At 37.4% G+C, this 144,179-nt stretch overlaps 1 protein-coding gene across 1 annotated transcript; it reads left to right on the forward strand.

The window, feature by feature from the left end:
- Positions 1-33,997: 33,997 nt before the first annotated feature.
- RNF144B (ring finger protein 144B) lies at positions 33,998-103,731 on the forward strand. The gene is given in 8 exon segments (XM_053714788.1): positions 33,998-34,195; positions 55,858-55,962; positions 59,819-59,882; positions 63,403-63,604; positions 90,524-90,668; positions 96,610-96,699; positions 102,509-102,575; positions 102,578-103,731. Coding segments are annotated over 8 exon segments (927 nt in total). The 5' UTR covers positions 33,998-34,018; the 3' UTR covers positions 102,655-103,731.
- The last annotated feature ends 40,448 nt before the right edge of the window (positions 103,732-144,179 follow it).

The following is a 144,179-nucleotide window of genomic DNA, read 5'->3' on the forward strand; positions in this document are numbered from 1 at the left end:
TGATGTCGTCTGTTCCCCCTCCCTCTTCCTTCTCTCCTCTCTTGGGATTGCCCTCCCGTGCCTCCTCCTCCCACCTCGTCTAGTCCTACCCCTAAAGGGTGCATACGTTGGTTATTTGAATCATTATTTTAATATTCACCTTCAGAATCCATATCAGAATTATCTGTACCTGAATCATAGTAATTTCTTGTGTTAATTCTATTCCTATATATATAGATTTTATTTCTCCTATAGTCTTCCTGATCTCTTATTAATTTCCTCCTCTTACGTGTTTTTAATTCCCCTTGTAATTTTTCTATAAGTTTTTGTGTCTCTTTATTTAATTTCTCAAATGATGTGTCATTTTCAAATTTGTGCAAACATTCGTACACATCATCCACATCTTTTTTACATTTTTCCAGTTTTTTACCATCTTCCTCTATTATTAATGCAATCAGATCAAGTGAGCATTTTGTTAATATTTCATTCCATTTAGCTATAAATTCATTATCCGCATCTACACCTCGCAAGTTAATGCCGGGGTCTAGGCGGATTCTCAGACCTCTAGGAATTATCTCCATCTTTAAATAGTTAGTAAGACTTTGATGTTCCCATTTAATTTTTATTTGTTTTGTCAATTTTTTCTTTTACAATTTGAATGCAGAAACAACATCATGTATGGCCTCATCTTCCCCCTCTATCTGCACATCTCCAGTCATTGTAAAGGCTTCATTAATATCAGTAGACCAACGTTCATCCGATAATTTGAATGCCATATTTAAGAGAGATATATATAAATATAGGGTCTCAAAATTGTGATTTGGCAACAAAGCTTTTAATCATTAAGATAATTTTTATAACAATGAAACAATGCCTTGTAATTAATATTTCAATATTTTTAGAAGGTGCAAACTCAGAAACTCCAAGGTAAAAAATACTCTTATTTGGAGCTAATGGATATAGTAAACAAAAGAAACACAAAAGGTGAGAGTTGCACACTAATAAGTAATTAACTAGAGAACAGGTGCTTCCTAGAAAGATACATATGAGAACAACATAGAAAAGGAAGTGGGGATTTCACAATAAGAAATTCCCAAAAGTCTAGGTAAATCCAGCACAACTGTAAAATTGAATAAAAGCGCTACAAAAAGCTTGTATGTCAAAAACAATGTAAATATTTATTAAACAAATGCACAATACACACATTCACATTCATACAGTGGATCCCACACAAAGCAGTATTTATGAAGTACTGGCCAAAAAAATTATTATCTGGTGCACCAGGGGAAATAGACCAAAAAAATAAATATTTACGCCGCCATGTCTTGATTATTAGAAAAGCGTTTTTTAGGTAACTATTTAGCTTATATTTATATTATGATGTTTCTGTGCAGTTTTTGCCATATGTTGAGATTGCAAAAATAAATATATCAGTATATCGAGATATATATATATATATATATAACTGTTGGTACCCGTATTCGCCTGTGGAAGCGCAAATTTCTGGCAATAACAGTCTCTTCTTGGTGCTGAGCCTTTGAAAAATTAGTTAAAAGAAGAAAGTACTGCATCGCAAGATGTAAAAGCATTATTATAATGGTGTTCGCCTCAGTCTGTGTGGGAAATATAGAACATGCAATTGAAGCTGAAATTTCAGTTCCCTATTGGCGCAAAGCAATGATAAATAAGAAACTGTACGTATTTGTAGGTCGGGCTGTTAAATTATGCCTATTACTAATGTATATTGTTGCACTCGGGAGCGCGCCCGTGCGCTTAAGCGAATGCAAGCAGAGTGCAAGGAAGTTTCTTTCAGATTTGCGCAATTATAGGCGCAGAATTCTTTGATGAATATGACGATCAGTTTGTATGCGCAATTTTGGGCGGAATTAAAGGAGAATGGCTTTGATAAATCTACCCCTAAATGTTTTATTGTATACTGAGAGAGGGGTTTGCCTTATGCTGGAAACTTGTATGCACACCAAATCATGTCAAATGTTTATGTACATATGAAATACATATAAAATAAGAAATATTGTTTTGTTTTATTGAGTAACTCAGTTTATTGTTGGATTTGATGGGGCTTTCCTATAGAACCATGAAGGGACTTTTTACAGATTTTTTTTTTTTAAGATACAAGCACATTGGGCATTATCACTGGTAAAAAGTCACATGATACTTTGTACTACTATAATATATATATATATATATATATATATATAGTACATATTCGTAGGAAAAAGGCACTCACTGGTTCAAAATAATTAAGTTAAAAATGCATGACGTTTCGGAGGTATTCCACCTCCTTTTTCGAATGCATGATACAGACATTTTGGATAATACAAAAAGCAGTATAAAATATATACAATACCCCTCCACCTTAAATAACCCAATGGCTTCTGATAAGGCCCGCCGATATATATATATATATATATATATATATATATATATATATATATATATATATATATATCCAACACTGTTTATTGGAGTTCTCCGAAATTTCATTCATAAATTGTTTAGAGACAAGTATAGCAGTGCAAATAATAAACATAAAATATATAATACTTCACAACAGAATATGTTGAAGGGATATAAATAAAAATGCAATACATTTCAGTAAAAATATAGTTATAGATCTGTAACATCCTTTATGTTTTATTTTGACTTATAAACACATTTTTAACATGGTTTGACTATCTTTGATGTTGTCTAAGCATTTTATTCTAATATAAAGCTGATCCAGTGATCTCACATCTTATGACTCAAAGGGACAATCTACTCCAAAATATTTATTGTTTAAAAAGATAGATAATCCCTTTATTACCCATTACACAGTTTTGCACAACCAACACAGTTATATTAATATAGTTTTTAGCGCTGTGATTACCTTCCATCTAAGCTTCTGCAGACTGCCTCCTTATCTCAGTGCTATTTACAGAGTTGCATTTTAGCCTTTCAGTGCTGATTCATGAATAACTCCACAGGAGTGAGCACAGTGTTATCTATATGGCACACATGAATGAGTAGTGTCTTGTTGTGAAAAGCTATACAAATGCCCTCAGTGGCATCACTAGGGTTGGTGTCACCTGGTGCGGTAAGTCATGGTGTCACCCCCCCCCCAGAAAGCAGAAACACACATACAAACACTCAGACACACTTAAAAACATACTCAGATGCACACACAAATACTCGGAAACACACTCAGACACATACACAAAAACACTGAGACACACAAAAACTCAGACACACACATACAAAATATGTAAACTGCACTGCATTAATTATGAAGCTCATGCCTAGAGCTGCTCCCTGGCTCAGCAGAACATCAAATGAAAGATAAACAGAGCACTCTAAAATAAATCACTGAAGAAAAGGTTTAGGCGCGCAAACTATGAAAATTCTGCTCTCTGACTCTGTTCCAAGTCTGTCAGTGCACAGCCCTGGGCCTCATGTCACTGAGCAGTGAGCACAGATAGGCAGACAGGTTTAGGCTAGCAGCACAACTTTCCAAGCCCCACGGCACACCCACAACATTCATAGTGAAATTGGGCAGGGGAGGAGCAAAGTACAAACAAGCAAAAGCAGCCGGGAAAACTATTTGTTGAAATTGCAGCACTGGCTCAAGGGGCAAAAAAAATGTGTGTCTACAACTTCCCCAGTCCCACTAATGTTCACAAATGCCAGCCTCTAATAAAATAATCTATGCTTCTCAACATTGTATTTCTTTGAATTTCAATAAAAAAATTTTTTTTTTGGTGTCACCCCCTGGAGGGTGTCACCCAGGTGCGGCCCGCACCCCCCTAGTGACGCCACTGTGCCCTGACATAAAGGTGGCCTGCATGGGTTTAGAAACAGACAGAGATTTAGAGGTTTAAAGGTTATAAAGTATATTAATATAACAATGTTGGTTGTGCAAAGCTGGGGAATGGGTAGTAAAGGCGATATCTTTCATTTTAAACAATAACAATTTTGGAGTTGACTGTTTCCAATAGGTATACATTATTCACTTTGTATCCCTGTAGTTAGGAAACTACCTAGAATTACTTTCTTTTGGATGAGATCTTTGCTGGATAGTTAAATGATACCAATTCACTCCCAGCATTAAAGGGACATTAAGATCAAAATTAAACTTTCATGTGTGTGCAATTGCAATTTAAAATTAATAAATAAAAACACTTTCAAATTAACTTCTGTTACCAAATGTATGTCCTTCTCTTGGTCTCCTTGGTTGAAATTTGCCCCTTCGCCCAATCCGATTTATATATACGTTGTGCGGTACTTTGGCTATAGTACTGCAAAACATGTATATATGTCTGAGCTTCCAGAGAACTGGAGTTCCTGAGCTCCAGGCATCTGCCGCATATGAAACCAGAGTGCGATTGGTGCTCCGGTTGCATATGAGGGCAGATGCATGTGTGTCACAGTCTGTAATGATCCTCTGCTGGTGCTGGCGGGAGGTGTGGGAGAGAATCTGGGAAGTGGGTGGGTGGCCCAGCAGCGATGGGTGGTTGGAGGAGGGAGTGGGAGGGCCCTACGCTGCAGAAAATAAAGGGAGAGGGAGAGAAGGGGCGCTACGCTACAGAAAAAAGGTGAGGTAGGGTTGTGGGGGGTCCCTAACTAAAAATCGCTGGAAGGAAAAAAAGTGTTCTATAGGTACTGGCAGACAGCTACCAGTGCCTAAGGTGGCGGCACTAGTTAGAGTGGGGGGTTAGAGAGCTATTTGGGAAGGATAAGAGAGGTTGGAGGGTAAGGAAGGAACCTACACTGCAGAAAATAGTAAAACATTTAAAAAACATTAAAAAAATTGCCTTAAAGGGATAGTAAACCCCCCAAAAAATATTTTATGATTCAGATAGAACATACCATTTTAAACAACTTTCCAATTTACTTCAAATTTGCCTACTTCTCTTGTTATCCATTGCTGAAGGAACAGCATTGCATTACTGGCAGCTAGCTGAACACATCTAGTAGTCCAATCGCAAGAGATAAATGTGTGCAGGCACCAATTAACAGCTGCTCCCACTGGTGTATGATATGTGCGTATTCTTTTTCATCAAGTGAACAAAGCACATTTGAAAATAAAAGTGAATTTAAAAGTGTCTTAAAATTACATGCTCTATATGAGTCAGGCAAGTTTAATTTTGACTTTCCTATCCCTTTAACTCTTCATACTAAGCTGGGGGTGACAAGTTGGCATTGAAGGAGGAAAGAGAGCTGTTTGGGAGCATTCAGGTAGGCATCAGGTGGGGGGGGGGGTCAGATTAACCCCTTCACTTTCAGGAATAATAGAAGTGTGGTGCACAGCTGCAATTAGCGGCCTTCTAATTACCAAAAAGCATTGGCAAAGCCATGTATGTCTGTTATTTCTGAACAAAGGGGATCCAAGAGAAGCTTTTACAATGATGTGTGCACAAGTGGTATGTAAATTATTTCAGGGAGAAATCCAAAGTTTGTGAAAAAGTTAACATTTTTTTTATATGATCGCATTTAGCAGTGAAATGGTGGCTTGAAATATACCAAAATGAGCCCAGATCAATACCATGGGTTGTCTACTTTAAAAACAAAATATATATATAGTTTTGACAGTTAAATAGAAAAAAACAAGGCTCTATTTCTGTTTAAATTGAGTGATAGCAAAAATGCCAAAATTTCTACGGTATTTTGGGCAAAGTTTTCTCTGAAAGTCCCGGTTGTGAAGGGGTTTAGGGCATTCTGAACAGGACAGCTGTCTAGCTGGAAGCACTATTTTATAAAGAAACTGTTTGAACACACATTGAAAGGGCATCTATCTTTGGATAACAGCAGAGCTGTGTCCTCTTGCAGCAGGTTGCTTGTAAAACACATTGATACCATAAAGTGCTAAAGTCACATGCCCGCTCCTGAGCCTACCTCAGTACGCTCTTATCGAAAGGGGCAACATTTTTCGAGACTAACATAAAGAAATACATTTGGTAATATAAATAAATTGGATTTTATTTAATTGTACGTCCTATCATGCAAGTTGATTTATTTTTATAATTTTAGAGTTATTCTTTATATGTGCATATTATGTATAATCTGTTAAACTCTGCCTTGCAAAAGCTAATGAGACATGGGTTTATTTGCACTACAAATTTTAATGAAGAAAAGATACCAAGAGAACAAAGAAAAATTGCTAATATAAGTGAATTAGAAAGTTGTGTAAAATCGCACACTCTATCTGAATCATTGAAGAAAAATCTTAGGTTTCATATCCCTTTAACGTAAATTATTTTTGCACATTCCAGAGCCACATATAAAAGAACATTTTGGCCTAGTGAGAGAGAGAGAGGAATGTGACACAGATTGCTACAGCTGTAATTCATCCATAAATAACTTTTAGCAGACATACTTTAAAAACACAATATTAAGTTCATTTTGTATTTAATTGTGTTTTGTTGTTGCTTGTTTATTTTAATATAGTGATGTTTTAGTTAATATGAACAATGTGGAAAAATTGAGGTCAGTTTCCGTCCTTTCATCTCATGCAATGAAGATGTCAGACTCCAAGGATAGAGTCCTGGAAAAAAGACATAAGTTTCACATTATAGAGTGAGAATTTAGCTAGTGGCATGTCCATTTCCTATTTTGAATGAAACACATCTGTTTAACTCGTTTTACTTTTCTGTTGTAAACTGATCTGATTACTACATAGAATCCCCATGTATTTGACAAATCAACAAGGAAGTTCATAGTCCAGAATGATTGCAGAGTTTTTTTGAAAACTCCTTTTCAGGGTAAATTAAGCTGCTAGATCTTTTACAGTTTAATGTGTCTAACACTGCTGCAGTTTCTCAGTGAACACCTGATTTAATATATACCATGATTTAAAGGGACTGTGTACTGCAAAATTGTTTGTACCCTAATGTATTTTCAATGACTTGTTATACCAGCAGCAGAGTAAAAAATGTATAAGAAATTGCTCTGTTAGGTTTATTTTTATATTTGAAATAGCTGGTTTGAGTTTGCAAGGAAATCAGGTTTCCTTATTTTATCACTTGCTTTACACACCCATGCTTCTTTATATTATATTATATTTATATGTCTGTAAACCAAATCCCAATTTGGAACAATTGAAAATTAAAATTGTATTGCTTGTAAATTGTCAAGTTGTTTAAAATTGCATGTTCTATCTAAATCATGAAAGTTTAATTTTGACTAGACTGTCCCTTTTAAGTAGAGAAACGTTCAGTATAGGTAGGGATACCACAGTTAAAATAAGCTATTTAAAATTCTGAAATAAAGTAAAAGGAGCTGTTTGCAAGCAGGTAAAATGGATAATTGGGAACGTTAAAGGGCAACATTTTTTAGTATTCATTGTCCCTTTAAGTTACATTGTTTATTTCTGATATGTCATATATTACCCTATGACCTTCTTTGGTTATGAAAGTAAGATTACAATAATCTCTCCTATTCATGTGTTGAGTTTAGAATTTAGTTAGTTTTAAAGGGACAAAGTAACAATAACAAATGCTTTAATGTGCTAGGGAAATGTATTATTGGATTGTTGCTTTAACAGAGATTTTTTGTTTAACCCCTGCTACACACATATACCAACCCTTACAGCTTTGGATCAGCGCTTTCTAGCAATAGTACAAAAATAAAATGCACTGACACAGTAGAGCATTTTATTATATTCCCTTATGTCCCTTTATGGCAACTCTTCATATCTAAGTATTCATACAGTATTGATACCTCTTTGAAAAGATTTTACTTGATTAATTTAGATGTATATTCCCATCTCACACCCCAAATTAGGATTCCAGATAGGAACTATTTCATTTCATGACATTCCTTCCAGTAAATAAGACCCTTTTCATTCATGCTTCTCTTCTTGCAAGTATTTAATCAATTTAGATCGGAAAGCTTTAGTAAATTGCTTTCTGCTGTAAAATGTCACATGATTTATAGGATCCTAATACAGATGAATGTGAGCGTTAGTGCAAATAGTACTTGCATCACAACATCCTGGTTTTGTAAAGGCCATCTGTATACAGTGTTTAGCTGATAAAACAAAGTTATTTATAGCATGCACATGTATTTTTTTGGATTAAATTTTTTTTTTTCTTGGCAATACTAAATATTACAAAGGATTGTTTCGGTAGAAATATCCAGCATTCTAGAGCACTTACAAGTAAAACACACAGGACATGTGGACAATTCATATGTTATAAACAAAAGCTGTAATCTATTTGAGTGAGACAGAATATTGCACTTTTAAAATCACTCTTAAGACCAGTAGAATATTTTAAAAAGAGCATGTGAACTGATTTTTTCCATGTGAAAGAAAAGCATGTAAAAAAAAGTTAATGTTTTTTGTATTTAAAAACTTTTTTTTTTTTTTATTTAAATTGAAACTAATAAGCTGTGTTAGTTGTGTACTTCCTGCTAATGTTCATGGGCTGATAGGCACTTCCTGTTAGTTCCTATTGGTTGATATGTATTACCTGCTAATGCTCATTGAGTGCCTATATGTGAAAAAGCATTCATATTTAGTGTACACCTTTATATTAATCTTTGTCTCCTATTAGGCCAAAAAGGCGGTTGGCTAAGGCCTCACTTAAACAGGGGCCTCACAGTGTGTCTCTATCTTCATATGGGTATTATTTTTATGCGCAGCATGTGGATGAGGGAAAAAAATCCACTGTAGGCTAGTTGACATAGAAGCAAAGAAAGTGCATGTGAGCCCCTGATATTCTGACTGTTACTACTGTTTACCCAGGGACTACGTGTTCCAAAATGCAGTTCTGCAAGAGGAGAGGTGTGGCTGAATGTCTAAATATCACCCCTGCTATTTTCTAAGTGTCTTAAAACATAAGCACCATGTGGGGCAGTTATGGCGCGTTGTGTGAATCGCACACAGCGAGTAGACGCATGCAGTTGTGTTTGAGAGGATGAGAGTAGAGATTAACCTAGTCAACTGAAGAGTATGTGAGAACTAGCCACACACTGCTTGAAGAAAAGCAGGGAGCATGGCACAGCCTGTTTGGGGGAGCTCCAGAGGATCATTTTCTGTAATGCTGATAACGATTAAAGGGACAGTCTAGTCAAAAACTTTCATGATTCAGATAGGGCATGTCATTTACTTTTTTCAACAAATTTGCTTTGTTTTTCTTTGTATTCTTTGTTGAAAGCTAAACATAGGTAGGCTCATATGCTAATTTCTAAGCCCTTGAAGGCTGCCTCTTATCTGAATGCATTTGACAGTTTTTCACAGCTAGAGGGCATTAGTTAATGTGTGCCATATAGATAACATTGTGCTCATGCCCATGGAGTTACTTATGAGAGGGCACTGATTGGTCAAAAGAACTGAAATAAGGATGCAGTCTGCAGAGGCTTAGATACAAGGCAATCACAGAGGTTAAAGGTATATTAAAATTAACGTGTTGGTTATGCAAAACTGGGGAAAACAATAAAAATTATTGAGTAGATTATCCCTTTAATTACATGATTTGCATCAGTAAATTATTGGGTCCATATGGGAATATACAAAGCAAAGGGGGATTGATTTCTGGACAGGAGAGTGTTTTTAGAACAATTTCACAGTAACAATAAACCTAAAATTTTCAATCTTTAATTTAAAAAATGTTTTTGTTTGAAAATACAGACAACAATTAATACAGAATGTTTAGCACTACCATACTTAAAGGGACAGTATACACTCATTTTCATATAACTGCATGTAATAGAGACTACTATAAAGAATAAGATGCACAGATACTGATATAAAAATCCAGTATAAAACTGTTTAAAAACATACTTAGAAGCTCTCAGTTTAGCTCTGTTGAAAAGGTAGCTGGAAAGCTCACTGCAAGTGGGAAATAAGACACTCCCCCTCCCCTTCTTTTGCACATGAAAAGACCCTTTACACAAACAGGAGCAAGCTGGAGAAGGTAGCTGACGGTATTCACATAAAACTTTGGGGCTTGGTTAGGAGTCTGAAAATCAGAGCAATGTTATTTAAAAATAAGCAAAACTATACATTTATTTAAAAAAAAAACTTTATGGGCTATATAAATAGATCATCTACAAAACATTTATGCAAAGAAAAAATGAGTGTATAATGTCCCTTTAACTATACTTGGTAAACTGTCCCTATATATATATATATATATATTACTTTTTGTTTCTCTTTCAGCTTTTCATGTGACTCTTATTAAAAACAAAACAAAAACTGACTTTCCTATCTCACTGTTTTGATAAGGCTTTTTCTTCACACATCAGAGACCCCATAGAGATTCAAATTGCTTTATAATTACTAATTAACTGTGTGAGACTCAGTTGGGTAATTTTGGTATAAAAATAAACTTGTGTAGGATTAAGATGCATGTTCTATGCATGGTTAGTATACACATTACTCCTTTTAATAGTAAAATTAATGTACTGGATGTTTTAATTTTACAAAGCAATATGGCCTTCATTCATTAATTACATTTTTTTTAATCAAAAAACAGTTTCTGGTGGTACTATACATAGAACATTTTTCCCTATAAGAAGAACATTGGAATGTAAATTATTTATAGTACATACACAGTAAAACACATGATTAAATATTAAAATTAAATAAATAAATAAAAGTAAGTTTTAAAAGGTATTTGGTATATGACAAGGTATTTGAATGGAAAGGGATATAATGTATGTAGTATACATACTCATACATGTATTGTGTATGTATATATACATATATGTATATGAGTGTTTATATGTGTAAATATGTATGTATAAACATGTATACACATATATACACATATATACACGTACATAAACATGTATATGTATGTATATATACATTATATCCCTTTCCATTCAAATACCTTGTCATATACCAAATACCTTTTAACACTTATTTTTTTATTTTAATATTTATGTAAATACATTTTATTGGATGAGTGTAACATTGTATTTTAATGTATTGTTTAATGCAACTTTTAATTTTGTCCTAACCCTTTACGTGGGGTCTTCAGTTGCGCTATCCAGACAAGCGCAAATTTAGTTTGCAGTCGAGGTTACTTTCAACTTGTAATATGCGTGTGAATTAACGCAGACGCAATGCTTTAATATTGTGCGCGCTAACGTTAGTACACCACCAGTAATCTAGCCAATATATTCAAATCTCAGTGTGTTTACTGTCCCTTTAAGAGATATATAACATGAAATGCTCAGTATATTACTAAGGGCTGTTCTTTACATTTCGTAGCGAGGATGAACATGTGCAATACAGTATAATATTTTGTGACTAGTATTGCATTCAGGAATAGTGTTATTTAAAACTACATTTTTTTTGTATGATGTGCTTTGTAAAATTGGATTCAACATTAGTGAGATTAGACAAGGGTATATCTTGGACATTTGCAGGCCTTACATATCTTACAATTACTCTGCATGGAATGTTGCCTCGAAATGTGAGATGAACTGTAAAAAAGAGAAAAATAAATAGTTTTGAAGCTAGAAGCAAATGTAATTTAAAGGGATACTAAACCTAATTTTTTTCTTTCATGATTCAGATAGATCATCCAATTTTAAGCAACTTTCTAATTTAATCCTATGATCATTTTCTCTTCGTTCTCTTGCTGTCTTTATTTAAAAAGCAGGAATGTAAAGCTTAGCAGCCGGCTCATTTTTGGTTCAGAACCTGGGCTATGCTTGCAATCAACAAGGGCTATCCAGGGTGCTGAACCTAAAATGGGCTGGCTCCTAAACTTTACATTCCTTCTTTTTAAATAAAGATAGCAAGAGAACGAAGTATCTTAGTATCCATTTAAACTTCACATTTAGTTATTCCGTTTTCCTTTTGAGAGATGCTGCTTTTCATAGAGCCTCACTTTTTTTTCTAAAGGGAATCTGGATACATTACAATAAAAATCTGGTATACTTTGATTATTTATTTTTCACACTTTGCAGTTTACACACTAACCCTAGAGGTGCGGGACTGCATTCTGCAGGATCCTGATCTCCATTTTTACTGGTACAGGTGAAGACCTTGAGTGCCATCCCTCTGTTCCACTGTGTAGTCTCATGTGTGTAGTCTCAGCAGGATCCCTCTGTTCCACTGTGTAGTTTCATGTGCAACTGCAGAAAATAAATGTCTGTAGGATTTACACATCTAATCTGAGGTCTTGGTTTGGCATATATCCGGCAGAAAGGGAGAGCATGGGTCATAGATTTAATTTGAGGTCTCACTTGGGCATATAGCTTTTCTAAATAGACCTGCATGAGCCATACATCTGATCTGAGGTCTCTCTATAGTATATAGCTTTTCTAAATAGACCTGCATGGTCCATACATCTGATCTGAGGTCTTACAATGGCATATAGCTTTTCTAAATAGACCTGCATGGGTCATACAACTAGTAATCTGAGGTCTCACTATGGCATATAGCTTTTCTAAATAGACCTGCATGGGCCTTACATCTGATCTGAGGTCTCACTATGGCATATAGCTTTTCTAAATAGACCTGCATGGGCCATACAACTAATCTGAGGTCTCACTATGGCATATAGCTTTTCTAAATAGACCTGCATGGGCCTTACATCTGATCTGAGGTCTCACTATGGTATATAGCTTTTCTATATAGACCTGCATGGGCCTTACATCTGATCTGAGGTCTCACTATGGCATATAGCTTTTCTAAATAGACCTGCATGGGCCTTACATCTGATCTGAGGTCTCACTATGGCATATAGCTTTTCTAAATAGACCTGCATGGGCCTTACATCTGATCTGAGGTCTCACTATGGCATATAGCTTTTCTAAATAGACCTGCATGGGCCATACAACTAATCTGAGGGCTCACTATAGTATATTGCTTTTCTAAATAGACCTTTATGAGCCATACATTTAATCTGAGTTCTCACTATAGCATATAGATTTTCTGAATAGACCTGCATGGGCCATACATCTGATCTGAGGTTCTGTATTCTATGTTGCTGGGATAAAACTAAAGTTGTCTAATCTTTCTAAATGTTAAAGGCACACAACAGTCAGAATGACTCCATTTAAAATTTGAATTGAAGCATTTTTGCAATACATGCAACCCCCCCAAATAACTAGAACCTTTTAATGTGAAAAGTAAAACGTGCACATAAGCTCTTCTTGCCTGTGAAAAGTAAAAAAAACAAAAAACAGTGATAGTTTTTACTAAAAAGAATTTAACTTATATTTAAAATTGAAAAGCTCTGATGATATTTTCAGTTTTTAATATAACTTCCTTTTAACTCCTACAACCCATTAAACCATGGACTCTTTACCCTTTAGTAATAAAATGCTTTTGAAAGGGTTACTGTTCTAGTGCTTTGCTTTGTATAGTTTTGGAAGGTTAGTTTTGACCAGCCACCCGATGAACCAAAGAACATGCTCTACTGCATATTTACTTAGTAATAAATAGCTATTTTTCTAGATTCTGCCAAACATTTTGATAACACTTTGGAAAATGTAGCTCAAACGTGAAAGTATAAAATGACTTCTACTACAAATGATGTAAACTGTGACATTTTCTTTATATAACTTACTGGCCTTGCATAAATGAACCTTTGTGCACAGGTATGTTCCAAAATAGATTCAGCCAAAGTTGAAGTAAAACTGCTTTTTTCATTCTAGTAAATGGCCCTTTCATTAGAATGTTGCTTGCCCTATACTTACAGCATAGTTACAGCACCGTGTTCCTGACATAATGTGGCTTTTGCAGGTTGTTTCATCAGTATTTAGTTTGAATCCAAATAATTCTCTATACAGACTTTGTATAAATATCATTTACTTAAATGTTGTTATACAGTTAAGTTTTGCATGGCATGTTAATAAATGTGTAGTATTTTGTCTGTATAGTACCAGAATAGAACATAGAGTGTGGCTCATATTAAAATATATTGTCAGTCATCCCGGCAATGAAAGTGTTAACATTGCCGCACCTGTTTGTGCTGGCGCTGAATGTTTTGTCAACAAAAGAGGTTTCCTTGCCAAGTTTCTGCCTAAATTGTCTTTGTTTTGCAGATTGTTCAGTGTTATTTTCAGCTTTCTTCTTTCTCATTGTATAGTTGACGTATAAATTGAATAAACTATAAATGTCACTGTGCACCTGAATGTAAAGAACAGACTAAAATTATGCATTACTGGGAGCTAGCTCAACACATCTGGTGAGCCAATGACAAGAGGCATGTATATGCAGCCATCAATAAGCAGCTAGCTCCCAGTAGTGCATTGCTACTCATGTGCCTACCTAGTTATGGTTTTGAGCAAAGGATACAAAGAGATGAAAACAAATTAGATAACAGAAGTAAGTTTGAAAGTTGTTTTAAATCCCATGCTCTATCTGAATCATGAAAGTGTAGTGATGATTTTACTGTCCCTTTAAAGTCTCCTCAAGAGCAGTAGTGCACTTCTTGGTCTAGCTGAACACATCTAGTTAACCAATGACAAAAAGCATATTTGTGTAGCTTCCAATTACCAGCTTGCTTCCATTGCATTGCAGCTCCTGAGCTTACTTAGGTATGATTTTCAACAAATGATAACAAGATAATGAAGTAATTTTGAAATACAAGTAAACATAAAAGTTGCTTAACATTGCATATCTGAATCATGAAAGTTTAATATACTTGAAACCACTTTAAAACTGCAATTTTGTTAGCAAATTGTGCTTTATTTTACAGTCCAGGGACATTACCCTTGAAAAGCCTCTTATATATTGTTTATCTTATCCCCTTTACTCTAGTCAGACTTTAAGCAGCCAATCAGGATGCTAGTCCCGGTACTTAAAAAGGGAGCATGCATCTGGTATGTGCAGGCACATTCATGTTATTGCCCTCCTTAAAAGGGACACTCAAGTCAAAATTCAACTTTCATGATTCAGAGCATTCAATTTTAAACAACTTTCCAGTTTACTTCCATTATAAAAAGACTGAGCACATTTTGTTCTTTATACATTTTGAGTCACCAGCTGCTACTGAGCATGTGCAGTTATTCACAGAATATATGTATATGCATTTGTGATTTGCTGATGGCTGTCGCATGATGCAGTGGGAGTGGAAATAGACATAATTTTTTAAATTTGTCAGAATAAAATCTACTACTCATATTGCATAGTTTTTTTTTTATCATGCATTGGTTGATTATGCAAATCTACTGTATTTACTGGCCCTTTAAGGGAGTTTACTATGAAATCTTGCAAGATTTCAGTGAAATATCATAAGATCACAGTAAAGCAAAGTACGACATTAGCACTGATGAAGCTGATTGGCTTATTTTTTTTATCATGCAGCTGACAGTAGGTGAAGAATAACTGTTCACAGAGCGCTCACTGTTGTAAACTGAAGACATTTTGAGGAGACATTTTTACATAGAGATGATCAGGTGATATTTTATTGTCGGCTTTTTACGATTATGCTGCTTAAAGTGATTTAGCACATGCATATTTAAAAGAAAATGCAATTTAATTACTGAAACCACTAGGTATTCTATCTATCTTTCTTTATCTTTTTTCTTTTATTTATAACTAACAAAGGGTACAATAATACACAATGTATCATCAACACACCATGCAGGGTGGGTTAAAAGGCAGCCTTAATAAGAGAATAAGATGATGCAACATACATTGTCAAATATATAAAAATACAGTAATCTCAGTTGAAATGGTAATTTTAATTATCTTCTACTAGTTGATAAACCTGCCCAGAGGGCAGTCTATTTGTTAAAAATGCAACCCCCCAAGCTACAAAAAATAAAAAAGTAAAAATACAGAAAAAAAGTATCCAAAATAATAAAATTAAACCTAAACTTATACCCCTATAAAAATAAAAAATTCCCCCATAATAAAAACACCCCCTAATCTAATACTAAACTACCAATAGCCCTTAAAAGGGCTTTTTGTAGGGCATTGCCCTAAAGAAATCAGCTCTTTTACATTAAAAATAAACAAAGTCCCCCCTAACAGTAAAACCCTCACCCACCCACCCACAACACTAATAAACCTAAACTACCCATTGCCTCTAAAGGGGCATTTGTATGGGCATTGCCCTTAAAAGGGCAATCAGCTCTTTTTCACTGCCTTTAAAAGGGCATTCAGCTCTTTTTGAAATTGCCCAAAAATTCCTAATCTAAAAAAACAAAAATTAAAAAAAAAACTAACACTAAAGCCCCAAATAGGTACTCACGGTTTCAGAAGTCCGGCGGAGAAGGTCTTCTTTCAGGCGGGTCCATCATCTTCATCCACTTTGAAGGCGGCGCAGAGGTCCGGAGCGGTCTATACATCATGTATATAATCCTAAGTAAGACATAGGGGCCTATCTATCAAGCTCCGAAAGGACTCGCCAGAAACAGCAGTTATGAAGCAGCGGTCACAAAGACCGCTGCTCCATAACCTGTCCGTCTGCTCTGAGCAGGCGGATAGACATCGCCGGAAATCAACCCGATCGAGTATGATCGGGTTGATTGACACACCCCTGCTGGTGGCCGATTGGCCGCGAGTCTGCAGGGGGCGGCGTTGCACCAGCAGCTCTTGTGAGCGTATTGCTCTCCGTATTCAGCGAGGTCTGGCGGACCTGATCCACACTGTCAGTCCGCCAGACTTTGATAATTAGGGGCCATAATATATAGAGAGAGTTTTATAGTGGTTGACTGACTTAGCTTATTGTCAACAGAATAATAAAGAAAATAAAACAAAAAAAAAAGACAGGGACTCATCACACTCAGTCACTCCCCCCCCCCCCAAATCCTAACAAATAGATCTATCTATCTATCTATCTAGTCTTATTTTGCTGCATTGCTATTGTCAGTTGTTTAGGCTTCCTACAATTTTACTTCTTGCACCTAATTATTTTAATGGCATATTGTGTGCCTTGCTCTAAAAAGTGTTAGGCTTATCTTTAAAATACATGCTCTTTAGTTCTCAAAGATATTATATTAATATTAGTCCTAAAAGATGCATCATCCTGTGTTGAATTAAACACATTACCCTTGTAAAAAGGGTGGGTAATTTAACATTAGTCATTGTGACTTAATCATTAAAGATTTATAAAGCTGAATATGGAGCTGCCATTGATTTTTTTTTTTTTTCCATTTTATGATGACAAATAATGTTTACGCATGATGAACATTATGTGCCAGCTGCACTGCTACCATATCTGGCATTAGAAGAAACTGTCCAAGGGTTGTACTATTACAACCACAAATAAGATAAAAGAGAGCTTGGTTGTTTTGGGTGATACATGATTGCTACATACGTGATGAACTAGCTCTATCACTTTACCATGCTTTGTTGTAGTTGTTCTTTATGAACATTAAATGTTTTTATATTTATTAGTTTTATAATAGGGCATTATAAAACATATTACAGTTTGTTTGTTTTTTTAAATGGATGTTCCAATGCTGAAAAAAAAAAATTTGGTTCTTCTGTTTGTGGGGGTGTCACGGTCCACCAATCCTTATCAGCCATTGAGCTTTCATCCCATAGGCCAGTTGTGGACTTCCTGAGAAACATATGTGTATATACGTATAGGTGCCGCAGATAGCTCCCAGTAGTGCACTGTTGCTCCTCAGCCTACCTAGGTATGCTTTTCAACAGAGCATACCAAGAGAAAGAAGTTAATTTGATAAAAGAAGTGAATTGGAAAGTATGCTCTATCTGAATCATGAAAGTTCAATTCTGACTTTCGTCTGTCTCCCTTTTTAAATTTTTTTTTTTTTATATTTTTTTTTATTGAGGATTGAAAATAGATACATAACAATATGAATACAACACTTTTTACATTCACTTACATCATGTCTAGTCTTGAGTATACAATAGTAGTGGTTCCTTATTTTCTATTTTATTTTCCCCTGAAATTGTCATATGGGCCCCTCTTGAACCTTATAACTTGTTTTGGTTTGGTTCCAGAGGTCAATATTTAACACAGATAAGAAATAAACAAAAGAATAAAGAAAAATGCATCTCTGAAAGAATAACCTTAGTATGACAGAAATTAACTTGGATATAGTGATGCATGTACCTAAACTGGTCACATGTTTGATGTTTAACTTACACAACTATATCGATAAAATATTTGTTGTTATGTAGAAGAGTTCTATATCTAATTATAGAATAGATACAGTGATTCAATATATATTCATATGTCCAGGCTTAAATGGCATAATAATCTATACTTATTCTTTCTGGGCTGAGCATTGTCTACCATTTTTGTGTTTGTGCGTAAATGGTTCATAACGCTCAATATAGTGATTATACAAGTAGGCAGAGCTTCTGCTCTCCGTTATTTGCCAAATTTACACTTTGATGTTCTAGCAGGGCCATTACCAATATCCCGCCCGCAGCCACGGCCGCTGACCACGGGGGAGGAAAACCTGCAACACCCCCCAATTCCACATACCGGAGCTATATCTCCAGGGATTTCTTAACCGCCTTGTTAATTTAAAAGGCAACTTTCTAGGGCCCACCGCAAGCCCCGTCAAGAAACCCTCAGTCACATTAAAATACAGTACAGTGAAGCAGTACTTGTCTTGTGTAAATTATAGTGGGCACATTAATAGAGCTTATATTTCAAATGAAATGAAAAATGGACAGATACATGCACAAATTCTGCAATAGATAGGTTAAAATTGTGTTTCAATGCCGTGCATATCAAACCTCTCTTCAGCAATTAGAATAATAGGGATATAGAATGTGTGGTAGGCTTAGTCTTATCGAGCCTGATGCGATTGTATCCTTGCTATTTTTTTTTCCGGTATTTTCAAGCAAAGTGTTTTCTATTTATTGTAACTCAGTCTATTTTGGTGGAAAGATGAGTTTGGCAGCAAAGAAAGGATCCGGCTCAGTTTGGTAGGTAAAGTACTAACAGAAGCCTTGCAGATTATAATTGTGTTTGTGGAAGACTGGGAGCCCTCCCCTAACTCCCAGACAAGCCCCTTACTCTTTGCTTTTGTGCTTGCTAGCAGAGATCTAGAGGCCCATTTAGCGTGTTTTATTAGTGGTGATACGTCAGTGTATAAGCCTGATGTTGTTGCGCATGGTTTTCTAAGTTTGCGATTAACGATGTCAGCAGAGTTGATGTAAGTGTCTTCCTGTTTGTTGGAAAAGGGTATCTTGGGCTGTCGCCTTGTTACTTGCTAATTGATGATAGAGTGATTTAATCTTTTGATTCTTCTGGCTCTGGGATGCCGCGGGAGCGCTCGTAGCCGCAGCACCATCCTACACAGAAGCTGTGTCTAAGAACTCCTCTATGTACATGGATGTAGCGTAGTTTAGGCATACATTTTGCAAGGAGTCCCATGAGCTCTTTCCATCATGCTCATTAGACGATCCTCAAGCCTTTCCAGGATAAGATCTATGCAAGGTGAAAAACCATCTTCTCTCTCAGCAGCCATGTTGCTTGTATATTGGTTAGTCGTTTATGAGCTGTTCTTTTCATCTCCTCTGATGACCTTTTAGCTGTGCAGTATAACGATATTGTGTACAGTTTACAGTCTATTGCCATTGTAACCTGTTTAGGCACTCACCCTAAGACTCCGGTGGGGGAACGTTGCCTGTGAGTATGCCGCCACTACAGGCCTCAACTGTCCATGTCTGGCTCAGGGCTCATTAATACAGCAGTTTGGTCTTGCTTTGTGGTAGATGATGTTATGAAATACAAATACTATCGATATGAGCTGTAAGGTAATATAAATAATCTGCAAGTTATCATATTTTCACCATGAGCTCTGGAGAGCCGCTACTCAGAGCCGCTGCTAGGACACGCCCCCTCCCTTTAACATTTTTAATGCAAAAAATATAACACATGAAGGTACATTAAACTCAAGCATGAACCCATATAAGTTTTAATCATGCATTTCTGCCCCAGAGGTGTTTGAACATATTCTGTGGATTTCAGAAACCAATTGTAATTTCTTGAAATGCGCAGGAGCTCATGAAATAACCATAGCAAAAGGGATGAGATAAACAACTATCAGAGGCTTTTAAAGGGGTGTGTCCCTGTATTAACTGCTAACAAAATCACAATTTGTATATGCATTTGAAACTTATTTTGTATGTGGATATTTTGCAATACTACAAAAAATTGCTGATGCATACACAAAAATTGACTTTTATAGTGCGCTTCCATATGCGTGACAGAAATATGTTTATTGTCCCTTTAAGTACTATTATTGTAGATCTGTATATACTCCTTGGATCTACAGTATACTACTACAGGAAATAATTTTAAAAAATATATTTTAATCCAGTTATTTAAGAAGCTATGAACCATTGAAAAACTGAAAAAGGTAAAGGTGATACACGTCTGTTGTAATGATAAAGAAATAGCATAAATGCTTTTTAAAGGTGACAATAAAGGGACATAAAGGGGCATATGAATAATAATGGGACAGAATGCACTAACATGATATACAATTATGGTCCTGTGAAACATATATTTTGTTACTTTTAAATAGATGGCTGGACCTTTGTGAATTGGTGCCTTATATATATATATATATATAGGCTACACGCTACATAATGGTAAATCTGCTCTACCAAAGTTAGAAAATATTAATCACCAGGTGCAGATATAAAATATATTAAAAAGAGAGAGTGAAGAAGTAATAATGTGTTTAGACATATTCTGGGGCACCAGAAGTTAGTGCCATTACAGAAGGAATTGCTTTTTATTTATTTTCATTTACAGCTATATCACCTTAATTCAAACTGCCCCATTATTATTCAATGTATTCATAGGTGTCCCCATAGTGTTGGCTGGATCTTCTTCTGTCTCTGACAGCCATTTATGCTACTAAAAGTCAAAATGGATTTCTTTTGTATGTAATTTGCAGTCAATGGTATGTTGAACACTGGTCCTCTGTGTGTTACTGGAAGCTATTAAAGGGCCAGTTCATTCAATTTAAGGGATATGAATTAAAAATTGTATTTCACGATTCAGATAGAGCATGCAATTTTAAGCAACTTTCTAATTTACTTATTTTATCAATTTTTCTTTGTTATCTTGGTATCTTTTGTTGAAAAGCAGGGATGTATGCTTAGGAGCCGGCCGATTTCAGGAGCAGTTTTTCAAGAATGTTAGTAATTTAAAAAGCGCACTAGATGGCAGCACTATTTCCTGCCATGTAGTGTTCAAGATGCCTGCCTATTTATCTCTTTAGCACAGAATATCATGGGTACAAAGCAAACTTGATAATAGAAGTAAATTGGATTTTTTTTAATGGTATGTTCTGTCTGAATCACAAAATAACGTTTTTGGGTTTCATATCCTTTTAAGCCAGATATTTACCACTACTAATAGATATGCAAAAGTAAAAATGGATGGCAAAAGATTGATAGAAGTGTGCGTGATATGCAACAAGCGTGCACGCTATCCCTATTGAGTGTGCTCGATGCTGTGGGCTCGCAGTAGATGAAGTAGGGGCCTATGCGTTAGCGTGCATGTGACTACTGCTTAGCTGTAGGATGCTCTCAGTATACTCTTTATTCTGCACATAATACATTTTTTTTGAGTGCCTTATGGCTAGAATAAATATAATATACAGGTATACCTCGCTTTACAGTGCATCACTAATACAGCGCTAATATGGAGATGAAGTTCAACCTCCAAGGAATTTCAAACCTTACATGGCTGAAGTGCTCTAGGGCAAAGAGCCGATCCACAGATTTTGTATATTTTTTTTTCTCAGAAGGCCATAGCAATAGATCACTGGTTTTCAAAGCTGTCCTCCCCAACAGGCCAGGTTTTTGGCACTTCCTTGGATGATAGCAGGAAAAATAACCATGTTTACCAATCAGCTGATTCCCCCCCTGTACTCCAGTTCAGATATACACAAAATGTGGCCTGTTAGGGAAGTCTGAGGACAGGTTTGAACACCAGTGCAATAGATTACAACTGAATATGGAAGAAAAAAACGTTACTCCCTGTATATACATCCAGCCAACAATAATACGTAGACATGGACACAGCAAGCTTTTATTTCGCTCAGCTTCGTGTTGACATTTCAGGTGACGTCACTTGGAAAGGCTAGTGCATGCGCCCTAATGTACAAGGAAGTGATACTGTGACAACATTGGAAAAAAAGGTTTTACATGCATATAAAAAAGTTTACAGGGTGAAGAGATAAGATATCCAAAAAAAGACTGGATAAAAAAAACTACTCACATAAGGAAACATGGTTACAATAAGAAATGCACACTAACGTAATGGATCATTTTTTGGGGGGGTTAACTGTCCCTTTAAGGGTAAACATCTCTGCTCTGTGGTTTTTCTGGGAAACATGGAGTTTTAAAACACTGATTTGTTTGTGCAACTGGCAGTATGTGGTGGTCAAATCACTGTCATTCATGCATTATCATCTGCCAAAGAGGTAAAGTCATTGCTGTATGTGTTACTGACAGCCAAGGGGAAAATGACTGCTTAGTTGTACATCTAATCTTTAATTTTTAAGAGTTATCATAAACATCCACCAAACCTCCACATATTATTGAAATTGTATCATCTAAATTTTATATAAATTCTATATAAATTCAGTTTATAAAATGGAAACTTTGACATGTAAATATCTCATGTATTTATTATTCTGAATTGTAGGTTATCTTCCCATGTTTTGGCAATACAAATCTTCACTGCTATAATATTATGACAACAAATATATTTTTGTATTTACTTCATGCAGAAAAATGTATATGTAACAGATACACTGGACAATATGACAAAGGTCTAAAACAAAATCTCAACCAGCCAGGCCACCAGTAAATTAGTGTGTAGTTAAATATGAAAGACTAGAGAGGTGCAGATACCATTTAAAGGGACAGTACACTGTAAAATTGTTTTTCCATAAATGTATTTTAAATGACTTGTTATACCAACTGCAGAGTATAAAATATTTGAGAAATTGCATTTTCGGGTTTATTTGTGTATCTGAAGTAGCTGATTTTGTGCTTTGAAATCATAGCCTATTACAATGGGTTGAGCTTCAGGTAATATCAGATCTCATTATGTAATCACTTTCATGTACACAGACTTGCTTCCTTATCTTATATTTGACTGGAACACCAAAGTTCAATACATAGAGAGAACAATGGAAAATTATCATTTTATTACTTAACTATCATGCCCCCCACTGAGGGTGTAATCTCTTCTGCTGGCTGTGTTTACTTAGGCTTGTCAATAGCATATACGCAAGTATCAAAACTTTCAGTATAGGTTGGGAAACCACAAGCTAAATCAGCTATTTCAAATGCTGAAATATGAGTAAAGGAGCTACTTGCAACCAATTTAATACACTCTAGCAGGTAAAAAGGATCATTGAGTATAATTTAAAGGGGAGAAAGTTTTTGGGTGAACTGTCCCTTTAAAGACATTCTCATATTGTATGTAAACTTCTGACCTTTTCCAACAATAATTTCCATTCTCCAAGAGACAGGTGGTTCCATATATCTTGTTTATTGGCCTTTATACTATGAGGTAGGCTGTTTATCTCTAACGCAATGAAGAATATATAAAGTATTACAGTTTTTTAAATGTGGCCACAGCCCAGCTCTTATTAGTAAAGGTTTCAATCCCTGTATTAAAATAACACAAATAATTTGTTTTTATTTGTGACATTTAACAGCAGTAATTTTAAATTTAATTATTTTCTTTGTAAACTGAGTGTCACTGTGCTGACACAAGTGCTTTAGTTTAAGCTTTTTATTTACATGCATAAAAACCATGTTTAATAATGCTCCTTCAAATTATATTGTTAGTTTTCTGACCCTTTTAACTAACTGTTAGCATTACAATATTCCTTTCCCAAAAGATCTGCATAGCATTCAAATCATAAGGATCTGCTATCCAATATTAGAAAAGTTAGCAGGGTGTGCTAAAAGTGTGTAAAATAAGTAATGAAAATATATTGTTTTATTGCGCATACCTACAAATTTTATGTACAAACAACAAGGTGCTTACGGTCCCTTTAAGAACCAGAAATATTATTTTCTCTGGCCTTTTACATATGTTTTCTTTGAAGCTAAATTCTGACAAATATGTCTTTGCAGCCAAATAAATTGTTCTCCAAGCTGATTCTGACAATACGGGGCATGGTTCCATTGCAGTGTGAAATCGTTACATTCAAGCGGATTTAATAAACCATGCTAGAAGGTGAGACAGAAAGGCTCTTCTGGTGTAAATAAGTGTTCATTTAATTAATTTTATTTCTAGTGAATATCCTAGACATATGTTTTTTCCTATACATTTACTGGTTATCCATGTAAATGTCCTGTAAGCGAATCTGGCTGATATATACGGTAGATATGTGTGTAAAAAAATACTTTACATTAATAGATATAACTTCATATTTTACTTATATAATTAAAAGATTTTGTTTTCTACTTTCGACCCCAGTAAATAATTTATACATTGTATCTTCTATTGTGATAAATAAAACATACATTTTTTTCAACGGCAGCCCAGAGAGGAAGCTGCTAGTTATTCCCGGAAAACACAGCATGTTTTGCCCTTGCAGTGTTTACCCTGCAAATTTTGTTCTATTTTTCTCATAAATTTAAAATATACATTTTGTTTTGGTAAGTATAATTTAAAGGGACAGTCTAACGATTTTACTACCCATTACCCAGCTTTCCACAACCAACATTGTTATATTAATATACTTTATAACCACTAAGATTGCCTGTTACTAAGCCCTGCAGGCTGCCCCTTATCTCAGTGTTTTTATTGACTTTTTAATTCTTGCACAACAGCCAGACAGTGTTAGTTCATGTGTGCCATATAGATATCATTGTACTCACTCCTGTGGATATTGGATTCACAAGACCCAGCACTAATTGGCTAAAATACAAGATTGTAAAAAGCTTAAAAAAAGCAATGAGATAAGGGGCAGTCTAAATAGGCTTAGATACAGGTAAAAAGTATATTAATATAACCGTGTTGGTTATTCAAAACTGGGAAATGGGTAATAAAATGATTATCTATCTTTTTAAACAAAAGACATTTTCAAGTAGACTGTCCCTTTAAATATAGTTAGGATACTAGATTGAAAAGCTTTCATGAGTGTTTGCTGTGAAGCCTGTGTATAATAATGCCTTGTAATTGCAGCTTTATAGTGGATGGGGGTTGATCACAATACTTCAAAAATATACATCAAATGATTTATCTACAAAAATTCCCCCTAAGTCTTTAATGTTTTCTGTTGATAATCATTAGATTGTAAATGACCCCTGAGCTATATTGCTAAAGATAATTTATTTGAATTTGATGTTTGTGTTAAAGGGAGTGAAATGTAAATTTTGATGAATTAAAGTGCCCCTGTTTTTTAAAGTCAGACGGCAGATCACTTTCATTTGCAGAGGAGGTAGGACTTACTTATTAAATTTTTTTAATTCTTTATGCAATTTCGGATTGTAACTTAAGTGTGGTAGTAGTTGTATGGTGGGGCCAGGGGTCCATAAAAACACATTTCTTTTACAAGATATGATGAGTCCACGGATTTCATCCTTACTTATGGGATATTGCCTCCTGGTCAGCAGGAGGAGGCAAAGAGCTCCACAGCAGAGCTGCATATATAGCTCCTCCCTTCCCTCCCACCCCAGTCATTCTCTTTGCCTGTGTTAGTGATAGGAAGAGGTAAAGTGAGGTGTTAGTTTTAGAATTCTTCAATCAAGAGTTTTTTATTTTAAATGGTGCCAGTGTGTACTGTTTTTTCAATAGAGCAGCATCTGGAGTAATAGCCTGATAGGCTGTGGGAACTAGTGGAGTTTTTAATTTCACTGCGCCTCCCTTGCTTGTGCTGTTTTCTATTTGGGTCTTAGAGAATGTTAACTAAGACTTTGCTATCCTTGCAGGACCTCAAGAGGAAGAGTGGACCTCTTGATACTGGGGGATCATCATGCTGTTCCTCAGCATGGAGGTAAGTGCAGTCTTCCTCTCTGGGGCTATTATGGCTATCTGAGACTTGACTGTACTATTCCTCTATCTGTGAAGGGGCTTGGGCTAAGGGCTTTCCCTTCTTGCTGGTGTGGGTTTCATTTGTGTAATGGGACATAGACACATTTAGCACTCCCTATTCTCTCTGACACATACTATGACTAAGTCAGAAGCGCTGGGGACGGTTGCAAGCACACAATGGCTATGTCCCTCGTGTATTGAGAGAGCCTTACAATGTAAAGAAAGTGAGGGTATGCCGCATTTTTCTCCCCAAGCGTCACAGCCTTTATCGCCCACGCAAGTAACGCCCTGCTCTTCAACGGCGTCTGCATCATTTACTCTGCAGGATATGGCTGCAGTTATGTCATCCACTCTCACAGAGGTTTTGTCTAAGTTGCCTGTTTTGCAAGGCAAATGTAGCAGGGCAGAAACCCATGGGGCCCCTGTGACTTCTGATGATTTGATGGTTATCTCGGATGTACCTTCCCAGACCTCTGAATTGGGGGTAGAGAGACTCTGTCTGAGGGGGAACTGTCTGACTCAGGAAATGTTACCCCAGACAGATTCGGACATAACGTCCTTTAAATTTAAGCTGGAACACCTCTGCCTGTTACTTTACGAGGTCTTGGTGACTCTGGACGACTGACTCTATTGTGGTACCTCCAGAGAAATTGTGTAAGATGGACAGATATCTGGAAGTTCCTTCTTATTCTGATACCTTTCCGGTTCCTAAGAGAATCTCAGAAATTGTTACTAGGGAATGGGAAAGACCGGGTATTCCGTTCTCCCCTTCCCCTAGGACAATCCCTTTCCTTGGAACTCTAATAGATTCCGTATCCATGAAAATCTTCTTGACGGAAGTCAGGAAGTTAAAGATTCTGGAGACATGCCGAACCCTTCAGTCCAATCCTCGGCCATCAGTGGCTCAGTGCATGGAGGTAATTGGATTGATGGTGGCGGCAATGGACATCATTCCGTTTGCTCGTTTTCATCTCAGACCTCTACAACTGAGCATGCTCAGACAGTGGAATGGAGATTATGCAGATTTGTCTCCTCAGATAGATCTGGATCAGGAGACAAGAGACTCTCTTCTTTGGTGGTTGTTGCTGGATCATCTGTTCTAAGGGACGTGCTTCCGCAGACCTTCATGGGTGATAGTGACAATGGACGCCAGTCTACTAGGATGGGGTGCAGTCTGGAATTCCCTTAAGGCTCAGGGTGTGTGGACTCAGTCGGAGTCTCTACTTCCCATCAATATTCTGGAGTTGAGAGCAATATTCAATGCGCTTCAAGCTTGGCCTCAGTTGGCTTCGGCCAAATTCATCCGATTTCAGTCGGACATCACGACTGTGGCTTACATCAATCATCAGGGAGGAACAAGGAGTTCCTTAGCAATGACAGAAGTATCCAAGATAATTCGGTGGACGGAGGCTCACTCTTGTTATCTGTCAGCAATCTACATCCCAGGAATGGACAACTGGGAGGCGTATTTTTTGAGCAGACAGAAGTTTCATCCGGGGGAATGGGAACTCCATCCGGAGGTCTTTACCACCCTGATTCTCAGGTGGGGCAGACTGGAATTGGATCTGATGGCGTCTCGTCGGAATGCCAAGCTCCCGATATACGGATCCAGGTCCAGGGATCCTCAGGCCAAACTGATAGATGCCTTGGCAGTGCCTTCGTCGTTCGACCTAGCTTATGTGTTTCCACCGTTTGCTCTCCTTCCCCGGGTGATTGCAGATCAAACAGGAAAGGGCTTTGGTGATTCTAATCGCTCCTGCGTGGCCTCGCAGGACTTGGTATGCCGATCTGGTGGACATGTCCTCTCTGCCACCGTGGAAGCTTCCATTGAGGCAGGACCTTCTCATTCAGGGACCCTTCCATCATCCGAATCTAATTTCTCTGCAGCTGACTGCTTGGAGATTGAACACTTGATTTTATCTAAGCGGGGGTTCTCTGATGCGGTCATTGATATGTTGATTCATGCACACAAGACTGTTACTAGAAAAATTTACCATAAGATATGGCGTAAATATCTTTATTGGTGCGAATCCAAGGGCTACTCATGGAGTAGGATTAGGATTCCCAGGATTTTATCTTTTCTCCAAGAAGGATTGGAGAAAGGGTTGGCAGCAAGTTCCTTAAAGGGACAGATTTCTGCTTTGTCTATTTTGCTACACAAGCGTCTGGCAGATATTCCAGATGTTCAATCTTTTTGCCAGGCCCTGACTAGAATATGGCCTGTGTTTAGACCAATTGCTCCTCCTTGCAGCTTGAATTTTGTTCTTAATGTTCTTCAAGGGGTTCCGTTTGAACCTATGCATTCCATAGATAATAAGTTATTATCTTGGAAAGTTTTATTTTTGGTTGCTATTTCTTCTACTCGCAGAGTTTCTGAGCTTTCGGCATTACAATGTGATTCTCCTTATCTTATTTTCCATTCCGATAAGGTGGTGTTACGTACCAAACTTGGTTTTCTTCCTAAGGTTGTTTCTAACAAGAATATTAATCAGGAAATTGTTGTTCCTTCATTATGTCCTAACCCTTCTTCTTAGAAGGAGCATATGTTACATAACTTGGACGTAGTTCGTGCCTTAATGTTTTACTTGCAGGCGACTATGGATTTTCGTCTAACATCTTCATTATTTGTTGTTTTTGCTTGGAAACGAAGGAGTCAGAAAGCTACGGCTACCTCTCTTTCTTTTTCGCTGAAGAGTAACATCCGTCTTGCATATGAGACTGCTGGACAACAGCCTCCAGAACGAATTACGGCTCATTCTACTAGGGCTGTGGCTTCCTCATGGGCATTTAAAAATGACAGGTTTTTATATTTGTTAAACTTCAGTCACCTCTGCTCCTTGGCTTTTTCTTTCTCTTCCTAACTTTGGTCGAATGACTGGAGTGGGAGGGAAGGGAGGAGCTATATATGCAGCTCTGCTGTGGAGCTCTTTGCCTCCTCCTGCTGACCAGGAGGCGATATCCCATAAGTAAGGATGAAATCCGTGGACTCGTCATATCATAAAAGAAACAAATTTATCAGGTAAGCATAAATTTCCTTTTTTCTTAGCAATATGAAGCAGTGAATTTATGATTTGACAATGCTGTAGAAATTCTATATTTAAATCCATGCAGAAATGTTTCCTCAATAAACAAATGGTAGGTGCCCTTTTGGCAGATATGAGTTTGTTTTATTAATATATATATTTTAATTACATTCTAGTTAACTGCCCCTTTATACAAGGACACATGTCACACACTGTTGATTTAGGGGATGCAATGTGCAGAAACTTTACCTCCTGTGTGTTTATGTTGGTGTCTGTGTTTATGTCTTTGAGATTTTGTTTGTCTCTCTATGAGAGTGTATGTATTTTTTTTTTCTGTGGGCCTCTCTGTGAGGGTGGTTGTGCATGTCTTTGTGCATTTTCTGTGGAGGTCTGTGAGGGTGTGTGTGTATGTCTTTGTGCTTTTTCTATGGGTGTTTCTGTAAGGGTGTGTGTATGTATGTCTTTGTGTATTTTCTCTAGATGCCTCTGTGAGGGTGGGTGTGTATGTCTTTTTGTGTTTTCTGTGGATGTCTCTGTGAGGGTGTGTGCATATGTCTGTGTGTTTTCTATGGGTGTCTCTGTGAGGATGTGTGTGTATGTATGTATGTATGTATGTCTGTGTTTTCTGTGGGTGTCTCTGTGAGGGTGTGTGTATGTCTGTGCATTTTCTGTGGGTGTCTCTGTGAGTGTGTGTATGTCTTTGTGTGTTTTCTGTGGATGTCTCAGTAAGGGTGTGTTTGTATGTATGTCTTTGTGTGTTTTATGTGGTTGTCTCTGTGTGTGTGTATGTCTTTGTGTGTTTTATGTGGGTGTCTCTCTCTCTGTGTGTGTGTGTATGTCTTTGTGTGTTTTCTGAGGCTTTCTCTGTTGGTGTTTCCTTGGGTGTATGTGCATGTTTGTGTTTGAGTTTGTGTGTGTGTGTGTCCATTGTCTGTTCACTTTTAGGACATTTTGACCTTACTACTGATTATTCACATCTTTCTACAGACTTTGAGACTGAGACTTTTCTGGAAGTCACCGATCCACCATTTAACCTTTATATTATTGTTTATATATATATACACATACACACACACACATACTGTATGTATTGTGCTGTTATGCCATGCCTCCTACAAATTACCCCTGCACTGGGAGTAAAAAACAAGCAAAGTTTAAAAAATATGTCACACTGTTGTCAGTTGCCGTGGCACACCTGAGGATCTCTTACGGCACACTAGTGTGCCACGGCACACTGGTTGAAAAACACTGGTCTACCTCATTACATGTCAGGTCAATGTAAACAAGTGCTGAGTGTCTGTTTGGGTGTCTGTGTCTGAGTGTGTTTGTGTGTTTCTTTGCGTGTCTGCTAGAAGGTCTATATGTGAATCCTTATGTGTGAGTGTGTGTTTCAGTGTATGAGTGTGTTTGTGTGTTACTACCTTTACAACATTTCCAAGTTTGACTACACTTAAGAATAAAGTGCATATACGTTTTAGTTACTTGGTCAAAAATTGCACATGTCAAGGGGGGGGGGGGGGGGGTCCTGATCAATGGTTAATTTAGGGGCCCCAAAATTTTTAGTGGCGGCCCTGTACACATATAAATACATAACATGTAAGAATTATGATGCATGACAAGTATTTGTTTGAGAACAATTCTTTAGTATGCAGAAATATTTTGGCATTGAACATTAATATTTTAAATAAAATTTTAAAACCAAATAAAAAAATGTTTTTTACTGCTTAGTATCCTCTGTTGTAGAGCATACCTAGATACGCTCAGGAAAGTGTACACTACAGAAATGCATAAATAAATATATTTAAATAGTGGTGACCAGTAGAGGGGAGGAGAGAAGAGAACTGTTTTGTAGGGATCTACGCTATTAGCGGCCTTCTATTTGCCAAAAACTAATTACAAAACCATGCACGTCTGCTGTTCAAAACAAAGGGGACCCTAGAGAAGTTTTTACAACCATTTATCTTATGACTGCAGTAATTGTGTGTAAATAATTTCATTAAGAAACAAAGTTTGTGATTTTTTTATTATTTTATATGATCTTAGGTGGGGGACTAATAGTGGCATCAAATATACCAAAATGGGCCTAGATCAATACCTTGGATTGTCATATAGTTTTCATAGGTAATTAAATAAATAATAATAAAAAAGGCTCTATTTATGTTTAAACAGAGTAAAAAGCAAAAATGCTTAAAATTCTCTAGCACTTACAAACAAATAAATAAATAAATAATAAAAAATAATATATATATTAAAGGGACATTAAGCACTGGGATATTGTTACTCTAGAGTCTAGTAGCTAACTATCCTGTGCTGGTCTCCGCAGAGGAGATAGAATAAGATGGCAGTGCCCATTATTTTATATTTCTTCACTATTTAAACAACGAATATAATTTAAAAAAATACATCTATATATTATTCTCAGGCTGTGACTTACATCACTTTACAGCGAGTATGATAGCTAGAAACAAGACTAGGACAGGCAGACTAGGACAGAAGAATTTGAGAGCCTAGAGACCTTACAATCCAAATGATCTTTAGCATTAGTTTTGTAATATCCATTATAGAAGTGCTTTGTACAAGATATGCTTACACAATAACGCTTTAAATGAATGTGAAATGGTGGCAGTGTACATAAACACAAATTATATGTAGAAATTCTTTTGTTGTTGACAATCGGACTTCATACTGCATAACAGAGATCCATGTTCTCTACACAACACAAAGTCACCAATCCCTAAGAGCAGGGTTCATGACCATTCACTGGGTGAGCGGACGTATATTTTCTAACAATTTGCATCCACAAAGAAATGCGACAAGGGTACGGAACCAGTTTTATAGGTGTGCAAGAGTATTTTACAACATTGAAAAGCCTAGTGCTACAGAGTAATGTTTGCATGAAAACTATATAAAAGTTTGATTCTGCCTGTTTAAATATGTAAAAGTTATTAGTCTTGTTTCAAAACTAAGCATGTGCATTCAGATTTGGACGAATGTAAAAAAAAAATAATGTTTTTCTTATGCGTTGTATTTGATGGAAAATGATAAAGAAGCTGTCCCTTTAATAAAATTGATTTGTTCATGCAGTTAAAATCATTAAAGCAATGCGGTTATCATTAACCACAAGTTAAAACCATATAAAAATGGGGGGGGTTGCACGTGAAAAATATGTAAAATTAGTATTGTTGGGGTGGTGAGAGGGGAGGAGACTATGTTAACATTGCTTTTTTTTTTTTTTTTCTCTCTTCTGGACTCTCCCTATGAAAGATTCATGATTAATGCAATACTACATTATATAAAATAATGGACGATTAGGCGGCCTAGTTGGGCACAACAGACTCATCACCCCCCCCCCCCCACTTTTAGATTTGATAACATATATGTAAACTCTTGATAAATGCATTTGGATATATGTGAATTTCCTACTTGTAATGTTTATTTTGCCACTGCACTTTGTAACTTTTTAAAATTATAATAAAAATTTAAGAAAAAAAAAAAAAAAAAAAAAAAATTAGTATTGTTGTATGTACACATTTGTAGCTTGATTGAAAACCATATAAAAGTTTGTAATTTCATTTGAAACCCAAATAAAACTTTGTAAATTTAAATAATGATTTGTAAAATGAAATCCAAAACTACATAAAATATATAAATCTGTACTTGTATGGTTAAGTTATCTAATTTGTTGTGACGTGCTCTGATAAAGAATCTAAGAAATGCAGAATGTCTTGCAATACTTGCTCTATTGCTTACAATGAAGAATGTTCTTCAGCATGGAGACATTTCTAGTGAGTTGTGGATTTGTGTAAAGGTAACAGACATATCCACCGATTTTTTTTTTTTTTTTTTTGGATAGCAATTCAAGACAATAGTGCAGCCTGAATAGTGAAAATTGGAAGTACATTTTGTCTCCTGTGGCAGTGCAAATTCCTGAGGGGTTTAGGGGTTAATAGATTTATTTAGTTGCGGTGGGGTCCGGGAGCGGCGGGATAGGGGTTAATAACTTTATGTAGGTGGCGGCGGTGCGGCAGAATAGGGGTTAATAAGTATAATGTAGGTTGCGGCTGTGTAAGGGAAGCCGATTAGGGGTTAATAAGTATAATGTAGGTGTCGGGGCGGCAGATTAGGGGTTAATAAGTATAATGTAGGTGGCAGCGATGTCGTGGTGGCAGATTAGGGGTGTTTAGACTCAGGGGTTATGTTAGGGTGTTAGGTATAAACATAACTTTTATTCTCCCATAGGAGTCAATGGGATATCGGGCATCAGTAAGCATAAGCTTTTGCTGCTTTCAGACTCCCATTGATTCCTATGGCATCTGCCGCCTCCAGGGTGGCGGATTGAAAACCAGGTACGCTGGGCCGGAATAGTGGCGAGCGTATCTGGTAGATATTTGTTAACTAGTAAAAGTATTCAGATAGTGCCGAATTTGCATTCGGAACATCTGTAGTGACGTAAGCATCGATCTGTGTCGGACTGAGACCGGCGGATCGTATGTTACGTCACAGATTTCTACTTTTGCCGGTCTGAAGGCATTGATAAATAAGGTGAATCAGGCTCGCCACAATTACGCTGCGGAATTCCAGCGTATTTGCGATTGACGGCTTGATAAAGACGTCTCTTCATGTAGAAAGCTCCTTTATTTGTTTCTATTGATCAGCGTTTTTACCTGGTACAGCAGCCCACGGCTAAAAGTTTTTTGGCTAAGAGGTGACATTTTCACCTCTTAGCCAATAGCTGTGCGGTAAATCCAGCTCCCATAGGCACCAAGCCGAATTTACTAAACGGCTATTGGCTAAGAGGTGAAAACGTCACCTCTTAGCAAAAATATTTTTTAGCCGTGGGCTGCTGTAGCAGCTAAAAACGGCTATCGATTGAATCAAATAAAGGTGCTTTCTACATGAAGTATCTTATACTTAATGAATGAAAGTCCCCTTTATTTGTTTCAATAGTCAATCCTAGCATTTGTATAACGCTAGGATTGACTTTCACTGTAATGATGACTACTTTAAATTGTTTCTGAATGACATGAAGCAACATTGTTATATTTATATCCGTTTTCTCTCTCTCTTTTTAAGCTGCGTAAATGTGCTGATTGTGTCATGTCTGAAGCAACAATGACTTCTGCTGGTAAAGTTTGTCACCATACCATGATGACAGGAAACTCATCTGGTGAATTGTCTCTGGAGCCTTTAATTACATGCAAGCTCTGTCTATGTGAACACCCACTTGAGATGATGACCAGACTACAAGAATGCAACTGTATCTTTTGCAAAATGGTAAGACTTGTTATAATGGGGTTTTTAATGCCTCTTATTTATAAACCAGTTTACAGATTATTGATACTCAGGAAAGTTTGCCAAATTAAGATAAAATATTTTAATCGCAACAATCATACTAATAATAATAATAATAATTTTGTGAGGTTCCAGTTTACTATTTTTATAACAATATTAATTGTTCATACTTTTCTGAGATTCAAGATTTGATGGACACTTTTTTACTTTCAGATGACAGAATAGATGATCCCTTTGTAATATCTTCTACATATTTATTCATCATATTGTTTTTTATATATATTTATCAAAAAAAACAATTGTTAGTTTTCTTTGATACAAGGTTAGGGATGGACAATTTTTTTTCAGTACAGATGATCTCTTTGAAATTTCTTCTACTACTTGACTTTTTTTTATAACACACATTAACATTTGAATATTACATTTGAAACTTGATTCCTGTGCAGTAAAGGTTATGGATATCAATATTTGAATGTTGTATTCAGATATTACATATGATATAGGGAAGTTAACATTTGTATGCAAAAATCAATAACAAGGGTTTGTCAAGCATTCATTCGGCTAGATTTAGAGTTTTGTCGGTAAAGACCTGCGTAGCTAACGCAGCTTTTTTTCCTACCGCTGCTTCCAAACAACGCTGGTATTTAGAGTTGTCTGAAGGGCTGCGGTAGGCTCCAAAAAGGGAGCGTTGAGCCGAATTTACCGCCACTTCAACCCTCAATACCAGCGTTGCTTACGGTAGCGGTAAGCTGGGAAAACGTGCTCGTGCACGATTCCCCCATAGGAAACAATGGGGCAGTTTGGGCTGAAAAAAACCTAACACCTGCAAAAAAGCAGCGTTAAGCTCCCAACACAGCCCCATAATTTCCTATGGGGAAACACTTTCTGCACCTAACACCCTAACATAAACCCCGAGTCTAAACACCCCTATCCTTACACTTATTAGCCCCTAATCTGCCACCCCCGCTATCGCTGACACCTGCATTACACAATTAAACCCTAATCTGCTGCTCCCGACACCGCCGCCACCTACATTATAGCTATGAACCCCTAATCTGCTGCCCCCAACATCACCGACACCTACATAATATTTATTAACCCCTAATCTGCCGACCGGACCTCGCCGCTACTATAATAAATGTATTAACCCCCAAAGCTAAAGCTAATCCTAACACCCCCCTAAATTAAATTTAATTTTAATGTAACGAAATAAATTAACTCTTATTAACTAAAGTATTCCTATTTAAAACTAAATACTTACCTGTAAAATAAACCCTAATATAGCTACAATATAACAAATAATTATATTGTATCTATTTTAGGATTTATATTTATTTTACAGGCAACTTTGTATTTATTTTAACTAGGTACAATAGCTATTAAAGCTGATCGGAACAGCCAATAGAATGCAAGCTCAATCTGATTGGATCAGCCAATCGGATTGAACTTGAATCTGATTGGCTGATTGAATCAGCCAATCAGATTTTTCCTACCTTAATTCCGCAATCGGAATTCGAGGGACGCCATCTTGGATGACGTCATTTAAAGGAACCTTCATTCGGCGAGTAGGCGTCAGTTGAAGAGGATGGATCCGCGACGGCTGGGAAGAAGATGGCTCCGCTCCGGATGGATGAATATAGAAGATGCCGCTTGGATGAAGATGTCTGCCGGTCCGTATGTCCTCTTCTGCCCGGATAGGATGAAGACTTCTGCCGGTTTGGATGTCCTCTTCTGCCCCATCGGATGAAGACTTCGGCCCGGCTGGGTGAAGACGACTCAAGGTAGGGAGATCTTCAGGGGGGTAGTGTTAGGTTTATTTAAGGGGGGTTTGGGTGGGTTAGAGTAGGGGTATGTGGGTGGTGGGTTTTAATGTTGGGGGGGGGTGTATTTTTTTTACAGGCAAAAGAGCTGAATACTTTGGGGCATGCCCGCAAAAAGCCCTTTTAAGGGCTGGTAAAAGAGCTGATTACTTTATAATGTAGAATAGGGTAGGGACTTTTATTATTATTTTTTTATTTTATTTTATTAGGGGGCTTAGATTAGGTGTAATTAGTTTAAAATTCTTGTAATATTTTTTTAATTTTCTCTAATTTAGTGGGGGTTTTTTTGTAATTTAGTTTAGTTTATTTAATTGTATTTAATTGTAGGTATTGGTAGTTAATTTATTTAATTAATTTAATGATAGTGTAGTGTTAGGTTTAATTGTAACTTAGGTTAGGATTTATTTTACAGGTAATTTTGTAATTATTTTAACTAGGTAGCTATTAAATAGTTAATAACTATTTAATAGCTATTGTACCTAGTTAAAATAAATACAAAGTTGCCTGTAAAATAAATATAAATCCTAAAATAGCTACAATATAATTATTCGTTTTATTGTAGCTATATTAGGGTTTATTTTACAGGTAAGTATTTAGTTTTAAATAGGAATACTTTAGTTAATAAGAGTTAATTTATTTAGTTACATTAAAATTATATTTAACTTAGGGGGGTGTTAGGGTTAGACTTAGCTTTAGGGGTTAATACATTTATTATAGTAGCGGCGAGGTCCGGTCTGCAGATTAGGGGTTAATACCTGAAGTTAGGTGGTGGCGACGTTGGGGGGGGGGGGCAGATTAGGGGTTAATAAATATTATGTAGGTGTCGGCGATGTTAGGTGCAGCAGATTAGGGGTTCATAGGGATAATCTAGGTGGCGGCGATGTGTGGTCGGCAGATTAGGGGTTAAAAATATTTATTATAGTGGCGGCGATGTGTGGGGACCTCTGTTTAGGGGTACATAGGTAGTTTATGGGTGTTAGTGTACTTTAGAGCACTGTAGTTAAGAGCTTTATATACCGGCGTTAGCCCATAAAGCTCTTAACTACAGCCTTTCCATGGGCGTTAGGAGTCTTGTCGGTAGAGGGTCTACCACTCACTTCAGCTAAGACTCTAAATACCGGCTTTAGGAAGATCCCATTGAAAAGATAGGATACCCATTTGGCGTAAGGGGATCTGCGGTATGGAAAAGTCGCAGCTTGAAAGTGAGCGGTACACCTTTACCTGGCCGACTCTAAATACCAGCGGGCGGCCAAAAGCAGCGTTAGGACCCCTTAACGCTGCTTTTGACGGCTAACGCAGAACTCTAAATCTAGGCGATTGTTTTTAAACAAATGTGCCAGGACATACTCATCCCTATCTGATATGTCACAAATTAATTGATTTGCATTAGTTACAGAAAAAGAAAACACCCCTTAAAGGGATATTAACAGTCTGTTTTATTGTTGTAATACATTTTGTATTAGACTTCGTTTTCTTCAGTTTCCATTACTTCCTGTCACAGCCCTACAAGGAGGCTGGAGTCTCTACAGGAAGGCAGATCTAGCTTGATGTCATAAAACTTTTAGAGTAACATGAGCTGGTCCTTAATATTCAGTGACTACTAGTAAAACAAAGTCAGTTTTGCCCATGCTCAGAAGAGGCAGAATTCAACGTAACAATATGTCAACTTCCTAATATCGTTGAGGGCAGTGACTACAATGAGAATTTCTAAGTGGTCATTTTACAAGAAAATTTGCTTGCTGTTTTTAAACAATCTCTTTCTTTGTATGTTTACTTTGATTTAGCATATTTGTTCTGACTAAAGGAGCACTGTTTCATTAATTCATGCCTTCATAAGCAGTGATCAACAGCAGTACCTAACAGGCCTGTAATTGTGGATCTCCAGTTTAGAGAAAAAAATGGCTTAATAGAAATTATTTATTACCTCCTTTTCTGTGCTGAAATAATTACATTCTAAGAAAGAGCAATATTAACATACATTGGTTAGTTATATTTACCTATAAAATACCTTAGACTTATAAGACTCATGTTGTTTTGCAATACATTAACATTTAAATAGCCATTTAAATATAGTATTTTAGAGGTTGCATAATTAGGCAAAAACAAATAAACATATTAATGTTTTTTATTAGTTTTTTTTTCTACTCAAACTATGGTAAAACATAGCAGTCTAATGTCTCACTGGCTTGTAGACTTGAATGCATTATCTGAGATCGAATGCCTTCAATTACATACTTGAGGAGTGTGTCTATTTTCTAGTCTGTATTCTTAATCCTATCTATTCTCTAACCCTAACGTAACTCTAATCCTACAAATGCCAAAACCCTATCACTAACCAAATCGTTATCCCAAATCCTGACACTTAAAGGGCCATTATAGTGGAGAAATGACATGCTCTAATTTATTAGGGCATGTAATTTTAACACTAGCGATTCTGCAATTATATGTGCTTAACCCCCTCAAAGGAGATAAACACATAGGTAAAGTGCAGTTTGGGAGTCACAGAGAACTACTGGTCCCGAGCGGACATGAATGCTGGCACAATCAGGAGCGCTAGTGAAACTAGTGCTTTTGATTGCAGTGGCTGTTTGCACTGAGAACCAGCAGTTCTCTTTGATGGTACTTTAACAATGTTTTTAATCCCTTTGCGGGGGTTAAACACATAGAGCTGCTTAAAATGACATGTTATAATGAATACTAATAATGATGATGAATTAGAGCATATAAGTTTAACCACACCCATTTTAGTTTAAAACTAATTTCCCTTTCTGACTATGGGGTATAGTTTTATATTTTAGAAAAATATATCCAATACTTTTTTTTTTTTTTTAATAACATTAAACACTAAATGCTAGACAGAATAATTTATTCAAAACAAAGATTAATGAGCAGTAGAATATTTTCTGGCAAATTTCAAAGTTAGCAAGCAAACAGTGAAGTTAATCCAATTTTTCCTCCCCCTGTATCATGTGACAGCCATCAGCCAATAACAAAATGCATATACGTATTTACTGTACACTTTTGCACATGCTCAGTAGGAGCTGAAACTTAAGAAAGTGTGCATATAAGAAATGTGTAAGTTTTTTGATAATAAGATGTTTTTTTTATTGCATTCTTTATCTGAATCATGAAACTTTAATTTTGACTTTAGTAGACCATTAAACACATTGTACATAAGTAATGCACCTTCATATAGTACATTGCAGACTCGGATTAGGAAACACCCTGTGAGTCCATCACAAGTGACATGCACATATTATCTAGTCACCAGATGATTGCTAATCTGGAAAGAAAGTAGAGCATGCTTATCAGTAAACTTTCACAATGTGCTTGTTAAACAGGTAGTGTGAAAACAATAATTTGTTGAAAAATAAAACACTCTAATGAAACAGAGGATTGTTCATATACAATTCAAATACATGCTAATTTCTCACATACACACACACACACACATATATATATATATATATATATATATATATACACACACACACATACATACACACACACACACACACACACACACACACACACACACACACATATATATATATATATATATATATATATATATATATATACACACACACATACATATATACGCACACACACACACACATACATATATATATATATATATATATATATATATATATACATATACACACGCACACATACACACGCACACATATATATATAGCCCAGGTGTCTCCTCAAATAATATTCATATGTACCAATCTAGAATGGAGGGCACTCATAGGTCTTAATTGAATTTCAACTGATTTTATTATCAATAAAGTTTCACATAAGTCGATGTTTCTCTTGTAAGGTGTATCCAGTCCACGGATCATCCATTACTTGTGGGATATTCTCCTTCCCAACAGGAAGTTGCAAGAGTCCACCCACAGCAGAGCTGTTATATAGCTTCTCCCCTAACTGCCATATTCAGTCATTCTCTGGCAACTCTCAACACGTATGGAGGTAGTAAAAGAGAGTGGTGTATTATAGTTAATTTATCTTCAATCAAAAGTTTATTGTTTTTAAATGGTACCGGAGTTGTACTATTTTATCTCAGGCAGCATTTAGAAGAAGAATCTGCCTGCGTTTTTCTATGATCTTAGCAGAAGTAACTAAGATCCACTGCTGTTCTTACACATGTCTGAGGAGTGAGGTAACTTCAGAGGGAGAATGGCGTGCAGGTTATCCTGCTAGAAGGTATGTGCAGTTATACGTTTTTCTAGGGATGGAATTGCTAGAAAATGCTGCTGATACCGGATTAATGTAAGTTAAGCCTAAATACAGTGATTTAATAGCGACTAGTATCAGGCTTACTATCAGAGATATATACTCTTATAAATTTGCAATATAAAACGTTTGCTGGCATGTTTAATCGTTTTTATATATGCTTTGGTGATAAAACTTTATTGGGGCCTAGTTTTTTTCCACATGGCTGGCTTAAATTTTGCCTAGAAACAGTTTCCTGAGGCTTTCCACTGTTGTAATATGAGTGGGAGGGGCCTATTTTAGCGCTTTTTTGCGCAGTTAAAATTACAAAATGAATCATCCAGCTTCCCTCAGCAGTCCCATGAATACTATAGGACATCTCTAAAGGGCTAAAAAGGCTTCCAAAATCGTTTATGGGGAAGGTAAGACCACAGCACAGCTGTGGCAGTTTGTTGTGACTGTTAAACGTCTATTTTGTTTTTTTGATCCGTTTTTTGTATTAAGGGGTTAATCATCCATTTGGATACTGCCTCACAATATGCAGAAGCTGAGGGGAGCTTCAGTCTGTGGGTGATATTTTTGACTCAGGGAAGATGATTTAACCTGATTCTGATGTTTCTACATTTAAAATTTATGCTTGAGAACCTCCACCTGTTGCTCAGGGAGGTTTTAGCTGATCTGAATGACTGTGTTACAATTGCAGTGCCAGAGAAATTGTGTAGACTGGATAAATACTATGCAGTGCCGGTGTGTACTGATGTTTTTCCAATACCTAAAGAGGTTTACAGAAATTATTAATAAGGAATGGGATAGACCAGGTGTGCCGTTCTCTTCCCCTCCTATTTTCAGAAAAATGTTTCCAGTAGACGCCACCACACGGGACTTATGGCAGATAGTTCCTAAGGTGGAGAAAAGAGTTTTTACTCTAGCAAAGCGTACTTCTATCCCTGTCGAGGACAGTTGTGCATTTTTTACATCCAAGAAATTAGAAGGTTACCTTAGGAAAATCTTTATTCAACAAGGATTTATCCTGCAGCCCCTTGCATGCATTGCTCCTGTCATTGCTGCTGCGGCGTTATGGTTTGAGTCTCTGGAAGAGGCTTTACAGGTAGCGACTCCATTGGATGAACATAATTGACAAGCTTAGAGCACTTAAGCTAGCCAATTCCTTTGTTTCTGATGCCTTTGTTCATTTGACTAAACTAACGGCTAAGAATTTTGTTTTTGCTATACAGGCGCTATGGCTTATATCATAGTCAGCTGTCGTGACTTAAAAAAATAAGCTACTTAACATTCCCTTCAAGGGGCAGACCCTATTCGGGCCTGGTTTGAAGGAGATAATTGCTAATATCACTGGAGGAAAAGGTCATGCCCTTCCTCAGGACAGGTCCAAATCAAGGGCCAAACAGTCTAATTTTCGTGCCTTTCGAAACTTCAAGGCAGATGCGGCATCAACTTCCTCTAAGGCAAAACAAGAGGGAACTTTTGCTCAGTCCAAGACAGTCTGGAGACAACCGGACATGGAACAAAAATAAGCAGGCCAAACAGCCTGCTGCTGCCTCTAAGACAGCATGAAGGAACGGCCCCCTATCCGGTAACGGATCCTGTAGGGGGCAGACTTTCATTCTTCGCCCAGGCGTGGACAAGAGATGCCCAGGATCCCTGGGTGTTGGAGATTATATCCCAGAGATATCTTCTGGACTTCTAAGCTTCCCCCCCAAAAGAGGGGAGATTTCACCTTTCACAATTATCTGCAAACCAGATAAAGAAAGAGGCATTCTTACACTGTGTACAAGACCTCCTAGTTAGGCGAGTGACCCATCCAGTTCCAAAGGAGGAACAGGGACAGAGTTTTTACTCAATTCTGTTTGTGGTTCCCAAAAAAGAGGCAACCTTCAGACCAATTTTGGATCTAAAGATCTTAAACAAATTCCTCAGAATGCCATCATTTAAGATGGAAAGTATTCGTACCATCTTACCTATGATCCAGGAGAGTCACTATAGGACTACAATGGATTTGAAGGATGCTTATCCTCACATTCCGATACACAAAGATCATTATCGGTTTTTCAGGTTTGCCTTTCTAGACAGGCATTACCAGTTTGTAGCTCTTTCCTTCGGGTTAGCTACAGCCCCAAGAATCTTTACGAAGGTTCTGGGGTCGCTTTGGCGGTCCTTAGGCCGTGGGGCATAGATGTAGCCCCTTATTTAGACGATGATACAGGCGTCAAACTTCCAAATTGCCAGGTCTCATACGGACGTAGTACTGGCATTTCTGAGATCGCATGGGTGGAAAGTGAACAAGGAAAGAGTTCTCTATCCCCAATCACAAGAGTTTCCTTCTTAGGGACTCTGATAGATTCTGTAGAAATGAAAATTTACCTGACGGAGTCCAGGTTGTCAAAGCTTCTAAATTCCTACCGTGTTCTTCATTCCATTCCGCGCCCTTCGGTGGCTCGGTACACGAATGTAATCGGCTTAATGGTAGTGGCACTGGACATAGTGCCGTTTGCACGCCTAAATTTCAGACCGCTGCAACTATGCATGCTCAGTCAGTGGAACGGGGATTACACAGATTTGTCCCCCCTGCTAAATCTGGATCAAGAGGCCAGAGATTCTCTTCTCTGGTGGCTATCTCGGGTCCATCTGTCCAAGAATATGACCTTTCGCATGCCAGATGGGACAATTGTTACAACAGATGCCAGCCTTCTAGGTTGGGGTACAGTCTGGAACTCCCTGAAGGCTCAGGGATAGTGGACTCAGGAGGAGACCCTCCTTCTAATAAATATTCTGGAACTGAGAGCAATATTCAGTGCTCTTCAGGCTTGGCCTCAGTTAGCAACTCTGAGGTACATCGGATTTCAGTCGGACAATATCACGACTGTGGCTTACATCAGCATCAAGGGGGAACAGAAGTTCCCTAGCGATGTTAGAAGTCTTCAAATAATTCACTGGACAGAGACTCTCCTATCAACTATCCATATCCCAGGTGTTGAGAACTGGGAGGCGGATTTTATAAGTTGTCAGACTTTCATCCGGGGGAGTGGGAACTCCCTCCGGAGGTGTTTGCACAAGATCAAGCAGGAGAGTGCTTTGGTGTTTTTGATAGTGCCTGCGTGGCCACGCAGGACCTGGTATGCAGATCTGGTGGACATGTCATCCTTCCCACCATGGTCTCTGCTTCTGAGACAGGACCCTCTATCTCAGGGTCCTTTCAACCATCTAAATTTAACTTCTCTGAGATGGACTGCCTGGAGACTGAACGCTTGATGTATCAAAGCATGGCTTCTCCGAGTCAGTCGTTGATACCTTAATACAGGCATGAAAGCCTGTCACTAGGAAAATTTAACATAAGATATGGCGTTAATATCTTATTGGTATGAATCCAAGGGTTACTCATGGAGTACAATCAGGATTCCCAGGATATTATCTTTTCTCCAAGATGATTTTGGGAAAAGGATTGTCAGCTAGTTCCTTAAAAGGACAGATTTCTACTCAGTCTAGTCTTTTGCACAATCGTCTGGCAGATATTCCAGACGTTCAGGCCTTTTGTCAGGCTTTGGTTAGAACCAAGCCTGTGTTTAAACCTGTTGCTCCGCCATGGAGCTTAAATCTGGTTCTTAAGGTTCTTCAAGGAGTTCCGTTTGAACCTCTTCATTCCATAGATATCAAACTTTTATCTTGGAAAGTTCCTTTTGGTAGTTAGTTCCTCGGCTCGTAGAATCTCCGAGTTATCTGCTTTACAATGTGATTCTCCTTATCTGATCCTCCGTACGGATAAGGTAGTCCTGCGTACCAAACCTGGGTTTTTTACCTAAGGTGGTATCTAAAAAGAATATCAATCAAGAGATTGTTGTTCCATTCTTGTATCCTAATCCTTCTTCAAAGAAGGAACGTCTATGACACAATTTGGACGTGGTTCGTGCTTTAAAGTTTTACTTACAAGCTACTAAAGATTTTCATCAAACATCTACCTTGTTTGTTGTCTACTCTGGACAGAGGAGAGGTCAAAAGACTTCAGCAACCTCTCCTTCGTTTTGGTTAAGAAACATAATCCTTTTAGCTTATGAGACTGCTGGACAGCAGCCTCCTGAAAGGATTACAGCTCATTCTACTAGAGCTGTGGCTTTCACTTGTGCCTTTTTAAAATGAGGCTTCTGTTGAACAGATTTACAAGGCGGCGACTTGGTCTGCGCTTCATACTTTTTCAAAATTTTACAAATTTGATACTTTGCTTCTTCGGAGGCTATTTTTGGGAGAAAGGTTTTTTTTTTTTTACAGGCAGTGGTATTTTCCATTTAAGTACCTGCCTTGTCCCTCCCTTCATCCGTGTACTTTAGCTTTGGTATTGGTATCCCACAAGTAATGGATGATCCGTGGACTGGATACACCTTACAAGAGAAAACACAATTTATGCTTACCTGATAGATTTATTTCTCTTGTGGTGTATCCAGTCCACGGCCCACCCTGTCATTTTAAGGCAGGTAATTTTTTCATTGAAACTACAGTCACCACTGCACCCTATGGTTTTTCCTTTCTCTGCGTGTTTTCGGTCGAATGACTGGATATGGCAGTTAGGGGAGGAGCTATATAACAGCTCTGCTGTGGGTGGACTCTTGCAACTTCCTGTTGGGAAGGAGAATATCCCACAAGTAATGGATGCTCCGTGGACTGGATACACCACAAGAGAAATAAATTTATCAGGTAAGCATAAATTGTGTTTTCGACTCCACAGTGAGCCTTTTTGAAGACAATCTGTTATTCACTTTGGCCATTCCCAAATGACTTTTAGTTTTCCAATAAGTTAACATTCCAGTCGAGTGTGCAGGTTTTTTGAATCCATTAACACTTTATTTGCTGCAATTGTTTTTAGTGACTAAATTTCACCCTCCACAAGCCTTATTTAAGGAAGCCAATCTGGAAAAGTTACTGGAGTAGACAAATCTAGCTACTCACATTTTTGTTAATAAATTTTACTTAGTTTTGCAGTAGCTTGTTTTATTACCTCTGTTAAAACCAATTAGGGACAGCTATGTGTCAGGGTTATACTTGCAAAGTCTTTATTGTACACTTTCAATTCTCAGAATTGAAAAACTTACAATTTTTAGAGTTTCATTTTAGAAAGGAGGGTGTGTAAAATAAATAATGAAAGTATAATGCAAAGTTGTTATTTATAACATAACATATACAGGTATACCTCACTTTACAGCGCTTCGCTAATACAGCGCTTTGTGGAGCTAAAGTCCAACCTCCGAGAATTTTGAAACAGTGCTGTAGTCATAGTGAGATTGTGAGAAAAGTGTCTGGCACCATTTTGTTATGCTTAGTTCACTTTGTTTACAGCATTGCAGTGCAATCTGTGTCTCAGTGCTATAGTCTGGCAAATTGTACTACAGTAATTGTCACTATTTTACAAGTACAGTATTTATTGAATACTAATTGAATACTGTGCTGTGCTAGTGTTAAACTAAATATAGCACTATTGCACCCCTAATATTTGTTAGTTCAAACTTGTTTTCAAGTCTTTAAACACACTGGCAATTGAAAAGAAGGCTAAAACAGCCTTGTTTCACTTTAAGGCGGTTTTCACTTTACAGCGGGGCTCCGGTCCCTAACCCGCTGTATGAGTGGGGTATACCTGTATACTACAATCTCAGTATTTCAGGTCCATGAATGGACTGTGTCCTGTAACATTTTCTCCACTTTAATTTGTTCCCAATTAATTTGAAATGGCTGCTTCTGCTTGTGGTACCCCTGTCTATACTAAAAATGTCAATACTTAAATTTTATCTATAGAAAGCTATGTAAACATAGCCAGCAGAAAAAAATTACACAGCGGGAGGTAGGAGAGATAAGTAATAAAATGTTAATACAGACAGAAATAAGATAAGTATTTGTACAGAAAATGATAAAATAAGGTGATTTGTTTTCCCTGCAAGCTCAGTCCATTTTAGTGGGTTGTGGTTTCAAAAAGCATAAACAGATATTTAATATACAAAAATAAACCTAAAGGAGCAATTTATTTTATATTTCATACTCTGCTGCTATAACAAGTTATTGGAAACGCGTTAGCATTGTACAGTACACATATGATATACAAACACTGTATTCTTTAGTAACTAACAATCTCTCTGGCTTTAGCCATATAAAGCCATGCACTGTATATGGAAATACATTATATAATTATATGTATTCATTTTGTTTTGTTTATTATTTTAGAAGGTAAACTATGTTTCTTCTAGAACAGAGACACACACTGAATAATACTGCTAAAGTCAAAATGACACATTCATGATTCAGAGAGAACATTCAATTAAAAAAAAATCTTTCTAATTATCAATGTGTGCACAATATTTTTATATGTACAGGTCCTGAGGTTCCAGCTTCTACTAAATACATGATGAAGGGTTTACAGTGTAAACATATGTGAGTCTGTGATTGGCAGATGGCTGTCACATGAAACAGGAGAATTGTAAGAATACTTTGAAATTTGCCACATACAAATTGACTGTTTATTTGGAATTCAGAGTAAATTGAATTGTAATGTATTTTATTATGCTTTTGTTGGTTATGCAATATTGCTGTGTTTATAGTCCCCTAAAAGGCAACTACATGCTGAACATTGACATTCCTGTCAGTCAAGCATGGTGAAGCTGCTCCTTTAATGGACAGTCAACTCCAAAATTTGTATTGTTTAAAATGATAGATAATCCCTTTATTACCCATTCCCCAGTTTTGCATAACTAACAGTTATATTAATATACTTTTTACCTCTGTGATTATCTTGTATCTAAGCATCTTCTGACAGCCCCCTGATCACATGGCTATTTATTATCTATTGACTTGCATTTTAGCCAATTAGTGCAGTGTCAGCCACAACTCCACAGCGTGAGCACAATGTTATCTATATGGCCCACATGGTTTAGCAGTCTCTTGTTGTGAAAAGCTAATTAATTTTTTTTTATAAGAGGCTATCTGTAGTGGCTTAGAAACAGGCAGAAATTTTGAGGTTTAAAGGTTATAAAGTATATTAATATAACTGTGTTCGTTGGTCAAAGCTGGGGAATGGGTAGTAAAGGCATTATCTATCTTTTTAAATAATAACAATTTTGGTGTTGACTGTTCCTTTAAGCCTGCCCTGTTCTTCTCTGTAGCAGCTCTATGTTTTTGTCTGCCTCACAGTTTTTATTTAATTTAATTTAATAATAGTAAAAGCTTTGCTATTATAAACCCAAATAAACATTAAAATCTGTGAGGCAGACTGGCTAATGTTTGCTTTTATAAATGAAATAATGCTAAAGCAATAATTGCTCTACTTTTTTTGTGTGAGCTGTAGTTTTCTACCACAGGGTACTTTCAAAAAGATGTTTATTAGCTATTCGTTTTGGTCAATGCTATTATGTATTACTTTTTTTCTTTTAAAGGAACATTATAGTGAACCTTCTTGTTTCATCTAAAATAGGCCATCTCAAAATGTATTTCATTTTTAACTCATATCCTCTCCTGAATAAACCTAAAGCAAAGGTGTGTGTGTGTGTGTATATATATATATATATATATATATATATATATATATATATAAATATTATATAATATATATGTGTGTGTGTGTGTGTTAGTTTTTGAGTGAGTGTCCCTTTAAGAGGCAATACCTTTAACAACAATCAATACAAAAAGATTATTTTGTGTATTGAAATGGGGGATCATATACTGTACACATTTATTGCCGAGACACATTTACTTTGCACAAAAACTGCTGCTTAAATTGCTAGCTAGAGCACTCTGTCTTTGCTCTAAAGCTTCTAGTCAATTTAGTATGAGCCAAGTGTATCATGCTGACTTTTATGATTACCATCTATGAATTCAACCTTTTTTTCTTACAGCAGGTTTGTAACAGGGGTACAGTCAATGGTCTTTTTACACATGAACACATCTGTTAATTTAGTATTTTATTGCTTCCTGACAACCTATGTAGGGCTGTGAAAAACATACATTGCTGGATCGTAACTACTGAAGGTGCAGATCGAAAGAGCATATATCTGGCCCAGAAGTGGTTTTTGAAACCTAATTAAAAAGGAGTCATTTCTTAGGACATGGAGAAATTTAAGATGTGATTGCAGCACAAAATTGATTCCGCCAAATAAAATGAATAGATCTAATAGGAGAATTTGTACAGTCTAGTGTGCAGTGCCATATATAGAATATCTAATTTATTATTGTCCTGAATGTATTAATAATGACATCAGTACAGCATCATTAACTTACATTTGAAATCATTTTCTTGCATCCTTGGCATTATTTTTTCCACATCCCATTCATTTAGATGTCTTCCTTTCTTTTTTTTTCTCTCCAATTGTACTCGTAATGAGGATTGCAATTAAGGAAACTGTAGGGATTTCTTCACACTGCTACAGGAGAAGTTAATGGAACATATTGAAAGAATGCACTTGAGAGAGCACTAGTCAGTAATGTTTAAGGCTCATCTTTTGTCTGGAGTCCAGACTAAATTGTTTGAAAGGTCTTCAGCATTGGCATAGACTTCTGTAATATATGTACAAAGCATTGTCATGATTTAGAAATATCACATTGCAAGAAATATAGATTTTTCTCCCTTGTAATCTCACTCTGAAGTTCATTCTTTCTCTCCCCAAAAAATAAATAAAAATATTACAACAGATAATTAGTGTTTAGTTTTAGTTTTTCATTTTGCTAAATTATTATGATTATTATTATCAGTTATTTGTAGAGTGCCAACATATTCAACAGCATTTATCATTTTAATATTGGTTTTGCTGATACTTATATTATGTAATAAATTGGATGTAGATTTGTTGTATCTAAAATATGGCATTTTAAAATGTATCAGTTTTTTTTTTGTGTTAAACAGATGCTCTCCTACTGATTTATTTTTTTATGTGCGTTTTTCATTTCACTGCCTACCAATAAAGCATTGGGAGTTCTGCTTATTAGCCAATGAACAATCAGTTCTTAGACCAGACCACACATGCACCTCCTGTAGGTTAAAAAAATAAGTAACAAATAGACAGGACCTTATGCAGCACTTTGTTTAAAGGACCAGTAAATACAGTAGATTTGCATAATGATAAAAATACAATGCAAAAGCAATTAGTCTGAACTTAAAATGAGTAGTATTTTTTTTTCTGACAAATATCAAAGTTATGTTTATTTTCACTCCTCCTATATTATGTGACAGCTATCAGCCAATCATAAATGCATATACGTATATTCTGTGAATTCTTACATATATTCAGTAGAAGCTGGTGACTCAAAAAGTGTAAATATAAAAAGACACACACGTTTTGTTAATGGAAGTAAATTGTAAAGTTGTTTAAAATTGCATGTGCTATCTGATTTATGACAGTTTAATTTTGAATTGAGTGTCCCTTTAAAGGGGAAATTAACCTTAAAAAAAATAAGACATAATCATGTATTCAAAGCAATTTGTAGCCTGAAAATAATATACAGACATGTTTTTTTTATTATACCAGTTGTATAAATATTTATGAAATAAGTTTAAAATTTTGTTTTGATTTCCTCCATGTTGTAACTAAGTTATACAGGGAGTGCAGAATTATTAGGCAAGTTGTATTTTTGAGGATTCATTTTATTATTGAACAACAACCATGTTCTCAATGAACCCAAAAAACTCATTAATATCAAAGCTGAATAGTTTTGGAAGTAGTTTTTAGTTTGTTTTTAGTTATAGCTATTTTAGGGGGATATCTGTGTGTGCAGGTGACTATTACTGTGCATAATTATTAGGCAAACTTAACAAAAAAACAAATATATACCCATTTCAATTATTTATTTTTACCAGTGAAACCAATATAACATCTCAACATTCACAAATATACATTTCTGACATTCAAAAACAAAACAAAAACAAAATCAGTGACCAATATAGCCACCTTTCTTTGCAAGGACACTCAAAAGCCTGCCATCCATGGATTCTGTCAGTGTGTTTTGATCTGTTCAACATCAACATTGCCTGCAGCAGCAAACAACAGCCTCCCAGACACTGTTCAGAGAGGTGTACTGTTTTCCCTCCTTGTAAATCTCACATTTGATGATGGACCACAGGTTCTCAATGGGGTTCAGATCAGGTGAACAAGGAGGCCATGTCATTAGATTTTCTTCTTTTATACCCTTCTTGCCAGCCACGCTGTGGAGTACTTGGACGCGTGTGATGGAGCATTGTCCTGCATGAAAAATCATGTTTTTCTTGAAGGATGCAGACTTCTTCCCTGTACCACTGCTTGAAGAAGGTGTCTTCCAGAAACTGGCAGTAGGACTAGGAGTTGAGCTTGACTCCATCCTCAACCCGAAAAGGCCCCACAAGCTCATCTTTGATGATACCAAGCCCAAACCAGTACTCCACCTCCACCTTGCTGGCGTCTGAGTCGGACTGGAGCTCTCTGCCCTTTACCAATCCAGCCACGGGCCCATCCATCTGGCCCATCAAGACTCACTCTCATTTCATCAGTCCATAAAACCTTAGAAAAATCAGTCTTGAGATATTTCTTGGCCCAGTCTTGACGTTTCAGCTTGTGTGTCTTGTTCAGTGGTGGTCATCTTTCAGCCTTTCTTACCTTGGCCATGTCTCTGAGTATTGCCACACCTTGTGCTTTTGGGCACTCCAGTGATGTTGCAGCTCTGAAATATGGCCAAACTGGTGGCAAGTGGCATCTTGGCAGCTGCACGCTTGACTTTTCTCAGTTCATGGGCAGTTATTTTGCGCCTTGGTTTTTCCACACGCTTCTTGCGACCCTGTTGACTAGTTTGAATGAAACGCTTGATTGTTCGATGATCACGCTTCAGAAGCTTTGCAATTTTAAGAGTGCTGCATCCTCTGCAAGATATCTCCACTATTTTTGACTTTTCTGAGCCTGTCAAGTCCTTCTTTTGACCCATTTTGCCAAAGGAAAGGAAGTTGCCTAATAATTATGCACACCTGATATAGGGTGTTGATGTCATTAGACCACACCCCTTCTCATTACAGAGATGCACATCACCTAATATGCTTAATTGGTAGTAGGCTTTCGAGCTATACAGCTTGGAGTAAGACAACATGCATAAAGAGGATGATGTGGTCAAAATACTCATTTGCCTAATAATTCTGCACTCCCTGTAGATCAAAGAAGCCTATTCTTATCTCAGAGGGTTTAGTTTCATACTATTACAACAAAGCAAGTATCTGTTTCAAACTATTGTAAGCTATTTTGCTACTGCTGTAAACTATTGTAAGCTATTTTACTACTGCTATAGTGTTGCAGCATTCTATGGGAGTAAAGAGCTGAACGCAAGATGCAAATACCTAAAATAGTGTGTTTGTAAATAAAGTTTTGGTTTTCAATTGGTGATAATTATGTATTTTCACAGTTAAAAAGTCATTTTGAAATATGTGAGGAATCTAAACAACCATGACCCGTTCTGCTCAGGCAAGATGATCTTACAAGTTATATCAGTACAGCAAAGACCCCACAAAAATGTATAGAGACTCAACTGTTACCTTCAGAGATGTTTATTTCACAATGCAGTGTTCTGTATGTGCAGGCTCCTATATTACAATATAAGGTCTATTTATTTTGTGTGATTTCTCTACTTGCCGGTGAGTTCTGATCATCGTTCCCTAGCCACAAAATGAATGCTTGATTAATCTGCAGAATATTCTAGATAAGCTGCTATTGGTGAATACATCTGTATCAGTGTTTCACTGTTAGCACTTGCTGTGTTTGTATTGCAAAAATAGTGCTGTTTTTTGTGTAAGCAACTGCCTAGTGCTTTTTTCTTTTACAACAGTTCAACAGACTGTTTAAAGGGACACTAAAACCAAAAAATGTATTTCATGATTCAGGTAGAGAACACAATTTTAAACAACTTTCCAATTTAGTTTTATTATCTAATTTGCTTCATTCTTTAGATATTCTTTGCTGAAGAAATAGCAATGCACATGGGTGAGCCAATCATACGAGGCATCTATGTGCAGTCACCAATCAGCAGCCACTAAGCCTATCTAGATATGCTTTTTAGTAAAGGATATCAAGAGAATGAAGCAAGATGGATAATAGAGGTAAATTAGAAAGTTGTTAAAAATTGCACGCTCTTTCTAAATTATGAAAGAAAAAAATTGGGTTTCATGTCCCTTTAACATCCCTTTAAATAATTTACACACACATATGTCCTTCACCTTTTATTTTCTCATTTGAAATAGACGATTTTGCCTAATGTATACCACTTATACTGAACAATTCTAGTTACAAAAAAAACATTTAAACAAGAAAGTTTAAACAAAATAATGCTCCGAGTGGGGTGCTGTGACAGAGATACTGAATGTTCATTTTCCTAGGTTCTCTCTGAGTATTGGGCTTTGAGTAAACAGTAATAAAGACGATAAGGAGAACTAATGTAAATAGACAGATAAGATAATGAGGTCTGAGTTCCCTGCTCTTTCAACCCATTCTATTGAGTTGTGGTTAGCAGACACAACTATTTCATATACAAAATTATACCTAAATGTGCAATTTCCCATGCATTTTAAACACTGCAGCTGGTAAAACAAGTGATTGTAAACAAATCAAAGATAAACCAATTTTACAGTACACTTTCCCTTTAAGTTAAGGCTTGTCCAGCAGAAGGCCCATGTACTACAAGAGGTCCCTAAAAAGTATTTTACCTGGTCAATATCTTCTACTTCTGAGTATAGTACTTGTATAAACCTAGAACACATTTTTCAGTACTTTGATATCATAATAGTAGTATGTATCTTTAAGAGGCAGTTGTGTACTTATAGCTATATAGCTTATAGCTATATAGGAGAGATAATAAAAGGTGACATCCTGTGTTTATGTATTTTTGTCTCTGTACAATAGCACAGGGGCATTATTACTGCCTCAGATATTGTTACAGTACAAGCTAGGACTTCATTATTTTGAAATAAAGCCTTGACTATTTGATGATATCTGGGATATTTGTTATATTTGTATGTGTTTTGTTAAATCAGCTTGGCCCAACTTAGTTAAAGAAAAAAAAAAGCCCAAATGTGGCTCTTCAGATAAACAACCTGAACTTCACTTATTTAGTACTATCCAAAAGCTATGTTAACCCCTTCGTGACCAGAGCACTTTTCCATTTGTTGACCGTCTGGGACCAAGGCTATTTTTACATTTCTGCTGTGTTTATGTTTAGCTGTAATTTTCCTCTTACTCATTTACTGTACCCACACATATTATATACCGTTTTTCTCGCCATTAAGTGGACTTTCTAAAGATATAATTATTTTCATCATATCTTATAATTTACTATAATTTGTTTTATAAAATATGAGAAAAAAATTGAAAAAAACACACTTTTTCTAAATGTGACCCCCAAAATCTGTGAAACATCTACAACCACCAAAAAAACACCCATGCTAAATAGTTTCTATATTTTGTCCTGAGTTTAGAAACACCCAATGTTTACATGTTCTTTGCTTTTTTGTAAGTTATAGGGCAATAAATACAAGTAGCACTTTGCTATTTCCAAACCACTGTTTTTCAAAATTAGCGCTAGTTACATTGGAACAACTGATATCTTTCAGGAATCCCTGAATATCTTTTGACATGTATATATATATTTTTTAAGAAGACATCCCAAAGTATTGATCTAGGCCCATTTTGGTATATTTCATGCCACCATTTCACCGCCAAATGCGATCAAATAAAAAATATTGTTCACTTTTTCACAAATTTATTTACAAACTTTAGGTTTCTCACTGAAATTATTTACAAACAGCTTGTGCAATTATGGCACAAATGATTGTAAATGATTCTCTAGTATCCCCTTTGTTCAGAAATAGCAGACATATATGGCTTCGGCGTTGCTTTTTGGTAATTAGAAGGCCGCTAAATGCCACTGCGCACCACACGTGTATTATGCCCAGCAGTGAAGGGGTTAATTAGGGAGCATGTAGGGAGCTTGTAGGGTTAATTTTAGCTTTAGTGTAGTGTAGTAGACAACCCCAAGTATTGATATAGGCCCATTTTGGTATATTTCATGCCACCATTTCACAGCCAAATGCGATCAAATAAAAAAAAAAACGTTAAATTTTTCACAATTTTAGGTTTCTCACTGAAATTATTTACAAACAGCTTGTGCAATTATAGCACAAATTGTTGTAAATGGTTCTCTGGGATTCCCTTTGTTCAGAAATAGCAGACATATATGGCTTTGGCGTTGTTTTTTGGTAATTAGAAGGCCGCTAAATGCTGCTGCGCACCACACGTGAATTATGCCCAGCAGTGAAGGGGTTAATTAGGTAGCTTGTAAGGAGCTTGCAGGGTTAATTTTAGCTTTAGTGTAGAGATCAGCCTCCCACCTGACACATAACACCCCCTGATCCCTCCCAAACAGCTCTCTTCCCTCCCCCACCCCACAATTGTCCCCGCCATCTTAAGTACTGGCAGAAAGTCTGCTAGTACTAAAATAAAAGGTATCTTTTCAATTTTGTTAGTATATTTACATATGCTGCTGTGTAGGATCCCCCCTAAGCCCCCAACCTCCCTGATCCCCCCCAAACAGCTCTCTAACCTTCCTTCTCTACCTTATTGTCCGCCATCTTGGGTACTGGCAGCTGTCTGCCAGTACCCAGTTTACAAAAAAAAGATTTTATTTTAATTTTTTTTTTCTGTAGTGTAGCTTCCCCCCCCAAAAGACCAACCCCCACCCCCTCCCAGATCCTTTAGATCCTTTTTATATAACTTCCCTCCCCCCTCTCTCCCACTTTTCTCCAAAAAAAATTCTGTAGTGTTGAGGTTCCCACCCGCTCTCGCACCGTGCACGCGCCCGCCCCCTGTGCACGCGCGCACATCCGTGCGTGCCCCCGGCTACCCCACCCACGATCCCACAGAGTGGCTCTCTCTGCATCGGTGGGGTAAAAAGGATATTGCAGAGATGCCTGAATATCAAGGCATCACTGCAATACTCTGGAAGCAGCTTGAAGCGATCAGGATTGCTTCCAGAGCTTCAAACCCCAGAGGACGTGCCAGGAACGTCCTTGGCCGTTAAGGGTGTTTTTTTTTGTAGGACGTTCCTGGCACGTCCTTAGTCGTTAAGGGGTTAAAGGGACACTAAAGTCAAAATAAAGATAGTGCATGCAGTTTTTTAGACACTTTGCAATTTACTTCCAATATCAAATATTGCACAGTCTTGTTATATAAACTCTTTTTGGGGAACAAGATACTACTGAGTTTGTGCACAAGCTCACAGAGTATACGTATACTAGTCTCTGATTGGATGATGTATGTCACATGATACAGGGGGCCGGAAAATAGGAGAAAAAATATGTTTGTTAGAAAAAAAATCTACTGCTTATTTGAAATTTAGAGTAAGTGTTATTGCATTGTCATTTTATTACGCACTTGTTAATGATGTAATTCTTCTGCATTGAGTGGTTCTTTAAATCTACTTTAAAGGAAAATAGTATTGCATAGTTTTCACATTTATAAAATCTTTGATTTATCCTGAAGGCATTTTATTTTTCTTAAGTGATATCTCCTGATACTGTGTCAGTATTACTAACAGCATGTGTTTGTCCCCTTTTAGTGCCTCAAGCAGTACGTACACTTGGCAATCCGTGAAGGCTTTGGTTCTTCAATCACTTGTCCAGACATGGTGTGCCCAAACCGGGGTATCCTACAGGAAGAAGAGGTACTGGACATCTGTAACACTTCCTTTTTTTGATCAATGTCTTGATTTTTACAAAATTGTTTTTCTTAGCCATTTTCCTCACCACTAATGTGCACCTGGCATCAATCTTCTTTTTACTAAGGAGACCAAGAGCAATAGATTTCTTGTTCCCTCTTTTTATTTTGCTTTGAGGTAATGTTTACTTTGAATTGGCTCAGTCAACACAAGCGGTTTCTCTCAAGATTTAAACATCCCAATATTTCAAATATATGAACTTTTAAACCAGACAGTACATTCCAGCTTCCACTATACTTTAATATTCGGTGTGTTTGAATATTATTTTAATTTGGCTGATAGCGTGATTTGCATGTAGGTGAATTTGCTGTATATTCAGTGTGTGAGATTTATTTGCATGTATACTGTTCTTTCTAATTTCACAATCTATATTTGACTTTCAGATGACTGTGGTTGGGGACATCTGCCGATTTTGAATTTCAGTTTTCCAAAAATTGTATGAAAATTTGTAAAAGTCTTTATGGACAGTCAACACCAAAATTGTTGTTTTTTAAAAACGATAGATAATCCCTTTATTACCCATTCATCAGTTTTGCATAACCAACACAGTTATAATAATACATGTTTTACCTCTATAATTACCTTGTATCTATGCCTCTGCAAACTTGTTCCTTATTTCAGTTCTTTTGACAGACTTGCATTTTAGCCAATCAGTGCTGACTCCTAGGTAACTTCACGTACATGAGCTCAATGTTATCAATATGACACACATGAACTAATGCCCTAGTGGTGAAACACTGTCAAAATGCATTTAGATTAGAGGCAGCCTTCAAGGTCTAAGAAATTAGCATATGAGCCTACCTAGGTTTAGCTTTCAACTTAGAATACTAAGAGGACAAACCAAAATTGGTGATAAAAGTAAATTGGAAAGTTGTTTAAAATGACATACCCTATCTGAATCATGAAAGTTTATTTTGGACTTGACTGTCCCTTTAAGTTAGTTACATTTTCCTTCCTAATGCATTATGTGACAGCCATTAGCCAATAACAAATTTTGTGAACATATATCCTGAGAATCTTTGCACATGCTCAGTAGGAGCCTCAGAACGGGTACATATAAAAAGGTTGTGCACATTTAGATAATGGAAATGAATTGGAAAGTTGTTTAAATGTGTGTGCCTGGAAATTGATATCATGCCTATAAAATAACATTGAAATAGTTTTTTCAAAAATGTAAATTCTGACAGTTTATTATGTAATCTAACAGAACAGACTTGTTTGTGCACAAAGGGGATCAGTTGTTTTTTGACAGATGAAGATACAGTATCTACCACGATTCTATTTGGGAAAGGTTTTGTTTGGTCTGTACAATAGCACAGGGTACATATTCTTTACAGGTTGTGACAGTACAAGGCAAAATGATGATTCCAAACACTTTAGTTAAAAAGTTCATGTAGACCTGGGGTCTAGAAGTAGACGGTAGAACCTCTGATACAAATAAATGAACAAAGGTGCTAGTTGTGCTAAATGCACAGTCTAAAAAATGTACCAAAACCTGTTTGGAGCCGTTTTAGTCAGTTTGCACCCTGTTCCGTTTAGAAGTTGAGCATTTCCATCTCATTATCTCTGGCAGAGCAGGCGTATAGTTGTGACATTAAATAAAATGAGAATACAGAGAAACATTGTTTATTATATTTTTATACGCTCTGTGTCAAATTGTTGTGTCAGAAGTTGTCTATCCACCTGTATATATATATATATATATAATATATATCATATCTTTTTTATTATTGTTTTTCTTCTCTTTTATCCCTCCCCTTTCCCTAGGTCCTTCTTATCACTTATGCCCATCTTTTATTCCTCTCTCATAATCTTTCCCACCTCTGTACCGTCTCTTTGTCCTCCCTTTAACGTTCTCTTCTTCTGTTTCTTATTTCCCTTCTCTATTTCCTTCATTTTGTACAGACTTACGATTTTCATGAGCATAATATACCTATGGCTTCTCTTTAGAGTGTTTAGAAAGCTCAGGCTACACTTTACAATTTCTGTAACTTGTTAACTAGGTCATATTTGTAAACTGAGTAGTAGCCCTGATGCAGGTCATTGATTGTGTCAACAACTTGATTGGTACATCCAATTAGTTACCAATCCACTGGAACTATACCCTAGCTCGGCCACATTTAAATCCCTTATGCTTTACATCTAGCAAGCATTTCCACCTTGGCAGAGACCTCCTTACACAAGGTCCATCTGCTTCATGCTTGAAATCCTTTGGAGTCATAAATACCATGTATACTATATTGACAGTTCTTCACAGAATTACTGTCCTGAAAAAAATGCCAACAACCATATGTGTGAAATGCATGTCATCTAACCAAACTACATTTTGCAGGGTATGTTCTTTCTTAAGATGCTAAAGGGCCAAGGGTCTGATCTGAGATCTAACAATGGTTTTCCAACTCCCTCTCTTTTTATCCACTGGTCATATGGAAGACATCTGGCAACCCTAATTGTTGAACTCAGATTTTATAGTATATGAGAAAAATAAACTCTACCAAACTGAAGTTTTATTTTCTTAAATTACTATTTGTGGCTTCCAGCAGAGCAAAACTAGTTTTCTGAATATTAGCATAGTAAAATACAATATTCAGGGCTATAGAGCATTTAAAGGGTCAGAAATGTCAAAATCAAACTTTAAGTTTTCAGATGGAGCATGCAATTTTAATCACCTTTCAAATTTACTTCTGTTATGTAAGTTGTTTCATTCTTTTGCTATCCTTTGTTGGAAAGCATACATACTTAGGCTCAGGAGCAGAAATCCACTAGAGTTAGCTAGCTGCTGATTGGTGGCTGCTCATATATGCATCTTGTCATAAGCTCAACCGATGTGTTCAGCTTGGTCCCAGCAATGCATTGCTGTTCATTCGAGAAAGGACACCAAAAGAATGAAGCACATTTTTATAAAAGAAGTTATTGAAAAGTTTTTTTTTTTAATTGTGTGCTCTATCTGAATTTAGGGTTTCATGTCCCTTTATTGAAATTGACTGCCAACTATACAACCAGTTTTTGTTGTTGTCTTATACATAGTAATGTAACTATACATTGAGATAGAAACAAAAATGTAAGCAAAATTAAAAAAGGAAATATGCAGCGAAAGAGCCAAAATTAACAGAGATAACACCTCTTATTTCTTCACATTTTTATGTAAAAAAGTAACAGTTACAAGAAAGAGGAACATTATTATCTGGAACACGTCCTAAAAGTACAGTAATACACACACACAAATTCTCTGGTACAGATATGTCAAATGTTAATGATATCTTAAATATGATTAACCAATGCATAGTTTGTGTATTTGTTTTCACTTGAATCCATGTATATGGAAAGGTAATATATATATTATAATATTTGTATTTAATGTACTTTTTAAATTATAGAAAGAAAAATACCAAAAAATAAACATGCATTTTATTAGGATTAATTTGAATTAACTGTAATATTTCATTATTTTTTATGAAATTATTTGAATCATAATATTATAATTTTAGTTACATTTTGTCACATTCAAGAGGCATGGGAGGGACCAATTTAGAATTAATGCAGACAAAGTTTTATTAGAACTGCTGTTTGACCAGAGACAGATAATGCTGCAGACAATTGCTTTATCTTGTGATAGTAATGTTATTGTTGGATCTTTTTTATTTATGTATGTAGTTATTTATTTATTGATACTCCTCCCACAAAATATTTTCTATTGACCCCCATGCTTGCAGCATTGTGGGGTTAGTAGTTTTAGAATGTTTAACATATATTTAATGAAAGTTATTCATATATTTTTTGTTTCATTTTTCTTTTATTACAGATTGCTTGTTTAGTACCTGTTGATCAGCTACACTTGTATCAGCGGCTAAAACTTGAAGAGGTGTGTTTTTATTGAAAAAAAAAAAGTTTTCGAATTTTCTTCTTTACAATTTTTATCCAGGCACCAGAATAAATCTTCTTTTATTGTAAACTATATTAGCATGTGTCCTAAATGTACTACATTTGCTGAGCAATTACAAGCAGCCTTTCTACTAGGGTTAAATGCATTTGTGAATTTAATAATTCATAAAAACATCAGCATTTCTGTCATTTCCACTAGCTAATAAGATGGTAGCATAAAAAGATGTGTTTGGGGTTAGAGGGATGGGGAAAAAAAAACAAAAAAAGACTTTGCCAAAATAATCTAAGTCGGCACCTAAACTTAAAGGAAACCCAAAATATTTATTTCATGATTCAGATAGAGAATACAATTTTAAACAGCATTCCCAAATTACTTCTATTATCTAATTGCTTCATTCTTTAGATATTATTTTGTTGAAGAAATAGCAATGCACATGGGTGAGCCAATCACATGAGGCATCTATGTGCAGCCACCAATCAGCATCTACTTTTCAACAAAAGGATATCATTAGAATGAAACAAATTAGACAATAGAAAGGTGTTTAAAATGACATGCTCTTTCTAAATCATGAAATAAAAAACATTGTTTCATATCCCTTTAATATTAATAGCCCTGGTAGGATGTATGCATACTAATTTGTGCAGATTTTTTTTTAAAAAGTTAGAAGCCAGGAATAATCACGCATTTTCATGCATGTGCTCATTTTGCTAGATAGAAATTGCAGGTTATACTACTGTATTTAAAGGGACAGTAAAGTCAAAATTAAACTTTCATTATTCAGATAGAGCATGCGATTTTAAACTACTTTCCAATTTACTTCTGTTATCAAATTTGCTTCATTCTCTTGGTATCTTTTATTGAAGAGTAAAACTAGGTAGGCTCATAAGAGTTTAGGAGTGTGCACATGTCTTTAGTACTCTATGGCAGCATGTATAACAAAGCTACAAATAATTTAGCAAAACACTGCTGCCAAAGAGTACTAAAGACACGTGCACACTCCTGAGCTCGTATGAGCCTACCTAGTTTTACTCTTCAGTAAAAAATACCAAGAGAATGAAGCACGTTTGATAACAGAAGTAAATTGAAAAGTTGTTTAAAATTGCATGCGCTATCTGAATCATAAAAGTTTAATTTTGACTTTACTGTCCCTTTAAACGTATACCCCAGCAATGGCTGTAAGCGATGATACTAAGACCTGTGATAGACAGTGATTTACTTTTACAATCGCTTATATATAAAATACGTTTTTCTCATGTTTGCAAACAAGGGGTATTTGGAAGATAATGAGATTCTGGGGCAAAATCCCTCCAAAAGAACCTAACAAAAAGTGTATTTTTGAAAGGAAGCATCCAAATTATTTTTGCTGTAAGAAGGTTTTGACTGCATACATCTTCCTGTTTTAGGCATCTAGTAAAGATTTTCCTTTTAAAGGGATATGAAACAATTCTCCTTTAGTAAAAACAAATATACTAAATCAAAGTAAAAATATAAAGAAATAGATTGTGTAAACAACAGCAAACAAATTGCTTGTTTTCTTGCAAAATGAGCACTTAGGAATTTCTCATGGAAATTAGTGAGCTCACATGTTGGTAATTGAATAGTAAACCAGCTCATGTTACTCTAGAATATATATGACTTCAAGCTAGATATGCCTTCCTGTAGAGACCACAGCTCCCCTGTAGGACTGTGACAGGAAGTAATAGACATTGCACAACTTAAGTTATTTAACAAATACATTTTAAAATTATTTTATTTTAAAATGACGAATAACACATATTGCAATGATTTATATTAAGTATTACAAACTGTTTTATATCTCTTTAAGCAAAAAAGCTGACCACTTCTTAAGCAATTAGCAAGTTTTTTTTTTACCATTTTTATTTTCTACATTCTTAACACTGCACAAAATTAAACATTAATTATGTGACTGGAAAAAGGTAAATATGAATTTGCCTCCAGTAAGGTTTTCAGGATGACACATAGGTAGGAGTTTACAAAGTGAATGGGTAGTGGGAACTGAACTGTGTTGTGATTGGGCATCAGCTCAGTACCGCATGCTGAGGAATGTCTTTTTTCCTGTTTGCATTACCTGAAACTGGGAACCATAATGGGAGGCTTTAGAAAAACATTGATATTTTAAGAATTTAAGAGGAATTTTTGGAGAAAAAGAAAGATGATTTTGTTGGCAGTTAGTTGGTTTGTAATGGAAGCGTGTGAAATAGCCTTGTTTAAAAAAACAACACGAGTAATCACAATATACTACTTAAAATGAAAAGTAGAAAATACAATGAAGTCTGTGCATGACATGTTTCATGCTACCAAAAAGCACTACTTTCTCAAATACCTTCTGAGATGCAAACTGCTTTGAGTGTTAGTATTTAATATTTGTTTCTAATGTAGCTTCTGATAAAAAATAAATAAAGGGACATTAAAGAACTTAAGATTTGTATATACAATGTTTATTTCTGAATAATGAAACTACTTTGCGATATATATTTTGACCCCTTTTCATTTAATTTAGCGCGGAAAATTGAGCAATTTCTCATACTTAGAACTAGAAATGCGCAATGCTGACTTTTCAAGGCTAGCTCTGCTACATATACGTCCATAATTGGCTTGAACTAATAACAAATGCAATTAAATGCATTTTATTCTAACTTTATGACTATGGCTTTCCTGGTAGTCTGCTGACTAAAGCCCATATTGGCTTCTCCAAATAAGGCAAATAGTGAGTGGAGTTTGGCTATTAAAAAATAATTTCAGAAAAAAAGATGTTCATTTGTTTTACGTAAGACTTGGCTGATATGTTATTCTATAGCAGCACAACAGAAATGTCTTGTAATTAAAAGGTGTTTACTGTCCCTTTAACTTTAATCACCTTCAGGCTTTCCCCATGATTACATAATTTCAAGGTATGTCAAGCCACGGTAGAGATTGCTTCTTCAGTGCAGATAGACAATCAGTTATTTGGGGATACTGTGGGGATACTGTTATCTTATTCCTTTTTTTTTTACATTTTAGAAAACTATTAAATTCAATACAACTTCCAGTTTACTTCTATTATTAAATTTGCTTAATTCTCATATGTTGACGAGATATCTAGATAGGTAGCGTGCACACATCTGAAGCACTACATGACAGGAAACAGTGCTGCCATCTAGTGCTTTTGCTAATGTATAACATTGTTGCAAAACTGCTGCCATATAGTTCTGCAGACATGTGCACACTCTGGAACTTACCTTCCTGCTTTTCAACAAAGGATAACAAGAAAATTTGATAATAGAAGTAAAATGGAAAGTTGTTTAAAATTAAATGTTCTATCTGAATTGTGAACGAAAAAATTTGGCTTGTATGTCCCTTTAAATGAAAATAACCAGTGCACACATCATACCCTTAGCTTAGATACAGGTATTTGAACCGGTGTAGAAATCCTTATTTACCTTTTGATTAATCACAGAAGCTGCAAGTATGTTGACATTTTTGTTTGATGTTCTTTTCAGAAGTGCATTTAGACCCATGCAGGACTTGGTGCCCTACTGCAGATTGCCATACTGTGTGCCAAGTGAAAGCAAGTGGGTCTAAGGAGGCTGTGCCAGTGGACTGTCATACTTGTCTTATACAATTTTGTTCTGCGTGCAAAGCTGCTTGGCAACCAGAGCATTCATGCCAAATTGGTCAGCCCACTGCTGTATCTGTTGAGAAGGGGTAAGAATTTATTTATATACAGAATATTTCCTGTAGTAACAATAGTCGGCAATTAGTTTCACTTCTTTGCTTCCAAATGGGACTGCAAAATGTTGTTTATTGAGTTGAAGATCTCCAGCAGCAAAGGGGTTAAATGAGTTCCATGATTTATTTGAAGCTTAACATTTTTCTGCTTGTTTATGGGATATTAATTTAAATTTGTTTTTCATCTTAATACATGGAAGTATGTTTTGTTCATTCGCTTCTGTTTCTGACAGACATTTGGCAGACGGACATTTGGCCGACGGATAATAGTCCGACACACAAGTGGCTGTCAGATAAATTTGATAGATAGATAAATAGATGCAATAGATAGATAGATACATTTGATAGATAGATTCAATAGATAGATATATAAATAAATAGATAGATTAGATAGATAAATAGATGCAATAGATAGATAGATGCATTTGATAAATAGATAGATTCAATAGATAGATATATAAATAGATAGATTCGATAGATAAATAATTTCACAGACAGAGAGTTACAAGATGTGCGGGCTGGGACCCATGGTTAGGTTCCCAGAGAAGGTTGCGGCGCCTGAGGCTCTGATTAGAACAGAGCACTCCGGAGCGTATCTGCCCTCGGCCGAACTCGGAACATGCTTCGGCATTTTGTCCGTCTGCATTTTGTCAGAGCACCATTTTTTTTGTAAAATAGTGTAAATAATGAGTATTATATTATTATTATTATTATTATTATTATTATTATTATTATTATTATTATTATTATTATTAATAATAATAAACAACTCATAGACTATCTATCTATCTAGTAAAATAGCAAGTTCAGCTGCTGTTCTTGATGCAATAATAATGAATGGGTCTGTAACATAGGAATTAACAATCCTCAGAAAGGCAGTCCAAAGTGGGTACAATAAACAAATTGCTTTACATTAGAACATTTTCCTATGTTATGGGGCTCTTTGGCAAGCAAGACCCTCCATGATGTGCAGAAATTGTATGCACTGTTATAAGCATAATACAAGGTCCAAATTGAATGAAACACACATAAATCACAATGTTCTATATTGAACTGAAATTCAGGAAAAACAACCAAGTTAGGTTCAGAGCTTTCAATGTAAAACATTCCATTTCCTGAATCCCAGGAGGCACTTTGCAGACCTAAAGGATCTCCAAGCGATAACTTATACCCCAACTGATTTTAATTTTTTCCCCTTTTCTTTGACAGTTCAAAACTATGTACTACAAATCTTCTAAATTTCTAGCTTTTCCGTAGCTATGCGTATTCTACTGTGATTTTTTTTTAAGGTAACATTCATAAACCATTTGATGTTTGAGATTCCCTTTAAAGTTTATTGTTGAAAGGCATTGATTAAACTAGGTACTTTAGTCAAATATCTAACATATGTACAAGTAGAGCTGTAAAAAATAATTGGTCTTTTGGGACATTGAAACAACTTACATATGTTGTTACAGTCGATAATGATAGCATTTATTAGTATTTACACTTTAATATAATTTATCTTATCTTTTTCTTTCAATATAATGTTTGTTAGTCTTTATAGGCTGCTAAATAAATTTAAATTCAATATGTTGCTGCAGAATTGAGTTTAGGATAGTGCTTATTTAAATACCAAAATACAAAACCAAGGGAGCCTTTAATGTTAAAAGTATTGTGTCAGTTTTAAAATTGTTGCTGACTAATATAACAAATAACTTGTCCCATTTGAAAGGCAGTAGAGGGTTAACCTTTTCATCCTTTAAAAAAATATGAATTTCCGTACTTTAAGGACCTTTAAACACAATAGAATTGCATAATCAACAAATGCATTATAAAATGACAATCAGAAAGTCTGAATTTCAAATGAGTAGTGGATTTTTTTCTGACAAATTGTAAAGTTAGTTTGAATTTTTATTTGACCTGCATCATGTGACAGCCATCAGTCAATCACAAAATGCAGATATATATATATACATATATATGTATGTACTGTGAACTCTTGCACATGTTCAGTAAGATCTGGTGCCTCAGAAAGTGTGCACATAAAAAGATTATGCACATTTTGATAATGGAAGGGAACTGAATGTTACTTCAAATTCAGCTCTTTAATAATAATACAATGTTCATGTAGAACAGAGGTTTTTAAAGTCTCACACAGTGGGCCTCCCCTTTGGCAAAACTTTCAAGATGAGCCCCCCCATTGAATTGCTTGTAGTTTATTTATTAAAATTACAGGATTATGACAATTTAAATTATCGCGCACACACACAAACGCACACACACACTCACCTTAAGCAACATGAATATTATGCTTTGCTGGCTGCTGCCCTCATTGCCACTCACACTCACCAGGGCTTTGAATCTATTTTTTTTTTCTTTAAAAGAGTGCATGTTTCAGTAATTTTGTTAACTTATATAAGGGTTATATGTTGGAAGTTTGTGTGCTGGATCCCTGTCACTATAACAGTGATAGTCACCCAGTATTATTCACAGAGCTGCACTAACAACCCAGAGGGTTCAAAATGGCCCCACTATAAGATTAACCCTCCAATACAACTGCTACATTTAACCCTCCCTTGCATAGACGGTATACATCCCTTTATTTACTACATAATAGAACCCTAGTCACTTCCACTGGCCCCAAAGAAGTCTACCCAGAAGCACAATGAATACATTGTCTTTAATTTTGACTAATAGCTTTTGTCAGAAAAAATAAAAATAATTTCTGTTATTTTTAGATTTAGGAAGCTCATGTCTCATTATGCACACTACAGTGAAGATTGTCTTCCTTTTTTGTGATCCAAGTGATATTTATGCGAATGCCAACAAAAATACTTCATATGTACATAAAAGTTAAAAAGATTTATAATATTGACATTATTGAAGAAACCGTTAAATGGGTGACTTACATTTTGATATTAACATTTTAACCCTGTTTATTACAATAAAGCACATTCTTATGGGTTGTGTTTTAAGATTTTAATCTCTTGCCCAGTTTTTATACAATAAAATTTATGTTATGTGTCTGATCTGGCCATTTGTACTTACGGCCACACGACAATCTTCACTGCACGGCAGTGTCGTTCAGGAGACAGGCGCAAAACAAATGTTGCACACACTCTCCTCACAGCGCCGCTAACTCCGGAAGCAGTCAGGTGCCAAAGAAATGTTATGTTTAAAAAAAAAAACAAAAAAAAAATTTGGCTCCTGCTCCCGTGACTCCCCTTAAGAGCTGTGGCGCCCCCCTGGGGAGGCCCGGTCCACAGTTTGGGAACTGCCGGCATAGAATTAAATACACAAGAGAAACCAACAATTGCCCAAAGTTATATTGTGTCAGTTCCAATTAGAAACGATAACAAGTATCCAAATGAACTGCAGTGTGTGTTATAGTAAATCTTGCAAAGATCTTATTGCAAAAATAAATCACTGTACGTTGACACACACAAGAATAATAGTGAAATAATCAACCAAATTCTCTTTGCTTATTCACCGGACAACCACAGTCGATCTGTATGTGGCCCGGTATCAGCCTTCATTCAGAGCTAGTTGTGTCTCTTGAGTGATCCCTTAGAGCCGGCACAGGTGTGTGTGCCTTAATCCAATATAGCTTAACTCTTGTTTGCTGGACAGATCCTCACGGCCTTCCCAAAAGCGATAATTCAATACTTATTGCTGTTTGAGTTATGCACAAGGAGGGCGGCATGTAGGATTGTTCTACGCCACTCAGATTTTTTTCACTTATTGTGGGAGCTTTACCTGTACTTTTTAGAATGTCTGAAATAAATAGATTTTTTATCTTTTCAAATTTGCCGCCCTCCATGTGCATAACTAAAACAGCATTAAGTATTGCATATTTATATATATATATATATATATATATATATATATATATATGATGGTATTTATGGTTCCATCAATAAATTGTAGCTCCCCAGTGCCGGCAGCACTCATGCAGGCCCAGACCATGACACTCTGTAACGTTTCACCAACCAATTCTATGATAAGTGATGTTAAAATGTATAATGATAGTTTGTAGCTATTTGTTACTACTTCAAACACACTTAACTTTGTGATGAAGTTAAACCCAAATAGCGGATATTGGTAGGAAAGTGTTGACTTAGGTTGAGACACAAATTCACAATGAGTAAATCTGTGTAATATGTTTAGTAAATCAGCTTTAACAAATTCGGTAGTATTGTAGTGATAACTCTCATTCAGAATCTGTGGTAAGTCATAGTATAAGTAGCAACAGTATCAGGTTATATAATGGTGGAAACAGTTTTTAAGTTACTTGGCTATTGATACAATTGTTACCAATAGTAATACTTGCGGTTGATTCCACAGTAGTGATTGACAGACTGGATCTGCGTTAGTCACCTCCGGTTCTGTTGAATTGGTAAGGTTCCAATGAGGGTAATCAGGGAGAGTTAATCCAGCTTGGTTTACCCTGTCCGCGATGGAAGCGTGAGACAGGCTCTCAGATGTTCCGACACTCGATGGAGGAGAAGGGAAGGAACCGCGCTGCGGTTAGCGTGTGACGTCACGATGCTGTGTGATTTTCTGACAGGCACACGGAACTCGCTCAGAGGAGTTGGTGAATTTTAGTTTAAAGCTGAAATGGGATGTCAGGAGAGAAAGTTATTGTCCAACATAAAGTTTGAAGGATTAGGTTGATTCAATGTGATATGATGATTTGATGGAATAAAGATTTGGAGTAGTTATAATCCAGGATTGAGGGAAACAAGCATCACTAGCTAACTATCCCTATACACTATAATAATCAAGCAGGGAAGCAAGGAAGAGGAGTTCCCTTTATAGACTTTAACAGGAAGTTGGATTTCATTAATTAAATGAACAGCAGATCGTGACACACTCCCACCATAATGCTTGACTGTAGGCAAGACACACTTGTCTTTGTACTTCTCACCTGGTTGCAGCGACACACGCTTGACACCATCTGAACCAAATAAGTTTATCTTGGTCTCATCGGACCACAGGACATGGTTCCAGTAATCCATGTACTTAGTCTGCTTGTCTTCAGCAAACTGTTTGCGGGCTTTCTTGTGCATCATCTTTAGAAGAGGCTTCCTTCTGGGACAACAGCCATGCAGACAAATTTGATGCAGTGTGCGGCGTACAGTCTGAACACTGACAGGCTGACCCCCCACACCTTCAACCTCTGCAGCAATGCTGGCAGCACTCATACGTCTATTTCCCAAAGACAACCTCTGGATATGACGCTGAGCATGTGCACTCAACTTCTTTGGTCGACCATTGCGAGGCCTGTTCTGAGTGGAACCTGTCCTGTGAAACTGCTGTATGGTCTTGCCCACCGTGCTGCAGCTCACTTTCAGGGTCTTGGCAATCTTCTTATAGCCTAGGCCATCTTTATGTAGAGCAACAATTCTTTTTTTCAGATCCTCAGAGAGTTCTTTGCCTTGAGGTGCCATGTTGAACTTCCAGTGACCAGTATGAGAGAGTGTGAGAGCGATAACACCAAATTTAACACACCTGCTCCCCATTCACACCTGAGACCTTGTAACACTAACGAGTCACATGACACCGGGGAGGGAAAATGGCTAATTGGGCCCAAATTGGACATTTCTACTTAGGGGTGTACTCACTTTTGTTGCCGATGGTTTAGACATTAAAGGGACAGTATACACTCATTTTCATATAACTGCATGTAATAGACACTACTATAAAGAATAAGATGCAAAGATACTGATATAAAAATCAAGTATAAAATGGTTTAAAAACGTACTTAGAAGCTTTCAGTTTAGCTCTGTTGAAAAGGCAGTTGGAAAGCCCACTGCAAGTGGGAAATAAGACACTCCCCCCTCCCCCTTCTTTTGCATATGAAAAGACCCTTTACACAAACAGGAGCAAGCTGGAGAAGGTAGCTGACGGTATTCAAATAAAACTTTGGGGCTTGGTTTTGAGCAATGTTATTTAAAAATAAGCAAAATTATACATTTTTTAAAAAAAAAAAAACTTTATGGGCTTTATAAATAGATCATCTACAAAACATTTATGCAAAGAAAAAATGAGTGTATAATGGCCCTTTAATGGCTGTGTGTTGAGTTATTTTGAGGGGGCAGCAAATTTACACTGTTATACAGACTGTCCACTCAATACTTTACATTGTAGCAAAGTGTCATTTCTTCAGTGTTGTCACATGAAAAGATATAATAAAATAGTTACAAAAATGTGAGGGGTGTACTCACTTTTGTGAGATACTGTGTGTATCTCTATGTTTAAGCCCTTTGCATACCTTTTTTTCCAACAGCTGTGACCTCATATCTTTGGTAAAATGATTTCAATTCTTCCACAATTTTGTTTGTATCTTCTAAGTGCCTACAATTGAAGTAAGAGGCGAGACATATGCTTGATGAGAGAGATTTTTCAGAGTTCTGAGCCCTTATGACTTTTTGTTGCAATTTTTTTAAAATAATTTTTATTAGATAGTGTTATTATGATTGTAACTGTTTATTTAAATCTATTTTTATATGTTTTGTGCAACTTTTTAGTTGAGTTTAACAGTTAACCAGAGGTCTGAAGTCAAGATATCCCGACACACGTTAAATTAAATTGCGCTTTGCGAATGTGTTTATTTTCAACTCATAAAACACACGCTACTACCAATGCATACAAACTGCCACAATAAACCCCTTTTTGCTTATGCGCAACAGCGCTCCACTCATAATCTAGCCCAATATGTAGGTAGAAATTTTATTTTCACACGTAATTTTTATTTCTTTGTTAAGCAAATATCAAATGTATTCTAAAACAAGTCTATAAATTGTCTGTTCATTTTTCAGTCCAAATATAAGTGCAAAAAAATATATTGATCAATCTTTTCAGTTTGGTATATCTTTAAGACAGTATGGAGTCATACCGAGTGCAGATTTTTAGACCAAAGTAATTTTAATTTCTCATATGATAAAGGGGAGACAAAAGTGTTAAAATGTAAACGCTCTAATCTATTAGAGCATTTTATTTTTACACTGTTGTTTGCATAAAACAATATGTAAAACTCCAGTAAAGGGGTTAAATGCATAGTGAAAGTCAGTTCCAGAGCAGCAATGCACTACTGGGACCTAACTGAACACATCTGGTGAGACAATGACAAGAGGCAAACGCGTGTAGCCACCAATGTCTAGCTGGCTCCCAGTAGTGTCTTATCAACAAAGGACACCAAGAGCAAAAATAGAAATAAAATTGATAATAGAAGTAAATCTCTTAAACTTTCATCATTCAGTTAGAACATTCCACTTTTATTTTGCATTTAAAGTCCCTTGAACTATTTATTCTTTGTCATTTAAATGGTACAAACACAAAGTTGCTAGAATATGTCCTTGCAAATGCCACAGAACATGCATATGCTCTGTGTGGTGAGAAAAGCTTTGCTGTATAAGGGTATCAGAGGCATATTTCACACAATATACTTGTTGGAACATATAAACAATGGGAGCTGCCATGTTGTAACTTAGGTTTTCTTCTCTGCTGTGGCCAATTAGGGACAGTTATAAATAGGTCACTAGAGTGTGCAGCCAATTTCTGTGTGGAATATAAGTGTTCTGTGCTTCCATTTCTAACAGGAACTGAAAAGCTCACAATTTCAGAATGAATTTACAGTTAAAGGAGACAAAATAAATAATGAAAGTATATTGTAGAGTTTTTTTTTTTTTAAATATATGAGATTTATTGTTTTATATTACCACCTCACAATGTTTAATGTCCCTTTAAGACTTGAAGTAAACTATTATTATTAATAGTATTTCACAAAACTCTATTACTTGTGCACCATCAGCTTAGTATATGATCAATATCCAGCATTAATTTACTGGGCACCTCCATAGAGTTCTATTATGTGAGGGATCTATAGCACCAATACTATCCGACATGCAGATGTTAGTGTACCCTAGACTATTACTCAAACAATTAAAAATAATTTTGGACTTTGGAAAAATAGAAGGACTTTTGATTGCGCTTGAGTGATGTTAACGCACAATAGCACTAATAATTTTGTACTACAAGTTGAATACACAAAAGAGAAAAAAGAAAAAGCGCACAAGGCAAGACTCAAGTGAAAGATTTTATTATAAAAGATTGCACACACAGATGCTATTGCACTTTCTAGAAATTTGTAAATAAAAAGCCTTCAGATAAAGCGTTCAATTGTTAGAATTCCTCATCACTCACTTTAGACTGAGATGGACTGCCTCTTACTGCTGCATCAAAGCATCAAACAGGGTTTTCCGGATACCCTGTGAGCGTGCTTGGTGGCTTTGTGAGGACAATAAGACTTTAAGAAAAAGGACACTTCCAAACTGTCAGCTGGTTCCTGACGCGTTTCTCCCGGTCAACGGCCGGGCTTCTTCAAGAGGATTAAAAAAACGGATGTCTCTGTAGTTGCACCCTTTATATTTAAAGGGCTGTCTACCAATCAAATCATGCGGGTGTGTCTGGCAGCTACCAATTGTAACAATCCACAGTTCTTATAAAACAGACAGAACCACGTAATGCATTAAATAAATCCAACATTAAATACGTATGCCTAGATTACGAGTTGTGCGTTAGGGTAAAAAAAGCAGCATTAAGAGGTCCTAACACTGTTTTTTTACTACCGCTGCTATTACGAGTCTTGTAGGTTTAGGGTCACCGCACACTTCTTTGGCCTTACCGCAAAACGACTTACTTAAACTTAGTAAAGTCTTTTTTTCTATGGGACTTCCATAGTCTGTCCTGGGAGGCCAAAAAGTGAGCGGTACACCCTACCCTGTCAAGAGTCCTAATGCATTTAAAAGTCAGATGTTAAGAGTTTTATGGTACAACGCTGTAACATAAAACTCATAACTAAAGTGCTAAAAAGTACACGAACACCCATAAACTACCTATTAACCCCTAAACCGAGGCCCTCTTGCATCGCAAACACTATAATAACAATTTGAACCCCTAATCTGCTGCTCCGGACACCGCCGCCACCTACATTATATGTATTAACCCCTAATCTGCTGCCCCAACATCGCTGACACCTACATACGATTTATTAACCCCTAATCTGTTGCCCCCAATGTCGCCGCTACCTACCTTCATTTATTAACCCCTAATCTGCCGCCCCCAACGTCGCTGCCACTATATTAAAGTTATTAACCCCTAAACCTAAGTCTAACCCAAACACCCCCTAACTTAAATATAATTACAATAAATCTAAATAAAATTACTATCATTAACTAAATTATTCCTATTTAAAACTAAATACTTACCTATAAAATAAACCCTAAGCTAGCTACAATATAACTAATAGTTACATTGTAGCTAGCTTAAGGTTTATTTTTATTTTACAGGCAAGATTGTATTTATTTTAACTACGTAGAGTAGTTATTAAATAGTTATTAACTATTTAATAACTACCTAGCTAAAATTAAATACAAATTTACCTGTAAAATAAAACCTAACCTAAATTAAATAAATTAACTAAATAAATACAATTACCTAAATTAAATTAGCTAAAGTACAAAAACAAACACTAAATTACAGAAAATAATTAACAAATTACAGATATTTAAACTAATTACAAATAATCTAATAGCCCTATTAAAATAAAAAAAACCCTCCCAAAATAAAAAAAAACCCTAAACTAAACTACCAATAGCCCTTAAAATGGCCTTTTGCGGGGCAATGAAAAACAAATACAAACAACCCCCCAACAGTAAAACCCACCACCCACACAACCAACCCCCAAATAAAATACTATCTAAAAAAACCTAAGCTCCCCATTGCCCTGAAAAGGGCATTTGGATGGGCATTGCCCTTAAAATGGCAGTTAGCTCTATTGCAGCCCAAAGTCCCTAACCTTAAAAATAAAACCCACCCAATACACCCTTAAAAAACCTAACGCTAACCCCCTGAAGATCGACTTACCGGGAGAAGTCTTCATCCAAGCCGAGCCGAAGTCCTCAACGAAGCCGGAAGAAGTGGTGCTCCAGACGGGCAGAAGTCTTCATCCAGATGGCATCTTCTATCTTTATCCATCCGGCACGGAGCGGGTCCATCTTCAAGACATCTGACGCGGAGCATCCTCTTCATCCGACGACTAAAGCTGAATGAAGGTACCTTTAAGTGATGTCATCCAAGATAGAATAGAATTCTATCAGCCAATCGGAATTAAGGTAGAAAAAATCCTATTGGCTTCTAAATGTGCTTTCAATATCACATTTAGAAGCAACTGTGACTCTACATACATAGTTTATTTACTAGAATGTGGGTGTGGCCTACTATATGTAGGTTGCACAAAACGTAAGATCAGACAGAGAGTAAATGAGCACATTTACAATATAAAAGAGAAATTGACTAAATATAGTGTTCCCAAACATTTTCTCGATTACCATGGACACAACCCCAGCTCTTTAAAAGAGCATTTTATAGATTGGGTTCCCCCCTCGAAACCAAATAGACATCAAGAACTGAGGAAACTTGAAACCAAGTGGATATATAAACTTCAAACATTACAGCCCCTTGGTTTGAATATAGACATTGATGTAGCAGCCTGCATTTAAAAGTTACCTTTTTGCTCTACAGTGATACATTAGGCAACCAGGAAGGGTTATAGATTTATATCTGACCCTTCAGGCAAACCTATTTTGAAGAATATATGTAGTACAAATAGTTATATCCCTTTTCAAACATAATTCATTGTAAGCCTGCATTAAACCCCAAATTTTAGCTCCCATAGTGTTCATAAAGACATTTTTAATGGTCACAAAAAGATTTTGAAGGTTCTTAGTTAAGAGTTATCTTAAAATATATAATTATCGTATTTAATAGTTTTTTCGTATAAAGGGTTTGGAGGCTTATTCAACAGCTCCATACATACATATTTATTGTACACATAAAAATTTCGAGCATTAAACAACTTAATACATAGTCAGCACAAACGGTACTTATTTTCAAACAATCATTCAAAATTGTTTAACAATCGTCCCCAATAATTTAAATGTGCTGCCCAATTGCGGCTGAATCATTCCATCACAAAACTGTAACATATAGTTACATATGGTTTCTTCTATATATGTATACACCTAATAGGAAGTTACAAAAATGTGCTGGCAAATTGCGGCTGAATCATTCCATCACAAAACTGTAACACAGTTACATTTTGTTTCTTCTATATATGTATACATCTAATAGGAAGTTATAAATAACTTAGCGTACACTTTACAAATTAGTGCTAGGATATAACAATACAATAACCCCTATAGAGAAAGTATTCCTTATACTTCAGATTTAATGGTTTCTTTTATATATAACTTTTATATGTAATCTATTTTAGCTGTATTTTAGTTTTACGTTAAAAGCATATTGCTGTCAATCAATCACAATTTTTTATATATATCAATATTTTGATTGCTATGTTTTAAACATTTTATGGCGCAACTACAGAGACATCCGTTTTTTTATCCTCTTGAAGAAGCCCGGCCGTTGACCGGGGGAAACGCATCAGGAACCAGCTGACAGTTTGGAAGTGTCCTTGTCTTGAAGTCTTATTGTCCTCACAAAGCCACTAAGCACGCTCACAGGGTATCCGGAAAACCCTGTTTAACGCTTAGATGCAGCAGTAATAGGCAGTCCATCTCAGCCTAAAGTGAGTGACGAGGAGTTATAACAATTGAATGCTTTATCTGAAGGCTTTTTATTTACAAATTTCTAGTAAGTGCAATAGCATCTGTGTGTGCAATCTTTTATAATAAAATCTTTCACTTGAGTCTTGCCTTGTGCGCTTTTTCTTTTTTCTCTTTTATATAACCACAAATGGAGCCAAGGTTGGGAATCACCAGGCTGGATTAAAGCACCACAGAACAGGCATTGGATTTTCCATTAATCTAAGTGATATTCATCAGAGTTCGAAAGGAATCAAGGCCCTTTTAGACAAAGACTTTGACACATTTGGACATTCATTTGAGTCATCCATTCTAAAAGATATCATATGTATGGACACTAAAATCAGAGGTACTGTGATTCTAGCGGTAACCCATATAGATCATTGTGTATAAATAGTATATATTCGAATTTGAATACCAAGTAATTTTCTAGGTACTAAAATGGTATTGAAAATATATCAATAAAAGGTACAGTTAATATATACTACATATATATTATTGATAGAATTCAGTAGAACTGATTATAAGTTTTGCTGTGGCTTTTTACATTATTATAGAACTTAGAATATAGAATAGATCAGAATATAGCACAATTAAGTTTTCCTAAAGTCTTATAATCTATACAAGTTGAATACACAACCATGTACATGTGGAGGTGGGGGTAAGAGGGTGCAAAATTCTTTCCACCTGGAATTTTATTAATTACATCCAAACATAAGCATTTACTCAAAGGGACAGTATGCTATAAAATTGTTTTTCCCTTAATATGTTTCCAATTACCTTTTTTTACCAGCTGCAGAGTAGAAAATGTATGAGATTTGCTTTTGAAGGTTTATTTGTGTATATAAATTAGCTATTTTGTGTTTTGAAGCCACAACCTAATAAAATGGGTTGAGCTTGTAGGTATAATCAGATCTCATTACTTTATCACATTGTGTACATATACATGTGTCTTTATCTTATATCTGTAGGTATAATCAGATCTCATTACTTTATCACATTGTGTACATATACATGTGTCTTTATCTTATATCTGTAGGTATAATCAGATCTCATTACTTTATCACATTGTGTACATATACCTGCTTCTTTATTTTATATCTATCCATAAACCAATCACCAATACTTGTAGAGAACAATGGAAAATTAACATTTTATTACCTTATCTCTTCTATAACCCACTGGGAGTGTAATTTCTTCTACAGGCTGTGTTTACACCGGTTGGCCTTGAGGCCAAAAACTTTCAGTATAGGTGGTGATACCACAGGCTAAATCAACTATTTCAAATGCCAGTGTGAGGGTAATGGAAATACTTGTTAATACACTCCAGCAGGTAAAGTGGATAGTTGGGAACAAATTAAAGGGGAGAAAAATTTTGAGTAAACTGTCCCTTTAAGTGACTTGTGATGCCAATGAACCACCATTTTTAAAATGATCTACTGCAGATGTGTACTACAAGCGACTCACTCTTGCTGCACATAGTGCCAATTGATATTATTGTATTCAGGATATTTTATATTTTGTCCCTCAGCAAACATTTCTGCGGATGCTTAGGCAAACGGTTACACATTCTGAATGGATGACAGAGGAGGCAAAAATGTATACTTTCTTTATAACTCCTAACTCTAATATTATTTAACTACTATGTTGCTGTATTCTCACCATTTAATTCAATTGATTCATTCACAACTCTTTAATCTGCATGATTTAACTAAGCAACTGCATTAACATTATTTTTTAATACCATTATTTTCTGTGAAATAATTCAAGAGGATGAACATCTTTATGTTAGGCCAGCAGTAGTAAAATAATGATCACTGTTAACAGGAAAACCAGGTTAACAATTAGAAAAGATAATTTATATATCAATGGAGGAATTACCGATATAGGGCCAGATTACGAGCGGAGCGCAAATTAGCACTCCCGCTTGGGTGTTAATTTCACTAGAAGTAAGATTTTTGTGCTTGTCGGGTTGCACTTGTATTATGAGTTAAAAGTAAACAGTTTTCGCTCTCATGATAACCCAGCGTTCACAAAAATCCAAAGTTAAAATATTGCGTGTGCGTTCAAGTATACCCCATAGAAGTCATTAGAGAAAAAAAAGTGGAAAAAACACCCATGATTGCATATTCTCATATGCTGTAACCCAACAGGAAAATATGACACTTAACAGAATATGTTCTATTTATTCAAAAATAAATATTTCTACATATATGTGATGGTATTTTGGTGCAATGTGTGTATATATATATATATATATATATATATATATATATATATATATATATATATATATATATATATATATATATATATATATTTATACAGGAATATCTAGTTATAAATACATAGAACATATTCCACTATGTGAAGAACATTGAGATGTGAAATATTTACTGTAAATACATAGTTAAAACCTTTATGAATCTATGAGAATGGCCACTAGCCAAAAACGCGTAAGTTCTCCTTATGACAACCCCTGTTCATGTTTTTTTGTTTTGTTCCTGTGAACACTATGCTTATCCTTTTTGAATGTTGGATAATAAAGTTTGGACTTTTACACTTAGCATTCACAATCTACTCTCTCTTTTTTTTCTGCTTACATAAAAATATATGTACACAAATATAGACAATATATATATATATATCGATGGATAAAAACCAAGTGCAACCCAGATTAAAGGTAGTAAGTCAGTTTATTAAAAAACCCCACTGTGCAAATTTTATGCATTTACAAGAGGAAAGTAAAATTGTGCCTTTAAAATGATGCTTTAAAACGAGATCCTCTGCTCTATACAGTCATTATTGGTTTCCGTAATAGGCTTCCGGTCCTCAGGTTATCAGTTCATGAACAATATATATAATGTGCCAGTGAACCCGCCTGAATTGGCGTGATAAATGAAAATTCGCTGACGTAAAGTACCGGCTCCTCTAACTCATTTGACTCGTGCGTTTCCTCTGCACTAAGCAGACTTTATCAAGAGATGTTTGTAAAAGAGTGTATACATGACGGTATATAAACGGTACAAAGAACACACCCCCTATTGTCATTGGGCAGTATGTGAAACATATAGGCCATTTAGCTTTTCAGAATTAAGACACACCAACAGAGCGTATACGTCACTGTGAGCCGCGTTGCGGTCAATCTAAACTCACAGAAGTTAGTGTTATGTGCCGTATATATTAATTAATTTGTCTGTCTTGAATTAGATGACTAATACCATATTATACAAAACGGCAATCTGCCTATTGATTCATAGATTCTCCTCGGACAGAGAGTGGGGTGCTAATATCGATCTCTAGGGTGTACAATGACCACACTTTGTTGAATATCTGTATAGATATATTTATATCAAAGCGATACAAAGAACACACCCCCTATTGTCATTGGATAGTCCGTGAAACATCTTGGCTTTGCTTTATTAAAACACACCATTAAAGCGTGTAAATCACTTACTGATATTAATGTAAAGTATCACCTATACTATTTAAATACTCTGACTCATATTAGATAACTAATGGCATAAAACCGTTATTAATAGATAAAAAACATTATTGTACAACACTGCCCAATGATTCACAGATTCCCCTCTGATAGAGTGTGGGGTGCTAATATTGATCACTAGAGTATACAGACTAAACTATGCTGGGCTTCTATATGCAAATACAAAATACAATGACAAAATTATAAATAAAACAGTGCAATATAGCAACAAATTTAGACCAAATTTAAAAATGACTATATATATATACTCTAATCTTAACCTAAAAAGAGAAATAAGCCTATTACCAACTTCAATCTATAAAGGCTTGAAGGTCTACATTTATATTTAGACATTGGGGAGAGAGACTTCCTAACTTGTGGATCCATTTTGTTTCACACTTTCTTAGATTTAATAATCTCTGCATAATTATTTAGAAAAGTGCTTATTAAAACATTTGGCCTGCAGTATACTTTACTAGATACTATACCACATCAATGTACAATGTTTTCATGTTAGTGGTATTAGTAAGTACTGCACCAACCAATGCACCTTCACCCTTACAGAAAACCCACAATTTTATAAATCATGGTAGTTGTTGTTGTTCTTAAGAGAGCTGACAGAAGAGATGAAGTGTATTTTAGTGAAAATAACAATCACATATTGTGAAAGATAATAATAATAATAAAAAAATGAGAATGTAATAAACAGTTTTTATAGGGTATTCTTGATAAGACTGATGAAAGTTGCATGGCATTAACCCATGGTTGGAAATTCTAGAGCAGATGTTTCACAAAACGTATTCTGTACATAGTAAGAGCAGAGTCTCCAAAGAATGAACCGTGGATAGAATGGAAAGAGGAAATAGAAGTTAAGTGAAAATTAAGAAAGGAACTATATTACTGAGATATATTGGTCTAAAATGAAATTAAGGAATAAATGAAATGTTGGTGAAGTAAAAAGCAATGGATCACCAGAAGATGAGTGCTGCTGAGAGTAATACAATAATATAATGTTGATACATAGGTGTGAACTGCAATAGTCATGAGAGAGTAAATCAGTTTCTCTTGTAAGTTTGATAGATACAATGATCATGTCAGGCCCCTGGCTGCTATGTTGCTACAACATCTGGGTGTGTGCCCTTGTGTCAGTTTACTAATATTACGCTTGCATCCTTTTTATGTTCTCCTCCACACCACTTGCCATTTATGGCACAACATGGTGGCGTAATAATATGTGTCAATTGTTGACTCCATACTTTGTATTTAAAGGGATAGCCTACACTAAAATTTGTATTGTTTAAAAAGATAAATAAAACCTTTACTACCCATTCCCCAGCTTTTCACAGCCAACATTGTTATATTAATAAACTTTATAACATTTAAACCTCTACAGACAGCCCATCATATGCTTTTTTATTTGCATTTCACAACAGGATACTGCTAGTTCATGTGGGCAATATAGATAACATCAGTACTAACTGCAAATCAATAGATAATAAATACAAAGTCATCTGATAAGGGGGCTGTCAGAACATGCTTAAAGGGATTATCTATCTTTTTAAACAATTCCAATTCTATTGTAGACTGTCCGTTTAATGTCAACTTGTTAATGTTGATGTTTTATTGGCTTAGTTCAAAATATTTACTGTTCTGTTATCTTCTGTGCTCGCTCTGCTTTACTCTTGGCCTTATTCCCACACTGTCGGCTACAGCGTATCATGTCCGCCAGTCAATGATAATTCGGCCCCCAAGTGTGCATATATGGCTATTTTTTAAAGGGACATTAAACAGTTTTAAATCATAATATATAATGTTTAATCATGTAGTAATCAAAAACTTTGCAATATACCTATTATGATTTATTTGTCCCCTTTTCCTGCAGTTTAGTTCTGAAAATTGTGTGCAGATTCCAGATTTTTAAAGGGACAGTAAAGTCCAAGTTAAACTTTAATAATTTGCATAGATCTTGCAAATTTTAAACTTTCAAATTTACTTCAATTATCAAATCTGCTTTGTTTTATTTGTTCCCTTTGTTGAAAAGCATACCTAGGTAGGCTCAGGAGCAACAATGCACTACTGGGAGCTAGCTGTTTATTGGTGGTTGCACATATATGGTTTTTGTCATTGGCTCACCTGATGTGTTCAGCTAGATCCCAGTAGTACATTGCTGCTCCTTTAACAAAGGATACCAAGAGAATAAAGCAAATTAAATAATAGAAGTAAAGTGGGATGCTGTTTAAAATTGTATGTCCCTTCTGAATCATGAAAGAAAAACTTTGGGTTTCATATCCCTTTAACCTTGCTGTATTCCACCCAGTCTTTGGTTGCATAAATTATTAATTTCTAAATGTCCCCAATTGCCTTTAGCAGACAAGTAAACCTAGGATACAACATGGCGACTCCCTTTGATTTATAGGACACTGAAACTTTACATAGATTTTTTTCAACTTTAAACTAACATAATTTAAAAATGAATCTCCGTATTATTCTGAGGCTTAGCTTTGATTTTAGTACATCAACTTAGCAAGCATTTATTTAGTGTTTAATGCCCCTTTAATACATGTAAATATATTTTATGTGGTCATAAAAATCCCAGCTGTTTATTTGTTTTTTTTTTTTTAATAAGCTGAGTATAATTATATTGGTATTTTTCTGATTGAAATACAAAGTCGTCTTTCAGAAATGTCCTTTTAATGTTTAAGAAGTATAAACATTTGCTTGCATTGTTTTATTTGCTAAGATACATGTGTGTGTATAATCATGCCTTATTGATTTGCACTGTCTGTTTAGTATTAATACACTGTTTAACCTTATGGGAACATCCTCTGTTTTCTTGGTACTAATAATATTATCTCATTCTGAGAACTACAGGCCTTCCTAGTAAACTGGCAGACTTTAATGATGTATGCAATAACTTCCTTATACATTCTGCAAAGTCATTCATTCATTTGGTTGGGACATAGTGTTTAGTGTACTGAACCTGTAATTAAGACTTTATGGGCAATTATACATCTGGAATTTCCTGTTTGACGATTTATATTCACACCTAATTAAAGCAGTACTATCATGTCTTCTACAGATGTGTTTGGTAACATAGTGCATATGTTGCACCCTCATTACCTCTTGCGCAAAACCAGTTGTGCTAATAAAGTTTCACTACAAAACATGTTTTAAAATATCAAATAAAATAATATATAAATCTCACTTAACTTGTATAATGAAAGGTCCGACAACACCAGTTCTGTACAAACATACAAATTGTGTTCCATTTTAATGCACTTAAAATCTGAAACCAATGGTTTCCAACTCCATCGAAAAGTTAATCCTAATTCTTAGAAAGGAAGTGCAAAAAAAACCCAAAAAACAAACAAACACTGAAATGTGATAATAATAATAATTATTTATCTTTCATGACATTCCTGGTCTTTGATTTTTCTCTATGCACAAGGGAGAGTGGTGACTATAATTTGTAAATAATGAAGAAATCAGTCAAAAATATACTAGTGGTGAAAACTTGTAATAATTATGTATCTTGTGAGCAAATATAGGAGAGCTGTCAAGTTACACTATTAGACACTATGATACACTATTCAGATCACACCATGAATTGGTAAAATCACACCATAAACTTAAAAAATGAGGTTGTACAAATCTCTTACTGTGTAATCATCCAGACTCAGAAATTTGCATAACATTTAACTTCCTTTGTCATGTGTAACACTCGGGACCCAATTCTCAAAAAACTCAGCGTGGAAAGAAACCATAAGCTTATTTTACTAAGCACTATATTGTATACAAAAAAAATGATGGGTCATCTTCTAGAATCCCACTAGACCAGAAAGCTTAGAGAATTGGGCTCCTTAAATGGGTTTGTCAGGTTAAAAGTAATACAGGACAAGGAAATAGTAAAATAACCTAACAAAACTAAGTTTTACCATTTGTATTCAACATCTACATACAGAAAAAATGTTTTCCAAAAACAGATATTTTGAATTTGTATTGTTTAAAAAGATAGATAATCCCTTTATTACCCATTCCCTAGTTTTACATAACCAACACTGTTATATTAATACACTTTTTACCTCTGTGATAACCTTGTATCTAAGCCTCTTTAGACTGCACCCTTATTTCAGTTCTTTTGACAGACTTGCATTTTAGACAAACAAGTGCCCTCTCAAAAGTAACTCCTGAGCACAATTTTATCTGGCACACATGAATTTATGCCCTCTAGCTGTAAAGAACTGTCAAATGCATTCAGATAAGAGGCAGCCTTCAAGGGCTTAGAAATTAACATATGGGCCTACCTAGGTTTAGCTTTCAACTAAGAATAACAAAAGAACAAAGCAAATTTGATGATAAAATGGAAAGTTGTTTAAAATTACATGCCCTATCTGAATCATAAAACTTTAATTGTGACTAAACTGTTCCTTTAATACAGTTTTAAGATAAAAATAGTGTTAACTCAACAGACATCCCAACTCTCCCTGAAGTTCAGAGAGTCTCCCTGAATGTAATAGCGGCTCCCTGATGCCAGCAAATGCAATGCAATCTCCCTGAAACTCCAAGTACCATGATCCAATGTGGTCCAAATAAAGAAAAGTGTTTCTTTAAGGAATGCCTTTAGTTGCTGGAACATTATAGAACCCTTAAAGCATCAGTAACCAAAAAGCCCCCACTGATTTAATAAAATAAAAACACAAATACTACCATATTTACTGCACGTAATTAAACTTCGTATTCTAAAATATTTAAGCATTCAACAAGCGTACGGTTACTGAAAAATAGGTTTGTTGTATGTGGTTGTGCACTAAAGCTACTTTTTTATGTGACTTTAGTGGGAAGCTACTTTAATAATAAGTCTGTATCTTACTTAGGATTTCAAAGTGAACAATATATAACTTGGAGGTGGGTGGCGGTGCAGTAGTGGGTAAACCCACCTCCCTGAAATGAGGTTTTGCAGGTTGGGATGTCTGACTCAATATCCATAGAACAAAAAACAAAAACAAAAGCCTGTAAAATGTTTTTATATGCGTTCTTAGATACAACAAAGAAAAAAAAATATGCTTGTGTCTCTTTAATGTAATTGTGTATGATATTTTATTTTCAAAGATAAAGAAATCACCTTGGAAGCTGCAGATACTCTCTTCTGTATAAATTCATAATGTATAGCTTAATGTGTTAATGTGCAATTAGAAATTTCCTGCACTGCTTGAGCAGATTTAATGGCTTATTTTTTACGTGAGTTAATGGAACATCCAAATTCCAGTTAAGGGCTATATTACAAGTGGGGCGCTAACTGTTGCTCTTGTGCGATAAGGCGTTTATCATGGCTCTGTGCATGCCATTACGATTTACGAGTTGAAAGTAAACGCGTTTGCTTGAGTGCAAATTAATTTAACGTGTGTTGGGAAAGTGCAACTTCAGAGTTCTGATTAACTGTTACGCTCGACAAAAAAAAATGTCATTAAAAAAGTTATGACTCAAATGTTAGAAAAAAAGACATGCAAATGGATTTAACATAGAGATACATAGACATATATACAGTATATGTATATATGTATTTACAGACATATAAACACATAAATACATATGTGTAAATATATAAGTGCATTTGAGCCCTTTGCAGACAAGTAGATGAAAACATGAAAAAACATATTTATGCAATATTAATATTGCATAGTCTTAAAGGAATACTAAACCCACATTTTTTTAATGATTCAGCTAGAACATGCAATTTTAAGCAACTTTCTAATTTATTCCTATTATGAGCTGGCCCATTTGAGATTCAGCACCCTGGATAGCGCTTGTTTATTGGTGACTATATTTAAGCCACCAATAAGCAAGCATAACCCAGGTTCTGAACAAAAAATGGGCCGGCTCCTAACATTGATAATAGGAGTAAACTAGAAAGTTGCTTAAAAGTGCATGTTCTATCTGAATCATTAAAGAAACATTTTGGGTTTAGTATCCCTTAAAGACTAGTCACAGTAAATTACACTTTCATAAATGTCTCAAACACAATGTCTCAGTCCAATTATAATATTGAAATACTGCAACAGTAAGAGTGGAGCATTGTCTTCTACACCAATAACTTTTGCAACAGTTAGTGAACTCACAGGCAAATGTTCAAAATTGGCACAACCTTAACCTACCTAAATTTTCACAATAGCCAGAGAATAGTGAGCTATGTTGTTGAGTTTTTCCCATCGAGTACTGAGAGATAAGAGGGTAGGGAATCTCTGAAAGACATACATTTTTAGAAAAGTCTTCTTCATCTAGCTTGATCCCGCTCTGATATATTAATCTAGAGAGAATATATATATATATATGTGCAATTTTTGACTAAGTGACTAAAATGTATATGCACTTTTTTTTCTTAAGTGTAGTCAGGAAATGTTGTATAGGTAGTAACACACAAACACAGAACACACAGACACACTCGTACACTGAAGCACACACACGCATAAGGATTCACATATAGACACTCTAGCAGACACGCAAAGAAACACACAAACACACTCAGACACAGACACCCAAACAGACACTCAGCACTTGTTTACATTGACCTGACAAGTAATGAGGTAGACTACAGTTTTGTCAAAAAAGGTTATTTACAAAACAAAATATGAAGTTCTGAAGATGCATACTAAATGATGACAACAGCATGCAGTGGCTGAAAGGAATGGCCCTGAACTGCCTAAACAATAATTTAAAGGTTAAATGGTGGATTGGTGACTTCCGGAAAGGTCTCATTAGTCTCAAAGTCTGTAGAAAGATGTGAATAATCAGTAGTAAGGTCAAAATGTACTAAAAAGGAACAGACAATGGACACACACACAAACTCAAACACAAACTTGCACATACAACCAAGGAAACACTGACAGAGCCTCAGAAAACACACAAAGACACACACACACACACACACAGAGACACCAACAGAAAACACACACACACAGAGAGACAACCACATAAAACACACAAAGACATACACACACACCCTCACTGAGACATCCACAGAAAACACACAAAGACATACACACACCCTCACTGAGACATCCACAGAAAACACACAAAGACATACACACACACTCACAGAGACACCCACAGAAAATGCACAGACATACACACACCCTCACAGAGACACCCACAGAAAACACACAGACATACGCACACACCCTCACAGAGACATCCACAGAAAACACAGACATACATACATACACACACCCTCCCTCACAAAGACATCCACAGAAAACACACAAAGACATACACACCCACCCTCACAGAGGCATCCAGATAAACTACACAAAGACATACATACACACACCCTTACAGAAACACCCATAGAAAAAGCACAAAGACAAACACACACCCTCACAGACATCCACAGAAAATGCACAAAGACATACACACCCAGCCTCACAGAGAGGCCCACAGAAAAAAAAATACATACACTCTCATAGAGACACAAACAAAAGCACAAAGACATAAACACAGACACCCACAGAAACACTCACAGGAGGTAAAATTTCTGCACATTGCATCCCCTAAATCAACAGTGTGTGACATGTGTCCTTGCATAAAGGGGCAGTTAACTAGAATATAATTAAAATATATATATATTAATAAATATATATAAATATATATAAAAAACTCATATCTGCCAAAAGGGCACCTACCATTTGTGTATTGAGGAGGAAATATTTCTGCATGGCTTTAAATATAGAATTTCTACAGAATTGTCAAATAATCATAAATTCACTGCTGCATATTGCTAAAAAATGTGTTTTTATGGACCCCTGGCCTCACCATACAACTACTACCACACTTAAGTTACAATCCGAAATTGCATAAAGAAATACAATTTTTTACTAAGTAAGTCCTACCTCCTCTGCAGATGAAAGTGATCTGCCGTCTGATTCAGGTACACACTGTACAAACTTAAAGTGGTTTTTAAAAATTCGATTAAAAACAAGGGCACTTTAATTAATCAATTTACATTTCACTTCTATTGTGAAAAAACTTACCTTTTAATCTTGACAGCAGCTCCAGCTTCCTCCACCCATTTCAAAGCCTCTTCCTGGGTCTAAAATAAGGAACCCGGCTTCCTCCAATCATGGTGTTGAATCAGACACTAATTCCCCCGGGGGGGAAACCATGATTGGAGAATGACCTATCCATCATTTCTGACATCAGAAATGGCTTGCGACGACCGGAGGAAGCTGGAGCTGCGGTCAAGTTAAAAAGGTAAGTTTTTTTTCACAACAGGAATGAAATGTAAATTTTGATGAATTAAAGTGCCCCTGTTTTTAATCGAATTTTTAAAAACTGGACACTTTAGCATCAAAATTTACATTCACTTTAAGTGCCAAGTCTGTGTCACACTGTGCATAGTGGTTTAGTGCACACTCAGAAATCCTCTCAATTGCTAATGCTTTACTCCTTGTAATAACATTTCCCACACTCAATAGCAGTCTGCTGTAGTACCCTCTGGTGGATGCCAACATTTTTTTTTTAAGTAATAGTTGTTCTTGCCTCATGGAGCCCCCTGGCCCATTGGGCCCCTGACAGGAGTTACCCCTGTCATCCCCTGATGGCGGCCCTGCCCTCCACTAGTATTGGCACCCTTGGTAAATATGAGCAAATAAGGCAGTGAAATATTGTCTTTATTGTTTAACCTTTTGATCTTTTGTTCAAAAAATACACAAAAATATTCTGCTCTCATGGATATCAAACCATTGCAAACACAACACAGGTTTATAAAAAAAATATATATATCTTTGTTAAATATATATATGGCACAATTATTAGCACCCCTATGAATTCATGTGAGAAAAATATATTTGAAGTATATTCCCATTGATATTTTAAATTTTTTAGTATACCTGGGTGACTAGGAACAGGAAATTGTTCAACCATGACTTCCTGTTTCACAGGGGTATAAATATGAGGTAATACAAATGCCAAATTCCCTTGGTCATTCATCACAATGGGTAAGAACAAGGAATATAGCAGAAATGTGCGGCAAAAGGTAAGCGGCTATAAGAGAATAGCATTGAAAATGCCCATTTCCACCATCAGGGCAATAATTAAGAAGATCCAGTCAACTGGAAATGTTATAAATCAACCTTGAAAAGGACACGTGTCTATATTGTCTCAACACACTGTGAAGAGGATGGTTCAAGTGGCCAAAATATCTCCAAGGATCACAGCTGGAAAATTGCAGAAGTTAGTTGAGTCTTTGGAACAGAAAGTCTGCAAAACTACAATCTGACGTCACCTACATCACCACAAGTTGTTTGGAAGGGTTGCAAGAAAAAAGCCATAAACAAACTCAAGCTTCTTCAGTTTGCCAAACACTATTGGAACTTCAAATGGGATCGGGTTCTATGGTCAGATGAAACCAAAATAGAGCTTTTTGTCAATAAACACCAGATGTGGGTTTTGCGCACACAAAGAGGTAGCCGTATGGAAAAGTGCCTCATGCCCATGGTTAAATATGGTCGTAGCTCTTTAATGTTTTGGGGCTGTTTTTCTGCCACAGGACCTGGACATTTTGTTAGGATACATGGCATCATGGACTCTATCAAATATCAACAAATATTAAATGAACACCTGACCGTCTCTGCCAGAAGACTTAAAATGGGCCATAATTGGATCTTCCAGCAGGACAGTGATCTAAATCATACATCAAAATCAATACAAAAATGTTTTACTGATCACAAACTCAAGGTCCTGCCATGGCCTTCACCAGTCCCTTAACTTGAACCCCATAGAAAACCTGTTAGGTGAACTGAAGAGGAGAATCCACCAGCGTCAAACTTGAAATTTGAAGGATTTGGAGAGATTCTGTATGGAGGAATGGTCTCAGATCTCTTGCCATATATTCTCCAACCTTATTGATATCCATGAGAGCACAGTATTTTGTGAATTTTTTTAAGAAAAGATCTAAAGGTTAATCAATAAAGACAATTTTCACAGCCTTCTTTATTCATATTAGTGGAGGGCACAAAACACTTATGTTAAATGACAAAATAAAGGTAAATTAGATATTTGTAAGGAATTTCATACAATCAAGAGGGTAAAATGGATCATTGGATTTTCAACATCCCTTTAAAAATCATGGTTGACCCAAGTAAATTAAAAAGGAAGACGTTTCATTTATAAACTTTTTCAAATTACATTTTTTAAGGGTCACTTAGTAGTTTTAAACTAATTTTGGATGCTGCCAAATTAAATCTAATTAATTGTGAGCTGTATACAAGCTCTAAGGGACTGTGCTTACAACTTGCAGTTATTTCTGACCTGTAAATTTGATTGCATTTAGTGCATAGGGCAAAATTGATAAAAATGAGAATAAGACATTTCTCATGTTTGTCGTCAAAAAAGCTCACAAATGATATCACCATTATTATTATCAGGTATTTGTAGAGCGCCAACAGGTTAAGCACCGCTAATATTTATGAAAGGTTATGCGCCAATATAGTCGCAACTTTTCATATGTGTGAACAAACTGACTCATGATCATTCGCAAGTATATGCAAATAAATTGTCTGGAAATTCCTAATTCTTGTATTAAACTCTATTGGCATTTTAAAATGCCTGTATATATTTGCAGTTCTCATATAGTTCTGAAAAGTGGGGCATATAATATTAACTGTTGTTAATCTCACTAATTTGTAGGTGGCGATGTTGTGAAAGAGAAAGAGCGATGTTGTTCTTGCTGTAATGGCTGTATTTAGGGGTAGAAATCGCCCACAACAAGGTGTAGAACCTGAAGAATAAAATCAATTTAAAGGGACACTGAACTCAATTTTTTTCTTTCGTGATTCAGATAGCGCATGCAATTTTAAGCAACTTTCTAATTTACTCCTATTATCATTTTTTCTTTGTTCTCTAGCTTTCTTTATTTGAAAAAGAAGGCATCTAAGCTATTTTTTGGGTTCAGAACCATGGAAAGCGCTTGTTTATTGGTGGGTGAATGTATCCACCAATCAGCAAGAACAACACAGTGTGTTCACCAAAAATGGGCCGGCATCTAAACTTACATTCTTGCATTTCAAATAAAGATACCAAGAGAATGAAGAAAATTTGATAATAGGAGTAAATTAGAAAGTTGCTTAAAATTGCATGCTCTATCTGAATCACAAAAGAAATTTTTTTGGGTTCAGTGTCCCTTTAATAACAAAAAGATATATATATAGTTTTATAAAAAAGTAAATTAATTTAAAGTGCAATTGAAATAAGTGTACTCCAGAAGAACAAAGATAAGCTATAATGAACGGGCAACCTTCCTCCATGAAAGGGCACCAAAGAAGGGGCAAAAAAAAAAATAACTTTAATAATATATAAGAAATAACATTCTTAGAAACAATGACATGATTAATTTATTCTGTTATAATAGGATAAAAACAATAAAACCATTTACCGGTGACTAAAGTGATAAAGTGAAAATCAATATTTTCACAAGAAAACTCAATCAGCCATCTTGCCTGAAAAATGACGAATTTTGCTAAATACTGGCGACATTTTTGACTTCACACATTGCAAACTATTGCGGAAATAATCGTGACTTTTTAGGATTTCTTTTTTAAGGGCTTAATAAATTTTGTCCCTAGTTTACCTTTTAATATAGATGATTATTAATACTACTAACTCCAAAGTGACTTGTAAAATCTTTATTATGATTAGCTGGAAATATATGATTTACATATGTTACATAGTTGTCTATAGGTTTGACTAATCCATATGTTTTATTCTCTTTCTCAGAGTCCTTATCAGTACAGATGTCGATGCTTGTATCAAGCAGTGTCCTGTGTGCCAGATTTATATAGAGAGGAATGAAGGCTGTGCACAGATGATGTGCAAAAACTGCAAACACACATTCTGCTGGTACTGCCTGCAAAACCTTGATGTAAGTGATTTTCTACATTGAAGGATTGTACTCAGCATGTGACTTTAGCTAGGACTAGTCCAGGGTTCTAGTCGGGACCCATTACTGGGGCGCAACACCTTGTTTACTAGGTCACGGCCTGTGTGTGTGTGTTGTATGAGTATGCATGTGGTGTGTTGTATGAGAGTGTGTGTATTTTATGAGAGTTTGTGGGTGTTATATGAAAGTCTGTGTTTTGTGTGTGTGTCTTTGTTGTAAGATAGTTTCTGTGGTTTGTGGATATTATATGGGAGTGTGTGTTGTTTCTGTGTGTGTTTATATGAGAATGTGTGATATTGCTTTTTACAACACTTTCTGGTTTGACTAAAGCTAGGAGAAAGTACGTACACCTGTTAGTCACTTTGCCAAAGATTGCAGCTATTTTGTATTTTACTACAGATATTTTCATACCAAGCATAAACATAGTCAAGAAGGTACAGGACAACATGGCAATGGGTCTAAGGAGGAAATGTTTTTGAAGAACCCTGGCCTAATTAATTCATTTGTCAGACTAGTGACATAAAGTGCCAAAGTATAGTCTGTGAGCAAAAGGCACACATGTGTAGCCACCAATCACCAGCTAGCTGCAGGTAGTGCATTGCTGCTTTTGAGCTTTTTAACAAAGGAAACTAAGCAAATAAATTGCATTTGATAATAGAAGTAAATTAAAAAAGTCTTCTACAATTGAATCCTCTCTCAGAACCATGAACATTTAATTTTGACTTTGATGTCCCTTTAATAATTTTGTGGTGCGTTTACTTTATTATACAAATATGTATTACGTGTTGGTTTCATCATCAATGTGTACATTGCTTTGGTTTTTCTCTAAATAGCATAGATTCAAGAAAACTTATTTGTGAAACTAATATCTTGCAGGAAAAAAACTTTGCAATATTGCAACTCGAAAATTGTGGAAATCAAAAAGAATTGTACCTTTTTCCTGTTGCAGGTTCAGCTTTATTATAATGAGTGGCGCAGCATCTGTCTCATAACCGCTCACTTCTTGCTGCATAGATAGAGTTTCACTGTGATAGATAGTGGCAGCACCTTACAGCACAAACAAATTACAATACACCCGCTATAAAACAGCCCACTCTAATGTATGCAAAATAAAAGTAAACATAAGACAATCATGTCAGCTTTTAAAGAGTGAGACAAAATATTTTACAAGTGCAATAGAATCTTTATAAATGTAACATGCTTGGCAGACGTTTAGGTGAAAAACCTCATTCACGTACCCAAAATGCCCACGTTTAGCCTCTCATACTGACTATGAGGTTTCTTAGACTACTTTTCCATAACAAACATGCAAATATTCTACAGCTTGAAACATTAATATACCCTTTGCTGGTCCTTATAGCAAACTATAGCTCATTCTCACAAAGTTATAAAGAGGGTCTTTCTACCATCACTTGTATATTTACTTGAATTACAAATTATGGATTAAAGGGGCATTAAACACTTTGAGATGACAATATAAAATGATAAACTATATATATTTATAAAAACAACTCTGCAATATATTTTCATTATTTAATTTGTCCCCTTTTCCTGTAATTCCATACTGAAATTTTGAGCGTTTCAGTTCCTGTTAGTAATGGAAATGCAGAAGACTGTTACATTCCACACAGCCATTGGCTGCACACTCTAGTGACCTAATTGGACACAGCAGAGAAGGTAACCTAAGTTATAACATGGCAGCTCCCATTGTTTTATAGACACTAAGGGGGATATTTATCAAGCTGTCAACGCAAATACGGCGGAATTCCGCAGCGTAATTGTGGCGAGCTTGATCCAACCTAGTTATCAAACCCTACAGACCGCCAAAAGTTGAAATTTGTGACGTAACATACGATCCGCCGGTCTCAATCCAATGCAGATCGATGCTTACGTCATTACAGATGTTCCGAATACACATTCGGCTCTATTTGACAACTTAAGTTATGAAATTTCTAACAGGTACGCTCGTGGCTATTCCGACCCAGTGTACCTGGTTTTCAATCTGCCACCCTGGAGGCCGCGGATGCCATAGAAATCAATGGGAGTCTGAAAGCACCGAAAGCTTATGTTCGATGCTGCCCGATATCCCATTGATTTCTATGGTTGAGAACAAGTAACGTTACACCTAACACCCTAACATAAACCCCCGAGTCTAAACACCCCTAATCTGCCGCCCTCGACATCGCCACAACCTACATAAAGTTTTTAACCCCTATTCCGCGGCTCCCGGACACTGCCGCAACCTACATAACGTTTTTAACCCCTATTCCGCAGCTCCCGGCCCCCGCCACAACTTTAATAAAGTTATTAACCCCTATCCCGCCACTCCCAGGTCACGCCGCAACTAAATAAAGTTATTAACCCCTATCCCGCCGCTCCCGGACCCCGCTGCCACCTAAAGAAACGTATTAACCCCTAAACCTCTGGCCTCCCACATCTCTAACATTAACTAAACCTATTAACCCAATAAACCACCAGCCCCCCACATCGCCATAAACTAAATTAAGCTATTAACCCCTAAACCTAACAACCCGCTAAGTTTAAATTCAAATTACAACATCCCTATCTTCAAATAAATTAAAACTTACCTGTAGAATTAAAATGAACTATTTTTAAACTATTAATTAACCTACCCTAACTATTATACTACAATTACATTAAACTACCAATTAAATTAACTAAATTGCATATTAAAAAACCCTAACCCTACTCAAATTATTTAAATATACTATTAAACCTTCTAAAAAATTACTAAATTACAACAAAAAAACGCTAAATTACAAAAAATAAAAAACACTAAATTATCAAAAATAAAAAAGAATTACTCCTAATCTACTAGCCCACAAAATAAAAAAGCCCCCCCAAAATAAAAAAAACCCTAGCCTACAATAAACTACCTATGGCCCTTAAAAGGGCATTTTATGGGGCATTGCCCCAAAGAAATCAGCTCTTTTACCTGTAAAAAAAAAAATACAATCACCGCCCAACAGTAAAACCCACCAGCCACCCAACCAACCCCCCCAAATAAAAACCCTATCTAAAATAACCTAAACTCCCCTTTGCCCTGAATAGGGCATTTGTATGGGCATTGCACTTAAAAGGGCATTTAGCTCTTTTACTGCTTAGACCCTACACTAAAAATAAAACCCACCCAAAAAACCCTTAAATAAAACTAACACTAACCCCCAACGATCCACTTACAGTTATTAAAGTCCCGCTTTTTCTTTGTTCTCTTGCTATCTTTATTTGAAAAGCAGGAATGTAAAGCTTAGGAACCGGACCATTTTTGGTTTAGAACCTGGGTAGTGTTTGCTGATTAGTAGCTAAATGTAGCCACCAATAAGCAAGCGCTATCCAGGGTGCTGAACCTAAAATGGGCGGCTCCTAAGCTTTACATTCCTGCTTTTCATATAAAGATAGCAAGAGAAAAATAATAATTGATAAATTACAAAGTTGATTAAAATTGCATGCTCTATCTGAATAATGAAAGGAGAATTTGGGTTTTGTATTCCTTTAACTACACTTGAATCACTTTGCTCTTTTTGTTTTCTTGTGTTTTTAAATCATTACTTACTATAATGCAGATAGGTTCTTTCATTTCCATCTAAATCCCTGTTAAAGCCTTAGAGATTTTTAAAATTCAGTTTCAGCAGTAGAACCCTTTATTAGTTTGACTGTTGACAGTGTCACTAACAGAACACATGGACACAGAAATTATTAGACAATTAAATAATTGAGCAAATGAAGTAGATTTCACTTGGTGACATAATTGTATTCCTTCAATACTGGCCTTGCACAGCCTCCTTGACAAACTACAGATACATTGGCATTCAGTGAAAAACATTACTTGTCTTTTACAACACTAAATGCATTTGTGCAATCGTTATCAGGCTTCTATGCTGAGTAGAACACGGGTAACTGTTCCTACTGTGTTTTTTTCCAGTGTAACATAGTCTGCTAGCTAATACAAACAAACATAATTGATTGCCTAATAGCATGCATAGTTGGAAGAGCTTCAAATTTCTGTGAAGTGCAAAATTAGAAAACCATGAAACCGTTCTACTGAAATAAGTTTATCTGGTTTAAATCGGAGAAAGATAAACAAACATCATTTATGTACAGAGGGTTTCTGAAGAAGCAACAAGCTGCCCAAAACAGTATTGCAACCACACTCAGATTTCAGCTGGCATTAAAGTAGATTTTCATATTAAATTAAAACATTCGCAATATTTCTATGTGACTTAAAGGGACACTAAACCCAATTTTTTTTCTTTCATGATTCAGATAGAGAATACAATTTTAAACAACATTCCAATTTACTTCTATTATCTAATTTGCTTCATTCTTTAGATATCCTTTGTTGAAGAAATAGCAATTCACATGGGTGAGCCAATCACATGAGGCATCTATGTGCAGCCACCAATCAGCAGCTACTGAGCCTATCTAGATATGCTTTTCAGCAAATTATATCATAAGAATGAAGCAAATTAGATAATAGAAGTAAATGAGAAAGTTGTTTAAAATTGCATGCTCTTTCTAAATCATGTCCTTTTAAATGCAATACTGTATCCTAGTTTTTTTTATTTACTTAAAAGGGATAATAGTGAAAACCAGTTTATATGGAAGAATACTTATAATAACTGCCTTTTACTTTGCTATCTATTTGTCCGTCTGTCTGTCTATCTATCCTATCTATCTATCTATCTATCCCTCTTTTCATTTCCACTCTTTTATTGGCATATGGATTCAAGCACTGTGGATGGTCATTTTCACATGCTCATTAAATTCTGATGACATCACCTGCACACACTGTGCATACATTCCTGTGCAAGGAATAATCTAGTCATAATTAGACTTTCATGATTCATGCAATTTTAAGCAACTTTCTAAATTACTCCTATTATAAATGTTTCTTCTTTCTCTTGGTATCTTTATTTAAAAAAGCAAAAATGTAAGCTTAGGAGCCGGCCCATTTTTGGTTCAGGACCTTGGGAGCACTTGCTGATTAGTGGCTACATTTCCGTTCAATCCGTTATTCCTTTCCATATGAAGGCAGATGCCTTTTGCCTCTGGCTGCAGCCTTAGCTTTCAAAGGTGACACGGGGACCACAGCATGAGGCAGAAGGTTGGACATAGGTACTAAGGGGTCGAATTATCAAGCTACGGCGGACAGGGTCATACATACGCGCCCCTGTACACAGCAGCTCGCCTCTGGCGGACTGAATTCTGCTGCCGGAATTCAGCATTGCACAAGAATTAAATTTTACGCTCTTGTGCAACGCCGACCCCTGTCCACACACAGCCAATCATGAGTGGGCAGGAGCTGTCAATGAGACCAGGGAGATTGAAATTCGCCACCTAAGAGGTGGCAAAGAGGTTAAGGAAGCAGCAGTCTGATGTGAGAACCTGCAGTCGTAGGGGGACGAAGGCTGGCGAAGCCTTTTATAAATCGACCCCTATATCAACATGTTACGCAGAGCAAAGCACCTGTGATGTAGTACCTTCATCCAATTGTATTCATCTTTTTTTGATTTTAAGTAAGAAGTATATATAATTTAGACTTTGCCTACTATATTTCTAAAATCTCGTCGGCCAAAACATATCTTGCCAGTGTGAAAAAAAAAATAACACTTAGTTAACATGATGGAAAATTCTATAGTAACATTTTTTATAATACGTAATACTTCAAAATCCGTTTTTTTAAATAAAATTAAACATTTCACCAACATTGTATTACAATATATATTTGTTTTAAATTTACATTGACATAATGGTGATCTCTTTAAGAGCAGTAAGTCATGCATGTTTGTTTGATAACTTGGCCAAGGTCATAACAACAATTATAACACCCAAAGTTTTTATTTTGTTTTTAACCCTATTGATATTTTGCAAATACCGAACTAATTAATGCTATGTTTTACAGAATGATATTTTTCTGCGGCATTATGACAAAGGTCCTTGTAGAAACAAGTTGGGACATTCACGAGCTTCAGTTATGTGGAACAGAACACAGGTATGTGTATAATATAAACACAGTCACATAACTGCCATGGTAAACTGTTTGTTATAGAAACAGGTAGGCCTCCCACGATCTACATTACATTGCACATTTGCATACCATTTACTGGTGCATTCAATACATTTCAAAGTGATTACTGTGTATTGTTACTAAAATGAGTGATTACTGTGTATTGTTACTAAAATTAACTATGTTCACTGTAAAGTCCCTGATGTAATAAAATGAAACTGAATGCATAGGGGCAGGGGATTTAGATTAAAATATGTATAGAGGGGTTTTAACTGTAAGAGCTGGAGATGCTACAGTGTTATCATTTTCATGAGAATATGCTACCTATCTCTGTATAATGAAATGTACAGTAGCACAAGGGATTTAGTTTACTGATTCAGTGGGGAAATTGCAGTTGCCATGGAAGCCACAGGTCTCTGATTAGGTCTGTCTGTCTTTTTTATATGCCTATCCTACCATCTAAAATAGTTTTATTTATTTTTTATTAACATTTGGTACTGCATTCACTAATGTTCTGCCCAGTTCCATAATAAAAATTAATATTCCTTTAGTTTCTTAGATATTCTTATAGGTCATCAAACTGTGATGGCAAAAGCTGTAATACTAACGTGTACAATGCTATTATTGGTCAGTGTATCTTTGTAACATTGTGTAATCTTGTATTGGTCGACCAGAACCCTTCCATTACTGAACTATTTAACATGGTACATGCCTCTATACTTTGCTTAAAGGGACATAAAACCCAACATTTTTCTTTCATGATTCAGATAGAACATACAAATTTAAACAACTCTCTAATGTACTTCTATTATCAAATTTTCTTCATTTTCTGGTTATCCTTTGTTGAAAATCAGGAAGGTAAGTTCAGGAGTGTGCATGTGTCTGCAGTACTATATGGCAGCAGTTTTGCAACATTGTTATATATTAGCAAGAGCACTAGATGGCAGCACTATTTCCTGTCATGTAGTGCTTCAGGCATGTGCACACTACATATCTAGATATCTCTTCAACAAAGGATAACATGAGAACTATGCACATTTGATAATAGAAGTAAATTGGAAACTTTTTTAAAATTGTATTCTCTATGTGAATCTTAACATAAATATTTGGGGTTTCATGTCTCTTTAAGTACCTGATTTCTTGACATTCCTGATTACCAAATACTGTTGTACAAGGGCGGACATCAAATTTATCAAATAAATTTGATCCAGATTTTCTCCGTTTAGGCGTGTAATCCAGCATTTTTTAAAAATTTTTTTTTTTATTTTTTAGAGCCAGTCTTCAGATAAAGAAAACCCCCTTTTTTCAGCATTTTTCACAAAGCATTGCCTTTCCCCCCCAAAAAAAGTATATATATTTCTCTTACTTGGTGTATTCAATCCATGGATTCATCCTTACTTGTGGGATATTCTCAATCCCTACAGGAAGTGGCAAAGAGAGCACACAGCAAAGCTGTCCATATAGCTCCCCTCAGGCTCCGCCCCCCCAGTCATTCTCTTTGCCGCTCCAACAAGTAGCATCTCCACGGGAGGGTAAAGAGTTTGTGGTGTTAGATTTGTAGTTTTTATTTCTTCAATCAAGAGTTTGTTATTTTTAAATAGTGCCGGTTTGTACTATTTACTCTGAAGCAGAAAGTGATGAAGATTTCTGCTGAGAGGAAAAAGATTTTAGCATGTTGTAACTAAAATCCATTGCTGTTCCCACACAGGACTGTTGAGTACCGGAGAACTTCAGTTGGGGGGAACAGTTTGCAGGCTTATACTGCTTAAGGTATGTTCAGTCATTTTTTCTAACAAGACTTGGTAGTGCTAGAAGACTGACAGAAATCCCATGAGGGAAGGTAAGCCATTTTCTAAGACACAGTATAGAATGATGGCTTCAGTTTAGGGCTTTAATACTGACAGACACTGTGATGGGCTAAATCGATTACTTTATTAAGGTAATCTTATATTTTTTAAGCGTTTTAGACGTTGGAAACACTTTTTGGGGACTTTTTTACGCCTGGCATTTGTAAAGACAGCTAATCTGACTCAGAAAGGCCCCATAACTCTGGAGTAATGAAGGAGGGGGCCTCATTTTCACGCCTCAATTGCGCAGTTGATTTGCAACACTGCTCCATGCAGCTTCATGTGCAGAGCCTTAAGAGTACAGGAGGACTTCAGGGAGGCTTAATTTACACCTGCAAATAACCCTAAAGGAAGGTAAAGCCACAGCAAAGACTGTGGCATCGTACTGTAGTGGGTTAAACCGGGTGTTTAGTTCATTTTGCTCCGGTTTGGGCATTAAGGGGTTAATTGATTTGAAAATTTGTGTGCAATCATTTCAAGGCATTAGGGTCATGTGGTGAAAATTTCATTAAGATCGGATTGTTTTTTTGATGATTTGGGTAAGAAAACAGAGTAGTGCCTTTTATCTATTTTAAGAGACGAGTAACGTTTTTTTTGTTCCAAAAAGTTTTTTTTTCAAATGGTTGCGGCAATGGGTCGTAGTAGTCCCTTTCGCCCGAATCCATCTCAGACCACTGCAGCTGTGCATGCCTCAAAACAGTGATATGGAAGGATTATGCAGATTTGTCTCCTCAATTCAAATGATCAAAAAACCCAGAGGACTCTCTTCTCTGGTGGTTTGTCTCAAGATCACCTGTCTCAGGGAAATGTGTTTCCGCAGACCGGAGTGGATCATTGTCATGACCGATGCCAGTCTGGTAGGCTGGGGTGCGGTCTTGAACTCCCTGAAGGCTCAGGGGACTATGGTCTCGGGAAGAATCCTCTATATCCCGATAAACACTTTTGGAGCTGAGAGCGATATTCAAATACGCTCCAGGCGTGGCCCTCCACTAGCAGAGGCCAAATTCATCAGATTTTCAGTCGGACAACCATCACGACTGTGGCGTACATCAATCATCAGGAGGAACAAAGAGTTCCCTAGCGATGAAGGGAAGTATCCAAGATTATCAAATGGGCGGAGGATCACTTCCTGCCATCTATCTGCAATTCACATCCCAGGGGTAGACAACTGGGAAGGCGGATTTTCTAAGTCTTCAGACTTTCCTTCTGGGGGAGTGGGAACTCCACACGGAGGTTTTTGCTCAGCTGACCCAGCTTTGGGCATCCCGAGTTGGATCTAGATGGCGTCCTCGTCCAGAACACCAAACTTCCCCTTTACGGATACAGATCCAGGGATCCCAAGGCGGCATTGCTTAGATGCATTAATAGCGCCTTGGTCATTCAGTCTAGCTTATGTCTTTCCACGTTCTCCTCTTCTCCCCTCGGCTAATAGCCAGAATCAAACAGGAGAAGGCTTCGGTAATTCTGATAGCGCCTGCGTTGGCACGCAGGACTTGTTATGCAGACCTAGTGGACAGGATCCTTCTAATTCAAGGGTCCTTTCAAGCATCCAAATTAGATTTCTCTGCAACTGACTGCTTGGAGATTGAACGCTTAATCCTAGCTTCAAGCGGGGGTTTCTCTGATTCCAGTATATAGATACTCTGATACAGGCCAGAAAGCCTGTCACCAGGAAAATTTACCATAAGATATGGCGGAAATATCTTCGTTGGTGTGAATCCAAGGGTTACTCGTGGAGTAAGGTTAGGATTCCAAGGATATTGTCTTTTCTCCAAGAAGGTTTGGAGAAAGGTCTGTCAGCTAGTTCCTTAAAGGAACAGATATCTGCTCTGTCTATTCTGTTACACAAGCGTCTGGCAGCTGTACCAGACGTTCAGGCGTTTGCACAGGCCATAGTTAGAATCAAACCTGTCTACAGTCCTGTGGCTCCTCCATGGAGTCTAAATTTAGTTCTTTCAGTTCTTCAAGGGGTTCCGTTTGAACCTTTTGCATTCCATAGATATTCAAGTTATTATCTTGGAAAAGTTTTTGTTTTTAGTAGCTATTTCTTCTGCTCGAAGAGTTTCAGAATTGTCTGCTTTACAGTGTGATTCACCCTATCTGGTGTTCCATGCAGATAAGGTTGTTTTGCGTACTAAACCTGGTTTCCTTCCAAAGGTGGTTTCTAATAAGAATATTAACCAGGAAATCATTGTTCCTTCTCTGTGCCCTAATCCAGTTTCTAAGACGGAACGACTGTTGGCACAATCTTGATGTGGTTCGTGCTTTAAAGTTCTATTTAAAAGCAAACTAAAAGATTTCAGACAACACATCATCCTTCTTTGTTGTGTATTCTGGTAAGAGGAGAGGTCAGAAAGCGACTGCTACCTCTTCTTTCATTCTGGCTGAAAAGCTCATCCGATTGGCTTATGAGACTGCTGGTAAGCAGCCTCCTGAACGAATTACAGCTCATTCCACAGAGCTGTGGCTTCCACATGGGCTTTCAAGAATGAGGCTTCTGTTGAACAGATTTGTAAGGCAGCGACTTGGGTCTTCACTGCATACATTCGCCAAATTTTATAAATTCGATACTTTTGCTTCTTCGGAGGCTATTTTTGGGAGAAAGGTTTTGCAAGCAGTGGTGCCTTCCGTTTATGTTACCTGACTTGTTCCCTCCCTTCATCCGTGTCCTATTGCTTTGGTATTGGTATCCCACAAGTAAGGGATGAATCGTGGACTGAATACACCAAATAGAGAAAAACAGAATTTATGCTTACCTGATGATAAATTACTTTCTCTTACAGGTGTATTCAGTCCACGGCCCGCCCTGATATTTAAGTCAGGTTCAAATTTAATTTACAATAACTACAGTCACCACTGCACCCTATGGTTCTCCTTTTTCTCCTAACCGTCGGTCGAATGGGGGGGCGGAGCCTGAGGGGAGCTATATGGACAGCTTTGCTGTGTGCTCTCTTTGCCACTTCCTGTAGGGATTGAGAATATCCCACAAGTAAGGATGAATCCGTGGACTGAATACACCTTGTAAGAGAAAGTAATTTATCAGGTAAGCATAAATTCTGTTTTTATAACCCTGTTTATAATCTATTTTTAACCATTGTAGCATGACACATCTAGGCTTTTTCCCATTTTTTTCCCCATCTGATCACATGGAAGGCCCATTTATCAAGCTCTGAATGGAGCTTAAGGGCCGTGTTTCTGTGAGTCTTCAAGACTCTCCAGAAAACAGCAGTTATGAAGCCAGCCGTCTAAAGACTGCTGCTCCAGAAACCCTGTCTGCCTGCTCTGATGAGGCGGACAGACATCGCCAAAATTCAACCCGATCGAGTACGATCGGGTTGATTGGCACCCCCCCTGCTGGGGGCGGATTGGCCGCGAGTTTGCAGGGGGCGGCGGTTGCACCAGCAGCTCACAAGAGCTGCTGGTGCAATGCTGAATACGGAGAGCGTAATTGCTCTCCGCATTCAGCGAGATTTGTCGGACTGATCCGCACTGTCGAATCAGGTCCGACAGACATTTGATAAATAAGCCTCAATGTCATTTCACATTTTAGCAAACACTAATTTCCCAGGTTTAATTAAGTGTTAAAATTGTTAACAAAATACATTGTTTAAACCATAAAACAAGTTCACATATTATTATTATTATTATCATTTATTTGTATAGCGCCGCCAAATTCCATAGCGCATATAAAATATTAATGCCTGAGTGTTCATTCTTTTTTTTTTTTGCAATCGTTTGTATGATATAATAATATATTGATGTGAGATTGGAACATACCCATTATATTAGGTAAAGTTTAAAATAGTACAGTGTGCTCTGTTTCTTATTTAAAATTCAGATGATTACTGTGAAGTTCTTTTTTTCACGAAACATGACAGGTTGTTTAGTGAGAATATTAATGTATCTCTGTGTTTTAACATATCTTCATCTACTTTTCTTTACTGCAGGTTGTGGGAATCCTTGTAGGTTTAGGTATTATCGCAATTGTGACTTCACCTCTGCTACTTTTGGCATCTCGTGCATCATTTGTTGTGTCTGTAAATCCTGTCGAGGCAAGAAGCAAGAAAACATGGCCCCACCACCCAAGGCCTAGCATCCTGCCCACCATATATTTGGCTAAAAGAAGCTACTTCCAGGTGGTAAACCAGGCCATAGAACAAGCCACTGAGCTGTTGTTTGTTCCTGGCAGATTGCTTCTTTATTTGTATGTATTTGTATTATGACCCTAGGGAAAGTCTCCCTAAGGGTGATAAGGGAAACCTGACGTGGACTCTTTGCCCGATGTGCCTAGAGGGATTTGACTGCACTTCACTGATGAGGCCCAAAGGAGACCAAAACGATTGTTTAGGGTTGCCATTTTCCTTGGTTCATAGGAGAATTGCCTGGTATTTCGCAGCTGGACTGACCTTGCTAGTTCTGATCAGGACTGATATACGTCAGGAAAGTTCTCCTCTGTGAAAAGCACAATTGGACCTAAAAGGAGCTACTCCCAGATGGTAACCAGGCCATAGAACAAGCCACTGAGATGTTGTTGGTTCATGGCAGACTGCTTCTCTTTCTGTATGCACATGTATTTGTAACAAGGATGCACAATAATATGGTTTTGGTGCCTTGTACACCAAATTAACATAGCCCTGTTTCTTGTTGCTTTGAGGAACACCTAAGATGGTCCATGGAAAAGTACGCGTCTACAATTATGTGCAAACATTCATGAAAAACTGATTGCTGTGGAATATAGCAGCAAAGGAAATGATATTTTATATAAAGAAATAATTGCCTTTTAAGGAATAATGTTTATGTATATAAGTGAATGATATATATGTGGTTTTTTAAAAGATTAGTAGATGCCATAGAAACTTGGGAGCACTATTGAAGAGACTTTCACTTTGTTCTACATTAATAACTCTCTAAAATAATTATCATTTTTTAGGGGGTTATTTTTACAATATAATTTAAAAATCATTATTCCCTCCCATATCGTGGAGCAATGGCTTTTTGTGCCAAGATGTGCAATGATTTTAGAGCCTTACTTAACCTATAAAGTAAATGTAATTTGATATATAATGAATGCAAAAATATTTTTTTTATTAAAAGTTATATTTTCCTCCAGAGCTAATGTATGTAAATAAGATGATTCAAACTTTCAATAAACTTGCACTGGTGGATTAAAGAGTGGTAGACATTTTTGAAGTTTATTACTAGCATTTAATATCTTTAGACACTATACAGTCAGAGGAAAGGGATACATAATTAAAGGGATAGTGTACTGTAAAAATAGTTTCCCCTTAAAGGGGCATGAAACCCACATTTTTCTTACATGATTTTAGGTAGAACATACAATTTTAAACAATTTTCCAGGTTTTACTTCTATTATCAAATTTGCTTCATTCTCTTGGTATAATTTGTTGAAGGAGCAGCAGTGCACTACTGGTTTGTAACTGAACACATGGGTGAGCCTATGACAATTGGTATATATATGCAGCCACCAATCAGCAGATAGAACCTAGGTTCTTTGCTGCTCCTGACCTTTCCTATATAAACCTTTCAGCAAAGGATAACAAGAGAAGGATGCAAATTAAATAATAGAAGTAAAAATTGTATGCTCTGTCTGAATTGTGAATGTCTAATTATGACTTTACTGTCCCTTTAATGTGTTTCCAATGACTTGCTATACCAGCTGCAGAGTATAAATGTATGATCATTTGATTAGTTATGTTTTCTTTTTGTAAATGAAATAGCTGGATTTGCTCTTTGAAACCACAACCCATCAAAATAGACTTTGCAGAGAGAGATCACATATCTTTATCATATCACTCAAATGCATTCCTTTCTTATTTCCATCTCTATCAAGAACAGAAAATGAACATTTTAGAATTTTATCTTTTTCACTTCCCACTGGGAGTATAATTTCTTCTGCTGACTGTGTCTACATAGCTTTTCAATAGCCTATATAAACTGTTTCCTGCACATAAACACCTTGAAATTTAAAATACATTTATATTGTATTGTTATAGAATAATGTATTAGCAAATTTGTGCTTGAGTCTTCAGACAACAAGACAAGCCTTAGTGATTGTGTCAGTATAAAGAGCATTGATTTGCAATTAGGGAAATATATGTAGCAGGGTTAGCATTGAGAGGTCATATGGGCTGCATGTCCAGCTATGAGAATGATAAAATCCAGAATGTTCAGAACTAATCTAATAACATGAGCAAAGTTATTTTACTGCACATAACTAAAACTTTACATTAGAATCAAGGTTCTCCCTTAAAGGGAGCTAAACGAGTGAAAAGAAAATGCTCTAATGTTTCGATTATTGCTTGCATATAACTGTGTTTAAACCCCTGCAACCACATAGTTAAAGTCAGCTCCAGAGCTGCAATGCACTACTACTAAGACTAAGCTGAACCATCGGTGGTGCCAATAACAAGAGGCATATGCGTGTAGCCACCAATCTCCAGCAAGCTCTCCGTAGTGCATTGCTGTTCCTAAGCCTATCTATGTATGCTCTTCAACAAAGGATATTAAGCAGATGAAGCAAATTTTAATAATAGGAGTAAACACAATGAAAAGTCACTTAAAGTTTGTATGCTCTATCTGAATCATGAACATTTATAGTGCTCTACCCAAAGGGTTAGACACTTAGTTAAAGTACTGCTTGTAGAGAACTGCGGGTCCCGAGCAGAAACTGCACAGGTTCAATAAGTAGTGCTAGTCACATGACCCAGCTGTGCCATACAGTTTCATGGTCGATAGGGAAAAATGTATATGCTACATGCTCATTTTTTTTACTATAATGACCCCTTAAAGCGTCATCATCGCAAAACAATTATATAATGCACAAAAAGAATAACACATATAATAGAAATATTGTTTAAAGAAAAAAATAGTGTTTGATTTTGATAACCAACAGGTACTTATTTTAATGCAAAAACTCATTCCAGGGACATATTGGTCATGTGCCGATAAGGACATCTCCAGTTATATGCCTCAAAACCAATAGTATGTGTGTGTATATACATATATATATATATATATATATATATATATATATATATATATATATATATATATATATATATCTACCACAGCAGCATGTTTTGGAAAACAAAACAAGAAATATATTTCAATGTGCTGTATTTTACACAGAAAAAAAAAATACTGTCCCTTAATGTCTCATGACTAGTATATGCTTTGCAAAAATAAAATTTCTATTTTTTTATTTACAGGGATATAAAACAGCCTGTTTAACTGCTGTAATAAAAAAAGCACTAAGCAGTATAATTAGTAGAACTCATTGCAATGTGTATTCATCATTTTAAAATAGCTGCACTCATTTTGTTGCCCATGCTTAGTAGTGGACATTTGATGCAAAAAAATCATGTACCAGTAGAACTTTAGTTTTTTTTAATGGTAGAACCCTTAACTAGCTGTATGCTTGGTTACACTGATAACTTCAAAGTGCTCATTTTGCAATAAACAAGAAAGCTGTTTTTTTATGTTTACTTTGATTTAACATACCTTTTTTTTCATATCCCTTTAATATTCCACAACTAGTTTTTAGGGCATTTGTGCTTTTCTGCAAGTGAGAATAAATCAGATAGTTGGCAACTTATTTACAAGTCAAATATTTAGGTCCATAACACAGTAGCTATTCAGCGATTTTGCTTAAGAGTAAACTTCGCTAGAAGTAAGCTTTTTTTGTGCGCATCAGGTAAGCACACGTATTAAAAGTTGAAAGTAAAAAGTTTATGTGCGAGTGAAACCCAGTGCTCCACTCCGCAGTTTGCAAGCAGCAGATCATGTGAGAAAGTCCAGTCCAGGAATTCCATCTCATCCAGCTAGCTCCTCACCTGCATGTGATAATTGACAGCAGGTGCAATAAAAATCTCCAGTCAGGGATTCCAGTGTCAGAATGCCAGCAGTAAGGAATACTGCAACACTCTACTGAGAAACTGAGATTAATTATCACTAAAGGAAAAACAAAGTATGAAAGGTCTGTTCATTTATCTTTGTGAAAAGCCAACTTAGTGCAGTCAGTTGTACTTGTTAGTAAGTGCTCAGTGGAGCAAGCCTCATTTGTTCTTTATGTTTATTTTGCCTGTTTTTGCCAGACCTGTTAATAAATGGACTATATTTTATAAAGCTACAACCTTGTGTGGTGTTTCCCGTTTTAAAAGACTGTGGTTGTAAGCTCCCAGGTCACATATGGTGGAGAATGTGGGCAAACACACTGATAGTCTGTTAAGGAAACAATACCACTCTCAAAAATGGAGGAAGTTGTAAAGGCTTTGTTACAGGCTACGACCACACAGCAACAGGCCACTTAGACACAGCAGCAAGCTACTGCCACCCAGCAAGAAAATATTGCAGTACTACAACAACTGGTGTTAACACAAAGAGAGGAGCAGCAGAAGATCACACGTGCCAAGCAGCAGGAGATTCAAGGCTTATCTGAGAGACTGGGCAGATGCGCTGCAGAAATACCACATAGTTCTAAGACTCTGAGAGTGAGTAACTATTTGCAAAAGATGGAGGCTACAGATGATGTGGAGGCTTACCTGATGACTTTTGAAAGGACAGCTGAAAGAGAAGGGTGGCCTGCGTCTGAATGGGCAAGCCTCTGGCTTTAGATGCAGTGGCGGTTCTAGACAAATTTTACTGGGGGGGGCCAAGGTGGGGCCAGTGTTTAATCAGGGGGGCACATTAAAAAGCGGAAACAAATGAGATATATATATATATATATATATATACGTACATACACACTTGTGTGTGTGTGTGTGTATATATATATATATATATATATATATATAAACACATATGCACACATATACATGCATACACACATTTATATATATATATATATATATATATATATATATATATATATATGTCAATGGAGAGAAAAGTTCACACAGCAGCTAATTATTAAAGCAGACACTCTAAATATCACTCCTCTGGCCCCTGCTGTTTTCACTGTGTCCCATAAAAGCTGGTAAAGAAACATATGTTGCCTCGCTCAGACTTAGACCATCAAACCCGGTGTTTTATAAAGAATATGCGGCATCTGAATGGGTCCGTGCAGGACAGCCCGTGCCCACCACAGCCTTAGCTGCGCCCACTCACCGCTACCTTCGTGTCTCCAGGGACTCTGTTACACCAGGATTCCTTATACGTCCGTTCCGTCAGAGGCCATCCACAAGACGCTTGGAGGTGCGTCCGCCCACGTGGTATCCAGCAGCCAATCAACGCCCATGTCAAACACAACCGGGCGAATTCAAACTGGGGTAAAAAGTTCTTTAGCGGGGCTCAGAGTTCAGAGTGTGCGAGCTTCCCTTTGCTCACGGAAGTCCTGGAAGTAAGTAGACTTGAAAAATGGAAATCTCCAGAGCGAAGTAAAAAATTTGAAATCTTTATTACAATCCACTTATGGTAAAAGAACATGGGAGTACCAAAAGGGACACTGAACCCAAATTTTTTCTTTCATGATTCAGATAGAGCATGTAATTGTAAGCAACTTTCTAATTTACTTCTATTATCAATTTTTCTTCATTCTCTTGTAATCTTTATTTGAAAAGAAGGCATCTCAGCTAAGGAGCCAGCAAATTGTGGGTTCAGAACCATGGACAGCACTTGTTTAAAGGTGCTGTCCAATCAGCAAGGACAACCCAGGTTGTTCACCTAAAATGGGCCGGCATCTAAACTTACATTCTTGCTTTTCAAATAAACATACCAAGAAAATGAAGACAATTTGATAATAGGAGTCCCTTTAAAAGTAAAATACACATAAGCAACAGGCTGACATGTTTTGGCCTTATGCCGTAATCGTAGCTGACATTGTACAAACGTGTAAGAGATTTAAAGGAACATTCGTTCTCTGATCGGTTAAGCAAATAACTAAAATTGAGGGAGAAAACAAAGTGTATACATAATCTCAGGTATCACAGATGAATGCCATTCTACATATGGGGTTAATACTAATATGATAGTCATACGACCCCCATATATTATAGTGTACTCTATACATAAATAGTACATGATAGAATAAATCTCCTAATTCAAAGAGATATGCTGATTAGTGAATTAGTGTATTGATCTATGCATATCTGTCTGTTCTATGTGAGAAAATGTGAAAAGGGCAAAAAACAATGCTTATTAAATATATACTTTGTACTCCATAAATGTGACATATTAAATAGTCAAAATAGAGTATATAGTATATGTGGGGAGATAACGTGAACAATAAAGCACTTATATCAAAATTTCAGCAGTGCTAAAATGACATTTTGTCTTAACTGGTCCAAGTTCATGTTATCTCTTGAGTAGTAGAGACATATGTACATCAATATAGGACTCAGATATTTAAATGGATGACAACCAGACCTAAAACAAAGGTTCCAACTATGCTAAGTCGTACATATAAGGAAGTTAATATTCACTTCCAATAATTAATAAGGTCGTATTCTGAGTTTAGGCCTTGGGGGACCAGTGTATGTAACTTAAATATCCAGAACATTTCACGTTTCCCAAGTGCCTTATCTCTGTCCCCACCTCCAGGGGGGCTTTTAACCCATTCTATGGCTTGCCATTTCAGTGTATTGTTTCTCTTGTCATGTATGTTTTTGAAATGTTTGACCAGCGGCGTGGTTGCATCACCTATTTTGATCGAGGACAAATTATTCCTTATCCTCGTATTAACATAATTAATGGTGAGGCCCACATACTGCAGATGACACTCTACGCAGGTCAATACGTAAATGACATAGGAGGATGTACAGTTGAGGCACAAACCAATGTCAAATTCTTCCTGTGTTACTTCAGAATGAAATTTATTCGAAAAAATACCAAATTCGCATGGTCTACATCTGGTTCTGCCGTACCTGTACATCCCCCTATGTCTAAGCCAGGAACCCTGTAGTGATGGAGTCAAAGAGGGCAATTCGGAGGGTGAGAGCAGATTGCCCAATGTCCTACTATTCCTGTAGGAACAGCGCAAGCCGTTATCCACACACTGTGTGAGTTTATCATCGGCTGCAAGCATCTTAAAATGCTTCCTTACAATGCCACAAATGGTGTTATACTGCTCACTGTATTCAGTAACAAAGGTGACTTGATCCTTGTGACTTAATTCTACCTCTTTGGATAGACATTCCCTATTACATCATTCAACTAATGCTGGTAGATCCAAAGAGGTAGAATTAAGTCACAAGGATCAAGTCACCTTTGTTACTGAATACAGTGAGCAGTATAACACAATTTGTGGCATTGTAAGGAAGCATTTTAAGATGCTTGCAGCCGATGATAAACTCACACAGTGTGTGGATAACGGCTTGCGCTGTTACTACAGGAAAAGTAGGACATTGGGCAATCTGCTCTCACCCTCCGAATTGCCCTCTTTGACTCCATCACTACAGGGTTCCTGGCTTAGACATAGGGGGATGTACAGGTGCGGCAGAACCAGATGTAGACCATGCGAATTTGGTATTTTTTCAAATAAATTTCATTCTGAAGTAACACAGGAAGAATTTGACATTGGTTCGTTCCTCAACTGTACATCCTCCTATGTCATTTACGTATTGACCTGCATAGAGTGTCATCTGCAGTATGTGGGCCTCACCACTAATGATGTTAATACGAGGATAAGGAATCATTTGTCCTCGATCAAAATAGGTGATGCAACCACGCCGCTGGTCAAACATTTCAAAAACATACATGACAAGAGAAACAATACACTCAAATGGCAAGCCATAGAATGGGTTAAAAGCCCCCCTAGAGGTGGGGACAGAGATAAGGCACTTGGGAAACGTGAAATGTTCTGGATATTTAAGTTACATACACGGGTCCCCCAAGGCCTAAACTCAGAATACGACCTTATTAATTATTGGAAGTGAATATTAACTTCCTTATATGTACGACTTGGCATAGTTGGAACCTTTGTTTTAGGTCTGGTTGTCATCCATGTAAATATCTGAGTCCTATATTGATGTACATATGTCTCTACTACTCAAGAGATAACATGAACTTGGACCAGTTAAGACAAAATGTCATTTTAGCACTGCTGACATTTTGATTTAGGTGCTTTATTGTTCAAGTTATCTCCCCACATATACTATATACTCTATTTTGACTATTTAATATGTCACATTTATGGAGTACAAAGTATATATTTAATAAGCATTGTTTTTTGTCCTTTTTACATTTTCTCACATAGAACAGACAGATATGCATAGATCAATACACTAATTCACTAATCAGCATATCTCTTTGAATTAGGAGATTTATTTTATCATGTACTATTTATGTATAGAGTACACTATAATATATGGCGTCGTATATGACTATCATATTAGTATTAGCCCCATCTGTAGAATGGCATTCATCTGTGATACCTGAGATTATGTATACACTTTGTTTTCTCCCTCAATTTTAGTTATTTGTCCCCCTTTCCAACCAGCCACAAGGATCTTATAACCTCTCATAATATCTTTATTGATCTTATAGTGCATTATATTACGATACACTGGTTACCTGTTGATGTCAGCAGGGCAGCATTATATTACATGTATAGTATTTATTGTAGGCAGCTAAGTATATAAGTGGTTAATATTAGCACTAAATTGAACTATTTTGATTGGTAAATGCTTAACCGATCAGAGAACGAATGTTCCTTTAAATCTCTTACACGTTTGTACAATGTCAGCTACGATTACGGCATAAGGCCGAAACATGTCAAGGAGGGTGGAGGATCCTCTTCGTACGATCGCCGCCGTACACTGTATAGTGAATTCAAGGTACGTGATGAAATATGGCGTCCCTTGCATTCCTATTGACTGATTTGATTCTTCAAATTCAAATCAGCAAATAGAATGAGCTACTGAAATCCTATTGGCTGTTGAAATCAGCCAATAGGATTTCAGAAGCTCTCATCCTATTGGCTGATTTGAATTTGAAGAATCAAATCAGCCAATAGGAATGCAAGGGACGCCATATTTAATCTCAGTCGCCGGTCTTCAGTTCCGCGGTCGCCGGTCTTCAGTTCCGCGGTCGCCGGTCTTCAGTTCCGTGGTCGCCGGTCTTCAGTTCCGCGGTCGCCGGTCTTCAGTTCCGCGGTCGCCGGTCTTCAGTTCCGCGGTCGCCGGTCTTCAGTTCCGCGGTCGCCGGTCTTCCGTTCTGCAGTCCTGGATGAAGATAGAAGAGGTCGCTTGGAAGAAGACTTCACCGCTGGACTTCAGGAACCGTGAGTACCTATCTGTGGGTTAGTGTTAGGCTTTTTTTTAAAAAATGTTTTATTTTTTAGATTTGGGATTTGGGTGTTGTAAAAGAGCTGAATGCCCTTTTAAGGGCAATACCCATACAAATGGCCCATTAGGGACAATGGGTAGTTTAGGATTTTTTTAGTGTTAGTTTCTTTTTATTTTGGGGGGTTTGGTGGGTGGGGGGTTTTACTGTTAGAGGGAACTTCATTTTTTAAGGGTAAAAGTTGTTTAACTTAGGGCAATGCCGTACAAAAGGCCCATTTTAAGGGCTATTGGTAGTTTAGTATTAGATTAGAGTGTGAAGACCGGCAACCGCGGAGCCGTGGAGCATGGAGGACCCTCTTCATACGATCGCCGATGTACACTGTATAGTGAATTCAAAGTACGTGATGAAATATGGCATCCCTTGCATTCCTATTGGCTGATTTGATTCTTCAAATTCAAATCAGCCAATAGGATTTCAGTAGCTCTCATCCTATTGGCTGATTTGAACAGCCAATAGGATTTCAGAAGCTCTCATCCTATTGGCTGTTTTGAATTTGAAGAATCAAATCAGCCAATAGGAATGCAAGGGATGCCATGTTTAATCGCGTACCTTGAGTTCAATCATACGAAGAGGATCCTCCATGCTCCATGGCTCAGCAGTTGCCGGTCTTCAGTTATGCGGTTGCCGGTCTTCAGTTATGCGGTTGCTGGTCTTCAGTTCCGCGGGCGCCGGTCTTCCGTTCTGCAGTCCTGGATGAAGATAGAAGAGGTCGCTTGGAAGAAGACTTCACCGCCGGACTTCAGGAACCGTGAGTACCTATCTGTGGGTTAGTGTTAGGCTTTTTTTTTAAATTTTTTAGATGTGGGCGCTGTAAAAGAGCTGAATCAGCCAATAGGATTGAAGTTCAATCATATTGGCTAATGCAATCAGCCAATAGGATTGAGCTGGCATTCTATTGGCTGTTCCAATCAGCCAATAGAATGCCAGCTCAATCCTATTGGCTGATTGCATCAGCCAATAGGATTTTTTCTACCTTAATTCTGATTGGCTGATAGAATTCTATCAGCCAATCGGAATTGAAGGGACGCCATCTTAGATGATGTCATTTAAAGGTACCTTCATTCAGTGTTAGCCGTCGGATGAAGAGGATGCTCCGCGTCGGATGTCTTGAAGATGGACCCGCTCCGCGCCGGATGGATGAAGATAGAAGATGCCGTCTGGATGAAGACTTCTGCCCGTCTGGAGGACCACTTCGCCCTGCTTGGCTGAAGACTTCTCCCGGCTTTGTTGAGGACTTTGGCCTGGTTGGATGAAGACTTCTCCCGTTAAGGTGATCTTCAAGGGGTTAGTGTATAAATTAGAATCTAGGGAGGCCCTCACAGTGGGCCGGGATATATATGCACACAAAACGTTGATAAGATTTGTGAGAAAATGTACAGATTTATTCATACAAACACGATAAAAACAGTAAAAAGTTATTTTGAAGTTGCAATCAGATTGGGTTGAAATTACTCAACTGTTAGATGCATATCCTCTCATACATTAACTTATATGGTATCGGACAGAGTGGTGATACAAAAGTGTAAAAGAATAAAAAATCCAAATTAAAAAACAGATAAGATTCCCAGTGTACCTTATCTGTTTTTTAATTTGGATTTTGGATTTAGGACATTAGAACGAATATTCTTTTTTTTCAACTTTTTACTTGTTTTTATCACATTTTTTTGGATTTTTTGAATTGCTATTGATCACAGCACAAGGATATTATTTTATTTATTATTTTTTATTATTTTTTCTACCAGTTTTTTCCACATTTTTTAATTTTACATCACCCTTTATTAAGTCAGGCTTCTTGGACACCTTCACAGCTATCACCCATAGGACTGACTCACCATAGGGCAGTATTGCCCCCAAGGGACTTGGAACTATTTCTTATACCCTGATATCAGGGATTGTCTATAACACATTGGAGACACTACACATTGTTCACACAATTATTGTATTTAGGAACCGTTAACCATATAATATTGTATTTTTTAGTGTTTGATTTTTAAGATTGCATTTCTGTACCTGCTATATGTTTTTACTAGTATTTTATATTGTACTCATGGATTCATGAACGATTTCTTTTTATACTTTTTTATTCTTTTACACTTTTGTATCACCACTCTGTCCGATACCATATAAGTTAATGTATGAGAGGATATGCATCTAACAGTTGAGTAATTTCAACCCAATCTGATTGCAACTTCAAAATAACTTTTTACTGTTTTTATCGTGTTTGTATGAATAAATCTGTACATTTTCTCACAAATCTTATCAACGTTTTGTGTGCATATATATCCCGGCCCACTGTGAGGCGCTCCCTAGATTCTAATTTATACACTACTCAAAATCAAGCTAGGTGTCTTGCCCTTTCTGGGGAGCTAGTTGGATACAGAGGAGACGCTGTGAGGAACACAACCACTTCAAGGGGTTAGTGTTAGTTTTTTTTAAGGGGGTATTGGGTGGGTTTTAGAGTAGGGTTGGTTGTGTGGGTGGTGGGTTTTAATGTTGGTTGGGGGGGATTTGTAATTTTTCTTACAGGTAAAAGAGCTGATTAATTTGGGGCAATGCCCCGCAAAAGGCCCTTTTAAGAGCTATTTGTAATTTAGTGTAGGGTAGGGCTTTTTTATTTTGGGGGGGCTTTTTTATTTTGTTAGGGGGATTAGATTGGGTGTAATTAGTTTAAAAATCTTGTAATTTGTTTATTTTCTGTAATTTAGTGGGGTTTTTTTTTGTACTTTAGCTAATTGTATTTAATTGTATTTAATTTAGGGAATTAATTTAATTATAGTGTTGTGTGGTGTTAGTGTAACATAGGTTAGGTTTTATTTTACAGGTTAATTTGTATTTATTTTAGCTAGGTAGTTATTAAATAGTTAATAACTATTTAATAACTATTCTACCTAGTTAAAATAAATACAAACTTGCCTGTAAAATAAAAATAAACCCTAAGCTAGATACAATGTAACTATTAGTTATATTGTAGCTAGCTTAGGGTTTATTTTATAGGTAAGTATTTAGTTTTAAATAGCAATAATTTAGTTAATTATAGGAATTTCTATTTAGTTTTCTTTTAATTATATTTACGTTAGGGAGGGTTATGGTTAGACTTAGGTTTAGGGGTTAATAACTTTAATATAGTGGCGGCGACGTTGGGGGCGGCAGATTAGTGGTTAATAAAATTTAACTAGTGTTTGCGAGGCGGGAGTGCGGCGGATTAGGAGTTAACATTTTTATTTTAGTGTTTGCGATGTGGGAGGGCCTCGGTTTAGGGGTTAATAGGTAGTTTATGGGTGTTAGTGTACTTTTTAGCACTTTAGTTGATTTTTATGCTACGGCTTCGTAGTGTAAAACTCTTAACTACTGACTTTAAAATGCGGTACCGGTCTTGACAGGAGAGGATCTACCGCTCACTTTTTGTCAGACTCGTAATACCGGCGTTATGCAAGTCCCATTGAAAAAAGAGGATACGCAATTTACGTAAGTGGATTTGCGGTATTTCTAAGTCTGGTAAAAAAAGTGAGCGGCACACCTGTACCTGCAAGACTCTTAATACCAGCGGGCGTTAAAAAGCAGCATTAGGGGGGCGGAGCCAACTATCAGACCAGCTAGACGTGTCTCTATGAAGCTCTGGACCTTCAGTTACAAATAATTGGATTATTTTTTATATACGGTCCTCAAAATTCAGTTTTGATAAATAAGAATGTAAGAGATGTCTACCCTCCTCTGAAGGAATATACAGGTACATTATTTTGGGAAGCATTTTGGATATAATTGGGCCACGTGGAAATCCTGGAGCATATTTACTCTCCCAACGGCATTGCCAATATGGAGGCCCTAACAACTTGGGAACAGCGCACCCAATACCTGCTGAAGCGACACTTCCAGAGCCTGAAAGATGACTTAAACCTACTACTATATTCCCTAACTCCGCTGCAAGCGCACAGTCCTCAGCACATAGAGCCAACAGAGGATAGCAACAACTGCGCTGTGTCGGCACTTAAGACCTGGGAAACCTCAGACATCCCACCTAATGGATCCACACCTAACCTCTGCTATAGTGGCTCAGAACGACCGTCGGATCTTTGCGGGGAGCTGATTGTGACAGAAGAGCAGGAGACTGAGGAGGTGTCATATTCCAAAATCTCCCGCACACAAGGAGACATAGGGTATGCAGTCATGGCGGCATGCCATGATCACTTAGCCTCGCTCCAAGAGATCACTCCTGAATCTAAGAGCCGCATGAAGGGGTACACACAATCTAGCCTCGCAACTGGAGACATGCTCAGTCTAAAAGAAAAAGCCAGCTCAGAGAGCGGAGTGTTTCTATATGTCCTTCAGGTTGGCTCTATTGATCTCCCACCTCCGGCACTGATAATGGCGGCATGTCTTCTCCACAAATCTGGCATCGGTTAGCCTATGCTTGCCTGACTTGTCTCATGCCGAGGCCATTTGCTTTGGGACAGTTCCGCTCATTTTCCGCCTAGAGGAACAAGCAGTTAAGCGAAGCTTAGATCTAAAGTTTGCCATCGTTTTTCCTCACATCGCCATACAAACTATTTCTGACACCCCTTTGTCATTATTAAATTCTGAACTTCTACAGCCTCTCACTCGTATATGCAACGAGCCTCCCAGCAAGACAATGCAGTCCCATGACAATAGGCTCTGGTGCCCTCATTGATCATTATTGTGCACTGGTCATAAAGACATACTGCTGTTTAGACATTTATACTGTAATGTCACTGTCTGGATTACCCTAATGTATATTTAAAAACATTTGTTTCCCAAAGCAGTGTGTTTCCTCTATCCTTAAGGAGGGCATTGGTTAATTTCGCCATAGCTGCAGTGCCCCAGAAGAAGTGATTTTTCTGGACGTATAGAACATAGGGACACTATCTGTGTTTTATTTTTGTCTATGCTTTGCCATTTGTCTTCTCACTGGTTATTAGTATGCATGCTTGTTGCTCGTTTTAATTCCACGTTCAGGTTGTATAGCTTTATCCTGTTAACCCCCATACGTAGAAAGACTTTACAGTGCTACAGGATTTTTCTGTGTATGCTCTCTCAGAGTTTGTGTACTATTTCTTGTTATAATGCTTATAGTGACTTTTAACTACGTAGGCACTATGTCCACAAAGATAGTGGGGATATTCTTTCTAAGATCTGTACTCCATAGGTTACCTGTAACCGGAATGAGCTGAAATACTTAACTATTACCCCCTCCATCACCCTGGACACTGCTTACACATATTTGGCATGTTGATGTTTTAGTTAACTAATATCTGTTTATTATGTTCTGAGTTTTGCTCTAGTTCTTGACATAATGATCATAGATATCTTTAAAAGTCTCCTACCCAGGTGTATGTTATTTACCAGGAGACATAAGTTAATAATACTTTATGTGATGACTGTTATATATTAGATGTTATAATATTTCCTTGCTATGCCTTCCCTTGCTTCGCACAGTTTTTCAGTCATCATAGTGTGTATGATATACCAAAAAGTCTCCTTCTCTACAATAATAGCCACCTTTACACATAGAGATATCTGATAAGTTCCTATTAGTAGAAACTGATCATTTTTATCTATATGCTAATGATATCATGTAGTCCTCTATGTATTTACTGGGCTTGAGACAAGTTAACCTATATCTGTATTCTAACAGCCTGCATTAATCCTGATGGGTAATGGGTGGTGCATAGTCCTATAGGACTTTATATTGTTCCCCCCCATAGCTCTCTATTCTAGTCATTGCTCCTAAGACACCCACAGTATAAATAATTGTATAAATAGTCTCATTCTGTGGCCCTATCACAACTGGCTCCGCCCTCCCTGCTTTTTCCTCCCCCTCCCCTCCCCCTCCCATACATCGAGTGGCTATTGTCCACTGTAACCCCTCTTCCTTCCTGCTATCTATGACACCTTTGCGGTCACATTAAATGCTAACTCCCCACATCATGATAGGAACTCTCACTTTACTCACTTTATAGTCGTGGAGACCAGAGTCCATTTAATAAAATATAAAACGAAGTTTCATCTTAATGCGCCCAAACTTATCTCTGACACCTATCTAGATTTATTATAGACTTATGCTTGTTAAGAGTAATCTTTCCGTATTTCTGCTACTATGATTCTCTCTGCAAAATCCCAGAACTCATGACTTTACTTGATGCCTGGAACAGATACTCATATGTTAACTGCATAGTTAATTTGAATGTCATAATATTATGAGGTGTACCTTGATGTTTATCCTATAGATGGGCAAATGTTGAATCTTGTATTCCCTTTATGTTTTTTCTTGAAACTTCAATAAAAAAAAAAAAAAAAATTATAAAAAAAAAAAAGCAGCATTAGGACCGGCCAACGCTGCTTTTTAAGCCTAACGCAAAACTCATAATCTAGGTGCTTGTTAATAAATGGACTATAGTTTATAAAGCTACAACCTTGTGTGGTGTTTCCAGTTTTAAAAGACTGTGTGGTTGTAAGATCCCAGGTCACAAAATATATACAGGTAGCCCTCAGTTTATGCCGGGGTTAGGTTCCAGAAGGAATGGTTGTAAATCGAAACCTTTGTAAATTGAAACTTAGTTTATAATGTAAGTCAATGGGAAGTGAGGGAGTTAGGTTCCATTCCCCTCTCAAAATTGTCATAAGTAACACCTAATATATTATTTTTAAAGCTTTGAAATGAAGACTTTAAATGCTAAACAGCATTATAAATTTAGTAAAATAATCATACAACACAGAATATATAATTAAACTAAGTTAAATGAACAAAAACATTTGCTAAACAGCATTTTAAACCTAATAAAATAATCACACAACACAGACTTAACTTGCATTTTCTGCAAACAGTTCTTTCTATGCATTCCAATCTGGACTGATTTATAGACAGGAAGATCTTGTTCCTTTGAAATCTGCTCAATAGCTCAGGTCTGGTTAAACTGATTAATTTCAGCTTGCTTGGCTTTGCTGCAACACAAGCGGACAGCTCCACCTACTGGCTATTTTAATAAATGCACTGCTTCTCAATGCTTTTCAATAGCAGTTACATGACTGGAAAAAAAGGTTGTTATTCTGAAACGGTGTAAATTGAACCATTGTAAAACCGGGGGCCACCTGTATATATGTGTGTGTGTATGTATGTATGTATGTGTGTGTGTATATATATTAATAACCCTTTAATTACTACAAGTAAAATTACCCTATTGTTTTTTTAAACACATACCAGTTTCCCTTTTATAAAAAAACTTTTTATACCCATGAGCCTGGGAAGGTCCAAAAGAGCAGTAATGTGCTAATGTCTGAGCAGATGGGCTTTGCATATTACCATGAATATGCTACATCAGTCTTGCCAGCCAGACCATGTTTGTGGATTTCTTCATCAAGATTTTTCATAATAGCTGGAAAAAACAACAACAATGGAAATCACTGTATCCTTATTTATCAGACCACAAGCAAGTTTCCTTTTGTACTAACAGCACATTTAAATGTTATGCCTACATTAGACAATTAAAGAGTCAGTAAAGTCAAAATGAAACTTTCATGGTTCAATTTTGAACTGCCTTCCAATTTTCTTCTCTTTATATATATTTTTTGTTTTCTTGATATCCTTTATTTTAAAGCATATCTAGGTAGGCAGAAATGCACTAAAGGTACAGACCCTTATCCAAATTGCTTGGGACCAGAAAAAGGTTTGAATTTTGGAATATTTGTATATTTGCATCTGTAAAATGATACAGCTTGGAGACTTTTGTGTACACAGTACCATCAGAAAGGTAATAGTTGTTTTAAATAAAAATAGATTATTATTAGCATTTCAGAACACAAAAAACAAACTGGCTTCATATATATGCCTGTTCTCATTAGCTCACCGGATGTGTTCAGCTAGCTCCCATTAGTGCAGCGTTGCTCCTTCAACAAAGGAGGCCAAGAGATTGAAGCAAATGTGATAATATAAGTAAATTGAAAAAGGTGTTTACACATTTTAGGGGACATGATTTCATGACGGAGATAGAGCATACAATTTTAAACAAGTAATGAAACTAGCTTGAAAAGAAATGATGCATTATTTGGGACTGAAGCTATTCAGAATCTTTCTAGGTGAAACATTATTTAATATTACGCAGACATTATCTTTGTAATACACAGATGTTGGGTATTTTGTCTTAATTTCTCTGTCATACTCCCCCATATATTTAAGAAGAAATGTTTTAAATTCCAATTACTCCCTCACAAATTCTGCAAAAGTACACATTTCGCTGAGGCACACTAAAAACACAGATAAAAATAAAAAAGTTCACTGAAATATCTTTCATATTTAGTTTGGCAATTTCTCAAGAACATTTGTTTCCAAGCAGAGACTTAGTCATTTGTATTTACATTTTTCTCCTTCCTGTGACATGCAGAACATAGTGTTATGATGATTTTCTCCTTTTTTTTGAAAACTCTTGGAATACCTTTAAGCAAACAGACATGTACAATATGTATTGGATTTCCCATTCTGACCCTGAGCATCAGTGGACTACTGTGAGCAAGCTGAACACATCAGGCATATATATGCAGGCACCAATCAGCAGCCAGCTACCAGTACAGGAACAGGTAAGAATATGTTTTTGAGGAAAATACTGTTGGTGGGTGACTCAATTTTGAGGAATGTGTATGTATGTAAATGTAAAGGACATTTGATGTCTTTCAGGAGCTACTGCTTACAGGGATAAGAATCTAATTTTTAGAATTATTAAAGGACCAGTCAACACATTAGATTTGCATAATCAACAAATGCAAGATAACAAGAAAATGCAAAAGCACTTAGTCTGAACTTCAAATGAGAAGTAGTTTTTTTTTATAACAAAAAAAAAAAGTTATGTACATTTCCACTCCCCTTGTACCATGTTATAGCAATCAGCCAATCACAAATGCATATACGTATAGTCTGTGAATTCTTGCACATGCTCAGTAGGATCTGGTGACTCAAAAAGTGTAAATATAAAAGACTGTGCACATTTTTTTTTTAATGGAAGTAAACTGGAAAGTTGTTTCAAATTACATGCTGTATCTGAATCATGAAAATTTAATTTAACCTGAGTGTCCCTTTAAGGCAGCACCAAAGAAAGTAAGTTAGATTTGATTGTTTATTTAGGAACAAATGATCTTGCTAGTAATTATGTTGCTGCTGTTCAGAAAGAGTTTTGTTGCCTAGGGGCAATCATTTAGAGCATTTGGCCTCAACTGTATCATTTTCTGCTTTTTTTACCTGTGTATGACCGGAAGCTGAAAAGATAGAAGAAAGGATAATAAAATGTAATTATTGGTTAAATAAGAGGTGTAGGGAAAGATGATTTGGTTTTATTTTCCATTATAGCTTGGTTTGGCAAGATACTAGGTTAAGAGAGATGGCTTGCATTTGGATGCTAAAGGAACAGAGTATCTGGAAGAGGAGTTCAAATTATTTATTAGCAAGCCAACACTTTTAGTCCAAGTTACAGTTCTAGAAATTCTAGTAAAAGCGTTTTTCGTGCCATGAGCACAAATACTTGCAGCTTAGGAAATAAATTATCTGAACCCACTTCAATAATGAATTGACAACTTGGTTTATTAGCTATAATAGATTCATGGTACAATGATTCTCATGACTAGGACATAGTCATACCTGGATACAAGTTATTTAAAAAGAACAGAGTAGGAAAGAAAAGTGGAGGAGTTGCTCTGTATATAAAAGAAAAACAAAATTTATGCTTACCTGATAAATGTATTTCTCTTGTGGTGTATCCAGTCCACGGATCATCTATTACTTGTGGGATATTCTCCTTCCCAACAGGAAGCTGCAAGAGGATCACCCACAGCAGAACTGTCTATATAGCTCCTCCTCTAACTGCCACTCCCAGTCATTCGACCGAAGACAAGCAAGAGAAAGGAGAAACCATAGGGTGCAGTGGTGACTGTAGTTTAAAAATAAAACACACCTGCCTTAAAATGACAGGGCGGGCCGTGGACTGGATACACCACAAGAGAAATAAATTTATCAGGTAAGCATAAATTTTGTTTTCTCTTGTAAGGTGTATCCAGTCCACGGATCATCCATTACTTGTGGGATACCAATACCAAAGCTATAGTACACGGATGAAGGGAGGGACAAGGCAGGTGCTTAAATGGAAGGCACCACTGCCTGCAAGACATTTCTCCCAAAAATAGCCTCCGAAGAAGCAAAAGTATCAAATTTATAGAATTTTGAAAAAGTATGAAGCGAAGACCAAGTCGCTGCCTTACAAATCTGTTCAACAGAAGCCTCATTCTTAAAAGCCCATGTGGAAGCTACCGCTCTAGTAGAATGAGCTGTAATCCTTTCAGGAGGCTGCTGGCCAGCAGTCTCATAAGCTAAGCGTATTTTACTCCTTAGCCAAAAAGAAAGAAGTTGCAGAAGCCTTTTGGCCTCACCTCTGTCCAAAGTAGACAACAAACAATGCAGATGTTTGACGAAAATCTTTAGTAGCTTGTAAATAAAACTTTAAAGCACGAACCACGTCAAGATTGTGTAAAAGACGTTCCTTCTTTGAAGAAGGATTAGGACACAGTGACGGTACAACAATCTCCTGATTGATATTTTTATTAGATACCACCTTAGGTAGAAAACCAGGTTTGGTATGTAACACTACCTTATCTGAATGAAAAATTAGATAAGGGGAATCACATTGTAAAGCAGATAACTCCGAAAACTCTTCGAGCCGAGGAGATAGCTACTAAAAACAGAACTTTCCAAGATAAGAGCTTAATATCTATGGAATTCAAGGGTTCAAATGGAACCCCTTGAAGAACCTTAAGAACTAAATTTAAACTCCAAGGCGGAGCAACAAGTTTAAACACAGGCTTGATTCTGACTAAAGCCTGACAAAAGCCTGCTTTCTGGAACCTCAGCCAGACGTTTGTGCAAAAGAATAGACAGAGCAGAAATCTGTCCCTTTAAGGAACTCGCTGACAAACCCTTCTCCAATCCATCTTGGAGAAAAGATAATATCCTAGGAATCCTGACCTTACTCCATGAGTAACCCTTGGATTCACACCAATGAAGATATTTACACCATATCTTATGATAGATTTTCCTGGTGACAGGCTTTCGCGCCTGTATTAAGGTATCAATGACCGACTCGGAGAAACCACGCTTTGATAAAATCAAGCGTTCAATCTCCAAGCAGTCAGCCACAGAGAAATTAGATTTGGATGGTTGAAAGGACCCTGAAGTAGAAGGTGCTGTCTCAGAGGCAGAGTCCATGGTGGAAAGGATGACATGTCCACCAGATCTGCATACCAAGTCCTGCGTGGCCACGCAGGTGCTATCAAAATCACTGATGCTCTCTCCTGCTTGACCTTGGCAATCAGACGAGGGAGCAGAGGAAACGGTGGAAACACATAAGCCAGGTTGAAGGACCAAGGCGCTGCTAGAGCATCTATCTTGGGATCCCTGGAACTGGATCCGTAACAAGGAAGCTTGGCGTTCTGGCGAGATGCCATGAGATCCAATTCTGGTTTGCCCCAACGTTGAATCAACTGTGCAAACACCTCCGGATGGAGCTCCCACTCCCCCGGATAAAAAGTCTGTCGACTTGGAAAATCTGCCTCCCAGTTCTCTACTCCTGGGATATGAATAGCTGATAGGTGGCAAGAGTGAATCTTTGCCCAACAAATTATCTTTGAAACCTCCAACATCGCTAGGGAACTCCTTGTTCCCCCTTGGTGGTTGATGTAAGCTACAGTCGTGATGTTGTCCGACTGAAATCTGATGAACCTCACTGCCGCTAGCTGAGGCCAAGCCTGAAGAGCATTGAATATCGCTCTTAGTTCCAGAATGTTTATCGGAAGGAGAGCCTCCTCCTGAGTCCACGACCCCTGAGCCTTCAGAGAGTTCCAGACTGCCCCCCAGCCCAGAAGGCTGGCATCTGTTGTTACTATTGTCCATTCTGGCCTGCGGAAGGTCATACCTTTGGACAGATGGACCCGAGATAGCCACCAGAGAAGAGAATCCCTGGTCTCTTGATCCAGATTTAGTAGAGGGGACAAATCTGTGTAATCCCCATTCCACTGACTGAGCATGCAGAGTTGCAGCGGTCTGAGATGTAGGCGGGCAAACGGAACTATGTCCATTGCCGCTACCATTAAGCCGATTACTTCCATACACTGAGCCACCAAAGGGTGAGAAGTAGAATAAAGAACTCGTCAGAAATTTAGAAGTTTTGACAACCTGGCCTCTGTCAGGTAAATCCTCATTTCTACAGAATCTATCAGAGTTCCCAGGAAGGAAACTCTTGTGAGAGGGGATAGAGAACTCTTCTTTTCATTCACTTTCCACCCATGAGACCTCAGGAATGCCAGAACAATGTCCGTATGGGACTTGGCAATTTGGAATTTCGACGCCTGTATCAGAATGTCGTCTAAGAAAGGGGCTACTGCTATGCCCCGCGGCCTTCGGACCGCCAGAAGTGACCCCAGAACCTTAGTAAAGATTCTTTGTGCTGTAGCTAACCCAAAGGGAAGAGCCACAAACTGCTAATGCCTGTCTAGGAAGGCGAACCTGAGAAACCGATGATGATCTTTGTGTATCGGAATGTGAAGATAAGCATCCTTTAAGTCCAAGGTAGTCATGTATTGACCCTCCTGGATCATAGGTAGGATGGTTCGAATAGTCTCCATCTTGAAAGATGGGACCCTGAGATATTTGTTTAGGATCTTGAGATCTAAGATTGGTCTGAAGGTTCCCTCTTTCTTGGGAACCACAAATAGATTTGAATAGAAGCCTTGCCCCTGTTACTCATTTGGAACTGGGTGGATCACTCCCATAACTAGGAGGTCTTGAACACAATGTAAGAATGCCTCTCCCTTTATCTGGTCTGCAGATAATTGTGAAAGGTGAAATCTTCCTTTTGGGGAAGAAGCTTTGAAGTCCAGAAGATATCCCTGGGACACAATTTCCAACACCCAGGGATCCTGGACATCTCTTGCCCAAGCCTGGGCAAAGAGAGAAAGTCTGCCCCCTACTAGATCCGTTACCGGATCGGGGGCCGATCTTTCATGCTGTCTTAGAGGCAGCAGCAGGCTTCTTGGCCTGTTTACCTTTGTTCCAAGCCTGGTTAGGTCTCCAGACCGGCTTGGACTGGGCAAAATTTCCCTCTTGTTTTGTATTAGAGGAAGTTGATGCTGCGCTCGTCTTAAAGTTTCGAAAGGCACGAAAATTAGTTTGTTTGGTCCTTAATTTGTTAGACCTATCATGAGGAAGGGCATGACCTTTTCCTCCAGTAATATCAGAAATGATCTCCTTCAGTCCAGGCCCGAATAGGGTCTGCCCCTTGAAGGGAATGTTGAGAAGCTTAGACTTTGAAGTAACGTCAGCTGACCAGGATTTAAGCCATAGCGCCCTACGCGCCTGAATAGCAAAACCTGAGTTCTTAGCCGTTAGTAACGGCGTCAGAAACAAATGAATTGGCTAGCTTAAGCGCTTTAAGCTTGTCAAGTATATCATCCAATGGGGTTTCTACCTGTAAGGCCTCTTCCAGAGACTCAAACCAGAAGGCCGCAGCAGCAGTGACCGTGGCAATGCATGCAAGAGGCTGGAGAATAAAACCCTGTTGAATAAACATTTTCTTAAGGTAACCCTCTAACTTTTTATCCATTGGATCTAGGAAAGCACAACTGTCCTCGACGGGGATAGTAGTTGTATGCTTAGCTAGGGTAGAAACTGCTCCCTCCACCTTAGGGACCATTTTCCATAAGTCCCGTGTAGCGGCATCTATTGGAAACATTTTCTTAAAAATAGGAGGGGGAGAGAATGGTACACCTGGTCTGTCCCATTCCTTAGTAATAATTTCTGAAAATCTCTTAGGTATTGGAAAAACATCAGTGTAAACAGGCACTGCATAGTATTTATCCAATCTACACAATTTCTCTGGCACTATAATGGTGTCACAGTCATCCAGAGTAGCTAAAACCTCCCTGAGCAACACGCAGAGGTGTTCAAGCTTAAATTTAAATGTTGACATATCAGAATCAGGTTGAAGCATCTTCCTTGAGTCAGAAAAATCACCCACAGAAAGAAGCTCTCCTGCCTCAGCTTCTGCATATTGTGAGGGGATATCAGACATAGCTACTAAAGCATCAGAGTGCTCTGTATTTCTTCTAACCCCAGAGCTGTCTCGCTTTCCTTGTAACCCTGGTAGTTTGGACAATACCGCTGTAAGGGTATGATCCATAACTGCCGCCATGTCTTGTAAAGTAAACGCCATGGGCACGCTAGATATACTTGGCGCCTCTTGAGCGGGTGTCCCTTGAGCGGAAGTCAAAGGTTCTGACACGTGGGGCGAGTTAGTCGGCATAACTTCCCCCCTTGTCAGTTTCCTCTGGTGATAAATCTTTTAAAGATAGAATATGATCTTTATAACTTAAAGTAAAATCAGTACATTTGGTACACATTCTAAGAGGGGGTTCCACAATGGCTTCTAAACATAATGAACAAGGAGTTTCCTCTATGTCAGACTAGCAATGAGACCAGCAAGCTTGGAAAACACTTTGATAAATGTAAACAAGCAAAAAATAAAAACGGTACTGTGCCTTTAAGACAAACAAAAAATGGCAGAAATTGAAAAACAGTGATAAAAAGCAGTAAATCTTACGAAATTTTTACAGTGTGTATAATAGACTAACAGAGCATTGCACCCACTTGCAAATGGATGATTAACCCCTTAGTTTCAAAACCGGATAAAAAAACGATATAAACGTTTTTCAACAGCCCATACAACGACTTTGGAAGGCACAAAAACCCTTTAGAGAGGTCCTAAGTGTTCAGGGGACTCCTTCAGGGAAACTGGATATCTCAAGCTGCAAAATCTAATGCGCATTTAGGCGCGAAAATAGGCCCCTCCCAACCTGTATTCACAGTGAGAGGGCCTAACAAAACTATTCCTAGGCAAAATCTAGCCAGCCATGTGGAAAAAACTGGGCCCCAATAAAGTTTTATCACCAATATGTATAAAAAAAACGTTTAAACACTTCCAGCAAACGTTTTATTTTTCAGTAATGTGAGAAAGTAATAAGAATATTACCCTTTACAGCAAGCATGATACTAGTCGTTATTAAATCACTGTAATCAGGCTTACCTTAAATAAATCCGGTATTAACAGCATTTTCTAGCATATTCATTTCTCTAGAAAAATTTTAAACTGCACATACCTCATAGCAGGAGACCCTGCACGCCATTCCCCCAGCTGAAGTTACCTCTCTCTTCAGTTATGTGTGAGAACAGCAATGGATCTTAGTTACAACCTGCTAAGATCATCAAAGACCACAGGCAGACTCTTCTTCTACTTTCTGCCTGAGGCTAAAATAGTACAACTCCGGTACCATTTGAAAATAACAAACTTTTGATTGAAGATAAACTAAATAAATTCACCAAATCTCTCTAGCTACTTCCTTTCTTGTCGAGAACTGCAAGAGAATGACTGGGAGTGGCAGTTAGAGGAGGAGCTATATAGACAGCTCTGCTGTGGGTGATCCTCTTGCAGCTTCCTGTTGGGATGGAGAATATCCCACAAGTAATGGATGATCCGTGGACTGGATACACCTTACAAGAGAAATATAAAGGTTTCTGAAGTTATAGGAACTAATGATGTTGTTGAAAGTATTTGGGTGACTGTGGAAACTGGGGCTAACTTATTTGATTAGAATATGGGTTGTATATAGGCCTCCATTATAGAATAAAAACCTGGACAATCTGCCAATAGAAAAAATAACCAAAATGACCATGAATGGTAAGGTTATAGTAATAGTAACTTTTATTTTGCCATATATAGACTGAAAGAGTCCCTGTAGTAGATTAGCTAGAAGCAGGTATATTCTTGAATCACATAAGCAATTGGTTAAGGAACTAACTAGAATATAAGATTTATTTGAAAGTGCAAACTCTTATTATGGGGTTCAAGAACAGTGGGAATTTTTGAAGGGGGCCATTTTAGATGCAACTACACATTGTATTAGAAATGTAAAATGAAAAGAAAGAGGAAACCAAAATGGTTTTCCAAAGAAATAGTGCTGTAAAGGCAAAAAAGATAGCTTATAAAATTTACAAACACACACAGTAAGATGGTGATATGCAAATATGGAGACTCCAACAAAAAAAGACTTGGGGGTACATTTATCAAGCAGCAGATGCTGCTTATTCCGCACGAGCCTTCGGTCTCATCGGAAACAGGATTTAAGAAGACCGCTGTTCCTTAACTCGTCCACCACCTCTGAGGTGGCGGACTGCAATCATCACGATCAGATATGATTGTGATGATTGACACCCCCTGCTAGCAGGCCAATTGTCAGCGACTGTGCAGGGGGCGGCATTTTATAAGCATTTCTTGTGAAATGCTTGTGCAATGATAAATGCAGACAGCGTATGCTGTCGGCATTTAGCAATGTCGGGCAAACATGATTCGCTACAGCGAATCATGTCCACCCGACATTTGATAAATAGGTCCCTAAGGGCAAGATGTATTGGGCTTACAAGTTGAAAGTAAACATGATCGCTTGAGCGCAATTTCAATTTACACTAGAATGATTACCGCAACCTCTGAGCTCTGGTTAACTGTTTTGCAAAACATAAAAGTGTCACAAAACACATCAAAAATACATTACAAAGTATACTTACACTCATAATAACACCATCTAATGAAAGTTATTAATAAAACAATACTGCACACAAATGTTATAAAGGCTCAAAGATAGGAGGTCTCAGGTGTTAGAAAGTGAGGCTCAATTGGTTTTGCACAAACGATACTGTCTTTTTGCAAGCATTTTTAATTGCGCTGATATTACAAGTTGAGCATCAATCCTTACCATGATCTCAGAGCTGTGGTTAACTGTTTTCCGAAATTAAAAAGTGTCACAAAACACATTAAAAATACATTACAAAGTACAGTTACACTGTAAACTGTAAAAAAAATATTGCACAAAAATCTCAAAGATAAGAGATCTGGGGTGTTGGAAAAAAAAAAAAAGCCGCCAAAGTATGTTAACATAGAGATACATACAGATACATAACTAAAGAGGAATTTGTATGTACTGTCATGGCCAAAAATATTGGCACCCCTGCATTTCTGTCAGATAATGCACGACTTTCCCCAGAAAATTGTTGCAATTACAAATGTTTAGGCATTCTCATGTTTATTTCTTTTGTTTGTATTCGTATAACACAGAAAAGTGGAGAAAAAAAAGCCAAATCTGACACATTCCAACCAAAACTCCACACATGGACTGGACAAAATTATTGGCACCCTCAATTTAATATTTCCTAGCACATCCCTTGGAAAAAATACCTGAAATCAATTGCTTCCTGTAACCATCAATGAGTTTCTTACACCTCTCTACTGAAATTTTGGACTACTCTTCTTTCGCCAACTGCTCCAGGTCTCTTAGATTGGAAGGGTTCCTTTTCCCAACTGCTGTTTTGAGATCTCTCCACGGGTGCTCTATGGGATTGAGATCTGGACTCATTGTTGGCCAGTTCAGTACTCTCCAGTGCTTTGTCTTAAATCATTTCTGGGTGCTTTTTGATGTCTGCTTTGGGTCATTGTCCTGCTGTAAGAACCATGACCTCTGACGGAGACCCAATATTCTGACACTGGGCCCTACATTGCACCACGGAATTCTTTATTAGTCTTCAGATTTCTTAATGCCATGCACACAGTCAAGACATTCAGTGCCTGAAGCAGCAAAGCAACCCCAAAACATCAGTGAACCTCCACCATGTTTAACTGTAATGACTGTATTCTTTTCTTTAAAAGCCTCATTTCTTTTTAAGTAAACTGTAGAATGATGGGCTTTACCAAAAAGCTGTAATTTTGCTTAGTCTGTCCAAAGCACATTCTCCCAAAAGAGTTTTGGCTTCCTCAGGTAAGTTTTGGCAAACTTCAATCTACCAATTTTATGTTTCTGTGTCCTCCTGGGCCTCCTACCATAGCGTCTCTTTTCATTCAGATGGCGATGTATTGTGCGAGCTGACACATTTGTACCCTGTGCCTGAAGGTCAGCTTGAATTTTTCTGGAAGTTGATCAAGGTTTTTTTATCCACCATTCGAACAATCCTTTGATGCAATATTTGATACATTTTTCTCTTTCGTTCACGTCCAGGGAGATTAGCTACAGTGCCATGGGCTTTAAACCTCTTCACAATGTTGCACACACTGAACACAGGAACATTACGATCTCTGGAGATGGACTTGTAACCTTGAGAATGTCCATGCTTTTCCACAATTTTTGTTCTTAAATCCTCAGACAATTATTTACTGCTCTTCCGCTTCTCCATGCTCAATGTGGCATACAGAATCACAGAAACAGAACAGAAAGGTTGAGTCAATTTTTCACAATTTTAACTGGTTGCCAGTGTGATTTCTATATTGTAAGCACCTGTTTATTGATACAGGTGAGTTTAATTACAAATTATAGGAGCATCACAATCTTAGAATGCAATGATTTCTTACAATTTTGAGAAGGTGCCAATAATTTTGTCCAGTCCATTTTTGGAGTTTTGCATGAAATGTGTCAGATTTGGCTTTTTTTTTTCTCTTATTTGTGTCATACCAATACAAACAAAAGAAAAAAACATGAGAATGCCTAAACATTTGTAATTGGAACAATTTTCTGGGCGAAGTGGCGCATTATCTGACAGAAATGCAGGGTGCTAATACTTTTGGCCATGACTGATATAAACACATAAATATATATGTACACACATATATGTACACACACACACACACACACACACACACACACACACATATATATGTATGTATGGATCAGCTGGAAAATCGGATTCTTTATGTACACGTTCCAAAGATGAAACCCTTTGCCAGTATTTAGAATTCAAAGTGCCACCTGTTCTCCTGTATTCTTTGGTAGATGGGAACTTTCAATCTCAGTCGCAATCTGAGTCACATGAAGTACAATGTTCTTTTGTAAAGGAGAAAAAGCTGAAGAAGTGATCATAGAAAGTGCAGAGACAGCTCTTGGGCACCTACTGATCCTGAAGTGCACTTCTGACTGTGCTGTCAGCACAGTCAGAAGTGCGCTTCAGGATCAGTAGGTGCCCAAGAGCTGTCTCTGCACTTTCTAAGAATACAGGAGTACAGGTGGCACATTGAATTCTAAATACTGGCAAAGGGTTTAATCTTTGGAACGTGTACATAAAGAATCCGATTGTCCAGCTGATCCATACTTCAAGGGGTACCAAGTCTTTCAGCGATACTGTTTCATTCTTACCTCATAGGATTGAGGTTGCTTCAAGTAAGTGCACATCCAAGGGGGAGAGATTTATGAAGAACCCATCATAAACATCTATTTTTAATTTAAGGGCAGTATAAAAGATCTAAAAGTAGACATAATAGAAGGTTTTTTTCCTTGCCATCAATGCAAATCATGCAGATTTAGCACTAAATTAAAAAATATTAAATCAGAAAAAACAGGAAAAATTCTAAAAATCAATGGAATAATCAGATGTAATTGTAATTTGAGATATTTTGGCCAAACGAGCAGGAAATTAAAGGATCGTATAAGGGAACATCTATTAGGAATTGAACATGGCAGAAAAGACACTACCCTATATAGACATTTTCAGGAGGTACATCAAGGGAAAGTAGATGATTTGAGGTTTTGGGAAATTAAGAAAATAATACAGGATGGAAGAAAGGGGAACACTATCACCAGCAGGTCTCAATAGTGAATTGGACCTAAATTTTCTAATTAAATAAAATATGAATATAACTAATATTAATATTAACTGTTGCGGTTACCCTTAGTCTCGCTGAGAGATGGACCGCTTAGTAGCCTGGATCCCTATTGCTGAAGAGGGGAGAAGCTGCTTTCCATAGTATTCTATATGAGTCTCGCAAATGTAGAATAATCCCCCTTAGCTGTAGTACAGCTAGGATACCCTTCTGCCCACAAAAACGAGTCAACGCTGCGATTGAGGGTCAACCAAGAACTCAGGACTGGGATGCCCAGCCTGCTTTTTATTGAGGTTACATGCACACAGGGCACTCCCAGGGGGGGGAAGCATAAAATCCCCCATCACACATTTAGATAGAGAGACAATGTCCTTTGACAGGCCACAATAGGATTACAGTACTTCAGATAACAAGTTACACATAAAGAAAACAATGCAGTCCATCTTATCAATTAGCAGTCTGACTCCGGAGGTGATTAGACAATGGGAATGTTTTATCACTAAACTTAATTAGAGCTGAGGCCAGCAAACTTGTATTTAGAAAATAGTTTCTAAAAGCTGAAAAAAAAGTTAACTCTTTATGAAATGATACTTGTTACAGTTTTCTTGGAGCCCTTCTTAGGCGCTGGCTTGGCTGGTTCAGGCATTGCTGCTGGGAAATAAGCTCTTCACAACAAAATAACTAATGCTTCTGTAACAGTGCTCCCTTTCTGTGGAACACTCTGGCAGACACGGTCTGACCCCTTTTCGGGGCAGACTAAGGCTGTCCAGACCGCTGGTTATGCGGGGCTGAGGTCGGTTTGTCTGGACAACCCGTCGGCGTTGTCATTCTGTTTCCCAGGTCTGTAAGTAATGGTGAAATTGAAGGGTTGCAACGATAAACTCCAATGTAATAGCCTGCCGTTATCTCCAGAGACCCGGTTCAGCCACACCAACGGGTTATGGTCGGTGACCAGAGTGAACTCCTGCCCATATAAATAGGGAGTCAATTTCTTTAATGCCCACACCAAAGCCAAACACTCCTTTTCGACCGCTGCATAGCTGACTTCGCGGGGCAGGAGCTTCCGGCTGATGTAGGCAACTGGATGCTCCCCTCCATCTTCGCCTACTTGGCTGAGGACGGCTCCCAGCCCGAACATGGAAGCATCTGTATGGACGATAAAACGTTTGTTAAGGGCTGGGGCCGCCAAGACAGGAGCGTTAATTAGAGCATTTTTGAGAGCCTGGAAAGCCGTTTCACAGTAGGGAGACCACAGGACCTGTCGAGGTAAGTTCTTCTTGGTCAAGTCAGTCAGGGGTTTGGCAAGTGTGCTGTAGTCTGGTACGAACCGTCTATAGTACCCTGCCGTGCCCAGGAAGGCTAGGACCTGAGTCTTAGTGATGGGGGTGGGCCAATTGGCGACAGCTTCTATCTTGGCCGGCTCTGGTCGCTGCTTTCCACACCCCACCCGGTGACCCAGGTACTGTACCTCGGCCATCCCAAAGTGGCATTTTTCTGGCTTCAGAGTCAGGCCAGCAGCCCGGATCTGATCCAGAACCATTCCTATGTGAGCTAAGTGGTCCTCCCAGGACTCACTGTGGATCGCTATGTCGTCCAGGTAGGCGCAAGCAAAACTCTGGAAGCCATCCAGGAGCCTATCCACCAAGCGCTGGAATGTAGCTGGGGCATTCTTCATCTTAAACGGCATTACCCTAAACTGATATAAGCCGAATGGGGTGACGAATGCCGACTTGGGGATAGCCTCCGGGGCCAGGGGAATCTGCCAGTAACCTTTGCAGAGGTCAATAGTGGTCAGGTAATTTCCCCTGGCTATACGAGTAGCTCGTCTACCCTGGGCATAGGGTAAGCGTCCGTCACGGTTTTTTCATTGAGCCTCCGATACTCTACGCAGAACCGGGTGGTCCCATCTTTCTTGGGCACCAAGACAACTGGGGAGGCCCAGGGACTATCGGAGGCCTCAATTACCCTGAGTTGGAGCATCTCATCGATCTCCTTCTTCATTCCTGTCCTATCTGCTTCGGGGATTCGGTACGGAGCCTGGCGCAAGGGAGCTTGTCCCGGAGTATCTACCTGGTGGGTGGTTAAAGTAGTGTATCCTGGCTTCGGGGAGAAGGTGAGGTGTTTGGACTGTAGGAGTTGGTTGAGCTGCTCCCTTTCAGTGGGGCTAAGTCGGTCTCCTATCTGAACCTGAGCCACTATACCTGTGGGGAGACTCTTTTCTAATAGGTCTGGAATGGGTAGACTGTCGGGGTCTTCCTGAGGGGAACAACATATGGCCGTCACGTTCTCTGGTCGCTCAAAATATTCCTTGAGCATGTTTACATGGAATGTCTTTCTAAGATTGTTGTCGTGGCAGCTAGCTATCACATAAGTGGTGTCTCCCCTTTTCTCTGGTAGGGACCCTGCCAGGACGCCTGCAATTTGTCTGTCTTCACCAGCTTAAGTACTAACACCTTTTGTCCTATGGTGAAGATTCTCTTTCGGGCCCCCCGATCGTACCATACTTTCTGTCTTCTCTGGGCCGACTGGAGATTAGCCCGCACGGATTTGGCTAATTGCTCCATTCGATCCTTGAGTTCCAGCACGTATGGCACAATGGGGACACCGTCAGTGTCCATCTCTCCCTCCCAGTGCTCCCGGATCAGGTTTAGGGGTCCCCGTACCTTTCTTCCGTAGAGCAACTTGAAGGGAGAGAACCATGTCGTTTCCTGGGGCACCTCCCGATAAGCAAATAGGAGGTGCGGCAGGAAGCGTTCCCAGTCTCTGTATTCCTGAGTGAACGTCTTGAGCATTTGCTTGAGGGTCCCATTGAACCTCTCACACAGCCCGTTCGTCTGGGGGTGGTATGGGGAGCTCAAGAGGGACTTAATTTAGCAAACCTGCCAGAGTTGTTGGGTCAATTCAGCCGTAAATTGAGTGCCTCGGTTGGATAGGATTTCTTTTGGAAATCCTACCCGGGAGAACACCTGTACTAGTGCATTCGCTACCGTATCCGCTTGTATGTTGGATAGGGCGACAGCCTCTGGGTACCTGGTAGCGTAGTCCACTAGGGTAAGAATGTAGCGCTTACCGGAGGGACTTGGGGTAGCCAGTGGTCCCACTAGGTCAATAGCAACCCGGCTGAAGGGTTCCTCTACAATGGGCATATTTACTAGATGGGCTTTAGGGTGATCGCCTCGCATTCCTACTCGTTGACACACATCGCAGGTGTTACAGTAAGTTCTAACGTCAGCGTGTACCCCTGGCCAAAAGAACGTGTGAGTAATGCAGTGTAGGGTACGGGTTACGGCTAGGTGGCCTGCTAAGGGGATGTCGTGGCCTATCTTGAGGATTTCTTGACGGTATTTGTGGGGCACTACCAGCTGTCGCCTACGCTGTCCCCTTTTCTCTGTCCAGCGGTATAGTTTCCCTTTTTCCCATAAGAATGTTTCGTTATCTGCCCCGCCCCCTCCGGTCTCTGCTCGTTCCCGGTACTTTTGTAAGGTCGGGTCAGTCTTAGACTCTATCTCGAAAGCATCTGGGGTGTCCCAAGGTATGGGGCCTAACATGTCAGGCAAGGTCGGGGTAGGTCTTACCTGTGTCTCCCGCACTGGTGAGAGCTCTCGCTCTGTCTGGGCTTGGGCCCGTGTAGTCACTGGGTCCGCCTCGTTGTTGCATACTGGAGCATAGGCAGAAGTCATGGGGCCCAAATCGTTGCCCAGTAGTACTTCGGCAGGTAAATTATCCATTATGCCCACGTTCACAGCCCCCTTTCCCGCTCCCCAATCAAGATGCACTTTAGCTGTTGGAATTTTGTACACATCCCCCCCCGCCACTCTAACGGCCACAGTCTGTCCGGATCGCTTGTGCTCCGGCACCAAATGACTCTGTACCAGCGTGATAGTAGCCCCTGTGTCTCTTAATCCCTCGGTAGATCGCCCCTCGAGCCATACCTTCTGCCGATGGTGCTGGCGGTTATCTGAGGCAGCATATACAGGGTCCGCCTCGTGAAGCGGCCCCAAATATTCCTCCATAGGGGCCTCTTGGTTAACACAGAGGGCCCGGGCCAGACGATATGACCCAGAGGGGTAATTGTAATTCCTGGGTGTCTGGTGCGTATTAAGGGGGCAGCTAGCCATGAAATGCCCTGGTTGCTTGCATCGGTGGCAAGTCGGTCTGGGACGCTCAGAGCTGTTATTGGGTGGTCCTGAGTGTCGGGCGGGCCCTGCGGGCACCGGGGCTCGGAATTCAGCACGAGGGGGTGCACGGTAAACCTCTCTGGGTTCGACCCATGCTGGAGCTCGGTAGTTCGTGGGTTCGTGAAGACGGGAGTCATAATGTTCATCGGCCAATTTGGCTGCTTCTTCTAAGGTAGAAGGCCGTCTGTCTCGCAGTCATTCCTTCCCTTGCTGTTCCATGCCATTATAAAAATGTTCTAAGAGAAACAATTGTAAAATTTCCTCACCAGTCACCGCTTTACTTCCGCTCATCCAGTGATTTGCCGCTCTCCGCATTCGGTGCGCACATTCCATATGGGTATCGTTAGGCTTCTTTTTCGTGCCCCGAAACTGTCGGCGATACGTGTCCGGAGTTACCGCGTACCGCCGCAACAGTGTCTCCTTAACTAGCTCATACTGTGTCACTTCCTCAGCACCCAGAGTACGAAAGGCTTCCAGGGCTCGCCCGGATAGTTTCCCAGACAATATTGTGGGCCACTCTCTGTTGGGAATCTGGTGCAGGGCACATTGCCTTTCGAAGTCCGCCAAATATTCATCAATCCCTGTCTCGCTCTCTAGGAAGGGTCGAAATGCCGCATAGGGTATCTTGGGCCTCCCAGCATTTTCGACAGGGATGATTACCTGCAGGGCTTCAGCATTGTGGTGTGCGTTCGCTAGGTTGAGTTCGTGGGCTCGAGTCTCTCGTATATCCTCGTCCCCTTCCGCCATCAACTGCTGTACCAATTCCATGGAGGGGTTCGGCCCGTACAGTGAGAGCCTCTCCCGAACAATCCTGGTTTTTTCGTCACTAATCGTGGTCGGTGTTTCCGCTATTGTGAAGCTCTGATCCAGTTCAGTCAATTCTGCGATCAGCTCTCTCCTCGGCCGGTTGCTGGCGTACCCCCCTCTGCTTTCAAGTAAATCCTTTAGGGTTGTACGCTTCAATTTTTCGTAAGCGCTCTCCATCCGTTCTGTACCTCTCCTAGGAAATCCAGGAAAATCCCACCGCTGCCGCCAAATGTTACGGTTACCCTTAGTCTCGCTGAGAGATGGACCGCTTAGTAGCCTGGATCCCTATTGCTGAAGAGGGGAGAAGCTGCTTTCCATAGTATTCTATATGAGTCTCGCAAATGTAGAATAATCCCCCTTAGCTGTAGTACAGCTAGGATACCCTTCTGCCCACAAAAACGAGTCAACGCTGCGATTGAGGGTCAACCAAGAACTCAGGACTGGGATGCCCAGCCTGCTTTTTATTGAGGTTACGTGCACACAGGGCACTCCCAGGGGGGGAAGCATAAAATCCCCCATCACACATTTAGATAGAGAGACAATGTCCTTTGACAGGCCACAATAGGATTACAGTACTTCAGATAACAAGTTACACATAAAAAAAACAATGCAGTCCATCTTATCAATTAGCAGTCTGACTCCGGAGGTGATTAGACAATGGGAATGTTTTATCACTAAACTTAATTAGAGCTGAGGCCAGCAAACTTGTATTTAGAAAATAGTTTCTAAAAGCTGAAAAAAAAGTTAACTCTTTATGAAATGATACTTGTTACGGTTTTCTTGGAGCCCTTCTTAGGCGCTGGCTTGGCTGGTTCAGGCATTGCTGCTGGGAAATAAGCTCTTCACAACAAAATAACTAATGCTTCTGTAACATTAACTTTTAAGAACTCCAAATTCTTTTGTGTGATAACCCCATTATAGGCCGCCGAATCAATGATGGAATAAAGTTCCCTTTGGAAACGAAAAGTAGGGTTGTTAGGTAATTTTAGATAAACCTCATCATCAGAAAGCTGTCTCCAAGCTTCCTCTAAATAATCCTGTTTATTCAACACTACAACTTTGCCCCCTTTATCAGATCCACGAATAACTACATCCTGCATTTTCTCCAAAGATTTTAAAGCCTGGTATTCTTTCTTAGTTAAATTATCACCTTTGTGTGACTTCCAATCAATACTTGCAAGTAAATCCTTCAATTTTAGCTCAACTGTTTTCTGAAACACTTCAATGGCACCGGATCTGGTTTAATTGGATAAAAGTCTGATTTAAGTTTTAATTTGCTAATATCAACTTTACCAGACATTTCTGTATCCAGTGTCACTGAATTCTCCTGTTCTAGAGTTACCAAATCCAATAATGCACATTTATCTGAAAAATCCTTAATGCTCTCAATAGTAGGATTACTAACTTCACTCTCTAAGACTGTATCCAAGGACTCTGCTCCTGAAAAATGTTTCTTTAATACTAAAATTCTAACGAATTTATTTAGATCCACAATAGTATTAAACAAATCAAAATGTGAAGTTGGGGCAAAGCTAAGACCCAATGACAAAACAGATAGTTGTTCTTGAGTTAAAGTCTGTGAGGACAAATTTAATACATTTTTAAACTGATTTAAATGTATTTCTGAGACTGACTCCCCTTCTTCCTTTGAGGATATCTGTGTGTCTTGGGATTCCCTGTCTTTAATATGGGCTGCTCTGTTGAATCTGCGCCCCCCTCTACGTATTTTTTTCTTTGTATCAGGGGGCCCTTCTGGTTTTTTGACTTAGTATCACTATTGGCAGTATGTGTAACCTCATTTTGCTGTAATACAAAAGAAGGAGGAGCAGATTCCATTTGTGCTGTAGGTGTTTCACTAATTTCTAAATCTGATGAATCATAATTATATTCAGTGTCTGTGTCAGCAAACTTTACTCTCTTATCTGCTTTACTATTACCTCTCTTAGGCCTAGATTTGGAGTTTTGTCGGTAACGACCCGAAAAACTAACGCCGGCTTTTTTCTGGCCGCACCATAAAAATAACTCTGGTATCGAGAGTCCACATAAAGGCTGCGTTAGGCTCCAAAAAAGGAGCGTAGAGCATTTTTAACGCAGCTTCAACTCTCGATACCAGAGTTGCTTACGGACGCGGCCAGCCTCAAAAACGTGCTCGTGCACGATTCTCCAATAGGAAACAATGGGGCTGTTTGAGCTGAAAAAAAACCTAACACCTGCAAAAAAGCCGCGTTCAGCTCCTAACGCAGCCCCATTGTTTGCTATGCGGTAACCCTTCCTACGTCTGCACTTAACACTCTAACATGTACCCCGAGTCTAAACACCCCTAACCTTACACTTATTAACCCCTAATCTGCCGCCCCCGCTATCGCTGACCCCTGCATATTATTTTTAACCCCTAATCTGCCGCTAAATTAATTAAATAAAATACCTACAATTACCTACAATTAACCTAACACTACACTATCAATAAATTAATTAAATACAATTCCTACCAATAAATACAAATACATAAACTTGCTAAAGTACAAAAAATAAAGCCAATCGGATTGAACTTGATTCTGATTGGCTGATTCCATCAGCCAATCAGAATATTCCTACCTTAATTCCGATTGGCTGATAGAATCCTATCAGCCAATCGGAAGTCGAGGGACGCCATCTTGGATGACGTCCCTTAAAGGAACCGTCATTCTGCAGTTGGACGTCGCCGGAAGAAGATGGGTCCGCGGTGGAGGTCTTCAGGATGGAGCTGGTCGTCATCGGATGAAGATAGAAGATGTCGCTTGGATCAAGATGGTTGCCGGTCCGGATCGCCTCTTCTTCCCGGATAGGATGAAGACTTTGGAGCCTCTTCTGGACCTCTTCAGGCACCGGATGATGGATCGCCAACCCCCGCTTGGGTTGGATGAAGATTTTGGAGCCAGGACGGATCGGTGATACCTGGTGAGGTGAAGACAAGGTAGGATGATCTTCAGGGGCTTAGTGTTAGGTTTATTTAAGGGGGGTTTGGGTTAGATTAGGGGTATGTTGGTGGTGGGTTGTAATGTTGGGGGGGGGGTATTGTATGGTTTTTTTTTACAGGCAAAAGAGCTGAACTTCTTGGGGCATGCCCCGCAAAGGGCCCTGTTCAGGGCTGGTAAGGTAAAAGAGCTTTTAACTTTAGTAATTTAGAATAGGGTAGGGCATTTTTTATTTTGGGGGGCTTTGTTGTTTTATTAGGGGGCTTAGAGTAGGTGTAATTAGTTTAAAATTGTTGTAATATTTTTCTTATGTTTGTAGATATTTTTTTATTTTTTGTAACTTAGTTCTTTTTTATTTTTTGTACTTTAGCAAGTTTATGTATTTGTATTTATTGGTAGGAATTGTATTTAATTAATTTATTGATAGTGTAGTGTTAGGTTAATTGTAGGTAGTTTATTTAATTAATTTATTGATAGTGTAGTGTTAGGTTAATTGTAGGTAATTGTAGGTATTTTATTTAATTAATTTATAGATAGTATAGTGTTAGTTTTAATTGTAACTTAGGTTAGGATTTCTTTTACAGGTAAATTTGTAATTATTTTAACTATTTTAGCTATTAAATAGTTCTTAACTATTTAATAGCTATTGTACCTGGTTAAAATAAATACAAAGTTACCTGTAAAATAAATATTAATCCTAAAATAGCTACAATATAATTATAATTTATATTGTAGCTATATTAGGATTTATTTTACAGGTAAGTATTTAAATAGGAATAATTTATTTAATAAGAGTTAATTAATTTCGTTAGATTTAAATTATATTTAACTTAGGGGGGTGTTAGTGTTAGGGTTAGACTTAGCTTTAGGGGTTAATCCATTTATTAGAATAGCGGTGAGCTCCGGTCGGCAGATTAGGGGTTAATAATTGAAGTTAGGTGTCGGCGATGTTAGGGAGGGCAGATTAGGGGTTAATACTATTTATTATAGGGTTAGTGAGGCGGATTAGGGGTTAATAACTTTATTATAGTAGCGCTCAGGTCCGCTCGGCAGATTAGGGGTTAATAAGTGTAGGTAGGTGGAGGCGACGTTGTGGGGGGCAGATTAGGGGTTAATAAATATAATATAGGGGTCGGCGGTGTTAGGGGCAGCAGATTAGGGGTACATAAGGATAACGTAGGTGGCGGTCGGCAGATTAGGGGTTAAAAAAATTATTCGAGTGTCGGCGATGTGGGGGGACCTCGGTTTAGGGGTACATAGGTAGTTTATGGGTGTTAGTGTACTTTAGAGCACAGTAGTTAAGAGCTTTATAAACCGGCGTTAGCCCAGAAAGCTCTTAACTACTGACTTTTTTCCTGCGGCTGGAGTTTTGTCGTTAGATGTCTAACGCTCACTTCAGACACGACTCTAAATACCGGAGTTAGAGAAATCCCATTGAAAAGATAGGATACGCAATTGACGTAAGGGGATCTGCGGTATGGAAAAGTCGCGGCTGAAAAGTGAGCGTTAGACCCTATTTTGATTGACTCCAAATACCGGCGGTAGCCTAAAACCAGCGTTAGGAGCCTCTAACGCTGGTTTTCACGGCTAACGCCAAACTCCAAATCTAGGCCTAAAATTGTCTACTCCTTTTCCTGTTCTCATATTGAGGAAATCTATACACCTTATCGTTATCATAATCAGATTTGTCTCAGAGTATATTTTGCTTCTTGAAATGCCACAAATTATTTTTAAATTCAACAATAACCTTCTGTATTTTATCATCATACAGTTTAAAATCTACTCTTTCAGATAGAGGAAGAATAAAATCTTGTAACTTCTGTTTTTCAAGACCCAATTGTATACGTAATTGTTTTTTATAATCAATCAAAAGGTCAATGAGTGCTAAAGAGCACTCTGTTAGTATGTTATTCCACTTATTAATGAAGTCCATGTCAGTTACATGAAAGGAAGGGAACTTCCTAATTCGAAGTCCTCTAGGTATACGTTTAGCCTTTTTATAAATATTGAAAGTCTTAATATCAAGCTCTAACCTAGAGTCCTGTTTAAGGAGATTATCCATTCTAAAAAATAAACTGTCCATGTCTCCATTTTCTTCTTTTTCAATAGCATCACTGTTAAACAAATCCTCACAGTCACTATCATCTTCAATGTCTTGTCTTAAAACAAAACTAGCTGTTGCCATATTCAAGTATTGCAGGATGTCAAATAAACGTTCAATAGCTGTGATCAATAATAATTCAATGCTGTATCCAGTGTATATAAAGCAAAGATAAGCAGAGGCGTGCAGTCCAATTAAATAGCAATTACAGGGCATGAAAAGACATACAATCAGTGCACATACACATTCCGTTTCAAATGCAAATAAATGATCCAGGTAAATCAGTGTCCGTGCAGCTTACCCAATTGATGGATCGATACAAAACCAAACCACAAAAACAGGCAGTGCTCAGGACACCAGTCTCACCCACAGTATGACCGCACCAGTCTGATCAGCCATCTTCACGCTGTATGTTCAGCTGCACGTCTGTATCCCTCTGCTCTCTGCTAGCTTGTCCTCCGCTGATGATTCTTATATATAAAGTCCTAATATAAGGAGGTAAGCAGAAGGATGGAAACACATGCAGAGACACAATCAAAATGACCACCGACCGGGAAGCAGATTTTCAAGACTGTTTCAACCAACATCTGGAGAATCTGGAGGGGCTCATGCAAAGATTAATAGTTAGAGCACCATTCGACTACATGATGAACCTATACCTTACACCGCCTCCAATTCCTACTACTTTTACTGGAGCCTTAAAGGCAACTACTCCACAAGGCGAGATAACAAGAATCTTCCCCACAACCTCCCAACATCAACGAAAGTACACACCATTGAAGGCCTGCTTCACTTCACCTCAAGAGCCATGCAGTACAGCAGAACTTTTAGAAGGGACTTACAACTCTCCCTTTAGCATCACTGACACAGCTATAATGAACCAGCAAGCCGGCGATCAATGCTCAATCTCAGAGATAAAGACACCCACCTCTACATCTCACACACACATGCAGACGGAATGGAAATTAAAGATGGCTAGGGCTGCTTTGGAGCTTGGGGGGGGACGGGGGACTACAGGGTGGTCACGATAATCAAAACAACAGAGCTTATAGCTATCGGCAGCATCCCGTTTGACACACATGTTGACCCTACCTTAAAGAGAGATGTCTCCAAAAACCTGCAAGACTCGCCGCGACTCATGACATCCCTGAGGAGGCCTTCAAATAGCATAGACCTGAAGTACCCAGCTCTGTTGATCGGGTCTTCCGGGCTGACACTTGGAAACTTCCTGACGCATACAGAAATTAAGATCTTTCCACAGACAATACCATGAGGATTAAAGTACACTTTAAATATGCGTCTACTAATAAGTTCATTCATGTCAATAATGTGTTCTGCAGATATACCCTGTTTAGTTTTATGTTCTACTCCTTTATAACCACTTAATGTGATGTTTTATTCTGTGTTCCTCTAAAGCCTTACATTAATTTATTCAAGAAGCTATCTTATTGAAATACTACCTGGTTTATAGCCTCCTGTCCCATTTTATTACTTCTATAATGCAGAATAACTCCCAAATGACGGAGAATGTATAAATGCCCATAGCATATGGGTGCCTGCCTGGCGGCTTGCGGCCAGAGCCACGAGGGAGAAGACAAAACTTATTATAAGTATACGCTACCTCCTCACATTAACATTCAAGAATGACTTGGTTTATTTGTGTATTTTCTGGGATGGAATGGGCTGGAGTTTATCACAGTTTTATATTTCTTACACGTTAGATAATTTCATCTGACTTGTTACTTTTTTATTTTTTATTACTACCAGTCTCATTAAAGGATAGCTACCCATAACACAAAACAAACCTCAATCCTCTTACTAAACCACTCGAGGGCAACATAACCACACTCCAAAACACAAGTCACAATCTAGTTAAAATGCCTGGGTAGGATTCCTCCCATTGACTATGATCAAATTATTATACCCTCCTCCCATATTCGCCTAACTATACCAATGTAATTACAAATGAAGAAAAGCACTGTATAAAACTAAATACACTTTTCACCACAATTAGCTAGTTCAGTTCTGGCCTTTCACACACATAATGTATTGCACCTAATCTATGCAAGTATACCCTTTTATTGTTTTTTTTTTTCTTATATCACCCCCAAATCACTTATATAAAATAAAGTTACAAACCCAAGAATGGTCCGATTGTTTGTTATTGAGGTCAAGAATAACCTTGTTACTATATGTTTAATTGTAAAATGAGGTCTCTGTGACTAAGATCAGGGTGATTGATGATACTATCTATATCACACTGCAGTGTTTTATTTCCATCCCAAACTTAAGTTTTATGCTTGACATGTTGGGCACTGCATCTGCTTATAATTTACATTGTACTTATTTGTATTTTCGCTTTCTTGTTATTGATACCTCAATAAAAATTTATAAATAATAAAAAAAAAAAAGGTCCGTTCCAGAATAATCTATGTGTATAGTAAAAACATTTTTTTATTTTGTGCTAAAATAAAATAAAAACATTCAAGATATGTGAAGATGCTGGTTCTAAAATCTCCTAAATCTGTAGTGTATAGTATTTA

This window comes from Bombina bombina, chromosome 5 (genome assembly GCF_027579735.1).
Source record: "Bombina bombina isolate aBomBom1 chromosome 5, aBomBom1.pri, whole genome shotgun sequence".
Classification (NCBI taxonomy): Eukaryota; Metazoa; Chordata; class Amphibia; order Anura; family Bombinatoridae; genus Bombina; species Bombina bombina.